At 32.1% G+C, this 121,896-nt stretch overlaps 1 protein-coding gene across 12 annotated transcripts; it reads right to left on the bottom strand.

The window, feature by feature from the left end:
• Positions 1-1,081: 1,081 nt before the first annotated feature.
• On the bottom strand, positions 1,082-81,782 carry Hr51 (photoreceptor-specific nuclear hormone receptor 51). Of its 12 annotated transcripts, none has more exons than XM_088273243.1 (11): positions 81,536-81,782; positions 76,621-76,842; positions 68,568-68,822; positions 66,703-66,838; positions 49,191-49,294; positions 15,304-15,418; positions 13,307-13,381; positions 8,790-8,998; positions 4,467-4,696; positions 3,376-3,604; positions 1,082-2,216 (listed from the first exon to the last, which is right to left on the bottom strand). In XM_088273243.1, the coding sequence occupies exons 2-11, from the start codon at positions 76,676-76,678 to the stop codon at positions 1,978-1,980; spliced, it is 1,650 nt and encodes a 549-aa protein (XP_088129369.1). In that variant the 5' UTR covers positions 76,679-76,842; positions 81,536-81,782; the 3' UTR covers positions 1,082-1,977. The 12 variants fall into 12 exon arrangements, with proteins under 12 accessions (XP_088129369.1, XP_088129372.1, XP_088129367.1 ...); XM_088273246.1 differs by having other exon boundaries at positions 66,703-66,817; XM_088273241.1 differs by having other exon boundaries at positions 76,621-76,903; positions 81,540-81,782.
• Positions 81,783-121,896: the final 40,114 nt, after the last annotated feature.

Genomic DNA, 121,896 nt, shown 5'->3' with positions numbered 1-121,896 from the left:
ATTTTAATATTATTTTTATTTACTATGTAAAATTATAATACACTGTTTTTCTTTGTCATTTTAATAAATTTTAATTTTATACTGCTCGTAGTTTGATTTTTAAAATCTTGTTTAGACCTTTAATTAGTTTTCGTTGTCTAAATATTTAAAATATAATGTAAATTGTCAAATTGTCAAATTAGTATACTAATACGACGGCCAGAGACATCTATTGACAATTATATACAGCGCATACTCTTACTTGTTACATTAAATTACACACAGATGGCAGTAGCAGTAGCAGTTTTTATCCACTTATTGAATATTAATTCAGATGTCACGGAAATAAAAAATAACAATACTTACTTAAGATATTTTTAAGTAAAACGTAAACGCATAATTTTGAATGTGTCCAAATATCTGTTGATAAATGCTGGATTTCAATTATTTTTCAAAGCAATATTTAAATTGATATAAAATACAAAATAACATGTAAGTAAATCCCTCTTTTTAGAATGGGAAAATCAGTGTGCAAACATTTCCATTAAATTATGGTTTTTATTGAAATACAAAGTTATTTTTGATTAAATATATGTACCATTTTTTAATATAATTATTTTAAAATAAAATTAAACATTCCTCCTCATTTATGTAGTTAATAATTTATAAAACATGTAAATGCATTTCCAATTATTTATACACTTATTGTTGTTCTCATATATATTGATCAATTTTCTATACTTAATTTTTTTTATACTCTCAATTTTTTTAAATATCATTTGTACATAAAATCTATACCAAATTTTACATAGAACTATTTTATATACTTACATACATTAATAAGCTTCATTTTTTTGGAGTGGATTTCCTATATTACTTCCACATATTGTATCAAAACTCATTCGTTCATGCGTAAATTTTGACAGTTATATCGCCACTCCTTTCAACAACGTCATATTTAAATATTTAAATATTTAAAAATCGTAAATTTTCAGTTGTGCATGTTTTCGGAATGCCCAGAAAATGTACTACATCCCAGCAAAAGCGGCATATTTTTAACTTAATATTTACCCGCTATAGGGCAGAAAGTGTTGTTTTTGCATTTTGAAGAAAAAGTATTGTTTAATTATTTTTTTTTACTAAAACTAAATATTTTCAAATGGAGAAAAAACATTCAGGTTTTACCTAAAAAGATCTGTTACACAGTTAAAAGTTCAATAAGTGACTTTTTCATTTTGAAGATGTACTAATTTCCTATTTCTGGACATTAAATTCTTGCCAGTTCTTGAAATACAATACCCAATTCTCAAACAATGCATGTCCTAAGAACCCATTTCTCATTTCTCGTAAGTACATTTTACTGATTAGGACTCGCAGGGTCCGCATTTAACAGTATGAAGGCTGTCTGGAGATCGGATTTATACTCGGTGAAGACCAAATGCCGCCTATACAATGCCTGCATTGCTCCTGTTCTCTTATACGGCTGTGAAACATGGCACCTTACAAGGGCCCAGATATATAGGTGTCTGCGGAGAATTTTAGGCGTGCGGTGGTTTGACTTTGTGAGGAATAAAGAGATAAGGCGTAGGACGCAGCAAATCTTGGTCACAACTGTCGTCAAGAAAAGGCGATTCAGTTGGCTTGGTCATGTACTCCGCATGCCTCCTGAGAGCCTTAATCAAGCTTGCCTCTTTTACAAGGCATCAGGTTCGCGCCGCCCAGGACGACCACTGCTGACAATTCGTCGGCAGTTCTCGTCAGAACTTCGGGACGCGGATCTAACTTGGGAGGATGCAAGGGAGCTGGCAGCCCACAGAAAAGCCTGGAGATAGTTTGTGGACTCTATATGCTCCACCTAGGTAGCGGATATGGTTTAAAAAACATTTTATTGAACTTTGAATTCTTGCCAGTTCATAAAGTTACACAAATTCTGGAACACACTCGATCTAATTCTCAACTCATGACAATTCTTGCATGTATAATAACATTATCCCATTCTCAATTCTTGTACATGTCACAAAGCACTTTCTCCATGGGAGTCGCGCCGATGGTCTTGGCGAAGAACAGCCTCTCCAGCCTTGCTGCCGGAACGGTCCTCAGCAAAGGCAGCAGCAGAAGCAGTCGACCAAATCTTGCTGGTCTTGCCGGAGCCAAGGCTCTGGCGTGTTGGAGCAGCATTACTTGAGCCTGGTCTTGAAGATGCTCTATTTGCAGGGGTTCTTTCAAACCTCTGGTTTCTGAAAAATAAATGTTAACTTCACGTGTTATTAATTGATGCTAGAATTGAATGAAAAAAGATGCATGAATAAAAAATAAAACAAATATTTGGACACACTCAAAATGTTATTACTAAATATAACTGGTCAAATTATAAGCTAAAATAATGTGATTATAATCCAGGATTCGGACCTCACACACTAATATAAGAATTTCTGACCAATAAAAAGCTCCTTTTCATCTCACCAATAGATGTCTGTAGTGAAGTTCTAGTGATTCAAGAACAAAGGTTTCTAAATTGGTTCATATATATAGAACTTCCAAGAATTGGGGAAGTGTGGTTGTCAATAATGAGTAGAATTGGTGAAAGTTACACGTGTGTAAAGTGATCACTTAAACCAGCCTATGAAGGTCGTCAGCCCCGTAAATGCCCAGACTTCAATGTTCTTCTTCATTTTTGATGAGATGAAAAATAAAAATAGTTTATTTTTTTATTAATATTTTGTTGAAATATTAAAAAATAAAAATAAAAGAAATCCATTTATCCTTATAATTTAGAAATTTATATTTTAGAAATCCAAAATAAATGAATTTATAAAATATGTACATTATATATTTTTGACCCTTCCAATGCCGGAACGTATTAATATGGCCGTACCCAGCAGGCCGTGATTATTCAAGAAAATAAAACCTTAAAAAAAATTTGTATGCGTAAACGCACTCGTGGCAGCGAACCGGTTAAAATTGACGCACATGATTTTCGAAAGCAATTTGTGCGTCTTATAGCCCATAAAATACGGTATCTCTCTTCCCTCTCATGTAACGAAATGCGCCTAATAATAGTGACGCGTCCTCGAAACATTACTTTTGATTCTCGGACAGTTATCGATTCGCTCCTCATCTTAAAACTAAATAACTAACCATCACGCCGCTACCCCACAGGGGTAGGCAGAGAGAATCGAACGCCACACCACTCTGTCTTTGCAAACATTCTTCGCCTCTTCTGCATTCTTGCATCTCCTCATACATACCCGACGATTATAACGACTCCTGACCCGGCCGCTTTCAAGTATTTGACATACCTGATTGTGCCAAGTTTCCTCGGTCTTCCTCTGCTTCTTTTTCCAACTACATTCTGATCCTCATCTTTTTCACTTCGAAATCACTTATTCCACTCACCCGATCTAAAGAGCACGATGGCTTTCATGCAGGCGAACTCTGCGGGGTCGACCAGCACCGCCTTGTAGCGCGCGAGCGTGTCCTGAAGAAGGCGCAGGTCCCGCGCCGCCGCCCCCGCGCCCCCCTCCTGCCAGCTGAAGAGGGGCGCGCCGCCGGGCTCCAGGGGCATGCACCACTGGATGGCGTTCAGGAGGAACAACTCTGCCCAGGCTTCTTCCAGCAATATCACCTGCAATTTTCATGGTGTATTTTGTATTATTGATTGATTTGGCATTGACTTTGTGGGATGTATAACCTCTATCCACACCCAATGGTGCATAGGGCACTGCATAAAATTGACGCAGTGTTATCTTGATCATTACTTACATGAAGGCAAGGTGATCACTCTTGCGCTTCAAGAACCAGTCCAGGGTAATATTAAATAAATATTACGGTGTTAAAATCACTAATATTTATTTTTTCCTCCCCCCCTGGGAATCGAACCTGGGACCTCCGGCACGGTAGCTAAACACGCTGACCATTATACCACGGAGGCAGAAAATTTGTGGGATGTAATTTTTTTTATTATTTACTTGGAGAGTACGTATGTTTCTGCCAGTGTCAAGTCTAATTATCATTTAAAAATAAAATTCTTCTTCTTCATCTTATTGTAGGCCTTGTGGCCTGTTTTTTTAAGAGGGATTAGCCTCCTGAGATGTCGATTCCTAGCTATCGACCCATCTCTTTGGTGGTTTGCCCGGGAGTCGTCTACCATGGGGTTGGCCGTACAGTGGGGGAGTCTGGATGGTTCCATTCTCCTCACATGCGCATACCATTGTCTCCTTCGTTGCCTTCCCCACCTAACGACATCTTCGATCTCGCATATTTCCCTTTTAAAAATAAAATAGTACTAAAAAATAATCGTAACAATTAATAAACATTTTCATATTATTTTTTTACATCTCAGTACAGATGGAGAAGACTATGGAAGTCTGGGATCACAAGTAACCTGATCACAGGTTACTTGTGATCAGGTTACTTGCGTTTGGGTTACTTGTGATTAGGATACTTGTCATTAGGTTACTTGTGATAAGTTTACTGGTGTTAATTACCTGGTCTCGGAAGGCCAGGCTCGCGAAGGAGGGCAGGTTCTTGGCCCACTTGACGGCCATGAAGAGCAGCCGAGCCGAGGTCTCGTGGGCCGCCTCGTACCCGGCCGACGCGGCCAGACTGGCGCCCAGCGAGGGGCCCAGGTTGTTGCTCGAGCCGCGGTTCTGTTCGCTCTCCGCCCAGCTTCCAGTGCCGTCTTCCGGGTTCGTGACGTCCACGTCAATGCTGTCATCTAAACATGGCGATAATTTATTTTATATATTTTAAACATAATAACAATTTGGTGACAATTTGATCAATAATATTCTTGTTAGCTTTCATTGTTCACTTTGTGTACGGAGAATGATAAAGAGGCTATATCGCTCATTCCTTTCAAGAACGTCATAAATCAAAAATCGTCAATTTTGAGTTGTGCATGTTTTCGGAATGCCCTAAAAATGTACTATATCCCAGCAAAAGCGGTATATTTTTAACTTAATAATTACCCGCTACAGGGCAGAATGTGCTGTTTTTGCATTATGAAGAAAAGGTATTGTTTAATTATTTTTTTATATATACTAAATATTTTTCAAATGCAGAAAAAACCTTCAGGTTTTACCTAAAAAGATCTGTTGCACAGTAAAAAGTTCAATAAGTGGCTTGATATTTATTTTCAATACATTGTGTTATATTTTAAAAACGTTTTCCTGAAAAATCAAGTTTTTTGATTTATGACGTTCTTGAAAGGAGTGAGCGATATATGAATAATGAGGAGAGCGATTTATAAAATTACAGTACCCTAAAGTTAATACTACTTTTAATATAATTAAAACAATATAATAATTTAAACAATATTTGATTTTACACGATCGTAGTGAAATAACATGATTTATGAATAATTTTGATAATTTAATTTTAATTTTATTTAGGAATATTGGGATTATATCCAACAAGTTATTCACATAAATGAGTTACACAAAAAAGGACATGCATATTCTATTCTCCCTGCCTACTCCTGCGGGAAAAAGACGTGAAGATAAGTGAGTTTTTTTTAATAATACAGATAACAATGATCTCCATTTTTTGTTGTTGATAAATATTTATAACAAACATAATGTGCGAATGAAAATGAAACAATAAACATCAAATTTTACATCTTCGAATTGATATTGCAAATAACTCAGATGAATGACGATTTTCGTATATGAAAAATACAGATAAGTATCGACATTTCACCCTGCACATAGCTGCTCATTTGAAGTCAAAGTAATTAATCAAATAAATATATTTTTGAAACTTTACATATTTTTAATAAAGTCACTTTTCAACCGTCAAATCTCTGCACAAAATTGTAAATACTTGTATGTAGAACCAAGGAATTTAGAAATTTAGTTAAATATTTTGTAAGTACCGTAGATACACATTTAAAAGCGAGGGTTGTAATATTTAACCCTCAATAAACCACCCGATGGCTTTTAATACAGCCCCAAAACTCGAAGATTCCCCAAATTTCCCGGCCAAAAAGGAGAGAGGTGATCAGTTATGAATAAAGGATTAAACTGAACACCTGAGCGGAGGATTAGGGACTTGTGTACTTTACATCGAGTCCTAATTGTTCCCAGAGGACTCTCATCCTGCCGCTAGGATATCACAGGCTTAGAGTCACTTTATCCTAGCGCTGCGGTGATATCGCCGGCATTAACATCGCAAGGAAATTTGCAAATCTAGTAAGTCGTTTGGGATGAAAATACATATTGATGATGGAGGTTTCAGGCTTCACGTTTCAGGGTAAAGGCACTAACCTTTTCAATTCTGTTAAACCTTGGAATACTTGTGTGTATATTATTTACAATGTATGCGTTATAAACGCGTGGTAAATTTTGTCAAAACATGGTTGTATAACATATAAGTATTAGTAAATATGTATATTAGCTTATTTGTGGGGAACTTTCAAATAGGGGCGTTTTATATTTTTCTTATTTATTATAAATAAATTTATATTTATTATATATCGCTCACTCCTTTCAAGAACGTCGTAAATAAAAAATCGTCAATTTTCAGTTGTGCATGTTTTTGGAATGCCCAGAAAATGTACTTTATCCCAGCAAAAGCAGCATATTTTTTAATTAATGTTTACCCGATACAGGGCAGAGAGTATTGTTTTTGCATTTTGAAGAAAAGATATTGTTTATTTTTTTTTTTAATATGCTAAATATTTTTCAAATGGAGAAAAAACCTTCAGGTTTTACCTAAAAGTATGTGTTACACAGTAAAAAGTTCAATAAGTGGCTTGATATTTATTTTTAATTCATTGTATTATATTTTTAAACATTAAAAATGTTCTGAAAAAATCAAGTTTTTTGATTTATGACGATCTTGAAAGGAGTAAGCGATATATAAAATTATAAATGCAGAATTTGATAAATGAAGGAAAAATAATTTTTTCGAATTGAGTGAGGCTTTTATTTTCTTTGGTGATCTGTCATTCCGGATTTTTAATACATTTTCAAATTACCAGGAGATTTTTATTCGTAGATAAACGCCTGTTATCCGCAATATGCGTAGCATGTACGAACCACGTACGCCTAGTAATCAAGTTTAAAATACAAACTAAAAGTTTGTATTTTTACCTGTTAATGAGAACATCCGCAGTTCTCAAAACTTCTCTATTCCCTCATCAGGTTAACTGTAGACTGGTAAAATACTGGTATATATCTCAAATATAAACAGGAAGTGGTGAAGTAGAGTATTTAAGTGGTATTACATAGAGTTACTAATGAATGATAAGGAGAGTGTTATATTCCCTTCTTCAACCCTATCATCCACATCCGATGGTGAATAGGGCACTGCATCATATAAACGCAGTGTTATCTTGATCCGTTTACATATGAAGGAAAGGTGATCAGCCCTCCGCTTCAGATACCAATCCAGGATAATATTGAATAAATATTAATGTAAAAAAATCACTTTTATTTATTTTACCCCCTTTGGGAATTGAACCCAGGACCTCCGGTACGGTAGTCGATCGTGCTGACCATTACATTACGGTGGTGGTTATTTAACCATACCACAAAGTTAACAATGCTTTTAAATTACAAAATCTCGTTGAGTACTTAATAGTTTAATTTTGGGCAGAAAATTCATTGGTTCAGGAAATTGTCACAAGTCGAAACAAGACTGTCCGAACACTACTCGGGTTATTCAATAAACACAAATAGGTCAATTTTTCTTCTTCTTTTTCTTCTTCTTCTTCTTCTTCGTCTCCTGCGATGTCGATTCCTGTCAGTCAATATTTGATTCTAGTAAAGCAGTAAAGGCTGACGAGCAGTGCTCGGGGTCATTAAATATAATACTAACTTCTAGCCCGAGTCACGCTCGGGCTAGTCAAGTTACTGGTTCAATTTATTTATTTCAATTAATATATACATTACAAACTATAAAAAAATTATATCGTATACATTAAAATAAAATATATGCAAGAACTATTGCTTAAGGTGTAGAAGAATCCCGCATCGGAAAACTCCTTCAGACACATGGAACAGACCAATATCCAATGAGATATTTTTCAACATAGCGGTAGCTCTTCTTACAGGCATTACCATCGGCAGGTTGGTCCTGTATATAGAAATGTGAAACAATCTATGCCGACGCTGTCTTAGGTAACTATCGGGAACATACAGACCAATGTTCCGGATAATTTCTGGATTATCGATCATACCGCGCAACAATCGATAAAAATGCATAATCAAATACACATTCCTTCTAGTCTCTAAACTATTGTAGCCAAGCATACCCTGGAGAAACTGGGTCGGGTAGAGCCGAGGATAATAGCCGTACTCTCTCATGTAGAGATACCTCAGAAACTTCTTTTGGATTTTCTCTACCATAAGAGAGTACTTAAGCGAAGGTTTGATAGCCCTTAGAATTAACAATAAATATGGTAGTCGAACACTGCAATATATCGTTCCGAACATTTTTAATTTGTTGCCGACGGATGGTAGAGGTCAAAATGAAATATGGAACAAAGGCAAAATAAAGGAAGTTAATTTTATGAAAATTGTAAATTTTTTAAAATTTTTTCTCTTTTTTGTGTCTATATTAGGTTAAAATGGTTAAAAACAATGAAAAATGTACTCGAAAATAACTCCACCTACAAGACACACAAGGTGGTTTGGTGGATCTTTTGGTGGATGCAAAAAAAAAGTTATAAATATGTTTAAATTGTGATTTAAATAAATGTATACAAATAAAAAAAAATATATATCTTGTGGCCCCCAAATCATCGAGCCTCTCTCGAGATTACTTCGCACCGAGGAGTTATAAAGAGTTAATATTGCTGGTCTTACCATCGTCTCCAGTGTCGATCTTGCTCGGGGATCGGCTCCTACTGGAAGGCGAGGGGGACGTGGAGGGATGCGCCCGCGGGGTCTGGGGGGAGGGCATGCGACCCCCTACTGAGGCTCCGGTCCCCAAGGGGGCTCCCGGCCCCATGGAGGAGCTCCCCAGCAAGGGGGCGTAGCGCCCCGGAGACAGCAGCGCGAGGGACACCGGAGGACTGGAAATAGATCATAAAATAACAATTCATAAAAATAACAGAAAATAACAATTTGACAATGACTAAAGCCTCATCACTATTCGGCTGTCCAAACTTAAAACACAGTAAGGGACAATTTTTTGTAGTACGTTTTTTTTGCATATTTGGACCAAGTAGAATCTACTTAGTCCGAAATGCAAAAAAAACGTACTACAAAAAAATGTCCCTTACTGTGTTTTGAGTTTGGACAGCCGTATTTTCTACTGATAAGAAAAAATAAATAAAAATTAGATACAGCTCCAACCTCCTCTTCATCCTTCAAAATCTCCATATATATTTTTATTTATAGATTTGGCGTTTAATTTGTAGAACTCGTTTGAAAATGACATAACTAGGCAAAACAATTGTCAAAAAATTGATTTTTATGTGTTTTTAATATATATATATATATATATATATATATATATATATATATATTTATATATATATATATATATATATGTATATATATATATATATATATATATATATATATATATTTATATATATATATATATATATATATATATATATATATATATATATATATATATATATATATATATATATGTATATATATATATATATATATATATATATATATATTTATATATATATATATATATCTATATATATATATATATATATATATATATATCTATCTATATATATATATATAATTTCCAAGAATTCGAGTAGTGTGGTTGTCAATAATGGGTAGAATTGGTGAATGTTACACGTGTGTAAAGTGATCACTTAAACCAGCCTATGACGGTCGTCAGCCTCGTAAATGCCCCAAATTCCTTATTCTTTTTCATTCTTTGATGAGATGTCAAAAAATGAAATAATATACAACTTAGTTGACTAATAAAATCTGTGTATGATTTAAAAAGTTGTTACATAAATTAAAATGGAGTTCTACAAATTAAACGCAAAATCAATAAATAAGAAAATATAAAAAATCTGTGTATGATTATAATGTAACTTTGTTTTAAAATCACTTCAAATATTTTATTATAACTTAATTATAATGTATACCGATTTCGAAGCTAACCGGTAGACATTATAATTAAGTTAAGTAAGGGCAGTACGCCTTCCTGAGGGCAGCTTGTTGAGCTCCTCGTCACTGTGGATGGCCAACTTCCGACTTCCAGACTAGCACAGTTCAAACGGGACGTCACTTTTATTCTCTTTTGCCGCTCTTCCGTGATCCGACATGATGGTTTTGTCTCTGAGGTTTTCCCTCCGATCTTCCAGCTGGGTGACGTCACGCCACGCAAAGGTGCACCATGTCATGCGGAAGGGGTCTGTCAGACCTCAACAGCAGTAGCTTTGATGGAATTCTTCACACTCAGTTTCACTTTACACGATTCGTTAGGTTTGAATCATGATTAATCTGAATCACAAATCTGACATACATGGCAGAATATTAAAAAAAATAATAAAATAAAAATATTTATCTTTTAAATACTAAATAAAACACTGATTTATGTTTAATTTATATTTGATGCACTAACTATGTTATTTTCCATTTTATACTTAAAATGTAACTTTGGTTTAAAATCGCTAGAAATATTTTATTATAACTTAATTATAATGTCTACCGGTTCTTTATCAAGACTGATTAATACTATTAATCAGTCTTGATAAAGAAGCGGTTCGCTTCGAAACCGGTAGGCATTATAATTAAGCTATAATAAAATATTTATAGTGATTTTAAACCAAAGTTACATTTTAATTATAAAATGGAAAATCACGAAGTTAGTGCTTTAAATATAAATTATAACTTTCCCGTCCTTAGTGTAACTTAATCTATTTTTTAAAATAGTGTTAGATTCCTTAACTTTTAACTATAAACATAATTTAAATTAATAAATATTAAGTATTTCAGGTCAGGAGTCGGAATTATTTATATAAAGATTATATCGTGGTATAGATTTTGGTGTGAAAGGGGTTAAACTACCCTTGTGCTTCTAAGTCAACAAACATTGTGGCATTCGTGAAAGGATTAATTGATGCTTCATTTCAAAGAAATCTGAACGAGAAATAACCCTTTGTGTTAGTACAAAAATATATTTAGGCGTTCGAAAAAAAATATTTTAGTTAAAAATAAAAATCTCTTCCTACCAATTACTTTTTATATCATTCTGTAACTACACAAATCTGCCTTTGCAAACAATCTTCTACTCTTCTACATTCATGCATCTCCTCATAAATACCAGTCAATTATTCCAACTCCTGATCTGACCATTTCAAAGTATTTGAAACACTTAATCATGCCAAATTTTACTCTGTCTTCCTCTGCTTCTATTACTAACCACATTTGCCGCATAAATTTGTTTTAGTATTATTTTTTCACTCATTCGATTCACATTGTATCGATAATACTTGTCTGCAGGTAGGATACTAAGAATAGGATTGCAAACACCCAGACGAATTGGAAATAAATATTTGTCTAATTCGTATTGCAGTTGACGGGAATCGAACCCGCGACGCAAGTTTTGCAGTCGAGCGTCCATCCAACTATGCCGCGGTGTCTGCCAACATGGCGTTTGTATATTTGAATAAAATAAAAATATGAATGTAAGACAATCGTTGTATTGATTTAATATATTTATAGTTTTGTATATTTATTTATAGAAATATTTCATCCCCTCAGATATTATTGAAATGAAAAATACGAACAAAAGGTGCTAGTTCAAAGAATCCCACCCCATCCCTTAACGAAGCCACCCGTGAAATGGAGAATATAATATTTAATTTCAACCCCAGGTATGTCAAATATTTTCTACAACCTACGTGCTACCTAATATTTGCAAAGATGGCACACGCGGAAAATAAACATATCCTTATTGAAATTAATTAGCAGAGGCAATTTGTGTACAAGAAATGTAAAATTCTCACGGTTTGAAAAGTACTTAAATATTTATATAAATAAGTGGTCTTGTCAGGAGTCAAAATAATCGGCAGTTCTGTATGAAATGCATAAATGGAAAACGCGAAGATTGTGTGGCATTCTATTCTCTATACCTAACCCTGCGGTGAAGCGGTGTGAGTGTTAGTTAGTTTTATATATGTATATATATATATATATATATATATATATATATATATATATATATATATATATATATATATATATATATATATATATATATATCGCTTACTCCTTTCAAGAACGTCATAAATCAAAAAACTTGATTTTTCATGAGAACGTTTTTAAAGTTTAAAAATATAATATAATAAATTAAAAATAAATGTCAAGCCACTTATTGAACTTTTTACAGTGCAATAGATCTTTTAGGTGAAACTTGAAGGTTTTTTCTCCATTTGAAAAATATTTAGTATATTTAAAAAAATAATTAAACAATACCTTTTCTTCAAAATGCAAAAACAACACTTTCTGCCCTGTAGCGGGTAAATATTAAGATAAAAATATGCCTCTTTTGCTGGGATATAGTACATTTTCTGGGCATTCCGAAAACATGCACAACTGAAAATTGACGATTTTTGATTTATGACGTTCTTGAAAGGAGTGAGCGATATATCCTCTTCAAACCCTTATCCGCAATCAATGGTGTATTAATGGTGCAAAGGCACTGGATCATATTTACGCAGTGCCCTATGCACCATTAACTCCTGAATGACTACGATATGTGCATCTCATTTAAAATCAAATACCTTAATATAAGAGACGCTGAATTTAAATATGCTCAGCTTTCTGTGATAAAAAGGACAGTACGAATTTGGGATAACTTTATAGAAATGGGACAGTTGACAGATAGTGTGGCCACAAAGGAAAGGAGTCACCCTGGAGCTGCTTTTCACGGATGAAGAGGTTACTTATTCAATCAGCCCTCAGTGGACTTCAGTGCTCCACGGTTATAGCGAGTAGATCAAGGTACAGAATCATAGGACTACAAGGGCATGAACAATCTATTGACTTATCGTATGGACATAATGTGAACAGCAGACCTACCTTTAACATCATATGTAAGTTGTTAAACATATGACATAAAATGTTTTCTACAACCTCAAGGTGATGGACGCATAGCTTCCGAAACTAGTCGTCATTATAAAATAAACTCAAGAGGTAAAAAAACAAGTGTTTTTCTTTTAAACTTTCTTCAATTTCGATGACTGTCGTCATTATTTGATGTCATATTTTTAGACGTGAATCTTCCAGTTGTCATTAAAACCTTGAGGGACAGCATCAGCTGCCCAAAGTATTGGAATAAATAAACAAATAAAATAAAAAAATAGTCAGAATAATTGCATAAAGGGACCTACGTCAGGCTGGTCGAGAGAGAGGAGTCAATAGCGGAGATGAGGTAAGCAGGAATTGAAGTGTCAGTCAAAGATCTACTGCTCTCCGTCATCAAGCATCATCATCATCACCCATCACCCATCACCCAGTCATCACACCAGACAGCGAGGAACATCACATAAAACAAACACAAGTCATATGAATCTCCATACACATCACACAATGCATCGAGAATTTATTTATTTATTTCAAAGCATATTACATACATAAATCACATATGCATATCGTAGTCGTACAGGAAAAAGTGACCAACTAACAAAACGTAAAATGTTCAGGAGGGCCGTTTAAGTCACTTTTGCTTGGCAAGAAAATAAACATCAATGCAGCTAGTCATTTTAAACAAGTCAATATATTACCCTTCCAAGTTTAAAATCCTTTGGGATTTTTTCAGGGCAATATAAAGCTAGTAAGATATCAAATAGTCAATGATCACGTTTTTGTAAGAAATACACTTGGTCACTTTCTCCTGTATGACTACGATATATTATTCCCGATGAGTAATTTCTATTTCTCATTTTGGGACATGGGATTAAGGTTAACAAGACTGGAAAGATTTTTTTTAAATAACCTAAACTAATACTGATACATGGCAAAATATAAAAACAATAAAAAGGTATAATAAATAGTCACAAGACGTATATTTAAAATAAATAAATGAGAAAACACAAGGTAAGAAGCATATTGAAAATAAACTATTGAGAAAATATGAAAACTGAGAAAATACAACAAATGAGAAAATATAAAAAAACATAAGGTAAAAACAGTGGCGTTATTTAATTCTCACCCTTATCAGCACCCAATGGTGCGTAGGGCACTGAATTGCACATAAACAAAAGGATAATGATTCTGATGGTTAGATGCACGAATGTTCATCAGATAAAATTGGTCCAGGGTAAAATTTACTTTAATATTTTAAGAATCCACTCACATTTTTATTAACAACCAACTAGTTTCGGCAACAACCTGTTGCCCTCTTCAGGGTTTAATTTATGACTTTGAAATTTATGAAACTAGTTAGTAATTAATAAAAATGTGAGTGGATCAAAAAACAAAGTTTTTATTTCTCAAAATAATACATCAATATTATCCACAAACTTAATGCCTTCAATATTCAAAACATAAAATTTTATAAATTACCCAAAGGATTTTTTTACTTAAATGGGATTTTTTAAAAATTGAATTCAAAAATACAACAAATAAAGGTAAAATAATGACAAGTCCGTAGTGTTATGGTTAGTGCATTTAGTTATCAAGTTCCATTTGGTGGAAAAGTACAAATAAATAAAAAATGCATATCAAGACTATAATGGCGTCGCGGAATTTACCACCTAAATACAGTGCATTAATACGTTGAAAAACCAGCAGGTACGGATAAGAACGTTTAAGGAAAATAAAAATGAATAAAAAAATATGATAACACAATATTATCATCAAAAAATAATTAAAATCAAATTGGTATTGGTATAAATTAAATAATTAGAGTTACGGTATAACAGAGAATTGTATCGAAATATCAGAATAAAAAATATCCGTTACTAAAATTAAAGAAAAACTTCATCGATTGATTCGGCAGTCACTTTGTGGTAAAATCTATCCATTTTCAATTAATGGAAAATGATGCGGAATGCATCGAAACACGTGTCACAGTAGATTTTAAGAAATAGTGGTATTTACTAAATAAAACATTAATTCAAAATAAACAAAAACTAATTTTATCTCTTATCAAAATTTAAAAAAAGCCGTTTTTATGGTATTTAATATTTTATTTGTAATTAAAAACTTTAATCTTAACCATTATAAAAAATAAAATAAAACAATTAATTATATCCCTTTTTAAATGATAGTAAAAAAAGCAGTTTTATGTTGTTAAAAATAATAGAAAAATAATGACTAAATAGATTTATCCGTTATTGACAATCAAAAATTATCACAAAGAAAAAAATGCATAATTTTTCCTCACCCAAAGACTCCGACAGCCACAGCAGCTTCCCTAAGAGCTCTCTCTTGTCCCATGTCGCGCAGAGCTTCCGGTCTAATCGTGGCTGTATTTCTGGGCTGGCGCTCGTTCTGTACGGCTGAGAACAAGGATACAGACAGACGTGTCAGTAAACGAGGACATCTTGAGGGTAGGAGGAACGAAATGAGAAACGTTAGTATATGGATCGGATTAGAAAACCCTATTTTAATGATTATTACCATTATTAGAACTAGTATTTTGTCGGTGGAAGTCTGTTTATGTTATTTTATGACATCACATCAAAGATGAAGAAGAATATGGAAGTCTGGGCATTTAAGGGGCTGACGGCTGTCATAAGCTGGTTTAAGTGTAACATTCACCAATTCCACCATTATTGACAACCACACTACTCAAATTCTTGGAAGTTCTATATATATGGACCAATTTTGAAACATTGTTCTTGAATCACTAGAACTTCACTAGAGACATCTAATGGTGAGATGAAAAGAAGCTTTTTATTGAGCAGAAGCTCTTTAATTAGTATGTGAGGTCCGAATCCTGGATTATAATCAATAAATCATAAGATTTGAGTAATGTACTCAAATTCTTGGAAGTTCTATATAAATTAACCAATTTTGAAACAATTGTTCTTGAATCACTAAAACTTCACTAGAGACATCTATTGGCGAAATGAGCTCTTTTTGCATACTTTAACTTTTTTATACTATAATAAAAAAATATTATAAACATACACAAAAACAAAATACCGTCATTGGTGTCGCCTACTTTCAAAATCCGCCAGATCCATATAAGTCGATTATACAAAAATGCAAAATTCTCCAGGTGACATTTATGTTTAAAAGATTTGGCTATATTTAGATAAAATATTATGACATAGAGAATTTAAAGTATCCGATTCCGACCTGACGTTGGCCGGTACACTGACGCCTCCACAACCCCGACCAGCACAGCAAAGAGACACGGAACAGTGCCAAGACATTTGCAAAAAATGCTGTCATCGAGTTTTGTCACTCAACCATTATACATCGATTCTCTATTGCGGATCCCTCTCACAGTTACGATTTTTTTCCTTGATAATCTTTACCCTTTCAGGACAACTGGTTACAGCTGCTAATCACAAATTTAAAATGAATTGTCTAAGTGCCTACAGCTTTCTTGTTAAAACCATGGTGCAATATGTGTTGCCTATGTAACAGAAATAGTGCTTGTATAGATTTCATGTTGGTATCATTGTCTTGGAGCTTATTTCAGACTATTTATTGTGGCGATGTGCACATGTCGGGATATTTATAGGTTATCTGTATATTCTGTATCTTAGTTTATCAATTTTGTGAGGTTATTAAACGAAATAAACAATATAACAGGTGAGTTATAGTCATAATAATACTAAAAATAAGTAGTGTTATATCGCTCACTCCTTTAAAGAACGTCATAAATCAAAAAACTTGATTTTTCAGGAGAACGTTTTTAAAGTTTAAAAATATAATACAAAGTATTAAAAATAAATATCAAGCCACTTATTGAACTTTTTACTGTGCAACAGATCTTTTTAGGTAAAACCTGAAGGTGTTTTCTACATTTGAAAAATATTTAGTTTATTTAAAAAAAATAATGAAACAATACATTTTCTTCAAAATGGAAAAACAACTCTTTTTGCCATATAGCGGGTAAATATTAAGTTTAAAATATGCCTCTTTTTCTGGGATATAGTACATTTTCTGGGCATTCCAAAAACACGCACAACTGAAAATTGACGATTTTTGATTTATGACGTTCTTGAAAGGAGTGAGCGATATATTACCTCATATTTTCAAGAATAAATGCTTTTATTTATACTTTAGAAAACATGGTCTTTGTTGTTATCCACCAGGTACACAATGTGTATTTTTAATTTTGTTGAGGGTTAAATATTGTATCAATCTGTGTGGACAATTTTCAGTAATATTTTGGTTACATTTACACTTGTTTGTAAATAATTTCTAGAAATAAAAATGTGTTAAGTAAAATATTTTTTATCATGTCCTCAAAGGGTTAACAAATTATGGATAGAAAAACGATGGCAAATGTGTGTCTACTGTAAATTAGATAATCAGAAAAAAATGGTTATCGGTCAATTGTATCTACAGGAGATATTTAATCAAAACACTATAGCCTCTCTACGGGGGTAGCTACCACCCATCCCATTGTAGTGACGTCAGAGAACAGAATGTTTATGACGCGACCCGTCACATTAGGCCCGGCGCACACCCGCCGTGCTTCACGCCCAACTAACTCGCGAGCGCGTGTTTGTGAACCCCCTCTTGTTTGCGGATGCAACTTCATTATTATGAAGGGTTTCCGGGATCTCCGGAAATAGTTGCTCCTACCTCAGAAGCACAGTCCATTATCTATGTAAATAAAATTAAAAACAAAACACTTGTTTTATACCTCTAAGTTTTATATTTTATGACGACCACTTTTGGAAGCCTAAGAAGTTACGATCAGTTCTACAGGTATAAATATAAACTATATTGATTACCACGAAGTGAATAAATTATACCGAAACAATAAAAATATAAATAAACATTAAATGCATGTGTTAAACATTTTGAGTAGTTTTAAGTGTGTAAATGGTGCTAAGGTGGTGAAGGGTGGTATTGTTTGCATGCTGGAATAATGATTGTCCTGACGAAGAGACGGGTACGTCTCGAAACCGGTAGGCATAAAAATCTCGGTGAGTGGTTATATACTAACATTATTAACATTTTTGTTAAAAAAAAGTAAAAATGACTAACCACAAAGTAAATGCTTTAAATATTAATAATATTGAGAATATTAAATGTTACTTCGTTTTAAATCTTAAATTGCAAGATCGCATTGAATTTTTTATAAAGCGCATTGGCAGCGACATCTATTGAAATTGATAGCAACTCGTGCAATAAATGTTGTTCATGACGAATAGCGTGGTTCTCGACAGCTGCTGTTACTTCGCATTTTAAATGTTCTCGATTCCACCGATGTTTCATAATTTTCAATATTTGTGAAGTTGAACATGTTAAAAATGTGTGGTTTCTATTATATTTCTTTTCCATTTAACTGGACTGAGCTACAACAATCCGTGGTCGGGAATATCAAAATAAGATCATTGTTGTTGTTCCTAATAAAAGCAAAGTGTGTAAAAAAAACGACACACACGTATTTAAGGACAATGTTTTTAAAATCACACACAAAAGCCAGATTATTTTATTTTGTAGAACGTCATTTTTCTGAGACAGTGTGTTCAAAATATAAATATAATAATCCTTGGTTCGGACGTTATGTACATAAAAAAACATAAAATTTTAAAATCTTTGAGATAATGTCATTGTAGTCGATAGTAGTGTTCCAAACCCCTAGAAAATGTGCACATATTAAAGCAATTTTAGGGTTCAGAATGTTTGTAATTCCTCGAAAAATCTAGAAAAATCTTCGAAATTTTGTCATTGTTATCGATAACGATGTCCCAAAACCGTAGTAAATGTCCAGGTAATCAAGCAATTTCAAAGTATTCAATTATTTTTAAAATCTGTTATTTTCTCTAATTCTGAAAATTAAAAAAATTAAAATTCAGACACGACAATTTCCACCCCTTGCGATAGGAAAATTTCGGACCTAAAATTTAGAAAATGAATCTTTATACGACGTAACATCAATCACCAAACTGATCACTATGACTTCATATTAGCTTCATATTATTTTTTGACATCTCGTAAAAGATGAAGAAGAATATGGAAGTCTGGGCATTTACGGGGCTGACGACCGTCATAGGCTGGTTTAAGTGATCACTTTACACACGTGTAACATTCACCAATTTTGCCCATTATTGACAACCACACTACTCAAATTCTTGAAAGTTCTATACTTATTTATGAGCCAATTTTTTAAACATTGTTCATGAATCACTAAAGCTTCGAGAGATCTATTGGTGAGATGAAAAGAAACTTTTTATTGAGCAGAAACTCTTTTATTAGTATGTGAGGTCCGAATCCTGGATTATAATCACACACATGAGAAACGCCAGAAAATATAATTTTCATTTTTATTATTTAAGTGTAGCGTGTTGCGTTCTATCGTTATTATTACGATGAAAAGTTACTAATTTTGTCCAAAAATCGTACCAATCTAAACGCACTAACCATTGGTCTACGAAGGCGAATGCATTTATCCAATTCACCATCATATAAATTTATTATTATTAAGAATCATCTCGAATATTCCAGGTAGGTTTTATGAAACAATTTAGGATATGAAATAAGAATTCTGTTTGCGAAAGATGATGAAATTATGCAATATCAATTTTATTTAAAGATATCGGTAATAATTTTATAACAGGAATGTCTAGCAGGAGTGAGCATCCTCCCCGTGACGTCACGGGGCGCGAGCGGTAGAGTTTGATAAGTGTGCTGTTGACATAATAATTAGATTAGCAAATATTTTATTTGAAAACAACTGTTGCCTAACAAATAATGTATTCTCTTACGAAACTACCCCAATCAAAAAATACAATTTTATTCATACATATACTGTGGATGGATTGACAGCCGGGAATCAACATCGCAGGAGGCGAATCCCTCTTAAAAACAAGCCACAAAGCCTACACCAAGAAGAAGAAGATGAAGAAGACAATATACAGTGGGATTCCGAAATTAATTGGCCTTGTGGCTTATTCGGATTTGTAAAATTTCTGATTATCTGAGAAATTTGTAAAACAGTACTTATGTGTGTTCCTTTTATGTTTTTTCTTGTTCATTCGGGTCTAAATTTAATGAAGTAGGTTATATAGGCTATATGACTATATGACGTAGGCTATATGACGTTGTTTCTTTTAAGTTATCTGTACATTATTTGCAACTTTTTACATTTTGAACTTATATTACATTACTTGAATAGCAATACAGATCCAGCATGTATTATTTATTTACTTTTTATTTTATAAATAATAAAATTAGGCTATTTATAATAATTTTATGCATGTACTTCAATTTTAGGGGGTTTTAAAAAAATATATTTGACAACTTATGTTTTTCTTCAAAACCTTATTCAGATTTTTGGGGTTCTACTGTGATATAATTTATTTTGCCTTAATAATATATTTAAATAATTTTGGCTAATTTACGAATAGTATTTTTTTTTAATATCGGCTGGAGGTAGCCTTACAATTTTTCGTATTCACTATATCTTGCTACATTTTGGATATGTTCAAATCCTTGGCCACAAATAAGGGTTTCTCATTTAGGAGTTATTTTTTTTATATTTTACATCTCAACATAGATGAAGAAGAACATGGAAGTCTGGGTATTTTATAGGCTCACTTTACACACGTGCAACATTCACCATTCTACCCATGATTGACAACCACACTGCTCAAATTCTTGGAACTCCTGCATATATACTTAATTAATCTTAATACGATGTACGTATGAGTTTACTAAACCCAGCTATGGTTGGATTGGAAAAGCATATTTTTAGCAGAGACCCTTTTATATGTATGCAAGTACGTTTAAGATACGTATCGTTGATGTCTATTTGACTAGTTGATAAAGAAAATTTATATTATTTGATAAAAAACATGTAATGTAAGTTTATTATATAGTTATAATTTTATGTAGGTACCTACATGACAGTTTATTTTTATTTTTAGATCACTAAAGTGAAAACCTCTGATTGGATTTTTTTTATTTTATTATTATATTATGTTATTTTTGTTAAATATTCTGTTGGTTTTCCAAAAAGTAAATAAGATCTTTACGAATTATTTTTTATACTGCGAGAGACCTGAAAACATGATTTTAAAATTTTATGCAGCTTATAATTTGACCAGTTATTTTATTCACAACAAATTGTAAGTACTTTTAGATTTTTAAATAATATTTTATATTATTAAAAGTAAATTAAATTTGACCAAAAATATAAATTTATTTGTCACTTAAGTACGCAACAAGTATTTATTTTATTATAATATTTACCTGAATTTCGAACGATCGCTTTATTTCAGACATAGGGAAAGAAAGGTTATTATTAAATATGGTAAGAGTTCAAACAATAGTTACATCAGTGTCTTATAGGGTCTTTTCAAGTATTTATTTTATTTTTATTAAACAATTATGCAAAAAAATATACCGTTTACTTTTGATTTCTCGTGTTGTTTGAATATTTGAAACGGGATTAAAATATATCGAAGAGATCGAATGCAGAGCGCCCCCGGATTAGCAAAAAACGCGCTAAGAGAGTCTATAAGATGGATCCTTACTTTTTTTATTTGTTATTTACATAAATTGTATACGAGAGGAGGTCAAAAAGTTCGCGGAATGACAGAGAAGGATAATGAAACGAAACATTTAACTATTTTTTCTTTTTAATGTATTCTCCCTTAATCCTAATACATTTATTAGATCTGTCAAATAACTTATTAATACCGTCGAAAAAAAAAGATTTGTTTTGGGCGTCAAAATAGTCCGAAATTGCCGACTTTACTTCATCGTCGTCGCCAATTTTTTTCCACGCAGTTCTTTCTTCATTTTTAAAAACAAATGATAGTCGCTTGGGATCAGGTCTGGGCACTAGCATTTATAAATCATGGTTTTCCCAAGAGCGGAGTCCCCATAAACAGCTAACATCTCTTGAAAAATGGTTTGAGGTGTCTTTCCTTGTTTGGTGAGAAACTTAATGACGGCGCGATATTCAATTTTCTCCATAGTGGCTAGTTTCTTCCCGATTGACTTGTTTACTCGTTGATAACACAAAAGCTAATGACCCGATAAGGCTGAAACTTGGTATATATACTGATAATGAGTCACTCAATTAGCGCCTACCTGGATGAGTAAACTCACCCTCGCCAACCCCGCCATTCCGTGAACTTTTTGACCCCCCCCCCCCCCCCGTATAACCACTCACAAATTGTTTTATTTTATATAGTACATAATATGTATTACACTGGAAGAACTATAATACGATACGGGTATGTATAATACCATATATCCCCAAAGCTCGCAGATACCAGATATAAAGCCATTCCAAAAGTTTGAAGGAATTATTTCCTTTTATGCCACCGCAGCAGATATATCACGATAACGACGCTAAAAAGTTTCACCCCCTCTACTCCGCATTCTACTACTTACATCACCCCCTGATCAGCCCCCTAGCCCACCCCCTAGAACACCACCTTCCGAGAAAGTCACCCAACACAAGTTTTATTATGTCTAGAAGATGGATGTCAAACACTCTAGACATAACAGGTATGTAAAAAAATACTTTTTTTTATTTATTTGTCGAGCAAACTAATATAAATTCAAAATCTTATGAACTATATAATATATGTATTAATTTTTAAATCAAACATAGATTTTTTGAGTCTACTAAGTTGTATTTTATTTAAAAAAAAACACATAAAAATCAAAATTGTGACAATTGTTTCGCCTAGTTATGGCATTTTTAAACGAATGTTTGAATAAAATACAACTTAGTTGACTCAAAAAATCTGTGTTTGATTTAAAAATTAATACATAAATTAAAATGGAGTTCTACAATTTAAATGCCAAATTAATAAATACTCAAGATAATAAATAATTAATACTAGACGAAGTTTTTTTCTAATATTTGATTTCCGTTTTCTATGTTTGTACCTTAATGTATCATAATTATTACTTTTTAATGTTTTTTTCCATTATCAATGCTTTAACTAAATTTATCATTATTTTTACATTAAAAGGTTTTCATGTGTTTTATTTCAATTATCTTTGCTCTTGTATACCTTAATGTCTCATAATTATTACTTTTTAATGTTTTTTTTTCCGTTATCAATGCTTTAACTAAATGTATCATTATTTTTAAATTAAAAGGTTTTTATGTGTTTTATTTCAATTATCTATACTCTTGTATACCATAATGTATCATAAATATTACTTTTTAATGTTTTTTTTCATTATCAATGCTTTTACCTAAATGTACTTATCATTATTTTTACATTAAAAAGTTTTTATGTGTTTTATTTCAATTATCTATACTCTTGTATACCATAATGTATCATAAATATTACTTTTTTATGTTTTTTTTCCATTATCAATGCTTTTACCTAAATGTATCATTATTTTTACATTAAAAGGTTTTTATGTGTTTTATTTCAATTATCTATAATCTTGTATACCATAATGTATCATAAATATTACTTTTTATGTTTTTTTTCCATTATCAATGCTTTTACCTAAATTTATCATTATTTTTACATTAAAGGGTTTTTATGTGTTTTATTTCAATTATCTATACTCTTGTATACCATAATGTATCATAATAATTACTTTTTAAGTTTTTTTTTCAAATATTTTATTTCCATTATCTATGCTTACATATACTTTAATGTAACATAAATATTACTTTAAATGATTTTTTAATGTTTTATTTCAATTACCTATACTTATACCCAAATTTTTAATAATTATTACATTATAAGTTTTTTTCGATGTTTTATTTCCATTATCTATGCTTATACATGAATATATCATTACTATTCCTTCATTATATAGTGTTATCCATAGTGTAATGGTCAGCACGCTCGGCTACCGTTCTGGAGGTCCTGGGTTCGATTCTCAGGGGGGGTCAAATACATAAAAGTGATTTTTGCACTGTAATATTTATTCAATATTACTCTGGACTGGTACCTGAAGCGGAGGGCTGATCACCTTTCCTTCATGTGTAAAAGATCAAGATAACACTGCGTTTATATGACGCAGTGCCCTGTGCACCATTGGGAGGCGGATAAGGGTTTTATTTTTTATTTTTTTATTCCTTCATTAAATTGATTTCCATCATCTATGCATATAGCTTAATATACTAAAATTATTACTTAATAAGGGAATTTAAATGTTTTTATTTTTATTTATTACTATTATTTATGTGGATACATTTATATACCTTAATTATTACTTTGAAGTTTATTTTTGCCACGCGTTACTGTGGCCCAGTCTAATATAAGGGATAAATTAAATTAATGCACACATTTTTAATAGATGTATTATTTTTTGACATCTCATCAAAGATGAAGAACAATATGGAAGTCTGGGAAGTATGGACGACCGTCATAGGCTGGTTTAAGTGATCACTTTATACACGTGTAACATTCACCAATTCTACCCATTATTGACAACCACACTACTCAAATTCTTGGAAGTTCTATATATATGAACCAATTTTAAAACCTTGTTCTTGAATCACTAGAACTTCAATAGAGACATCTATTAGTGAGATGTAAAGATGTGAGTGATCACTTAAACCAGCCTATGACGGTCGTCAGCCCCGTAAATGCCCAGACTTCCATATTCTTAGAGATAATCCAGATTATGTGAACAAGTATTTGGACACACTCAAAATGTTTTGATAAATGTCATTTTACAATGCTTTTGACGACGAAAATATTAAAAATCTATTAAAAAAAACAATGCCATTGGAGTAACAGCACTTTTCTTATTAAGCACTGTTTTTTTGCTGATCCAACACTATTATGAGAAAAAAATCATTAAAATTGATATTCAAATCGGTCGAGCCATTTTAAAAATTTTACGACACTAATGCACAATTGATTTTTATATACACATTTAAAAAAATATTTTGATATTTTTTTTACACAATACGTATTTAAATAATACAAAATAGTTGGTAAATATATAAAAAAATTCAAATATAACGTTTCTACCTCTGTAATAAGGTAGATACTTGTATTAAGTGAGGGAGTTCGTTGTACAATAACTTTTTTTTATAAACAATGTAAATTAAAACAAAGTAAATTAAAAATAAATAAAAATATTCCTTGGTATGGAGTCTACCTAGACTCCATACCAAGGGAGTTGTATGTTTTTTTTTTTTTTAATTGAGTTTTGAAGGTTTGATAATTTTTAATAGATTTTAAGTATTCCGGAAGTTTATAAAAGTTTTTTTTACCCACGCACGTATAATGGTTTAACGCTGCTGTTGTTACAAATAACGTTATATTTTGTTTTTCTTTCAGATGATTGCACTCGGCAGAAAAGTCGAGAGAAACCCAGATGAGGAGAGACATTTTTTCGCATTTCGGGTACCAAAAATGTCTCTATTTTTAAAGTTTGGTAGAGGAAACCCAGGAAAGGGGAATAATGCTACGAACATAAAAGAAACGTTGAACGTCGTAATACTTTCCGCGCAAAAACCATTTCTTTTTGTCTCCAATTTATTTTCCCGCCATTCCTCGGTATTGCCACCGTAAAATATCGGTTTATCTGTTAGGTGAAGTACCTACCCACGCTGTGGATATAGCATATATATTTTTTTCATGTGGCAATACTTTTGCGTTTTCTCTCTCCCGTATACGGGGACGTTTGTACCAATAAAAATGATTGAAGGCCAAGCGGGGAGAATTCATAACGCACAAATGCTTTCGGAATTTATTATTTAACTTTGAACTATACGTCTGAATTTATTTCCGTTCGGAAAACTTGAATAGGGTGTTCCTTTAGTGGGAAATTTAAAAAAAACTTCAATGCTGCACACATGAAATTAATAGTTAACTTCGAAAAGATAGTAAACTTCCCCATACTAATGAAGAGTAGAAGAGGTCTTCAACCAACTTTTCCAGATTCAACTATAAATTATTTAAATTCAAATAAAAAATCCATTTCTAACATATAATTATATCAAATCATGCATAAAACCTTTACAATAACTTACATGTAATTATTTTTATAAAACAATACTTAAACTTATTCAATTGAAATACATTTTGTCAGAAAAAATACATAAGATCATGGTTTTCCATGCCTTGTGTTTATAACATGGAAATTTGTCTAGCCTCACACCAGTCTGATGATGTCGGTTACGACGAAAACCGGTTGCTGGTCCAATAAAATTCATGTGAAAAAAACTTCTTCTTCTTCTTCTAACCCTTATCCACACCCAATGGTGCGTAGGGCACTGCATTGTATCGACGCAGTGTTGTCCTGATCGTTAACACATGAAGGAAAGGGGATCAGCACTCTGCTTCAGGTACCAGTCCAGGGTAATATTGAATAAATATTAGAGTGAAAAAATCTCTTATTTTTATTTAAAAAACTACATATTTGTTATTTTATTATATAAATGCTTTTAATATACAAAATATGGCATTGTATTCTGTCCGCTTCCGTAGTGTAATGGTCAGCACCGATTCCCAGCGGGGGTCAAATATATACAAGTGATTTTTTCACTCTAATATTTATTTAATATTACCCTGGACTGGCACCTGAAGCGGAGGGCTGATCACCTTCCTTTCATGTGTTAACGATCAAGATAACACTGTGTTTATATAATGCAGTGCCCTATGCACCAATGGGCTGCGGATAAGGGTTTGAATTTGAATCGTATTCTATCTACCCCTGCGGGAAGCGGCGTGATGGTTAGTTAGTTAATATTTTTTGAGTCGACCCATTGTTGCGATTGCCTAAACGTCAAAAGAATCTTTCATAATGTAATTGAAAAATGCCCCTAAGTTGGGGACAAAGACCGCTTAATATTCGGGGAGGCTTTGTTTAGAAGTCACCGCCTTCGAACCCACCCCAATTATATCAAACCGCCTCCGTTGTTTTATTTGTTTTTTCCTCGCAGACAAACTTCGAAAAAGCGAAAGGAAAAATCCAATCGAAATTGGATTGTCCCCGAAGGCGGTGGGGGGATGCCGAACCGGATACTCAATTGAATATAATTCATAAAGGCGTATATAACGTTATGGGAAAACTTGGGAAATATAAGGCTAACGGTCGGGAGGAAGGAATAAGCGGATTAAGGAACAAGAAAATAAAAAGGAAAGACCCTTCCCCGGGGACTAGGGTAGCTCGGAGGTCGAGCGAAATACCGTTATTTCTTTTCAGTCATAGATTCACAAACTTATTTGATTCGACGCCTATTTTCCAATGTCAATATTTTTGGAAAACTGTATCTCTAATTTGTAAATCAAAAGTTTTATTAAGTGGTGTGGTTATATAACACTCTCCTTATCATTCATCATTCATTTCGTGGAATACCACTTGAAACATTAAAGATTTTCAATTTTTTTTAACTCGGTACCCATTATCCAACGCCAATACTTTTCATCGCCCCACTTTTGGAAAACTGTAGCTTAATTTAGTATATTAAAAGCATTGTTCACCTTGTGGTATTGTTATTTAACTCTCTTCTTATCATTCATCGTTCACTTTGTGTAATGGAACTTCAATTTTAGTTTCCCACATAAAACTTCAATTATTGATTCCGAAACTAATTTGACGAGGTGTCAATTTTGCAACGTCAATATTTTTCATCACTCCCACCTTAAGAAAACTATATCTCTATTTTGTATATTAAAAAAACATTGTTAAGCGGTGTGGTAATATAATATGTATAATGCTTCCCTTATCATTCACCGTTAACTTTATGTAACACCACTTCAAACTTTTAAGTGGTATAATGTTAAGTGAACGATAAGTAGAGTTTAGACAAAATATTTTTTTATTGAACTTTATAAGGTATTCAAAAAAAAGTTGTTGAAGTACAAAATATAAACAACCAATTTTTATTTATTTAAAGCAACTATGTTTGTGACTTTAGATTACTTATCTATCCATACCCAACAAAAAGGGGTAAAGCGTCTATTTTAATACATATACGCATAATGCGTCTTTTAAAAAATATTTACTTTTAATATACTTTATAATAATAATAAAATACTAAACCCTTCTCCGCACCCCAATGGTGCATAGGGCACTGCGTCATATAAACGCAGAGTTATCTTGATCGTTTACACATGAAGGAAAGGTGATCGGCCCTCCGCTTCAGGTACCAGTCCAGGGGCAATATCGAATAAATATTACAGTGAAAAAAACACTTATATTATTTGACCCCTCTGGGAATCGAACCCGGGACCTCCAAAACGGTAGCCGAGCATGCTGACCATTACACTACGGAGGCGGACGAAATATGCCATAAAACCCTTAAAAAATTTTCACACAAAACTCGTATTTTTACAACAATCTGTTATTGCCTATTTGACTCCTTACATCGCCCACAAAATTCTTCCGAAACCAGAATAGCCCACCAAAATTCCTTCATGGCCCAAAAGGGGCCGATATTGCCCAGTTTGAGAACCTGTGCTCTGAATGATGACTTAAAAGGGTTTTTGTACTTATTAAAAAACAAACAAATATTAAATCCCCGACTTAAATGTTAGATACATTTCAAGAAGTCTTGATTTCTATTCCCGGTTGAACCAAAATGAGAGTTTTATTTTTAAAGAGAAATATTTGTTTGAAAAAACAAAAACTATATGCGTAGTATTTTTATTTTATTTATTGTTTCGGCATTAACTTTGTGGTAAGACATGTTACAATGATTAAAGAAAACACTTCGTTTTTTACCACTTGAGTTTTATTATAGACTACATGTTTCAGAAGTTAAACTTCCATCATTCAGGTATAATAACACAGATTATAAAGTTTTTTCTTTAATCATTGTAGTATTTTTAAGTTTTTATTTCATTTAACGATGGTGAAGGTTAGTTAGATGGTTAGCGCTCGTTTTTAATATGTACATGCTATTTCTTTGTGAGACTTTTTGTTTTTATATAATATTTTAAATTTGTTTTAATGAATACATGTACCATAAAATGAAGAAAATTTAAATGTAAACAAAAAGTATTTAGTAAAAAAAATTATATAATATGCCTATATTTCAAAACCAGTAGCATTAAAATTAATAAACTCTAAAGTGATTCTTTACGAGTGTTTTATTTTTATATTTAATATTAATCATGAATTGAGAGTTTGATTCATAACTGCAATCTCAAAAAATACATATTATGAGCCATTATTTATGTATACCATCATATAATGATTTTTAACCCCTGCTTTGTTTTGTTTATGACATAAACTACTATGAATCATTTTATTATCTAATGATGTCGGTAGAGATGAAATCCGGTCACTGTTCAAATAAAATAAAAGTTGAAAAAGCTTTTTCGTTATTTCTTGAATGTTTTTCGCAGATACTTTGTGGCACATTTTATAAACTTTATTAAATTAAACAACTTAGTTTTAACCACCTTTTTATTATAAGTACATTTTTACCTACCGGTTTTGACAAGAACCTTGTCATCATCAGGGTTTATTAAATTCTAAAACCTTAAAATACTCAATTACAATGTTTTTAGTGTTTTAGAATTTAATAAACCCTGATGATGATAAGGTTCTTGTCGAAACCGGTAGGTTAGAGTGTACTAATAATAATAAAAAAAAAGTGGTTATAACAAAGTTGTTTAATTTTATAAAGCTATTTCGTTATTTTATTATTATGTACATAAATGCAGAGATAAAAAGTAAATTGGAGGAAAGGCAATTGAAATGGTATGGGCACATAAAACGCAGAAAACCTGATCATGTTGTGATACAGGCAATCTCTATGGATCTATTTTGAAAGACATCTATAGGAAGACCAGAAAAAATCATGGATACTACAGGTAGGATACCATGATTCGAAGGCATGGCCTAGGTGACGTTGTATATGATAGAAGAACCTACAACCTGAGGACGAGGAGAACTCACCCCAACAGCCTAAAAAGACGATAGGTTAGGATGAAGCCAGAAAAAGAAGAAGATATGCATTTATTTATTGATTTGGTGTTTAATTTGTAGAACTCCATTTTAATTTATGTATTAATTTTAAATAAAACACAGATTTTTTGAGTCTTATAAGTTGTATAATTATTATAAACAATTGTTACAATATTATTTTTTAATGTGTTTTTGTTAATAAAATACAACTTAGTAGACTCAAAAAGTCTGTGTTTGATTTAAAATTTATACATAAAATAATATCCATTTATATTTATAACCTTCGGATAACATAAGTTATAAATCCATATATGAAAGCCTTGAAAGCATAATGATGTTTCAGCTTTCAGTAAATGCATACACCTTAAGAGAAAATTTATTTATTACAGTTGAAGTTTCAGTTCAGTATTGTTAGAATGCATATCTAATTAATTCAAAATATACACAGCTGATGCGCTTATGCAAATGCTGTTGGAGGCGCCTCTTCTGAACTATGTATGAAAGTTACGGTTCAAAGCTCGCTTCCGCCTGAAGCAGGAGCATTAAATATTTTACATTAATTTTAATTGAAATTATGTAACAATGCTCTTCATTCTACTGTTCAAGATTGACAACCATCATGGAAATTTCTACTTTGTCCATAGCCGCTCTAAAGAGTGACTCGGTGCTACAGTGAAACCACTCTCTCAAGTTTTTAAATATGGATTTTCGTCTTCGTGTGATGATACTAAGGCATGGCTTAGGTGACGTTGTCATTGATAGATGGACCTACAGCCTGAGGACGAGGAGAGCTGACTTCAACAGTTTACAAAGATGATAAGTTGGGATAGAGCCAGAACGAAGAAGTGCGTCTTTCTACGCTGCATTTAATATCGACTTTGCTTTACAATATAATATGTATTATTATTTTATTTTTTTATTTTTTTTATATATTTTTTTTGACATCTCATCAAAGATGAAGAAGAATATGGAAGTCTGGGCATTTACGGGGCTGACGACCGTCATCGGCTGGTTTAAGTGGCCACTTTACACACTTGTAACATTCACCAACTCTACCCATTATTGACAACCACACTACTCAAATTCTTGGAAGTTCTATATATATGAACCCATTTAGAAACCTTGTTCTTGAATCACTTGAACTTCACTAGAGACATCTATTGATGAGATGTAAAGAAGCTTTTTTATTATGAAAATAACTCCTGTAATTGGAGATAATCCAGATTTTGTGAACAAGTATTTGGACACACTCAAAATGTTGTAATATGTATTATGTTGAAAATACCATGACATGGCGAAAAAAGGGTCACAATTTTTTTATGTGTTTTTAATAATAAAATACAATTAACCCTTCACTGCATGACTTTTTTTGCATGACAGTTCGTCTTCGAGAGACAAGTGAAGTTATTATTTTGGCGTTCATGGCGCATCTTTTGGCTAAATTATGAACTATATACATGAGTTATGAATGTATCTAATCAGTAACAACAAAGAATGGTTGCTTATATTTTTAAAGGACCTTTTAACACTAACTTTTGGGTATGTTACAAATTTGATACACTATGCAGTGAAGGGTTAAGTAGACTCTTAAACATTGTGCCGCCGCGTGTGTGCCGCGGCACACTGGTGTACCGTGGTGATTAGTTGGTGTGCCGCGGAAAAAAGTCTAGTTTTGTGGAAAATAACACAATTGCTCCAAATTTTTATTGCCTGTGCTCAGTTAAGTAGGCTCACATTTCGCATTAAACAGAATATGTTAAATATGTCACCATAATATAGTAAATATGTACTTCTGAGATTTCTTTATTTGGTAGGTGTTCCTTGAATAGAAAATATGTGCGGAACACTGCTCTAAATATCAATGTTACATTTAAATATTTAATTTTAAAATTAATTTGTATGGTTTTTTATTTCTCTTTCCTCATAAAATGACCCAAATATTCTTACATTTGTTTTTATTTACACACTTACAATATTTCAATAAAAATAAACAATAAACAAATAAAAAACTTATTGAAGTGATCTTACTGACCTTAGGCGGCAATTCGATAGCCAATAATTGTACGAGAATTGGGGGTGAAATTTCAAGGACGCGTTATGTTTATTATGAACATTTCGTTACACGAGAGAGAAGAAAGAAAACGTAGAGAGAAGAAGAAAGAGAACCGTACATTTTGATGCTATGGGTAGGAGTAAAACAGAGCGACACTTACACAACGCTACAAAGCGACAGAATAAGATAGTGTGTAAATGTTCATATTCATGACATAAGACGCTATATATAAACAATGAGATACCACGCTTTGTTAAAGTAATATTTATCATTGTGTTTTAATAAACCCTACGAATCAACACTAAAATCCGAGGATTTGTTTTTACGTTATCTCGAAAATATAGAATAACAGAGTATATCTCATATTTTAGTGATCATAAACCATTATTTCAGTATTACCGATTGAAGCTCCAATCAATGACAGGGTAAATTTTAAATAAATAAAATATTTTTACGAACGTACTGTTATCTACGGTTAATATTATTTTTAACGTTACTAGTTTTGTTCAGGGATAGAGAGGAGTCTTTAAGGCTTTGCGGAATGGAAATATATTTAAATAAGGGTTGTAGCGTCGAGGGTTGAATAGAGCTTTGTGATACTTCCTGATTTTTATACAAAAATATTACAAAAACTTTACAATTATTACGAACTAAAGTATTTTATTGTGTATATTAAAAGAATTGTAAACTTTGTGGCAAGATAATATACCATTTTGAGTGAGTCCAAATACTTGTTCACAAAATCTGGACTATCTCCAATTACAGGAGTTATTTTCATATAAGTTTTTGACGTCTCATCAAAGATGAAGAAGAATATGAAAGTCTGGGCATTTACGGGGCGTTTCTCATGTGTGTGATTATAATCCAGGATTCGGACCTCACATGCTAATAAAAGAGTTTCTGCTTAGTAAAAAGATTATTTTTATCTCACCAATATATGTCTCTAGTGAAGTTCTAGTGATTCAAGAATAATGTTTCAAAAATTGGTTCATATATATAGAACATCCAAGAATTTGAGTAGATGAAGAAGAATATGTCATAGGCTGGTTTAAGTGATCTTCACACACGTGTAACACACACCAATTCTACCCATTATTGACAACCAATATTATTATTATTATTATTATTATTAATAATAATTCTACCCATTATTGTCAATAATGGGTAGAATTGGTGTATGTTACACGTGTGTGAAGATCACTTAAACCAGCCTATGACATATTCTTCTTCATCTTTGATGAGATGTCAAAAAATAATATGAAAATAACTCCTGTAATTGGAGATAATCCAGATTTTGTGAACAAGCATTTGGACACACTCAAAATGTTGTAAAAAGAGCTTGTTATAATTAAAGGGTTATCAATCTCGAACATACTTGTACATATATGTGCTGCAATGTAAATTTGAATGGGAATTGAGCATTAAGTGTGTACTTGTGTACATAGTATGGCTGTATGGGTGTTGGTACAGCCCCGTGAAGTGGCGGTAGGATTTGAGCAGTGTACAATGCGGGGGTGGGGATTATAGGGGATTTAAAAGACATTAATCAGTGTCGGATACCGGGTCGTACTTTCAGCTTTAACCCGGCCTCGCTTTGGATGCTTTACTTTTGTGCCGTGCTGTATAATACAACATTCATACACACGGTCACCCGAAAGTTTCTTAACAATAAAAAAATTAATCCTAAACATATTTTTTTTTAAAATAAATTCTCCAAATATAATACTTGTTTACTAATCTGGGCTTTCTCCACTCAGAAGTTGATTTTACATTATTTTTATAACATCCCAACATAGATGAAGAAGAATATATAAGTCTGGGAGTTCACAAACCTGTCATAAGCTGGTTGATTTATCACTTTGTCTTCTTACTCTTCTTTAGCCTTCTGTCCTCAACAACTTATTTGGTTTTTAAAACGCCTAATTTGAAATGGAAAAGCAGTAGTTAATTTAAACTAAAAACTTTTGTTTTAGATGGGAGTTGTTATTATTATTTACCTCACTTATTATGTACAACGTTAATGGGCTATTAAGTAGATTTTTGTTTATTCTTAACTTAAAAAGAATGTATTATTTTGATAAGCGGGAGAAAACCACCTAAAACTCCTCAGGAGAAGGCGGACTGTTGACTGTCGTCAGCAGATCTTCCGTTCCAGTAGAAAAGGATTTGACATTTTGTGTCCTAGCTTGGTCTATGGTACCAATATCTTTCGTTTTTTAATGAAAGAAGATGTATATCTGAGCATCTAAGGGCTCACGAACTAGCATTTGGCTGGCTTTGGTCATCAGTTTAGAAGGTATTAAGCCGGGCTGGAGAGTCAATGTAGATGCTTACTAAATAAAGTAATACAATAGCAAGCCAAATAGATAAAACATCCAGACCTGCTTCTTACGAAGTAAATAAAAAAGTTTTAACCAAAATATTATAAGAGTGCTAACTGAGCAAGATGCATCTTTACACACTTAGGCTGCAGGTTGTGGTCATGGAGATTATCTGGGCTGAGTTCTTGGTTATGTTTTGAGCATTAGATTCAGTATAGGGTTCAATGTGCGAAGCATGTTCGGAACTCGGCTTAGGGATAATTCATGACTAAAACTCTAGGCCTTGCACACTCTTTACTCCAACACAGGATACACTAATACAATACACCACACCACACGCCACATCAGGCAAACACATTTTATTTTGAGCTTAATAGTATTTTCACTCTTTCTTGTTGTTAGGTATATATATATTATATATTGTTGTAAAAAAATGTGAAATCAGTAATTGGCCTCATTACCGGCTCCTTATATTGTATATTTATATTATTTTTTGTTAATGGCTGTTGATTTCCAATAAATAAATAAATAAAAAGTGGCTGGCAAAGTGAATGATTTTTCTGAACACCCTGTCGGCACGGTGTAGCAGATAGCAGGTGTGGCGGATTGATCCGAACATCTCTGTGTATAAACGCGCGCAGATTCAGTTTGGTCGTTTAATTCCCGTTTAGGGCGGAGCGGGCGGGGCGCCGGGGGCGGGGGGAGGGGGAGGCGGCTGTCACCCGCCTTTCCCGCCGAAATCTCCCCTTCCCGCCGAATCCTCCGGCAGCCATCTTTTTTCAGCGGCCATAGACAAAGAGGGAGAGACATACCTACTCGAGGAGGAGAGGAAATTTATCGCGTCTATGGATGACATTTTACTCGTTTCGCTGGCGTATGAAGCGTGCTGGTTGATTTTAATTACATCGGAATTATTAATGATTGATAAATTACAGTTCGTCAAGATCCTTTTATATTTACATTTTGACATCTCAACATAGATGAAGAAGAATATTGAAGTCTAGGTGTTTTACATTTTTTTTAACTATTGAACCAAGACGTGTTGAAAAACTAAATTTCGAATGTTTATTAATGTATTTATTACATGATTTGGTATCAAACTAACAGAGTAGGCAGATAGACACCATGATTAATATCCACACTTCTAAGATTTTTGAAACCCATATAAATCTAATAACATTTAACATTATGTTTGAGTTCACGGCAGCTATCAATGGTGGGTTCGAGAAAGCTTTTATTTAGCAGAGACTCTTTTATTTAAGTGTATGCAAGATCTTCACCGGATAATTTTACATGCTGGGAGATGCTTAAAAACATGATTTTCAATTGTTTTGCAGCTTATAATCCATATTCTTCTTCACCCATGTTGATATGTAAAAAAATTACTCCCGAGTACCTAGATTTGTGAACAAGGATTTGGACACACCGAAAAAAACACTCTCCTTGTTATAAATAAAATTGTAGTCATACAGGAGAAGGTGACCAAGTGCATTGTTTTACAAAAACGTGATCATTGACTATTTGATATCTTACTAGCTTAATATTGCCCTGAAAAAATCCAAAGGATTTTAAACATGGGAGCATAATATATTGACTTGTTCAAAATGACTAACTGCATTGATGTTTTTTTTTGCCAATCAAAAGTGACTTAAATGGCCTTCCTGAACATTTTAAGTTTTGGTAGTTGGTCACATTCTCCTGTACGACTACGAAATATTAGAATCATTTATATTTATTTGACTCCCTCCCCTAGGAATATAATCCGGGGCTTCCAGAACGGTAGCTAAGCGTGCTGATGATTACACTACGGAGGCGGAAAATGCTGTACAGTATTCATTAATTATCAAACTGATCTTGATTATTTATTTATTTATTTATTATTTAATCTTGACTGAAGTGTTCAACCCCTTACCTAGCGACCCCGAGAGACAAAGATGATATTATTATATGCTTCAACGCGGGGGTTGGTTGGCAGAGGGATCCGGGGAGCAGAAGAAGCGAAGAGAAAACGGTGACAAAAGAAAATTTCAAAGGAAAGGAGTGGGTGGATAGAGTAGGTGCCTTTTTATCTACCTCCGACGTACCCATTCTGTACGTGAGATGAAAACGTGCTTCCTTATTCTTTACAAGGGCTAAAATCGACTGGCGAAAACGAGAAATATTTACGTGACCGAAAATTGCGACCAAATATTTCTTCTTCTAACCCTTATCCGCACCCAAGGGTGCATAGGGCACTGCATCATATAGAGGCAGTGTTATCTTGATCGTTTAATACACGAAGGAAAGGTGATCAACCCTCCGCTTCAGGTACCAGTCCAGGGTATTATTGATTACATATTACAGTGAAATAATCACGTTGTTGCCGAAACTAGTTGTTGCCGAAACTAGTTGGTTAGTAAAAATTGGAGTGGAAATACAAAAAGTATTTTTATTTCTTGAAATAATATGAAAAAATATTTAATCCTGAATAATATTTAAAATAAAGGATAATGTTTCTATGTTACAGTTGATAAGTCTTATTTATCTTTTGAGGACATAGCTACAACTGTGCTGAGTAACCCTTCTATACAAAGAGTTACAAAATAAAGTCGTCAGCTTTATAATTCTTCCTTTGTGCTAGAATATTCTCTTTCGCCTCTAGCACAATTAATTCACCTCAGATTAAATCTGCAAAGTGGACAAAGCAACGTCGAATTATGTTACACAGGGCTTTGAAAATATTGTTTGAGACTTCGTACCTTTGAACATAAACTAAACAACTCTAATAAAACAAATTTAGACACTACATTTTCAAAGACAACAGCTGGAGGCGCGTTACAGAAGCCTGGGTGAGGACCTATCCGACATCGGATCGGTGATAGTTCATAAGGAACTGTCACGAAAGGTGGTATCATACATGATAAAAATAGTGAAGGACATTGGTACCATAAACCAAGCTAGGACACAAAATGCTGAACCCTCTTCTAGTGGAACGGAAGGCCTGTTGACGACAGTCAACAGTCCGGCTTCTCCTGAGGAGTGCAACGTAGTTTCCTCCCAACAACGAGCAAATGCTGAAATGTGAATGATTTTTGATTGGCTCACATTAAATTCTCTTTTTTGTTCCCAACAAAGATTAAAATAAAACATTTTTCAGTTATAAAAACACAAATCCACATAATGATATATTAACATTGTAATAAGCAAGGAAAATAATAAACACAAATCTATCTAAAAAAAAAACATCCTGCAGATGATATATCAATGTTATAGGTGTCGCACCTTGAGATGCAACATCGTTTTTAACATGAAACAAATAACAACTAACATACGAAAGGAATTCAACAATAGTGCATTTATACAAGTGCATTTTCAAACAGTTTAGTTTAAAAAGTAATTTCGTGTAAAGAACGGCAAAACAAATATAACAGCTGAATGAATACCGAGTGTTTTTGCCTAGAAATTTCACTCATGAATTACATGAAATTATAATAATTTTAAACAAGAGTAAATCCACTCATGAGTAGGCATCGGCTATAAAACTTAAAAAGTTTAAGCCTGAGTAGGGTCATGATAAGCGGTGTTGCATAAGCCGTAGCTAGATTTCAGAGTCAATTGGACGTAAAGTATTTTTTTTTAAAATGAGTGCTGAATGTAGTTGTAAAAAGGAGTTGAATCAATTAACTCACAAAAGTTGTTTAAAAATTATGCGGAATTCATCCAAATACAGGAATGCTCAGACATCCATCTTCTTTCGTATAAAAACAATAGATACTTAAATGGATCTTTAGTTGAAATATCTATAATATGAATAAAATATCCACCAGGATCTCACATTTGAGGTAAAACGCATGATCACGCCGAATTTACAGCACAGTTTGGTTGTGAAATTTAGCGCTTTTATGTAAAACTTCCTCGACTACAAAGGAAGCGGAATCTCCCTCCCCTTTCTTTCAGCGACGCTGTTTCCTCTTCCGCTTTAGTATTCAGGACGTCCGGATGGGGTGTCGTTTAAAAATGGCTAAATTAACTTATCATTCACACGGACAGTTCACTTTCAGGCTTTTGCCTTGTAAATCCTAGGCTTAACATAAAACGTGCGAAATAAAATACGTTGAAAATAGGATACGAGTTTTAAGCTTATATGTATTATAAATATATTGCTGTTGCAAATATATTACTGTTCGCCTCCGTGGTGTAATGGTTAGCGTGTTTAGCTACCGTGCTGGAGGTCCTGGGTTCGATTCCCAGGGGGGGTGAAAATAAATATTAGTGATTTTACACTGTAATATTTATTTAATATTACCCTGGACTGGTTCCTGAAGCGCAAGAGTGATCACATTGCCTTCATGTATGCAATGATCAACATAACACTGCGTCAATTCGATAGAGTGCCCTATGCACCATTGGGTGCGGATAAGGTTAAACTAACTATGGTAACTATAAATATATTTATATATATATATATATATATATAAATATATATATATATATTTATATATATATATATATTTTTATATATATATATATATATATATATATATATATATATATATATATATATATATATATATATATATATATATATATATATATTGATTTAAATTTATTTAATATGGTTACAATGTTTTTATAATTTTAATTAATTTTCGAAACATTTCTAACAACCTTAAAATTAATAACACAGTTCTCTCCAATAAAGAGACTGAACTCTTGTGCTTGAAGAGGGACTTACACTTGTTTTACATTTTACAATTCATTTTTACTGAAATTATTTTTATTATTATTTTCTTTCTTAGATTAAACATTTGTAAAATTCATTTGATTTATTTTTTAGCATTTTTAAGTCTTACTTGGTTCTCAAATATTTGAAGTTGTGTTGGAATAGTTTGGTATTGCATTTTGGTATTGTAAAGTCATGTTTATATTTCAAAGAGGAGCTTTTATTTAGATTTAGATAATTTTCACAATACAGTTGGAGAATTGCAGTTATGTTTACGTTTTATAAAAATGATTGCGATTTTTATTTTATTTTTTATAATAGCATAGTTAATTTAATAATAATCCTTCTCCACCTTTTTATATGTTATAAGAGCACCATTCACAAATATTGTCGATAAAATTACAAAGTGTGTGTTAAGATGGTTTAATCAGAGGGTATGTATGAAAAGAAGCATGAATTTGGAAGAGGGAAAGAATGTTTGCAAAAACAGATTGGTGTGGCGTTGCATTCTCTTTGCTTATTAAAATACGAAATAGCTCCTACGCCCCCTTCATCCTTCAACGACACAAGAACACTGAGCTAACTCTAAAACTTAGTGTAAGCTTAGCTTACGGTTATAAAAATGATACGGATCACATCGAAACACGTGTCATAACAGATTTTAAGAAATAGTAGTATTTAACAAGTAAAACTCAAATTAAAAAAAAAAAGTTAAGTATTACCACAAAGTAACTGCCGTACTAATTAATAAAAATAATAATAAAACCCTTATCCGCACCCCAATGGTGCATAAGGCACTGTGTCATATAAACGCAGTGTTATCTTGATCGTTTACACATGAAGGAAAGGTGATCAGCCCTCCGCTTCATGTACCAGTCCATGGTAATATTGAATAAATATTACAGTGAAAAAAAAACACTTTTATTTATTTTACTCCCCTTGGGAATCGAACCCGGGACCTCCAGAACGGTAGCCGAGCGTGCTGACCATTACACTACGGAGGCGGACTAATAAATTGAGATTTATTTTAATATGTATATTGAACACGTCTAATTTAAAATGTCTATGTTAATGATTAAAGCTTTTTGAAATCACTGGTAAGTAGGGTCGGTTTTGAACCCAATCAATTAGTAAAATTTAAAAATAAAACTGTGAAAAATTATCGGTGGGATGTTCTTCATCATTCAAAAGACTTAACCCTTTACAAACCACGACTCAATCGATCGCCACACGCCTCCAGCGATTCACATCACTAAAACTGCATCATTAAAAAAATTGTCCACTCGTTCGAATGCGTTTAGAAACAGTCGCGCGTTGTGACTATAATTTATACATACAGGAACGGGACTAATCCCCTGAAAGTGTCCCGCAGCATCCTCGCCACACCTTGGCGTGCGACCACAAAAGGGATTTTGCATATTTGACCAATTAGGGACCGTTTTTTAACTAACGACGTGTCACCATACCCCGAGGCTAACGCCAGCGTAAAGCATTTTTTAACCACGAACGTGTTTTGAAATTACAAATGATATAGTGGGTACATTATTTAATGGTTGAATCTTTTTAATATTTTGAATTTTAAAAGCATTTTTAACTTTCTGGTGTGGTATTATAACATGAAACTGTAATTATCATTCATTGTTTACTTTTAAATGGTATTACAACATGCTAATGTCAGTGGATTTTATAACGACGAACGTGTTTTAATATTACAGATGACATATTGTATTTTAAAAATATTTCATGATTAAAGAACATTATTATGTTTGTGTTATGGTAATTTAAAACTCTCCTTATCATTCATCGTTTACTGTTCGCATTAATCAATTCTAACGACAGCGAAAATGATTTTTTATAACGACGAAGTGTTTTGAAATAACAGATGATCTATTTTATTATTTAATAGTTAAATCTTTAAAATATGTTTTATTTAAAAAGCACTATTAAATTTGTGGTATGATAATATATCACAGTCCTTATCATTCAATATTTAAATTTTAGTGGTATTACACAAAGTAAACGATGAACGATAACGAGAAGGAAGAAGCTCTTTTAAATGTCACAAATTATCATACATTTAAATTTATGATTATTAATTTTTCAGGGCTTATGACTTGTCCTATGCTGGTTAAGTGATCACTTTACACACGTGCAACATTTAACATTCTACCCATAACTGAAACAACCACACTTCTTTAATTTTTTGATTAGAATTGAAAAATCAGGTAGGGGAGAGTGCCCATGGATGGGACGTTTTTGATTTTGCCTCTCTAGTTCTTCTCTGTAAAATAAATCACTAAAAGTGAACGTGGTTTCTCTTTATTCAATCTTTTAGCTACAAATATGCCATACTTTGTTTTCTAAAAAAATTTACTTAACTGCCTGAAAAATCAATTTTAAATAATGTCCTAAAATGTCCCATTCATCTGTCCCACTCATGCAAAGCGAACCAGCCTATGGCAGACCCTGTAAATACTCAGACTTCTATATTCCTTTTCATCTACATTCAAATGTCAATTTTTTTTTAAATAACTTCTAAATGGAGAAAAATCTAATTCGTAAACCGGTATTTGGACACATTCAAAATACTTTGAAAGCAATTATTTATTTTATTTACGATAAACATATGTAGGTTATTTATTCCTTGTAGTGCTAGAGAGAAGTATGGTATAATAAAATAATTTATTTATTCCTCCCTTTATGAAGGCGAAAGAAACCGCCCTAGGGGGATGAATTCGGGAAGGGTGGAAAAAATCACAGCGCGTGCGAAATGGTACAAATTGGTCTTGTTATCTAGTCGCCTCAAGGGTTAAATGTGGTTCAGGCAAACGAAATTAATAACCGCACGAAGTTATTATAAATGCTGCCACCTCTACTTGTCAACAGTTTCATGAATTTCAGAAGAAAACAGAATGTGGAGCATAACTCATTAATGGGAATTTAACTATTATATCAAGATTTTTATTTATTGATATTTCAGCATAGATGAATAAAAACATGGAACACTCTCCTTATCAACATTTCCCTTTTCTACTTTGTTTTTAACCACTTTTTATTGGTAATTTTCTCCAACTGATTTCGAAAAAAACTTTGTCATCTTTTGTTTAACCCTGGAGTAAATGTCACTTTGTGAAATATTATATTATTATATAAGTGGCATGATATTTCAACGAAGATGAAGAAGAACATGGAACACTCTTCTTATCAACATTCCCATTTTCTACTTTGTTTTTAACCACTTTTTATTGGTAATTTTCTCCAACTGATTTCGACAAAAACCTTGTCATCTCTTGTTTAACCCTGGAGTACATGTCATTTTGTGAAATATTATATTAAGTGGCATGATATTTCGACATATATGAAGAAGATCGTAGAACACTCTCGTTATCATTCATCGTTCACTTTGTGAAGTATTAAGTGGTATTACATAAAGTGAATGCTGAATGATAAGTGATGAGTGTTTTTGCCTAGAATGTTCCCTCATGAATTACATGTAACTTTAAACATAATGAGTAAATCCACCTACGAATAGGTATAGAGAATAGGCCATAAAACTTATAAAGTAGGAGCCTTAGTAAATTCATGATAAGCAGAGTGTTATATTGCCATACCACAAAGTTAACAATGCTTTTAAAATATAAAATTTACTATCCCAATCTATCATCGTTAATTTTGTATGATACCATTTAAAAACTCTTCTTCGCGTCTGCTAATTTCGCAATAAACATTCTTTCAGTGGGTTAACTATAAACTTATTTATTTATTTATTTCTTAGATACAAACATTGTTTTACTATATATATTACGGCTCTCTAAGCATGGCCCGTGTTGAGCCGAAATACTAACATGTTAATACAATTTTTATTTTAATATTATCTGTTTTTTTTTTTAATTATTAGATTATATACAATAAAGATACAATAACAATTTACAGTATAAAGGTTTTACAATGAAATAATTACACCTGGACTTTAATTGATTCACTTTTTACCTTGTCCCTTCCAACGAGAAGCAACCATCGACGGACACTAAATTGAATTTGTTATAGTTTCATATTCATATGTACTAAAAATCAATTTTAGAATTATTTGAAAGATATACATATTAGCATTTTCACTTAAGTCTATAGTTGACCTGATGTGGGAATAGTTACATATTTCGAAATAATAGTCATGATAATAAAATTTTAAAGTGGTATTTCACTAAGTAAACGATGAATGATAAGGAGAATATTATATTACCATACTACAAAGTTATCAACGCTTTTTTAATTCATAAAAAAGAATATTAATGAAAAGTCTGGCCATATACAGGACTAACACACCACTTACATGTTCTAATCTCTCTGCCTACCCCGTCGGAAAGTGACATGATGGTTAGCCATTTAGTTATTGTAGGCAGTATTGCCATCTGCCAAACCGAAAATTCTGAATAAAACAGTCAAGAAATCTGTATAAAATCTGCATAGAATCAATAACCCAAAATATAAAATTTATTTTTATACACATTTTTATTAATTTTAAAAATCAAATCCTTTTTATTTTTAGTTTGTAGCATGGATCGTTGTAGTTGTTTTGATAGTAATAATCCTTCCAACGTTTCAGTACTTATTTTCAAATGTTAATCACGCTCGAATCTATACATATTTTCATTCTTCTGTTTTATCATATACTATGTCCAATTCTAAAAATCTGTATAAAACTAAAAGAACTACCTAAGAGTAAAATCTGTCATCTAATATCTGTATCAATACAGATATATCTGTATATATGGCAACACTGATTGTAGGTACCAACGATCTCTCAGCGAAGGATTTATTTATAATATCATTACGAATGTGACTTTTAAATATATCTTTCTATTTGATTGCCTCTAATCCTTCGATCGCTCTAAAATCACATCTCATAAAAATTCCATTAGGAAATTGGATAAGTAAATATGGTAATATGTTAAGAATGGGTGACGATATTAGGCATGCGATAAATAATTTGATTACGATTATAAAAGCTAATGGGTGCCCTCAACATGACCCTCTGTATGGAAGATTGAATAAACGAATTGCACCAGTTCTAGGAGGGTGAAAGCTCTCAAATTAGGGGTCGATCTGACACATATAATCTGAGAAAACATAGCTTTACTAAATAATCAAAATTATATAACAAATTCATTTTATTTATTTTTTCGGCATTCCATCTGTGGTAGCACATTATCAAAATGTATTGCAGTATTATATTTATTTTAAACAACTAGTTTCGAAAGTTACAAATGCTTTCATCGACAGGTGAACAGCAATACTAACGAGCAAGAAAAATATGACGTTTGGGATCGAAAGTATGAAAGATGATGATAGAATGATTATTCTGAAACCGGTAGTCACGAATTAGTGTTTATTAAAGTGGTTTTATACGAGTACAAAGATGAATGTTAAGGAGAGTTTCATCTCCAAGATATCTTTTAACTTCTTTTTTTTAACCTCTTACCTAATTTTTTTTAACTTCTTACCTAGAAAAAAAAATCCTTTAACCACCCTTTATTAATTCCTCTCCTTTCCTTCTCCTTCCTGCTAAATCTATTATTTTATAAAATACCCTTTTTTGTTTTTTGTTTAATCTCTGAATGTTTTTTAATAGTTTTATAACATAATTGTGGAATTGTTTAATTGGCTTTTTTTTTAACGTAACTATTTTTTGTCAATGTAATATAATGTTTATTATTGTTAATGTAACTATTGTTTTATATCATTTTTTTATATGTAAGGTGTACAATTCCCGAATAAATAAAAAAATTAAAAAAAATAAAAAAAATATCTAAATATCTCCTAATAAAGTGGAGATATTCAGATTTGAGAACAAAGATTTGTATACGCCCAAAATATTGTAAGTAATTTTCACTTATAATTTTAGTCTCTCTTACGTTTCTTTGTACCTAATATTTATTCAATATTATCCTGGACTTGTTGGTACCTGAAGCGGAGGGATGATCAACTTTCCTTCATGTGTTAACGATCAATATAACACTGCATTTATATGACGCAGTGCCCTATACACCATTGGGGTGCGGATAAGGGTTTTAATTACTTACTTCACTTACGTTTCTTTGTGATTTTTTCCGCCTCAATAGATAAGGACTAAGTTTTTAATCCTGCGCAATGCGCAGTCCCCTTAAAACTCAAGCAATTTACTTAGCCGTATGCAAAATCATTATAAAAGAGGAGGAAAGAGTTTAAAGCAATGGTAAATCTGTCGCTTAAACATCAAGCACGCTCACTTAGGCAGGGGCTGTAAACTTCTGGCCCCAAAAAATATAACTTATTTAAATTACAACATTTTGAGTGTGTCCAAATACTTGTTCACAAAATCTGGATTATTTCCAATTACAGGAGTTATTTTCATATCATTTTTTGACATCTCATCAAAGATGAAGAAGAATATGGAAGTCTGGGCATTTACGGGGCTGACGACCGTCATAGGTTGGTTTAAGTGATCACTTTACACACGTGTAACATTCACCAATTCTACCCATTATTGACAACCACACTACTCAAATTCTTGGATGTTCTGTATATATGAACCAATTTAGAAACCTTGTTGTTGAATCACTCGAACTTCACTAGAGACATCTAGAGACATCTCACCAATAGATGTCTCTAGTGAAGTTCTAGTGATTCAACAACAAGGTTTCTAAATTGGTTAATATATACAGAACTTCCAAGAATTTGAGTAGTGTGGTTGTCAATAATGGGTAGAATTGGTGAATGTTACACGTGTGTAAAGTGATCACTTAAACCAACCTATGACGGTCGTCAGCCCCGTAAATGCCCAGACTTCCGTATTCTTCTTCATCTTTGATGAGATGTCAAAAAAAAACAAAAAACTTATTTAAATAGTTATGTATTTATTTGTTGCCTTAGAAAATTCTCATTGTCTATTATGTACAAGGATTTATAGCATATTTAGTTAATTTGTCTTGAAAATGATCATGGATGTGTATATTTCATAGTAAATAATAATAAAATGAATAAGGTTGATCCCTAAAAACAATAAAAAACATACAACAATAAAATAGAAACAATGGATTCAATATCTTATATCAATTAAGATCTGTCACATAGCTCATTTATTTGTCATTCTCGTCTTAATCACTATATCCGATAGATCTTTATGTTCTATGGCCTCACCAATTTTTGTCAACTGAATACCTTCTTTTGCACACTAATAACTTTTATTCAAATATAAAACACTATTAGAAATATGTAACTATCTTACTAACAGACTAAACATGATGCCGCTTCTCCGCAGGGGTAGGCAGACAGAATATATGAATCATGCATCTCCTCATTGTATTTACCCGCCTAAATATTATAATTGAAAGACTTGTAAGATTTCCTTGATTTGCTTCTGCTTTTATTACCAATCATATTTGCCTCATAATTTGTTTTACTGTTCTTTCTTCACTCATTCGATTCAGATGCCCAAACCATCTCATCACACATTTCTAAATTTTATCGATAATGCTTATCTCAGCTACGTATTATTTCTTTATCACCATTCAAATTTCTATCATGCAGCGTTTTGCCGCTCATTAATTTAAGAGAGCGCATTTCGACTGCATTCAGGCTACTTTCAACTTTCTTTTGCCATGTTTCACTTTCATACATTAGGGTTGGTAGTAGTAAATACCATTGTGACTGCCAGTTTAGTTTTCGCTGAAAGGGTTTTATTTTCTATACATTACTAAATTTAGTGCACCATTCACTCTGTTTGCAGCATTCACTCTCCTTTCTGTATCATGATTAATCTTTCCATCCCTAGAAAACGTACTTTTCAAATACACAAGATCATCTACCTAAAATTCCCCATTTACTACTTTTAGCGCACTGTCATGGTCTTTGCGCGCGATGTTTACTCAAGTTTTCAGACAAGATTTTCAAAATCATGAGTATGCACCATACCTTAGAAAATATTTTCAAAACTTTTTTTACAAAACACAATATTACGTCCAATTGGTTTTGTATAACGTCCAATTTGATTTGAAAAGCTGTCCAATTTGGTTTGTAAATCATCCAATTTGAAGTAAAAACGTGTATTATATTTACTGATTCAAACATGGGAGGTTTGAAACCCCTGCACAATCCCATAGGGCGGAACACAGACGGTTTGAGAATTAAATCATGGGATACATAAAAAAAAACACATTGCATAATGGAACCCCCACAGGTCGCGTGGTGCAAGCCACGCGCCGGTACTATGGCTAGTTTAGTCTGCAAACAGGTTTCCTAAAAGGTTATTATTTAGTCAAATTAGGGGTGAGCTTTTTTCCAGTGGGTCTGAGGGGGTTGAAATATGTTTTAACTATCCGTTAGAAATATCTCTCTCCAAGTACAAGAGCCTAGTCTCTGTTTTGGAGAGGAACAACGTAACTAGTTTTAAGTTAAACGTAAAATTGTCTAGCAAATAAATCAAAATAGAGTATATTTTGTTTCTACATATCGCTCACTCCTTTCAACAACGTCATAAATAAAATAAAACTTGATTTTTCAGGAGATCGTTTTTAAAGTTTAGGAATATAATCAAATGTTGTACAAATGAATATCAAGCCACTTTTTAAACTTTTTACTGTGCAACAGATCTTTTTAGGAAAAACCTGAAGGTTTTTTCTACATTTGAAAAATATTGAGTATATTTAAAAAAATAATTAAAAAATATATTTTCTTCGAAATGTAAAAACAACACTTTCTGCCCTGTAGCGGGTAAATTTTATGTTTAAAATATGCCGCTTTCGCTGGGATATAGTATATTTTCTGGGCATTCCGAAAATGTGCACAACTGAAAATTGACAATTTTTGATATATGATGTTGTCGAAAGGAGTATGTGTTAAATAAATTAATAAATAAAATATAAATAAATTAAGATTGAAAATTAGAGGATATGTCACGTTTATTAGACCACCGAAACCAGCATATGACGGTCGTAAGCTCCGTAAATGCCCAGACATCCATATTCTTCATCTATATTGAGATGTCAAAAAATAATATTAAATAACTCCTATAATTGGAGGTAATCCAGGTTTGTGAACAAGTATTTGGACACTCTCAAAATATTATTGATATATTATTTATTTTAACTTAAATGTACAGAAAAATATGTACATTGGCGGGCTTATTGCTAAGGAGAAAATCTGCGGTGCTCTTGACGAATGTACCAAATTCGACAGCCCGAGGCACTTCGGGGGCGTCAATAAGTGCGGTATTCTGTTGACGCCGCCCCGCGAGTTCAGGGCTTAATTGGACCGCGGCTGCAGGCAAAAACGGTCCTTGTGAACCGAGACGACTTTGAATTAATTTTCCGTCTTCAAAGACTATCGAATATCGTTTTAGCGGGAAGTGAATTGAGAGTAATGGTTGCTGCTTTGGTTATTATTATCAAATAGCGATTTATAATTAATTAAAAGCGATATCTTTGTTCGCCATTGCAGTAGAGAAATATAGGGGCGAATGTAACAAGAATTAAGGTATTTATTGTAACTGCAGACAGTTGGTAGAATTCCATATTGAATTGTTGGGTAATATATCCAAAATTAAACACGGTTATTGGATTGAATTCTACTTTTATTTCCATATATATATATAATAAAATGTGACGCTTTTCGTCATATTCAGACATTATCAAACACAGAGAGTGTTTGATAATGTCTTAATAAGACGAAACGCGTGACATATTATCATTTATATGAAAATAAAATGTTTTGGACTAAAAAATAAGTTTTACCACGAAATAAATTTATGGTTTTAAAATGATAAGAGCAATTAAAAGGTAAGGAGTTAAGTAAAAGTATTTTTTCAATTAAAAAACGAAAAAAATCCAATGTACATATTTTTTTTAATTGAGCGTGAAGACACGTGCTACCCTGAGCGCGGCCGAGCGCATTCTGAGTTGTACGGTTGTGATCTAAGCCTTAACGTAAGAGTGTGAAAAATAGGCGTAATTTAAATGGCTCATGAACTGATGTCTGGCTCTCAGCGCTGCCAGACGCTAACTGAATTCTAATTTTGCAAGTAAGTATAAAAGTTGGAAGTCACACTTGTTAAACTAATTAGTAAGTTTAAACCGATGCACAGGTAAGAGTTTCAAATTCAGTTTAATTTACAGTCCACAGTTGAAGTGGGGTGACCACATTTTACAAAGTATAAAACTCACCATCTTTGTTCATCCCCATGGAGAGGCACTTCTTAAGCCTGCAAGCTTGACACTGATTCCTGTGCGCTTTGTCCACCACGCATCTTCCGGTTCCGGCCTGACATCTGAAAACAAAATTATATTTATCCTCAACATTTTTAGTGTGTCGCAATACTTGTTCACAAATCAGGGTTTTTCCATTTAGGTGTTATTTTACATTTTTGACAGCAACATTGATGCAGAAGAATATGGAAGTCTTTGTATTTGCAGGGCTTATTTATGGGGATAAAAAGGTATCTGCCAAATAAAAGCTTTCTAAATACAATCATAGATGGATGTTGTGAATTCAATCATGGAACGTTATGAAATTGATCATATACATATGTATAACATTAAAAATTTGAATAGTGTTATTGTCAATCATGATATAAGACCTCTACTTTCAGATTATTACTGTTAATACGACTAGTTTTGGTGAAAATACAAACATTTTGTATTTTAACCTATTGTTAAAAACATCTATACTTCTCAAAACTAGTCGTGTTTACATTAAAGCCAAATATGCGATAATCGATAACTTTTTTTAAAACCAGGCAACGTTTGAAGTAATCGAATTATTTGCTTTAAATACCGGTTTTTGTATTTTAAAAATAAGTTTTTCTTAACAAATAAATAAATGGTTTTGAAAAAAATCGAGGTGAAGAGTTAAAAATTATAAATATATTTTTGAAATATATTTTCTTTTAAAAAAATTGCGCGCAATGACATTCTAGCGCTGCCGTTCGCTTCTGAAAATACAAACATTTTATATTTTCATCTGTTGATAATAACATTTGTAGTTCTCTTAACTAGTTTTTAGTTAACTGAACTAATATCAATAATTTCTTGAATGTTTTCTGAAGATACTTTGTGTCACATTGTATAAGCTTTATAAAATTAATTAACTTTGTTTTCGCCACTTTTTTTTGCTAATACAATTTAACTTACCTGTTTCAACAAGAACCTCGTCATCATCAGGGTTTTATTTTAATTCAAAAACATTAAAATACTCTCACTAAAAACTTCCACATACTCCGTAAAAATCTTAAATGTTATTTTAAAATAACAATTGAGATTTTTACGGAGTGTCTGGATGTTTTTGGTGAGAGTATTTTAATGTTTTTGAATTAAAATAAACCCTAAAGAGGACGAGGTTTTTTTCGAAACCGGTAGATTAAATAATATCATTTTTAAAAAAATTGAAAACAAAGTTAACTAATTTTATAAAGTTAATATTAAAAACCTAAAATTGCAGTGTTTAATTTTTATGTTCAAATGGATCTGCACACGTATTTTCTAAATCTACATACACAAGTCTTTTGTATATCTGCTTGTATGTTTACTTATGGGGGTAGAACCTACCCTTATGAAATGCATATTACTTATACAATTCATTTATAGGCAAATCCAATGCCATAAAAATACGCCATGCTGTTGGTAATCTGGGCGCAAGACGAACACTGTAACTAAAACTCACTCAGATGTATAACCTAAATAAATATGACATTTGTAGCACTTGATCCCCGGCAAGGGTGCAGGTGCGAGGATTAAAAAGTCGTCAATCAATAGGGATTTCATATTAGGGGTGGAATGCTAAGGGTGGCATTTTCAAACTTGTCGTTGAACGATGCTTTCGTGAAACATTTATTTAAACTGTGTTTTATAATATTTGATAGAATGAATTGGGGAGGAAAAAACGGTAATAAATTGTTTTTTTTTGTGACAGGCGCTATGGTGTAGTCGGGTAGACGCTCGACTGCGAAAATGGCGTTGCAGGTTCAAAATGAATTCAATAAATATTAATTTTCAGTTGGTGTGATAATTTGTAGAACTCTATTCTAATATATTGATTTGGCATTTAATTTGTAGAACTCCATTTTAATATATGTTTTAATTTTTAAATCAAACACAGATTTTTTCATCTTTAAACATTCGTTTGAAAATACCATAACTAGGCGAAATAATTGTCACAATGTTATTTTTTATGTATTTTTGTTAATAAAATACAACTTAGTAGACTCAAACATCTGTGTTTAATTTAAAAATTAATACATAAACTATATGTTTAAATCAAAAACTGTTTTTTTTGAGTCTGATAAATTGTATTTTATTGTTGAAAAACACATAAAATAAAATTTGTGAAAATTATTTTGCCTTGTTATGTATGGCATTATTAAACGAATGATTTTCGAATGAAGACATTCGTTTGAAAATGCCATAACAAGGCAAAACAGTTGTCACAAATTTTATTTTTTAGTGTTTTTTTTTTAACATAAAAATACAATTTATTTTACTAAAAATCAGCGTTTGATTTTAAAATTTAATATTAAAATATCTTTTATTGCTTTATAATAATAGCCAAGAAATTATTAATATAACGAATAATAAATAATAATAAAAAAGACTGTTTGAACAACTCCAAAAATTTCCAGCAATTCAAGATTCTCATCCAACTTTTATCGACTATCAACAAAATATCATCTATACAATGTTTCCATTATCTCATTTAATTATTCATCAGAAGTGTCTACTTTCGATCAAGTTACTGTATAATTGCAGATGCGACGAAAAAATATTTACACCAGATGATCCCATATCACCCCTACATAAGGGGGATGTAAACAATTAAATAACAAGTGGATTAAATCTGTATTAAGGGATGAACAGGGATATGCGATGCAGATGTCATCCTTCAAATTGTTGCGTTAAATTCTACCATACTTAGGGGTACCTTGGGTATAAACGATTATTATTAAAGGTTTCCATTATGACTGTTTTTTGCGTTGTTGATGGGAATTGTATTTATTATTTACCATGCTTATTATGTACAAGGTTTATAGATCATTAAGTAGATTTTGATTTATTCTAGCTGAAAAAAAATATCTGTTGAGAACGCAGGAAATTTGAGTAGTGTGGTTGTTCATACATGTAAAACGGTGAATGTATACGTGTGTAAAGTGATCACAAAGAAGATGGCCCGATGCCATAACTGCGATGGGTGTAGAATTTTTTTTTATTAGATGGGAGTTGCATTTATTATTTACTTTTCTTATTATGTACAATGTTTAAAGATCATTAAGCAGATTTTTTTATTGTTTATTGATTTAGATTTTGATTTGTAGAACTCCATTTTTATTTATGTATTAATTTTTAAATCAAACACAATTTATTTGAGTTTGTTACTACTAAGTTGTATTTTATAATATTTAATATTGTGACAATTGTTTCGTCTAGTTATGGCATTTTACATTCGTTTGAAAATACCATAACTAGGCGAAAAAATGGTCACAATATTAATTTTTATGTGTTTTCAATAAAAAACAACTTAGTAGACTCAAAAAATCTGCGTTTGATTTAAAAATAAATACATAAAGTAGATTTTTGTTTCTACTAACTAAAAAATATGTTTTAGGATTCTAATGTGGGCCGGGCCTGTCTGAACTTGTCAGCATTTGCTCATTGCTGGGAGGAAACCACGTTGCACTCCTCAGGAGAAGGTGGACTGGTGACTGTCGTCAACAGGCCTTCCGTTCCACTAGAAGAGGGGTCAGCATTTTGTGTCCTAGCTTGGTTTATTGTACCAATGTCCTTCGCTGTTTTTATCATGTATGATACCACCTCCCGTGACAGTTCCCTATGAACTATCACGGATTCTTGATTGTCAGACCATTAAGATAATGTATTTTTGTTCTAACCCTTATCCGCACCCAATGGTGCATAGGGCACTGCATCGTATAAATTCAGTGTTGTCTTAAAGCCAAGGTGATCAGTCCTGCGCTATTTGTACCAGTCCAGAATAATATTAAATAATGTTGCAGAAAAAATTGATAATGTTGTAAACTCCCTAAATAAATCCCTTGCCGCACCCCAATGGTGCATAGGGCACTGCTTCATATAAACGCAGTGTTATCTCGATCGATTACACATGAAGGAAAGGTGATCAGCCCTCCACTTCAGGTACCAGTCCAGTGTAATATTGAATAAATATTAGAGTGAAAAAATCACTTATATTTATTTAACCCCCCCGGGAATCGAACCCGGGACCTCCAGAACGGTAGGCGAGCATGCTGACCATAAATGAAGGGATAAATTCAGATAAAACGTTAGTTAAAAATATACTATATAATTTATATTTGAAGCACTAACTTTGTGATTTTCCATTTTATAATTTAAATGTAATTATGTAATTTTATAGTGATTTTAAAACAAAGTTACATTTGAATTATTTAATAATATACTGTTTCAAAATACGTCACCATTATTATCAATGTTTCCTTTTACAAAAAATCTTGTTCCTTGACCCCCCCCCTCCCTTCCCTATATTTATTAACCTATATATATATATATATATATATACCCCTAAATATATTTTTTGTGCGTCAGTTTTAATTTGTACCTGAAGATGAAATCATTTGTAAGTTTTGGAAACTAGTCGTAAATATAAATAAAACTCATTAAAGTGGTTTATTCAAGTGTTTAATTTTAATAAAATAATCATGTCATTCCACAAAGTTAATGCCGAATCAATTAATAATATCAGTTTATTTCCTTAACTAATCCTACTTCCTTTGCCCTACTAGCTTTCATAATTTAACAAATCATTCAATATATTTAGGAACAATATTTTCAACAGGGATGGAAAGTCTGATAGTATATAATAATAAGTAAGAAGAGTGAATGCTGGTAATATAATGAATGGTGAACTAATATCAGTTATATCAAATAAAAACCTAAAAATCAGCGAAAGCTAAACTGTCAGGACACCACCCAGTCCAATGCATGGAATTGAAGTAAGGAGTTGGCGAAAGAAGGATGAACGTAGACTGAATGCAGTCAAAATAGGATTTCTCAGACTAATGTGCGAAAAAATGATATATGATACATATTCGAAGGCTGAGATACATATTTTAAAGATAATTTTACAACAAAAAAAAACAAAAAAATTATATTTTCGAGTATTTCGGCTCAACACAGACCATACCTAAAGAGCCGTACTACATATAATAATAATAAAAAATGTAAAAAAATGTATCTATGAAATAAACAAATCTACGAAGTTAAGAAAGGTTTGTTGAGGCGACTGTAGTTAGTATTAGAAGCAGTTTAAAACCGAGGAAAACTTGATATCATCAAGTATTAAGAATATTGGATGTGGTCAGGTCAGGAGTCAGAATAATCGGCGGGTATAGGAGATGCATGAATGTGGAAGAGGCGAAGATCGTTTGCGAAGACAGATTGGCGTGGCGTTCGAGATGGTTAGTTAGTTTAATAACAAATGCCTGTACGTTTGTATTGTGATATTTATTTTATTTATTGTTTCGGCATTAACTTTGTGGTAAGACATGTTACAATAATTAAAGAAAACACTTCGTTTTTTACCACTTGAGTTTTATTATAGACTACATGTTTCAGAAGTTAAACTTCCATCATTCAGGTCTGTATAATAACTAAAATATAAAATATAAAATTGTTCTATAAATAAGGGGAGAGGGGAAAGTAAGGGGAAGGGGTTAGTCAAGGAACGGAGTTTGAAAACAAAGGAAAAATTGAAAAATACTTACTACTTACTTTCCCCTCTCCTTATTTATAGAACAATTTTATATTTTATATTTTAGTTATTATACAGACCTGAATGATGGAAGTTTAACTTCTGAAACATGTAGTCTATAATAAAACTCAAGTGGTAAAAAACGAAGTGTTTTCTTTAACTATTGTGATATTTATGTTCAACAATATTTTAAACAGTGAATGCTTTACGTTTCCAGTGGTACTCTAATCCCATCTTCTGGGAATAGTTATCCCTCCACCCTCATCCCTACAAGCGAGCATTTAGCAGTGCATACAACTGTGACTTACCAATCATTTACACAGATTCCAAAACTCTAAAATGGTTACTTATTTATTTTTTTACAAAAATGTTAATAAAATTAGTATATAACCACTCGCCGAGATTTTTACGTCTACCGGTTTCGAGACGTACCGTCTCTTCGTCAAGACAAGTAAGTCTGCACAATCACTAGCACACAGTCCTGACGAAGAGACGGGTACGTATCGAAACCGGCAGACGTAAAAATCTCGGTGAGTGGTTATATACTAATTTTATTAACATTTTTGTAAAAAAATAAATAAGTAAAAATGACTAACCACAAAGTTAATGCTTTAAATATTGATAATATTGAGAATACAGAAAAATTAATTAATTGAAAAAAAGGGTAGTAAAATGATCACAAAAATGTTTCTGATTTTTTCGACATTTCAATATAGGTGAAGAACTGATCCTGAACTGGTTGGTACCTGAAGCGAAGGGCTGATCACCTTTCCTTCGTGTGTTAACGATCAACATAACACTGTGTTTATATAATGCAGTGCCCTATGCACCATTGGGGTGCGGATAGGGGTTTGAATTGAATTGAATTTATTTTTGACATCTCATCAAAGGTGAAAAAGAATATGGAAGTCTGGGCATTTAAGGGGCTGACGACCGTCATAGGCTGGTTAAGTGATCACTTTATTGACGTGTAATATTCACCAATTCTACCCATTATTGACAATCACACTACTCACATTCTTGGAATTCTGTATACATGATCCAATTTCGAAACATTGTACTTGAATCACTTAAAATTTCACTAGAGACATCTACTGATGAGATAAAGAAACTTTTTTATTGAGCAGAAACTCTTTCATTTCTATGTGACGTTCGATTTCTGGATTATAAGCACATACATGAGAAACGCCAGAAAATATCGTTTTCATTTTATTATTTTAGCTAATATTTTCACCAGATAATTTACTTGTAACATTTTAAGTGTGTCCAAATACTTATTCACAAATCTGGATTATCTCCATCATAGGAGTCATTTTTCATATTATTTGGAGGGAAATAATATGGAAAATAACTCCTACATATATATGGAGGTAATCCAGATTTGTGCATAAGTATTTGGACGCACTAAAAATGTCGCAAATAAATTATCTAGTGAAAATATCAGCTAAAATAATAAAATTGTTTTTCTCAGATACTTTGTGGCACGTTTTAAAAACTTTATAAATAAAAAATAAAAAATCAGCACTTTTTTATTATTAGTACACTTTAACTTACCAGTTTCGACAATAACCTTGTCATCATCAGGGTTTATTAAATTCTAAAACATTAAAATACTCAATAATGTATTTTAATGTTTGTAATGTTTTAGAATTTAATAAACCCTGATGATGACAAGTTTCTTGTCGAAACCGGTAGGTTAAAGTTTACTAATAATAAAGAAGTGATTAAAACAAATTGTTTAATTTTATAAAGTTAATATATTTTAATTATTTGTATTTTTAAAGTCGATGCTGTTACTTAATTTTTGTTTTGAGAATGTCAGGAATTTAGGACCACATGTCACACGATACAGAGTAATCCCGCTATCAATAAACCCTCCTCCTCACCCCAACTACCCTCCAACCCTGTACGACCCACCCTTGTTGAAATAATTCAATTCGTTTTTCGTTTATCCCACCATAATACCATCGTCTCTTGACAAAAGTGGTCCCGCGAACCGGTCATTTCAAGAAGCTTTACTCATTATTGTCATGGTAGGTACTATCCGCCTTATGGGGCATAGGGCACTCCGTATACGGAATAATTATAATTATTATTAGCCCCGTGAATGCCCAGACTTCCATATTCTATTTGATGAGATGTCGAAAAATAATATGAAAATAACTCCTGTAATTGGACATAATCCAGATTTTGTGAACAAGTATTTGGACACACTCAAAATGTTGCAAATAAATATCTATTAGCTAAAATAATAAAATGAAAAGGATATATTCTGGCGGTTCCAAAACACTATACTTTACTGTCATTTATTTATTTTAAATATGCTACTTATGCCTATTTATTATATCTGTTTATTGTTTTTATATTTTGCCATGTTGCCGTTAGTTTATTTTTTAAAAAAAATAATGTTATTATTTGTGTTCCAGTCTTGTTAACCTTAATCCCATGTCCGAAAATGAGAAACAGAAATTTTCGTCAATTATAATCGGCAATTTTTAGTAGCGCATGTTTTCGGAATGCCCAGAAAATTTAGTATATCACAGCAAAAGAGGCATATTTTTAACTTAATATTTACCCGCTACAGGGCAGAAAGTGTTGTTTTTGCATTTTAAAGAAAATGTTTTGTTTAATTATTTTTTTTAAATATACTTAGTATTTTTCAAATGGAGAAAAAACCTTCAGGTTTTGCCTAAAAAGATCTGTTGCACAGTACAAAGTTCAATAAGTGGCTTGATATTTATTTTTAATACATTGTATTAAATAATTATAGGTACTTTAAAAACGTTCTCCTGAAAAATCAAATTTTTGATTTATGGTGTTCTTGAAAGGAGTGAGCGATATGACTTATGAATGTAATAAGTTTTGAAAAATAAATAAATAAATAATAATGTTATATAAGTAGTAAAAAGTAATGTCGTCAATTTAAGCCGGAGCAAATCGTGTTTTCGAAAGTTGAAAATAAATCGACAGGTGAAGACAACGAGGAAAAGAAAGATCAGAGGAATTAACCGCTCATTATCCCGAGACATTATAATTCATCGCCAAACGGATCAATATTTGTGCACATGTATCATGCGGCACTCCACCGGATGTTTGACAGTTCTGGCGAATGCTGATCACGCTAGACACAACGTTCCCCGCGTGTGGACCGACGCGCAGGAAGTGTAGTGAGGAGGCACAATGCCTTTGTTCGTCGTCAGAAATGACGCCGCGCGAACGTTGGTTGAACAGCTGCGTCTCCCTAATTAGTATGGGAATCTCTTTCTGGGATCACTGGTCGATTGTGAACGCGGCTTTACTGAGCTTTAGATACGCTTCACACTCGGTTCTTCAAGATTGCCGACACTAGCTGTTTATATATCTTTTTACATCTATATATATATATATATATATATATATATATATATATATATATATATATATATATATATATATATATATATATATAATATATATATATATATATATATGTGTGTATATATATATATATATATATATATATATATATATATATATATATATATATATATCTATTTTATTTATTTATTTGGGTTAACAACAGCAACATATCGTAGTCATACAGGAGCCAAGTGACCAAGTGCATTTTTTTTTACAAAAACGTGATCATTGACTATTTTATATCATATCAGCTTAACATTGCCCTGAAAATATCCCAAAGGATTTTAAACATGGAAGTATAATACATTGACTTGTTTAAAATGACTAACTGCATTGATGATTATTTTATTGCCAAGCAAATGTGACTTAAATGGCCCTCCTGAACATTTTACGCTTTGTTAGTTGGTCACTTTCTCCTGTACGACTACGATACGTACAACAAAACATTAAAAAATATACATTATTAGACAAAGATATACAAGATTAGTACTAAATATTAAGTGTAGATCTAGCAAATGAACACGTATTTAGGAGAGAAAATGTGCAAGTAACTTTAGATTTCCACGCATGACTACTATGTGTGTATCGTTTGTATTTTAGGAATCTGGGTATGTTGGTGACACAGTGGTGAAAACAACAAAGCCGCAATCGTGTGAATACCCACGTTGTCTAGCCAGCCCATTCTAGATTTGTTTTCTTCTTTTTTTTAAGAGAATTAGTTGTGTTTATATTATTTTAAAAAGTAAAGTCGGTCCGAACCCGGAAACTCTGACTCCAGAGTCCGCGACACTAACTACGGGACCACGACCCAACACAAGGTTGTCACAAAACAACATTCTATGTACCTACATTGTAGCCACCGTATGCAGATAGGTACCACGACAAAAAAATATTGTTGCAAAACATCTGAAATACTTATGTATATAAAATCAAAAGAATTTTCTAATTTTTCCGATCTGTACTTTTAATGCGTGTTAATTGAATGAGTGAAAAAAGAACAGTGAAACAAATTTATGACGAATGTGGTTTGTAATACAAGCAGAAGAAGACAATAGAAAACTTGATATGGTCAATTATTTCAAATACCTGAAAGTGGTCAGGTCAGGAGTCGGCGAGTATATATGAGAAGATGTATCAATGCGGAAGAGGTTAAGATTATGTTCTAAGACAGATCTGTGTGACATTCTTTTTTCTCTGCCTACCCCGGCAGCAGGGGCGTGATGGTTAGTAAGTTTAATTTTATTAGAAATAATGAGTAACATGTTTCTATGAATTCACTACAGAAGCTCTAAAGCGTAACAAGAAACAAATAAGGACCCTAACCAGGACCTTGACAGGACAGTGCAGACTGAGGAAACACATGTCACAAAATGGACTACATGACTCCCCAGTCCGCAGATATTGTGTGGAGGATAACGAAACACCAATCCACATTGCCTTTAACTGTGACGCACTCGCTCGCAAACGAAGTCACATCCTTGGAGGTCCACTACTGGACTCCGAGAAGGTAAAGCTCTTACCACCAAGACAGGTTGTGAGCTACATGACTCACGTAGGTCTTAAGAGTGAGTTATGATGCAGAGGAAGGTCATAATAGAGCTAATATAGCAGCAGTGACACAAGGGATGCAAAATCCCTTGACCTCATAATACAAAAAAGGAACAATTAAAAAAAACATGTTATCATATTTCCGTATAAAAAAACATGTCCGCCTCCGTAGTGTAATGGTCAGCACGCTCGGCTACCGTTCTGGAGGTCCCGGGTTCGATTCCCAAGGGGGGTAAAATAAATATAAGTGATTTTTTCACTGTCATATATATTCAATATTACCCTGGACTGGTACCTGAAGCGGAGGGCTGATCACCTTTCCTTCATGTGTGTGATCAAGATAACACTGCGTTTATATGACGCAGTGCCCTATGCACCATTGGGGTGCGGATAAGGGTTTTATATATATTATATCATATTTTCATTGGTATTTTTATGACGATATACGCGGTGATTAAGAGTTCGTTAAGTTAAAGACCTTTTGAAAATTTTATATACTTATTTTTTAAATGCTTGCGGTAATTGTAATGTAATGAGACGTTGACATTATTATTGTTATCGACTTCACTGCAGCGAATGATGAGACAACCGCATGTGTTCAATTATTATCGTTTTCTTTCATTAACAAGTGACAATTCAATGTTTTTTACCTCGAATGTTCTTGGTTTTTTGAACCCTGTTTATTGAGAAAATTAAGAAGCGAGTTGCCAATACTTAATGCTTTGCCTTATCAGGTATATATTGTTTTGTTAATCCATAGGAAGTATTTTTTTATTTTTTATTTAAGTTTTACTTAGTAAATACTACTATTTTATTTAAATCTTCTGTGACACGTGTTTCGATGCATTCCGCATCATTTTCAAACGCCGTATGTGAAGCTAAGTTTAAATTTTAGAGTTGGGTGCTTGAGACGTTGAAGGTTGGTGGTAGGAGCTAGATTTTAAGAAATAAGGAATAGATTTTTAAAAAATTGTGATATTTACTTCTACCAACACGCCGCTTCGTAGGCAGAGAGGATGGAACGCCACACTCTTCTATCCTGACATACACTTCTCGCCTCCTTCACATCCATACATCTAGTCATACACGCCCTCCGAATACGCAGACTTTTGACACCACCAGATTATAGGATCTAATTGATCTGATCGTGTCTTTTTGGTTGTCCTCGTTCTGTTTTCCCGCTCACATATTTTCTTAGTCATTCTCTCGCTATCCATTCCGCTAGGGGTTTTTTTTAGAGATGCATGAATACGTTAGAGGGGAAGATGGAATATGGAAGAGAAGGGGATTGGCTACAATAGTTTAGAGACTAGAAGGAATGTGTATTTTATTACGCATTTTTATCCATTGTTGCGCAGTATGATCGATAATGCTGAAATTATCCGGAGCATTGGTCTGTATGTTCCCGATAGTTACCTAAGACAGCGTCGGCATAGATTGTTTCACATTCCTATACACAGGACCAACCTGCCGATGGTTATGCCTGTAGGAAGAGCTACCGCTATGTTGAACAATATCTCATTGGATATTGATCTGTTCCATGTGTCTGAAGGAGTTTTCCGAAACGGGATTCTTCTACACCTTCAGCAATAGTTCTTGAATATATTTTATTTTAACGTATTTTTAATGTATACGATTTAAAATTTTTATAGTTTGTAATGTATATATTAATTGAAAATACAAAATCGAATTTGAAATTGAGGATTGTGTCCAAAGACAGATTATTGTGGCGTTCTATTCTCTCTTTAAAATGTTTAAACGAAATAAATAAAAGACCTCCCTCTTAAAAGGTAGACATCACCGCTTACCGCAGACCAAGCGGTCGCTCTAGCAGATCCTATTGTTCAATACAAACAGTACCCCTCAACAACTGAGCTAACAGTATTGCATTGTTATGTTCAAAGATCATTGTAGACTTGACGTGTTTTCCATAATATCTTTATTATTTATTTTCCTGGTACCCACAAATGATGCACTTACATTTTTTTAATGGCATAAAAATATTTTCAAGAACCGACCATTTTTTAACAAAGACAATGGATATATATATATATATATATATATATATATATATATATATATATATATATATATATATATATATATATATATATATATATATATATATATATATATATATATATATATATATATATATATATATATATATATATATATATATATATATATATATATATATATATATATATATATATATATATATATATATATATATATATATATATATATATATATATATATATATATATATATATATATATATATATATATATATATATATATATATATATATATATATATATATATATATATATATATATATATATATATATATATATATATATATATATATATATATATATATATATATATACATATATATATATATATATTTTTTTTTTTTTTTTTTTTTTTTTCTTATTATATTTTTTTTAACCTTATTTGTTTTTAAAAAAATTAATTCGTCCGATATGACGTATGCTTTTTTAATGTAGGTACTATTTTAAACATTTGTGGAGTAAAAAACGTTACATTTCCATAATAAATGATTTTAAGTATTGATTTTAAGTATATTAATCAGGAATTCTAACTCGTAAAATTGTTAAGTTTTGTTGCAATTTAGTGATTTCATATTGCTTTAACACAGGATTGGTCACGTTTTGTCGCAACTTTAATTAAGATTTCGATAGAATACAGTTAACAGAAGAGATTTGCATTTAAATGATTTTTTGTGTATTATTGGAAATTTTTGGTTAGGACCTCCACATTTACTGTAGCAACATTTGCGACCCTTGAATTTTGAGTCGAGTGGCAACAATGTATACATTAAAAATATATATATATATATCAAACCTTTTCCCACTTCAAAAAATCGTTCAATTAATATGTTAAACGATTCCTCACTTCTCCCGCCTTTAATGTGGAATCATTTTGACAGTTGGCACCGCTCACTTGATTTTCCGCGCCAATAAATTTTCTAAAAGATTGATGCGATCAGCGGCCGCTAGGAGCGCCACCAGCGCAAAATGGCGGCCGCAGCGGCTGTCATTATTCGCGTATCTTGTCCCACTCCATTCTAATTGGCTACGTTCATTGTTGGTTAAATTGTGATCTGATCGCTTTTTGCGTTGATAGCGAGTTTTAATTATCTACCACATGCCGTATGGCCGATATTCATCCCATAGAATGTGAAAAGAATATTTTAAGTTGGTACCTACGTAAATAATAGCGGTTGTTATAAATAATTACACTGGCCAACAATTTACAACTGTTATTTAGTAACTGGCATGAAAATATCTGACCTTTATGCACTTTGCATAGCTGAATTCTAAAACGAAAAAAAATGTAGCACGTCAGATTTTTTTCTTATGTATATTTTTAATTCTGATGTTGACTAATGTTTATCTTATTATTTATGTATAAATAAATATAAACATATAATGCTATTGTATTCAATATTAATAAGTTGATATATTTCCACTGTTACTCCAAAATTATCGACACTTTTTTTAATCACTTAGACCTTAGACTAAAACATGTCCAGATACCAACCACTGTATGGGGTCCATTCAAACAATAATATGTCTGTTACATCAAAACTTGACGTGATACAAGCTTGTCACCATATAGACTTTGAATAAGAACGATTAACTTAGTCCAAATCGGTCATCAAAATTCCAGTTACGAAATCATTGTTGACCAGTGTAATTAGTATCAGACCAATAATTATTTCATGCCGAGAGTATTCAGTTAAATTTTTTGTATTATTTTTTGACATCTCATCAAAGATGAAGAAGAATATGAAGTCTGGGCATTCACGGGGCTGACGACCGTCATAGGTTGGTTTAAATGATCACTTTACACACGTGTAACATTCACCAATTCTACCCATTATTGACAACCACATTACTCAAATTCTTGGAAGTTCTATATATATAAACCAATTTTGAAACATTATTCTTGAATCACTAGAACTTCACTAGAGACATCTATTGGTGAGATGAAAAAAAGTTTTTTAATGAGCAGAAACTCTTTTATTAGTATGTGAGGTCCGAATCCTGGATTATAATCACAGAAAAAAATCATTTTCATTTTTATTATTTAAGTTTATAATTTGACCAGATAATTTATTTACAACATTTTGAGTGTGTCCAAATACTTGTTCACAAAATCTGTTAATATCCAGGTAGGTACTGGTTGCGTTTTTATATGTCACGCGGGTAAGTTGGGATAGGCATTGCTTTTCTGCCCATATGCAGTGCACGCCTTTGCATCTAGGTATAGGTATATTTCATGTAAAACAAATATAGCTCTCCCACAAATTATTCTGACTCCTGACCCCTTTAAATATTCTATCATCCCAAGATCTCATTGGTCTTCGTTTGCTCCTATTTCCTACTTCGCCTCCAAAATTTGTTTTACTGTTCTTTCTTCATTCATTCGTTCCACATGCCCAAACCATCTCAACACCCTTTCTTAATTTGATCGATAATACTAATCTGAGTTTAAATAGGTATCTTAGGTAGGTTGGTACATAAGTACTTTGATAACTATACCTATTCAAAGCAAATTGTTACCCTTTGCTATAGCAAGAAATTCACTTTAATTTGTGGCATATCGTAGATTGAGTCTAAACCAGGACCGAATTAGAACAGATAGATATTTAATAATTTGATATTTAATTGTGAATTTTTACTAAGATTAACAAGAAAAAAACATTTCTTTAACTTTAGTAGATCCACTGAAAATATAGCGTTCAGCATAAAAAATACATACATGTTTTGTGCTTAAACTTTTAGTGCGTGTTGGTCTTCGGATCGACCAAAAATCGCATGTGTTAAATGTTTTGTGTAGTTTTAAGTGTGTAAATGGTGCTATGGTGGTGAAGGGTGGTATTGTTCGCATGCTGTGGTATTGATTGTCCTGACGAAGAGACTGGTACGTCTTGAAACCGGTAGACATAAAAATCTCGGTGAGTGGTTATATACTTATCTTATTAACATTTTTGTAAAAATATATATATATTTAAAGCACTAACTTTGTAGATCATTATAATATATTATTTGGAAAAATAAAATAACTTTGTTTTTTGATCCACTCACTTTGGTGACAAACAAACATTTTTTTTTATTTCTCCAAACAATAAAAAAATAATTAGTTAATGAAGCGTGACGCAATTTTTATCGTAAATACATTTGAACCCTAAAGTGAACCCCCACAGCGCCTGTATATGATATCTCTATTCACCCCTTACGTCTACAAGTACCTAACTGACTTTCATTTTGATCGAGCAAGGAGGTTTATAAGTTTCTTTTTTGTCCACCTCCATAGTGTAACGGTCAGCACGATAAGCTACCGTTCTGGAGGTCCCGGGTTCGATTCCCAGGGGGGGGGGTTAAATAAATGAATGTGATTTTTTCACTCTAATATTTATTCAATATTACCTGGACTGGTACCTGAAGCGGACGACTGGTCACCTTTCCTTCATGCATTAACGATCAAGATAACACTGCGTTTTTATGATGCAGTGCCCTATGCACCATCGGGGTGCGGATAAGGGTTTGAAGATTCTATGAAACGACACGACACAGTAAAATCACTTTTCATGAGAGTAAGGGAATTAAGGGACCGGGATGAAAAAAATTAAGAAGAAGAAGAATATAAATTTAACATTTAATCCGAAATTTGTCTCTGGTTTTCTCGTCTATGGAATCCGGGGAAGGCAAATTCAAATTAAGAGCAGAACCGGATCCGAAATTGGGTTACAAGTCCGCTTCTGTGTTTGGCCGGCCAATGGGATTACGGCAACAAAGGCGGCATTAGCGGAGGACTCCTATTGACCGCTGGCTTAGCCAAGTCTCGCGTGCTCGCCAATATATCAAACCATCTCATTCTCTGATCCGTCCGTCCCTTTCTTACCGCCCCCCCCACCAACCCTCACCCACCGCCGCCCTCATCCAATCAAGATTAACTTTACTCGTCGAGGAAGTAATTTGAAAATACGTCGACCCTGCAAATGTGGACCAAACTTGTTTTTGGCAGTATAGCTGTCCAGATACCTATTTTTTTTCCTTTATTTACGGCCGAAGTCAATTTGTACATAATTTGTACATATGTGCAGTGGAATCTCTCGTAACGAGCACCTCTTATAATTAATTAGCTGTTAGAGAAAGAAAAAAAGCTTCTTTACGTCTCACCAATAGATGTCTCGTGAAATTCTAGTGATTCAAGAACAAGGTTTCTAAATTGGTTCATATATATAGAACTTCCAAGAATTTGAATAGTGTGGTTGTCAATAATGGGTAGAATTGGTGAATGTTACACGTGTGTAAATTGATCACTTAAACCAGCCTATGACGGTCGTCAGCCCCGTAAATTAAATTCAATTTCAATTCAATTCAATTCAATTTATTCAATAAAAAAAATAATATATACATAACAAACAATATTCAAGGCGTATATATTAAAAGTAAGCAATAAGACTTAAAGGTGTAGAAGAATCCCGCTTCGGAAAACTCCTTCGGACACATGGAACAGATCAATATCCAATGTGATATTGTTCGACATAGCGGTAGCTCTTCCTACTGGCATAACCATCGGCAGGTTGGTCCTGTGTATAGGAATGTGAAACAATCTATACCGACGCTGTCTTAGGACGCGGGAACAAACAGACCAATGCTCCGGATAATTTCAGGATTATCGATCATACCGCGCAACAATCGATAAAAATGCGTAATTAAATACACATTCCTTCTAGTCTCTAAACTATTGTAGCCAAGCATACCCTGGAGAAACTGGGTCGGGTAGAGCCAAGGATAATAGCCGTACTCTCTCATGTAGAGATACCTCAAAAACTTCTTTTGGACTTTCTCTACCATAAGAGAGTACTTAAGCTCGTGTGGCCAAAATGATCAGACTTCCATATTCTTCTTCATCTTTGATGAGATGTCAAAAAATATCATATTGAAGTTGACTGACCTGTAGATGAGTTTTCTTCTGACGGATCTCTTGAAGAATCCACTGCAGCCATTGCAGGCGAGGATGCCGTAGTGCTTGCCGGAACTGGTGTCGCCGCACACCACGCAAACCAGCCCTAGGCAATTCAAAATAGAATCTGAAAACACTTACTATAAAATCACATTTCTTAAATTTAATAATGTGCTAGGAATACCTCAAAAATACCATACAACATTCAATTAAATTTCATGAATCTATTTTGCTGATACTTTATACCACTTTTTATACATTATGTAAAAAAAATAAAAAACTTGAACTTTGTTTTCAGCTACATTTATTTTTGGTAATATTTTCCCAAATGTGGTCGAAACTTGTTGGAAAATAACAAAGTTGGATTTTTTTACACACTTTATTGAATTTAGGTTTTGTATTGCTATTTCTTGGTGGAACTGGATTTTATATCATAAAACAAGGATAATAAAGATTTTTACACTTTTTTGACCAGCAACAGAGTTTCGTCGTTACCGGTATCATCAGACTGGTCCGATTGTTGTTGATAACATTAATTAATTAATTGTTTTTCACCTTTAAACATATCGCTCACTCCTTTCAAGAACGTCATAAATCAAAAAACTTGATTTTTCAGGAGAACGTTTTTAAAGTTTAAAAATATAATACAATGTATTTAAAAAAATATATCAAGCCACTTACTGAACTTTTTACTGTGCAACAGATATTTTTAGGTAAAACCTGAACGTTTTTTCTCCATTTGAAAAATATTTAGTATATTAAAAAAAAATAAACAAAACCTTTTCTTCAAAATGCAAAAACAACACTTTCTACCCTGTAGCGGGTAAAAATTAAGTTAAAAATATGCTGCTTTTGCTAGGATATAGTACATTTTTTGGACATTCCGAAAACATGCACAACTGAAAATTGTCGATTTTTGATTTATGACGTTGTTGAAAGGAGTGAGCGATATGAGCTTTTTAAGAGAAATAGGTAATTTGTTGTCAATATGGATATTGAACTGGGCCGTTTTTTGATCAATATACTCGTACATATGGTATATATATCAATTTTTAATGGCCCTGGTTAAACCGTTTTTTTAATTAAACGATGATTTTATTTTATTTTGAATATTGAAATTTATTTCTCAAAATCATATACCATTTTATTTATTTAAATTTTAAACGAATATTTAAAATCAATTATTTACAAAGAATATTATTAACATTTACGAGTATGAACTAAATTTATAAATAAATATTTAGATATTATCAATTATATATCTACAGTAAAATTTTAGGCGAATATTTAAGATATTATCATTTTTATACAATGATTAAAGAAAACACTTCGTTTTTTACCACTTGAGTTTTATTATAGACTACATGTTCCAGAAGTTAAACTTCCATCATGCAGGTCTGTATAGTAACTAAAATATAAAATATATAATTATAAAATTAAATTTTTATATTTATAGAACAATTTTATATTTTATATTTTAGTTATTATACAGACCTGAATGATGGAAGTTTAACATCTGAAACATGTAGTCTATAATAAAACTCAAGTGGTAAAAAACGAAGTGTTTTCTTTAATCATTGTAACATGTCTCACCACAAAGTTAATGCCGAAACAATAAATAAAATATCATTTTTATATTTGAAAAATCCAATTAACATTTTGATAACATAATTTTTATTTATTATTATAATTTTAAAAATACATTTACTTGAGGATATTGAAATTTGTTTTTTCAATATCCTCAAGTAAATGTGAATATTTAGAGTTTATCATTTTAAATATAAATTTTTTTGCCACATATTTACACTATTACACAAAAATTTTAAAATGTTTAGATTAAACGTCAATTCACTCACCCAACGCATTCGACTTCTTCCCGGAGCTCTCGTGATGCACTCTCCAGTGCGCTGGGGACCGCACAGCCCTGACCAGCTGCCCGTCCATGGCACCCATGGGTCCCATGGATCCCATGGACCCCATGGATCCCATGGGCGCCAGTCCCATGGACCCCATGGGCGGGATGGATCCCATAGAGCCCAGCCCGCACATGCCCATGGAGGGGGGCGAGCCGCCGGCCGAGTAGCAGTCGTCTCTCGGAGAACTGTGACTATCTAGAGAAGAAAAGAAAAGAAAATATATTTTAGAGAACTTAATGGTGAATAGAGCATTACATTCTTACATATTAAATTGCGGTATAAATTTCATAATAAATTATTATCATCTTACTATAGATGAAGAAGACTATCGAAGTGTTGGTATTTACTGGAGTCATGACCTTTCATAACTCCAGTGGAAGTTCTATATATTTGAACCAATTTAGAAACCTTGTTATTGAATCACTAGAACTTCACTAGAGACATCTATTGGTGAGATGTAAAGAAGCTTTTTACTAAGCAGGAACTCTTATATTAGTATGTGAGGTCCAAATCCTGGATTATAATCACACACATGAGAAACGCCAGAAAATATTATTTTCATTTTTATTATTAAAGCTTATAATTTGACCAGATAATTTATTTATAACATTTTGAGAGTGTCCAAATATTTGTTCACATAATCTGTATTATCTCCAATTACAGGAGTTATTTTCATATTATGTTTTGACAAAAAATAATATGAAAATTACTCCTGTAATCGGAGATTATCCAGATTTTGTGAACAAGTATTTAGACACACTCAAAATGTTGTAGATACTTATCCAACTACATTCGCATCATAAATTTATTTAACCGTTCTTTCCTCACTCATTCAATCCACATGTTGAAATAATAAATAAATAAATATAAAGGGTGGATACACACCAGTGACGGTACTTCCCTAGAAGCCCAAAAGCCCGGCTTGCCTAACAACTCCAAATAAAAATGACTAAATCTAGACCAAATGATTAAAAATACATAATTAATGTATGACTATTTTTAAATTATCGCGCGCTTACGTGATTATTAAAAACTAAGCATGCCATTATATGGTGATGGTACTTATTGGTTATGGTTAATATCTGAGGAAGATATTTTATTTCAGTGAACATTTTCTTTATTTCAAGGTGATGGCTATCCCTTAATAATAAAATAAAATAAACCCTTATCCGCACCCCAATGGTGCATAGGGCACTGCGTCATATAAATGCAGTGTTATCTTGATCGTTTACACATGAAGGAAAGGTGATCAGCCCTCCGCTTCAGGTACCAGTCCAGGGTAATATTGAATAAATATTACAGTGAAAAAATCACACATATTTATTTTACCCCCCCTGGGAATCGAACCCGGGACCTCCAGAACGGTAGCCGAGCGTGCTGACCATTACACTACGGAGGCAGACAAAATGGCTATCCCTTACAAAAGTTAAATGTTAGCATATTTTTACAATGATTACAATACATTATTTATATTTATAATACTTTCAGGGTGCTTACTATACTGAGAATGATATGAGGTGAAGAAATTATAGGCAAATCATATATTCACGAATGTGAAAAATAATGGGCTTGCCTTACTGGTAAACCCTAGGCACGCCACTGATACACACATACCCAGCTAAAGTACAAAACTGAAGGCATTTGGTGTCGATACATTTGGCGAGTTGGCCTTTTGTGTAGTTCAGGCCTAAGTCCACTTTTGTTGGGACCGCATTTGCTACCCTTCAACCCTTGGATGTGTTTAGGGGCGCAAATTTCTTTACCATGGGGATGAATTAATTTGCAATTTGGATCGAGTGCCCGGGCCCCATACACCGGGGGATATAGCGCGGTAATGACCTAACGAGGAGCGGGAAAAGAGTGCGCCCAAAGGGTGGCTATTTATTAGCCGAGACGTCAAATTGATACACTATTTTAATTTGTATCAATTCTATATTGTCAATTATTTTTGACAGAATATGGAGGTCTGGGCATTTACGGGGATTTTTACATGTCGCAGGTTGATTTTTTTAGATTTCTTTTATTGTTTGTACCCTGCTTATGAATACAATTAAATAACATATAATATTACATACTATTTTGTAATTAGTAAAATAAAAATAAGAAATTTTTACATATTTACTACAATGTTTTCAAAGACATATTGTATGGAAAATTAATTATAGGCTGGTTAAATGATCACTTGACTGACATACGTGCAACATTCACCATTCTACACATGATTGACAATTCAATTTGTCTTTGACTGTAACAGAATTGTGAAATGTATTAAATCTCTCAAGCGTATTTTTACAAAATACGAATTATATTTAAAAGAGTAATATGACATAAATATAAGTCCAGAAAACTAGATCATCACTATCAACAATGAAAACCCACACATAGTAGATAAGTATATATATATATATATATATATATATATATATATATATATATATATATATATATATATATATATATATATATATATATATATATATATATATATATATATATATATATATATATATATATATATATATATATATATATATATATATATATATATATATATATATATATATATATATATATATATATATATATATATATATATATATATATATATATATATATATTTATATATAAATGTATATATTTATATATAAATATATATAAATAAATATGGACAAAAGATGAATCTGTGCAATGAGATCCAAACGGCGGAGCTGCCAAGAAGAATAGGACTGAGTTTGGCGGTTTTTGGCAAACTCTAACAACAACAAAAAAACTAAAAAATATAAGAGTAAGAATCCTGCATACTGCCAGTGAACACATCGCTCACTCCTTTCAAGAACGTCGAAAATCAAAAATCGTAAATTTTCAGTTGTGCATGTTTTCGGAATGCCTAGAAAATTTACTATATCCCAGCAAAAGAGGCATATTTTTAACTTAATATTTACCCTCTACAGGGCAGAAAGTGTTGTTTTCGCATTTTGAAAAAAAAGTTTTGTTTAATTATTTTTTTAATATTCTTAATATTTTTCAAATGTAGAAACAACCTTCAGGTTTTACCTAAAAAGATCTGTTGCGCAGAAAAAAGTTCAATAAGTGGCTTGATATTTATTTTTAATACATTGTGTTATATTTTTAAACTTAAAAAACATTCTCCTGAAAAATCAAGTTTTTCGATTTATGACGTTCTTGAAAGGAGTGAGCGAATTGTGAAATGTATCAACTCTCTTTTGTAAAATTAAATTATATTTAAAAAAAAACCAATATAATAAAAATAAGTTAAATTGAGTATGTAACAAAATTGTAAAATGTACCAAATCTTGAGTATTTTTACAAAATACACATTACATTTTATTAGCAGCCTTCGATTAAGGGTTGCTATTGTACAATGGGTATTCCTTGCGCAGAGATTCCATTAAAAACACAAGGGATGAGAGTGGAATACCAAATTGGGGGTAAGCGGGTGAGGGGTGACAATCAAACAAATCAAATCATGATTTGTCAGTTCACACTTGGCGCCCTTAACGTATTTAGCGCTGAAAGAGCGATGGGGGATGTTTCTCGGGATTATTTCAGTATTTGTTTACTTATTTAAAATTATCATTTGGCCTGTAGTTACAGTGATTGGAAATCCTAACCACTTAATAAGTTCAAATAAATGTAAGTGATTTTTCACCCTAATATTTATTCAATATTTCCCTGTACTAGTAGGTACCAGTCCAGGGTAAGGGTTTCAGGTAAGCGAAGGGCTGATCACCTTTTCTTCATGTGTTATGGACGAAGTAAATATTGCGTTTATACGATGCAGTGCCCTATGCACCATTGAGATGCGGATAAGAAGGAAGTTATGTGTATATGTAAATACGGCAAAACGATGTATGATGAATGGGTGAAGAAAGAACAATAAAACAAATTAATGAGGCGAATGTATTTGGAAAAAGAAGCAGAGGAAGACCGAGGAAAATTTTTCATAATCTGATTTGTCAAATACTTGAGAGTGGTCAAATCAGAAGTCGAAATAATCGGCGGGGATGTATGAGGCGATGCACGAATGCGGAAGAGGGAAATAATGTTTGCAAAGATATAGTGGTGTGACGTTCTTCTCTATGCCTACCCCTGCAGAGAAGCGGTGCGATGGTTAGTTAATTAGAATTATATTTTAAGCATCTGCGTATTAACGCAGATGCTTAAAATAATGATAAATAAAAGATGCATTAAAATAATTATATTTAAAAAAAATATAACATTCTCCTAACCATTCATCGTTCACTTTGTGTAAAACCACTTAAAAACGCTACTTTTCTACTTAATGTTTCGGAACATCATCAGGTCAACTGTTACTATCTTTTGAGTGTTACATGTCGGCTGTCCAAATTTAAAACACAGTAAGGGACATTTTTTTGTAGTAGGTTTTTTTTGCATTTTTGGACTAAGTACATAGAGTCTACTTAGTCCACAAATGCAAAAAAAAACCTACTACAAAAAAATGTCCCTTACTGTGTTTTAATTTGGACAGCCGATGTGTTACTGAGTGTTACATTACCACACCACAAAGTTAATAATGCTTTTGATATAAAAATTATTAAATAATATATTTTGCCTGAAATAAATTATTTAAAATAGTAGGAAACTTTAGTTCACACATCCCTACACTCGTGAGTATGTTGTAGGTACGATTTCTACATGTCAGAGGACGTAATGACATTTATGGGGTACGTAATCCAATTGAATTTTGTCACCACCATTGTTGGCTAATAAAGCAGATCCCTGCGTTACCGGCTGAGTGCTCGGCAATCAACTCTCGCATGTGTTTTAAGTAAGAAAAGTTTCACAAGGGCTGGTTGGTAGGTTTTTTTATTCCATTATTCATTCTTTTTTGACATCTCAACATTGAATAATATAGAATTCTGGGTATTTACAGGGCTTACAACCGTCATAGACTAGGTTAAGTGATCACTATACATACGTGTAAAATTCACTAATTCTTTCATGAATTGATTCGGCAGTCACTTTGTGGTAAAATCTATCCATTTTGTATTAATGTTTTACTTTGTGAATAGCACTATTTATTAAAATCTTGGTGTTTGAAAATGATGCGGAATGCATCGAAACACGTGTCACAGTAGATTTTAAGAAATAGTGGTATTTACTATGTAAAACATTAATTAAAAATTCACTAATTCTACCCATGATTGACAACCACACTACTCAAACTTTTGTATCTTCTAGGTATATTTATCAAACAGCCATCTGTTGTGGGATGAGGAAACCTTTTATTAAGCAGAGACTCTTCATTTTTATATGAGGTCCGAATCCTGGATTGAGATCTGCCGACCTCCATAACCCATTTATAAAGAGAGCTCTTTTATATTATGTTTATATTTTAAATGATTTTATGGATACTAGAAGCAGGTTGTATAACTTATTTCATAATATTGCAGAATTCTGTACCCAAATTAACCAGCTGCCTGACATATCGTAGTCATACAGGAGAAAGTGACGAAGTGCATTTTTTATAACAACGTGATCATTGACTATTTGATATCTTTCTAGCTTAAAATCGCCCTGAAAAAAAATCCCAAAGGATTTAAAACTTGGAGGTATGGTATGTTGACTTGTTGAAAATGACTAACTGCATTGATATTTATTTTCTTACCAAGCAAAAGTGACTTAAATGGCCCTCCTGAACATTTTACGTTTTGTTAGTTGGTCACTTTCTCCTGTACGAGTATGATATATAAAATAGAACCCACTCTGGAATCCAAGATAAATGATCTGATAAAATACTTTATGGTAAGATATATATATATATATATATATATATATATATATATATATATATATATATATATATATATATATATATATATATATATATATATATATATATATATATATATATATATATATATATATATATACATATATGTATATGTTTTTCATATTTTCTCATTTGTTTATTTTAAATATGCTTCTTATGCCTATTTATTATACCTGTTTATTGTTTTTATATTTTGCCATGTATTAGTTTCGGTTATTTAAAAAAATCTTTTTTGTAACTTTATTATTTGTGTTCCAGTCTTGTTAACCTTAATCCCATGTCCCAAAATGAGAAATATAAATTACTCATCGGGAATATTTATATGTATGACTTTTGAATTTAATATGTTTTGAAAAATAAATAAATTAATGAAAATAAATAAATAATCGAAGTTCTTTTTGGCGAAATATGTAAGTTTTAGATTTTGTTTGATGTGAGTTGTCATAAAGCGTTTTAATTAAAAATTAAAAAAAAAAAACACTTTCCATACCATCCATTGTTTACTTTGTGAAATATTATCATATCGTATCATACCTTTGTGTAGTATAACCATACCACAAAGTTATCAATGCTTTTAATATACAAAATATGTTTTAATTTATATGTGACTGCTTTGCTGGGAGATGATTTCTTGTGTTATGTGACAGTAATTCTCTAATTCATCTGTAAGGATAGTTTTAGCATAGGATATCGCTCACTCCTTTCAACAACGTCAAATATATAAAAAAAAAAACTTGATTTTTCAGGAGATCGTTTAAGAATATAATAAAATGTATTAAAAATAAACATGAAACCACTTATTAAACGTTTTAATGTACAACAGATCTTTTTAGATAAAACCTGAAGGTTTTTCTCCATTTGAAAAATATTTAGTAAATTTAAAAAAATAATTGAACAATACATAGTACATTTTCTGGTCATTTCGAAAACATGCACAACTGAGAATTAACGATTTTTGATATTTGACTTTGTTGAAAGGAGTGAGTGATATTTATTTGTTTGACTGTCATATTTTGAAAAATATTAAATATTTCTTCTGTGGGAAATATTTCATTAGTTTCGTGATTTTCGATCAAATACTATTTTCGGCCAGGTTCCGAGTATGAATCTCAGTCAGAAAAAAAGGAGATATGAAAAAATATTACTTTTTATAGATAGTACCTACTTTAAATTTGTAATTTTAGAAATACAACGAGATTCTAAAAAAATGCTGATTTTTTAAAATTATTTCTATACATCAAGATCCTTGTCGCTGAATATTTTTTAGTATGGAGGAGCAAACTCCGCTTGCTTTATATTCAGGATGCGTTTCAGGAGAGATTTTCATGCATTTTCAGGAAACCTTTTAGGGTCCCTTAACTCCCTTTCTCTCATGAAAAGTGATTCTACTGTATCGTGTCGTGTCATAAAATAATGTTTAAATCCCACTAAATTAAATTATGACAAGGATGACAAGGTTCTTGTCGAAACCGGTTGGTTAAAGTGTATTAATAATAAATGTATTAACAATATTTTGTCCGCCTCCGTAGTGTAATGGTCAGCACGCTCAGCTACCGTTCTGGAGGTCCCGGCTTCGATTCTTAGTCAAATAAATATTAGTGATTTTTTCACTGTAATATTTATTCAATACTACCCTGGACCGGTACCTGAAGCGGAGAGCTGATCACCTTTCCTTTATGTGTAAACGATCAAGATAACACTGAGTTTATATGACGCAGTGTCCTATGCACCATTGGGGTGCGGATAAGGGTTTTATTATTTATTAATAATAAAAAAGTGGTTAAAACAAGGTTGCTTATTTTAATAAAGTTTATAAAAGTATCTGCGAAAATATATATAAAAATACGACTAGTTTCAAGAACTATACAACTGTAGTTTTCATCAACACGAGAAGTTGATAAGAACATCCGTAGTTCTCGAAACTAGTTGGGTTTACATGAATAAATTCAAAGGTGATCTCATAAATCATCATGTTATTCCAAAAACTTAATGTCAAATCAATTGTTAAATTAATGAATTAATAAAAGTTTTAAATTTATCTGAAGTTTTTAACAACATTTTTTAGTTAAAATTTATCTGAAATTCTATTCAAAAGGAACTCCAAAGTCATGCGGTAAGTAAAATACACACATTTGTAAAAAGTGGAATATTATTTATATGAAGGTGAAATATAAATACCTTGACATCTGTCCTCCCTTTCCTGCGAGAGCTGAACAGGAGCCTGGACGACTTCCATCTTGAGGGATAAACACAGCGGTTCCAGGATTCAGTTGTTCTTTATTTCATAGTGCGCCGAGGATATTGTATTATTAAAAATGTATTTAAACAGTTTTCTTCAAAATTCACTTTTTTATCACCACAAAATTTCTAAAGTTTGTGTTTAAAGTTTTTTAAACTTAACTTGTCCGTTTAAAAAATAATCACAAAATTAAAATAAGGATATGGTATGTAGCTCTTTTATCTAAAAGGTAGTAAGTAAACCAAAAACTGAACATCAGGATAGTATAAAAGAATTGTAAGGCTAAACTAGGAATAATTTAGAAGACATTATAATAAGGATCTTGCATAGATTTAAAATGGTCTCACCTAAAAAAATCTTACTCAAATGTGTGAAGCGTCATGAAATTTATTTTATATGTATGAGCAAAAATTCGAGTTATGTGGTTGTCAACCATGGAAAGAATGGCGAATGATAAACGTGTGAAAAGTGATCGCTTAACCAGCCTATGACAGGCCATAAACCTGTAAAGCACACACGCTTACCATTACACCCCGGACGCGGACAATATACTTATATAGATTTAAATGCAATAAAATTTGATCATATCGCTCACTCCTTTCAAGAACGTCATAAATAAAAAAATATATTTTTCAGGAGAACGTTTTTAATGTTTCAAAATACAATATAATACAACGTATTAAAAATAAATATCAAGGCACTTATTGAACTTTTTACTGTGGAACAGATCTTTTTAGGTAAAACCTAAAGGTTTTTTCTCCATTTGAAAAATCTTTTGTATATTTAAAAAAATAATTAAACAATACCTTTTCTTCAAAATGCAAAAACAACACTTTCTGCCCTGCAGCGGTTACCCGCTGTTAATATTTACATATTATGTTAAAAATATGCCTCTTTTGCTAGGATATAGTACATTTTTTGGACATTCCGAAAACATGCACAACTGAAAATTGACGATTTTTTTATTTATGACGTTCTTGTAAGAAAAACTAACTAAAAACTAATTAACTTCTTATATAATACAAAGCAAAAGATAAAGTTAATAAGAAAATGTAATATGCCCTCACAACGATTTTGTGAAAGTCAGTATAATCATTACAGAAAAATCATTGGAAAAATAATTAACTAACTAACTAACCATCACGCCGCTTTCCCGCAGGGGTAGGCAGAGAGAATAGAACGCCACAACACTCTGTCTTTGCAAACATTCTTCGCCTTTTCCACGTTCAATATAATCAATTTTATTTCAAATGACGACACTGTTTCCCTTCTTGAAAGGAGTGAGCGGTATCATAATTTTTTCGCAATGAGAGTGTTAGATCACTGTCCTGAAGTCCCCGGGTGCATCGGCCGAGCGTGGCGCGGTGCATCGCTTCCAGAGATATTTGTACAAATGCAAGTGCACGTATCTCCGCCGAGTTGATTCGTAAACCTTTCAAATCAAAAGTTGCGTCACACACGTCGCGTGTTGACACTGCCGCCGACACAGCTGTGCACACGGCCCTGGCCGCGGAGCCGGCGGCGCCTTTCATGACGAGGAAGTCACTAATGTTATGTTTCTAGGCTCGATGGATCTTGATTGAGGACCGATTCACCCGTAATTTATGGATCCAATTGGACATTGTTAGTTAGATTTCTAATGCTGGCGCTCTGCAGCCGGTCGGTGACTGGAAACTATGTTCTAATGTTGTTTATACTGACATCTCAACATAGACGGAGAAGAGTGTGGAAGTCATGAGTATTTAAAAGGCTTACAAGCCGGCATCTTTCAAGATGAAAAAGTCACTAATTTCTAGGCTCTGTAATTTATGGATCCAATTGTTAGTTAGATTTCATATTTCAGATTACATATTTATACTGACATCTCAACAGACATAGATAATGAGGAACATGGAAGTCTGGATATTTACAGGCTTACATATGTACGACTTCTTTCGAGGCGAGTAAGCCACTAATGTTATTTTTCTAGGCTCGATGGAATTATTTATTGTTCGACTCAAATCGCTCACTCCTTTCAACAACGTCATATATAAAAATCGACAATTTTCAGTTGTGCATGTTTTCGGAATGCCCAGAAAATGTACTATATCTCAGCAAAAGCGGCATATTTTTAACTTAACATTTACCCGCTACAGGGCAGAAAGTGTTGTTTTTGCATTTTGAAGAAAAGGAATTGTTTAATTTATTTTTCAAACATACTAAATATTTTTCAAATGGAGAAAAAACCTTCAGGTTTTACCTAAAAAGATCTGTTGCACAGAAAAAGTTCAATAAGTGGCTTGATATCTATTTTTAATACATTTCATTATATTCTTAAGCTTTAAAAACGATCTCCTGAAAAATCAAGTTTTTTGATATTTGACGTTGTTGAAAGTAGTGAGCGAAATGCAGTTATCAATTAAAGGGCAGCATCAACTGGAAGATTCTTGCGAACGTACATATTAACTTGTGAAAACAGACATATTGTGTAAAGTTAAAATCCGTTACATCTTCCTGGATTTACATACTATAGAAATAACAGAACATGTATGTATTTTTGAGATCATTTCTAATAGAAACGTCTATATATATGAGAATATTTGAAAATTGTGCCTCCCGTCCGACGCACCCGTCGGAAGGGCTAAAAAGTGGGTTATTTTATTACATAATATAATTTTTAAAGAATAAATTTATTCATCTTTTTTTTAGATAAAGGTTACCTACGTATTATTTTTTTATACGTAACCTGATATAGGTAACCTACTTATTATAAAAATTATTATTTATTTCCCGCGTAAATATTTATATAAGCTAATAAATATAAAACACCTACCTACTTTTCAAAAAATACAACTTAAACTCAAAATATTTTACTGACCGAAAATATGTTAATTAAGTGTTTTTTTTTTTAATAATATTGTTTACACACTGCTTCAATACGCGAAATTTGAATCAAACCCAAAACAGGGAATGTCAGTTTTTCAGTTAAAATTACAAAATGAATGTCCGAAGTTCGATTTCGCCGATGAGACCAAGCGATTTTTCAAATACCGTCAAACCCTTCACATGTTAATGAATGATATGTATTTTTTAATGTTTTTTTAGACACCGCTTCAAAACGCGAAATCACGATTTAAAACCAAAACAGGGAATGTCAGTTTTTCAGTCAAAATTATAAAATGAATGTCTTTAATTCTATTTCGCCGATGACAATAGCGATTTTTAAAATACCGTCAAACCGTCAATTTATAAAAAAAATTGTTGTGAATATTTTTCAAAATTATTTTTTTTATGTTAATATTTATATGAGCTAATAAATATATATGTCCGCCGTAGTGTAATGGTCAGCACGCTCGGCTACCGTTCTGGAGGTCCCGGGTTCGATTCCCAGGGGGGGGGTTAAATAAATATAAGTGATTTTTTCACTGTAATATTTATTCAATATTACCCTGGACTGGTACCTGAAGCGGAGGGCTGATCACCTTTCCTTCATGTGTAAACGATCAAGATAACACTGCGTTTATATGAAGCAGTGCCCTATGCACCATTGGGGTGCGGATAAGGGTTTTATATTTTAATAAATATAAAACACATACCAACTTTTCAAAAAATAAAACTATCGCAATATTATTTTACTCACAGAAATTATGTAAAATGGTGGATACTAGGTATTTTTTAAATGTGTTTTTTTTAGAAACTGCTTGAAATAACGATTCAAACCCAAAACAGGGAATGTCAGTTTTTCAGTTAAAATTATAAAATGTATATCCGAAATTCGATTTCATAGTTAGTTGGTACTTAACGATTTTTCAAATAGGTACCGTCAAACCCTTAATACGTAAATGTATAAAAAAATATCATGAATATTTTTTTTTTAAATAATTTATCCGCGTAAATATTTAATAATAATAAATAATAAAACCCTTATCCGCATCCCAATGGTGCATAGGGCACTGCGTCATATAAACCCAGTGTTATCTTGATCGTTTACACATGAAGGAAAGGTGATCAGCCCTCCGCTTCAGGTACCAGTCCAGGGTAATATTGAATAAATATGACATTGAAAAAATCACTTATATTTATTTTACCCCCCTTGAGAATCGAACCCGGGACCTCCACAACGGTAGCCGAGCGTGCTGACCATTTCACTACGGAGGGGGACTAAATATTTATATAAGCTAATAAATATAGAACATCTACCTACTTCATAATAATAAAACTTAAACTTGATATTATTTTCTTCGCAGGAAAAAAGTTAATTAAATGGATACTAGGTATTGTTTTTTTTTGGCACTTTTTTGAAACGCGAATATTCTATTGAAAACTAAAACGGGGAATGTCAGTTTTTCAGTCTCAAAAATAATGTTAATTAATTACTAGGTATTTTTTAAATGATTTTTTAGACACTGCTTGAAACGACGGTTCAAACCCAAAACAGGGAAGGTCAGTTTTTCAGTTAAAATTATAAAAAGTATTTCCGAAATTCGATTTCTTAGTTGACACTTAGCGATTTTTCAAATACCGTCAAACCCTAAAAACGAATATTTAAAAAAAAAAATATCCGTGTAATTTATTTATATAAGCTAATAAATACAATAAATATATTTGTCCGCCTCCATAGTGTGATGGTTAGCGCGCTAGGCTACCATGCTGGAGGTCCCGGGTTCGATTCCCAAGAGGGTAAAAATAAATATTAGTGATTTTTCAGTCTAATATTTATTTAATATGACCCTGGACTGGTGCCTGAAGCGGAAGGCTGATCACCTTTCCTTTGTGTATTTAACGATCAAGATAACGCTATTTCTACACAATGCAGTGCCCTATGCACCATTGGGGTGCGAATAAGGGTTAGAAGAATAAATATAGAACGCCTACTTACTTCTTAAGAATAAAACTTAAACACGATATTATTTTACTCACAGAAAATATGTGATTTTAGGTATTTTTTTAATGTTTTTTTTTATTCACTGTTTCAAAACGCGAAAATTTGATTCAAAACCAAAACAAGGAATGTCAGTTTTTCAGCTAAAATCACAAAATGAATGTCCGAAATTCGATTTCACCGATGACACTTAGCGATTTTTAAAATACCGTCAAACCCTCAACACGTTACCAAGAGACTGCTTTGGGACGAATCACAAGCCCTGATGTATGACTATTGCTGGCCACGCCTCCTGCGAAAAGGGGAGGGGGCGAACGGCGCTGATTGGTCGCCCCCCCGCCACGGGAAAACGGGCGTTGCGGCGCCCGAAGATAGGGGTGTGTTTTCCCCGCAAGACGGAAAGCCACGGCGAAAATCGTGTCGTAGGGATTATATTGGGATTTGGGTGTAATGATTTTTTGAACAGAATTTTCGATGTATTGGTATTTATTGACCTCTCCTGTATATGTATATTATTATTCAAAATACATGTCTGAGTGTGAGTGTGTATATATATATATATATATATATATATATATATATATATATATATATATATATATATATTTATATTTAAATATATATATATATATATATATATATATATATATATATATATATATATATATATATATATATATATATTATATATATATATATATATATATATATAAATATATATATATGTGTGTATCTGTGCATATAGATGTCATATATGTATACGTATACCCTTAAAATATACTTCTACATTTAATTTATGTTTATTTTTAATAAGCCCTAACTCGAATTAAAACCAGATCTACATGTTCGGGCTGAATAGTGGGACATTTTATGAGTTTTCGGTACATTGGGACACCAATGTCAACAAAGGTGACATCCCAACGAATCGGGACGAATGGCGACCCCAATCTAGACGGATATAAATTTATTTTTTTAAAGAGATATTTGTATTTTTATTATTTACACAGATATTTCAATTTCATATTATTCCTGTGAGCCTAAGCGGCGCATTATTAGAAATAGGTATCAAATTGTGGTAAAGTGGGTTTGAACCGAGAAACTCTGACTTAGGAGTCCGTGACATTAACCACGGGACCACATACTGAAACTATTATTTATCTAACTAACTAACTAACCATCACGCCGCTTCCCCGCAGGGGTAGGCAGAGAGAATCAAACGCCACACCACTCTGTCTTTGCAAACATTCTTTGCCTCTTCTACATTCATGCATCTCTTCATACATACCCGACGATTATTACGACTCCTGATCCGGCCGCTTTCAAGTATTTGACAAACCTGATTGTGCCAAGTTTTCCTCGGTCTTCCTCTGCTTCTTTTTCCAACAACATTTGCCTCATAAATTTGTTTATCCGTTCTTTCTTCACTCATACGTTCCACATGTCCAAACCATATCAACACACCTTTCTTAATTTTATCGATAATGCTTATCTCAGCCTTAAATTTTTTCCTTATTTCATAATTCGAACATCTATCAAACATCGTTTTGCCACACATTCGTCTGAGGGATCGCAATTCGACTGCATTCAGTCTGCTTTCATCCTTCTTTTGCCAACTCCATGCTTCGCTTCCATACATAAGGGTTGGATTATTTATATCACCCATAGTAATATCTCATAGAAAGTTTATCTACAATACCTAGATACCTGATCTGTTATCGGAAAGTTCTACATGCCATAAGGTGAATAGGTAGACATGAATAGAAAGTAGGAAATAATTGTAATAAGATTATGTTTTGATAGCATTCGATAACTCTATACTTCACTTTCACACGGCTTCTTAGTGAAGTAGAGGAAAACTCTCTGAACTTCTTCATCTTTTTCGAGATATCAATGTAAAATATCCCCCAAGTAGACAAGCCCAGATTTGTATTTGAAGATTTAGACACCCTCAAAATATAAATGCATGCAAGAATGGTTTTACCATAATTATATAATTGTGAGACTGTCATAATTTGTCATTTGTTAAATATTTCCTCTGTGGAGATTCGTCTCGGAACTTTAAATATTGCTTTAAAATCTTTATAAATGTTTTATTATAAATAATAATAATAAAACCCTTATCCGCACCCCTATGGTGCATAGGGCACTGCGTCATATAACGCAGTGTTATCTTGATCGTTTACACATGAAGGAAAAGTGATCAGCACTCCGCTTCAGGTACCAGTCCAGGGTAATATTGAATAAATATTACAGTGAAAAAAATCACTTATATTTATTTGACCCCCCCTGGGAATTGAACCCGGGACCTCCAGAACGGCAGCCGAGCGTGCTGACCATTACACTACGGAGGCCGACAAAAAGGTTTTATTATAAATTAATTATAATGTCTACTGCTTTCCAAGCTAACCGCTTCTTTATCAAGACTGATTAATACTAAAACACCATCTACTTAACGAAATTCAAAATATTTTGAGGGGAAAAATATTTAGTATATTTAAAAAAATAATGAAACAATACCTTTTCTTCAAAATGCAAAAACAACACTTTCTGCCCTGTAGCGGGAAAAAAATATTAAGTTAAAAATATGCCGCTTTTGCTGGGATATAGTACCAATATTTTCTAGGCATTACGAAAACATGCACAGTTGAAAATTGACGATTTTTGATATATGACGCTGTTGAAAGGAGTTAGCGATATTACTTGTTTTGTTAATATTGTAGAAAACACATTTTTTCCAAAAACTAATGGTATTTTTCGAGTAAAAGTTATATTTCAAATATGATATTTCCTTCAGGGCGGTTCCTAGCAGGGGCGGGCCTGAGAAGGCGGTGCATATCAAAGGTCGTAAAGCAACCCTCGTCTTTCCCCTGCACATAAACATACCCAGCTACCCTTACTCGACGAATCAAAAATCCCGCTCCCAATTTACGACGGACCTGCGTATTGTTTATGTCTTCAAATTTTGGTAAAAGCTAGTCCCACATCGAAAGGCAAAACATCAAGAATAATATCAGCGTCAATCATCGATTTTAATTTGATTTTACTCGGTAAATACCACTATAAACACTCTCCGTATCATTCATTGTTCAACCGGAATAATATCAGCATCAATTACCGATTTTTAATTTGATTTTACTTGGTAAATACCACTATTAACACTCTCCTTATCATTCATTGTTCACCCGGAATAATATCAGCTTTGATTATTGATTCTTAATCTAATTTTACTCGGTAAATACCATAATTAACACATTCTTTGTCGTTTATCGTTCAGCGGAATAATATAAGAATCTATTATTGTTTTTTAAATTAATTTTACTTGGTAAATACCATTATTAACGCCCTTCTTGTCTTGTCAATAATATCAGCATTAATTATCGATTTTTAATTTTATTTTACTTTTTAAATACCACTATTAACACTGTCTTTATCATTAATCGTTCACCCGGAATAATATGAGCATCAATTGTTGATTTTTAATTTTATTTTACGTGGTAAATACCACTTTTAACATTCTCAGTATCATTTAAAATTTAATTTGTGTAATATCCCTTAAAAACACTGCTTAAATATAGTCTACATTTGACCTGATGATGGAATAATCATTTCGAGCCGGTAGTCATGAAGTCGTGTTCTTAAAAATATTACTGGTGAAAGGTGATCAGCCTTGCACTTCAGGTACCGTTCCAAGGTCATATTAGACTGAAAAATCACAAATATTTATTTTGACCCTCTTGGGAATCGAACCTGGGACCTCCAGCATGGTAGCCTAGCGAGCTAACCACTACAATATGGAGCCGGACGTTTGCAAATTAGATATAATACGGAATATTGAATTTGATTCGGACATCCAATCACCGTCGGACGCACTATAAAATAAATTCACTAAAAGTACTCTTGCCTATATGAGTTTGTAAGTCACTTAATAATATAGGCTGTTCGTTTGATGCGTTCCATATGGGATATGTATTTTCATTAATGACCGAATAGAGCCATCGCGCACGACTGAGTTTTTATCCGATTCCCAAAGCGTGACTGTAATTAAAAGTGCGGTACCTACGCATCGTAATCAAAAGTAATTCGGTCCATATTGACTGCCGCAAAGGCCGACGTGTTGATTCGACGTTTTCATCGTGCGTAGTTATACCTTTCACATAAAACTATTACATATTAAAATTTATTACTTATTTATTATTAGGAGTTATTTGAAATTTTTAACATTTCAATATAGATGACGAAAAATATGGAAGTCTAGGTATATACAGGACTTACACTTGTTTGTGAACAATATTGAACTTTACAACATTTTGAGTGTGTCTAAATACTTGTTCACGAATCTGGATTATCTCCAATTATAGGAGTTATTTTCATATTATTTTTTGACATCTCATCAAAGATGAAGAAAAATATGGAACTCTTTGTAAGCACTCAAAATGTTGTTAATAAATTAACTGGTCAAATTATAAGCCAAAATAATAAAAATGAAAATGATATTTTCTGGTGTTTCTCATGTATGTGATTATAATCCAGGATTCAGACCTAACATACTAATATAAGAGCTTCTGTTCAATAAAAAGTTTCTTTTCATCTCACTAGTGAAGTTCTAGTGATTCAAGAACAATGTTCAAAATTTCCTCATTTATATAGATTTTTCAAGAATTTTAGTGGTGTGGTTGTCAATAATGGGTAGAATTGGTGAATGTTACGCGTATGTAAAGTAATCACTTAAACCAGCTTATGCAGGGTCGTCAGCCCCGTAAATGCCCAGATTTCCATATTCTTCTTCATCTTTGATGAGATGTCAAAAAAATACACACATATATATATATATATATATATATATATATATATATATATATATATATATATATATATATATATATATATATATAGGGTCCGCCATCTAAAGTTTTTTTTTCAACTAGTGCTTATTTCGTGAATGGTAACACTTAGCTCATGTCTGATTTGACAGATAATTAGTTTTATCCTTCCGCTAAGCGAATATGGTTGTGTATACGCTTGAACAACGCTGGGAAATATTGCGACATTACTTTGAAAATCATGGTAATGTTGCAGAATGTGTGCGAAAATTGCGTACGGTTTTTGGAAGAAGAGAAGCACCGTCAGCTCCGTATGTTCGTTATCTTGTGAAAAAAGTGAAAGAAACTGGCATCCTCATCGATAAACCAAAGCGTGAAAAGCCAAAAACAGTGCGTACACCCGAGAATATCGATGTTGTGGCAGAAAGTGTGCGTGAAGCGCCATCAACATCAATTCACCGTCGTTCTCAACAATTGAACATTTCGGAGACATCATTGAGACGAATTTTGCATAAAGACCTTGGTATGACGCCATACAAAGTCCAATTGGTTCAGGAGTTGAAGCCAACTGACCATCCAATGCGTTTTCGCTTCGCTGAGTGGGCCTGCGATCGACTTACAGAAGATGCCGATTTTGCCAAAAAAATCATCTTTTCGGATGAAGCTCATTTTGATCTTGGCGGGTATGTAAACAAGCAAAATTGTCGTATTTGGGGCACAGAAAACCCGCACGCATACATTGAAAAGCCGGTACACCCAAAACGAGTCACTGTTTGGTGCGGATTTTGGTCCAGAGGCATAATTGGGCCATTTTTCTTTGAAAATGAGCAAGGAGTGGCCGTTACAGTCAATGGCGATCGTTATCGGGCCATGTTGAACGGATTTTTGTTCACAAAAATTGAAGAGGAGGATATTGGCAACATTTGGTTTCAACAAGACGGCGCTACGTGCCACACAGCCGAAGCTACGAAGTTTTTTTTTTTATAGCATTTTCAAAAAAAAAAAGTTATTTGGCGGACCCTTTATATATATATATATATATATATATATATATATATATATATATATATATATATATATATATATATTATATATATATATATATATATATATATATATATATATATATATATATATATATATATATATGTAAATATATAAACATATATATATATATATATATATATATATATATATATATATATATATATATATATATATATATACATATATATATATTTATTTATATATATATATATATATATATATATATATATATATATATATATATATATATATTTATTTATATATATATATATATATATATATATATATATATATATATATATATATATATATATATATATACATATAATTCCTTTTCTGTCCAAGCGGCCAGACTATGGAATGAATTACCTCTTGTAAAAAATGCACCTTCTCTAATAACTTTTAAGAAACGTCTGAGACATTACTATTTATTATTAGAATCCTAACTGTCCATCAAACCTCCTCCCTTAGTTTTCCCCTCTACCTCCTTCCTTAAACTCCCTTTTTCCTTTGCTCTCCTTATTATCATCTTTGGTAATTTATGTTTTTTGTTTATGTTAATTTGCAATTTATGTTTTTTTTAATGTTCAAGAACTATCAACCCTCTGATTGTAAACGGCTATATTTGGTATCAAACGTTTTGATCAATATCACTCGTCTGTATTTGGTTGGTTGGAAGATATTGCTTTTTAGCAATAAGCCCGCTAATGTACTTATTTGTATTCTGTTCATGAAGTTTAAATAAATAAATAAAAGAATTGTTAATAGGACCTCCTGTATATGAGTTGTTCTACTCTTTCTGACAGCAATAGATTTAATTTACGATCGTCTATGTGACCCGATGTCGGGAGATGAGACGTGTAGGTGCCGTTCTCTCTCTTTCTCTCCGTTATACAGGGTGGGTACCTAGGTACTTACCGTTCACACACCCAAAAGTCTTTTACGTAGGTATATAGATAAATTTCATTTCTTTATTTTAAATTGTAGGTACCTACACAAAATAACATTTGATAGACATTTCTAATTTCAACACATCTTTATATCAGTGAAAGATGCTTTTTATTGAGCAGAAAACTCTTTCGATTGTATGTGAGGTCCAAATCCTGGTTCAAATATGGTTTCCACCATAATATTTTCCCCAATTCATTCACAGTGAAGCGCCCTTGAGGTATTTTTTTACGAAAATGGCGCTATATAAGTTATCCAATTTTATTATTATTATTATTATTCATAATCACATGCATCTCACCAATAGATGTCTCTAGTGAAATTCTAGTGATTCAAGAATAATGTTTCAAAATTAATTCATGTATATGGAACTTCCAAAAAATTGATTGGTGTGGTTGTCAATCATGGATAGAATTGGTGAATTTTACACGTGTATAAAGAGATAAGTTAAACCAGCCTATGACGGTCGTCAGCGCCGTAAATATCCAGACTTCAAAATTCTTCTACATCTATGTTGAGATTTCAAAAAATAATATTAAAAAACATAATTCCTGTAATTGGAGATAATCCAGATTTGTGAACAAGTATTTGGACACACTCAAAATGTTGTAATATATCATATGTTATTTTAACATATACATATGTATCTAGGTAGGTATATAGAAGAATATGGAAGATATTTTAAAAATGTATATTAATAAAAGCTTTTAAAAAAGACATTAATTACCTTAGTTTGTTTCCATTTGAAATTTTGCTTAAAATAGTTTTATCAAATTATTAAAATAAATAAATATTATTATTTAAAAAAATACAACAGATCTCAGTTCTTTCTTATTTTAAACATATAACTCATATAGTAGGTACATGTTGTCAAACCTTTTTCATTTTCATATTTTTGATTGTTTTGTTTTCAGTTAAAATCAAATATTTGTAGTTAATATTATTATATTAACCATATCCGCTCCCTAGATGGAGCATATGGAGTTCACAAACTGTCTCCAGGCTTTTCTGTCGGCTGCCAGCTCCCTTGCATCCTCCCAAGTCAGATCCGCGTCCCGAAGTTCTGACGAGAACTGCCGACGAATTGTCAGCAGTGGTCGTCCTGGGCGACGCGAACCTGATGCTTCGTAAAAGAGGCAAGCTTGATGGCGGCTCTCAGGAGGCATGCGGAGTACATGGCTAAGCCAACTGAATCGCCTTTTCTTGATGACAGCTGTGACCAAGATTTGCTGCGTCCTATGCCTTATCTCTTCATTCCTCACAAAGTCAAACCACCGCACGCCTAAAATTCTCCGCAAACACCTATTCTCAAAGCTTAGTACACGGCTGCTCTGGGCCCTTGTAAGGTGCCATGTTTCACAGCCGTATAAGAGAACAGGAGTAATGCAGGCATTGTATAGTTAATATTAACCCTTTTAATCTATTTTTATTTCTTTACTTTTTATTGTATTCTTGCCAGTACCCTTTGCTATAGCCCAAAATATAATATATACCCACACACAGGCCATGCCTTTGGGGATCTTTTTTGTATTTATATATTTTTTTGTACTTGTATTTATTTTATATTGTGAAAAATAAAAAAATAAATAGTACTTTTGAATCACCTAATGAATGTCTTACAACTCCCCATGCCTCCCTCCCCCCTTCGGTAAGTCGGAATGGCGTCTCTCTGATGGGCGACGCTACACGTAACAAGGCGCCGCGACGCCGGCGTCGCGTCGATAGGTACCACCCAGTAGATATACACATTTATTAAGAATAACATAATTGGCAGGCTTAAAAACAGTTTAAAAAATAATATTCTCGAATAATAATATTTTGTGTATGTTCAATTACTTGTTCAAAAATTTTTTTTCCATTTTATTATTGGAGTTATTTTACATTTTTGACATTTCTACAAAGTCTAAAAACCGTTTAATTTTTTAGCATTGTAAGGAAAAAGGATGATATTTCTTTCATAAAAAATCCTAATATAGTAATGATTAATCTTACATACATTTCAAGATTTCCTCCAATAAAAACTTAATACATTTTTAACATCTCAAAATAGATGAAGAATTTTACAGAAATCTGAGTATTTACAGGTCTTACGACCTGTCATAGGCTTGGAAAGTGACAAGTCGTAAGCCCTGTAAATACCATGATTTCCATATTATTTTCATATGTATTTAAATGCATTATCGATAGCATTATCCATAAAATTAAGAAAGGTGTGTTGAGATGGTTTGGACATGTGGAGCGTATGAGTGAAGAAAGAACGGTTAAACAAATTTATGAGGCGAATGTAGTTGGAAAAAGAAGCAGAGGACGACCGAGGAAAACTTGGCACAATCAGGTATGTCAAATACTTGAAAGCGGCCGGGTCAGGAGTCGTAATAATCGTCGGGTATGTATGAGGAGATGCATAAATGTAGAAGAGGCAAAGAATGTTTGCAAAGACAGAGTGGTGTGGCGTTCGATTCTCTCTGCCTACCCCTGCGGGGAAGCGGCGTGATGGTTAGTTAGTTAGTTAGTTAGTATTTAAATGTCAATATAAATACCCCCTAACTGATCAAACCCAAATTTGTGAAGAAAGATTTTAACATACATAAATATATTGAAAATATTTTCACAACATTTTGAATGTATCCAAAAACTGATTAAAAAATCTAGGTTTTCTATTAAGAGTTATTTTTAAATGTTTTTACTGTTGCACGTCTGTAGAGTGATCACTTAATTAGACTTTGACGGGTAATAACCTCTGTATGAATATCTGTGATATCATACATGATAAAAATAGCGAAGGATATTGGTATTATAAACCAAGATAGGACACAAAATGCCGAACCCTCCTCTAGTGGAACGGAAGGCCTGCTGATGACAGTCAACAGTCCGTCTTCTCCCGAGGAGTGCAACGTGGTTTCCTCCCAGCAATGAGCAAATGCTGACAAGTTCCTGATTGGCCCACACTAGATTATCCCTCCTATTCCCAACAAAGATTCAAATAAAACATCTTTATTTAGTAAGAAGAAACAAAAACTCACTATATGATCTATAAACCTTGTACATAATAAGCAAGGTAAATAATAAATGCAATTTCTTTAATGTGGCACATTTTATATACTTTATAAAATAAAACAACTTTGTTTTAACCACTTTTTATTGGTAAACTTTATTCAAACGGTTTCGACAATATCCCTTGTCGAAATCAGGATGATAATGACAAGGTTCTTGTTGAAACCGGTTGGATAAAATGTAACAATAAAAAGTGGGTAAAACAAAGTTGTTTTATTTTATAAAGTTATTTTATAAATGCAATTCCCATAAAAAACAACGTTTGACTCATCATTTTTTAACATCTCATCAAAGATGAAGAAGAATATGGAAGTCTGAGCATTTGCGGGGCTGATGACTGTCATAGGCTGGTTTAAATGATCACTTAAACCAGCCTATGACGGTCATCAGCCCCGTAATTGCCCAGACTTCCATATTCTTCTTTATCTTTGATGAGATGTCAAAAAATTATATGAAAATTACTCCTGTAATTGGAGATAATCCAGATTTTGTGAAAAAGTATTTGGACACACTCAAAATTGTGTAAAACGTTTGACTTATTTATTCTTCTTCATCTATGTTGAGATTGTGAAAACAATATTTATTATTTTAAAATTGCCAATCGTTTATTACTTAAAGATAAACAAAGGTTAAACCCAACAACACCTTATAATCCTTGAATCTCAAACCACCCTTAACTTCATCCCTCGAGCAGGTTATTTAATCTGCTAGAATTTAACGGCCTCATCTCCATAGCGTTTCAATTATTCCTCACGGGCAGGGTGTGGAAGGCGTCCGTTCAACCCCCTCCCCCTGTCGCCCGACTCACCCCATAAAGCCTCCATCCACTTTTGATAATTGAAGAGTCTTGTAATCCCGAGGAATTAGGAGCGCAGAAACCTCCAAGGGTCGCGCTATCGTATTTGTGGATGAAATGTCTCTGAAAGATGTCAGTGCTGAAAATATCCTGAAAAGCTTTCATACTTTTTTATACAATAATTTACTTATTGGATAGTTTACATATAAAATATTATATAATTATATTTATTGTTTCGGCATTCAGTTTGTGGTAAGACATAATGAAATTATAAAAGAAAAACATTTGAGTTCATTTTATTATGACAAATAGTTTCGGAAGCATTTGCTTCCGAAACTATTAGTCTTAATAAAATAAATGCTTCCATTTTCAGGTCTAAATATATACAATATAGTTTATATTTAGTCCTGAAGATGGAAGCATAGCTTCTGAAACTAGTCGTCATAATAAAATAAGCTCAAGTGATAAAAAAACAAGTGTTTTTCTTTTCCAATTTTTTTTATAATTTTCATAAATATTTAATAAAATATAAAGTAGTTGCTTAATTGATATAGCACTAATTTGATTACAACATTTTGAGTGTTTCCAAATACTTGTTCACAAAATCTGGATTATCTCCAATTACAGAAGTTATTTTCATATTATTTTTTGACATCTCATCAAAGATTAAGAAGAATATGGAAGTCTGGGCATTTACGGGGCTGACGACCGTCATAGGCTGGTTTAAGTGATCACTTTACACACGTGTAACATTCACCGATTCTACCCATTATTGACAACCACTATATATGAACCAATTTAGAAACCTTGTTCTTGAATCACTAGAACTTCACTAGAGACATCTATTGGTGAGATGTAAAGTAGCTTTTTATTAAGCAGAAACTCTTTTATTAATTAATGAATTTGAGTGTTGTGGTTGTCAATAATGGGTACAATTGGTGAATGTTACACGTGTGTGAAGTAATCACTTAAACCAGCCTATGACAGTTGCCAGCCCCGTAAATGCCCAGACTTCCATATTCTTCTTCATCTTTGATGAGATGTCAAAAAATAATACTAATTTGACTTACATTTCTTGGTAGAACTGTGAATTATAAAATAAAATAACAACTAAGTGGTTTTTTCTACATGAATTTTATTTGTCCAGCAACCGGGTTACGTCGTAACCGACATAATCAGACCGACAATAAACAAATATATGGATGTAAAATAATAACTGTGTGAAATTACTGTTCATACTATATAAATTCAACAATATTCCATTTCACGTACAAAATCAAATTATTCTGAAAGCCAAAATAACTCTAATTTTATATTCATTAAGCACTTTATCGGCGGATAAAATATTTATTTTGCGATTTATTTACGCAATGATAGAAAATAATACTCTAAGAGATGTGTTGAAAAAAACAGTAAACATAGCAACCTCAAAAATATTTTATGTGAATATTGTTTCAATAATAAAAATTGAATGAATTGAGTTAGGGGATTTTATGGCCAACTGTGTAGTAGCAATTTTTTGAAAGTTGCTATTGACCGAGTTTCGTCGTTACAGATATCATCAGACTAATAGGAAGTTAGACACAATTTGTATACATGTCGTGCAGTAAAAGAAGTGATCGACCGTCGGTTCGAGATTATTTAAATATACCTACTAAAATCCATTTTTTCAATAAAATTTACATATTTATTTAAAACCTTAGTTACTTATTTATTTTTTTACAAAAATGTTAATAAAATTAGTATATAACCACTCACCGAGATTTTTACGTCTACCGGTTTCGAGACGTACCCGTCTCTTCGTCAGGACAATCACTAACACAGCATGCAAACAATACTACCCTTCACCACCATAGCACCATTTACACACTCAAAACTACACAAAATGTCTAACACATGCGATTTTTGGTCGACCCGAAGACCAACATGCACTATAGTTTTCAATACAGACATGCGTTACGAGCCGAGGTTAAACGTATATTAGAATTAGACTAGGAATCGAATCTACTTATATACTTGTAGGATGAGAGGAGTGGGGAGGGGTTCGAATTGGATATTGACGAATCGTGTTTAATCGATGTCGAATCAAACAATGGACTATATGTAAAACCTAAGGTTTGGTTAGCCATAACTTATACGTAATTGTTATTATGATACACTAATTTGATTCATTTTGTCAGAAAGAATACATAAAATCATGGTTATCAACCCCTGCCTTGCTGTGTATATAACATATGAATGTAAACTCTCTCAATCTAACATTGAATTTACTAAGGTAGTTAATAATAAAGCAAACTAACTAATTTCAACCATAGATGTCGCCGAAAAAGTAGCACGTGCAATATAACTTCCGAAACTTGAGTAGTGTGGTATATATTCATAATTTTATATTAATACACACACACACACACACACACATATATATATATATATATATATATATATATATATATATATATATATATATATATATATATATATATATATATATAGATATATAAATCTATCATATCGCTCACTCCTTTCAAGAACGTCATAAATCAAACCACTTGATTTTTCAGGTGAACGTTTTTAATGTTTAAAAATAAATATCAAGCCACTAATTGAATATTTTAATGTGCCACAGATCCTTTTAGTTAAAACCTGAAGGTTTTTTCTCCATTTGAAAAATATTAAGTATATTTAAAAAAATAATTAAACAATACCTTTTCTTCAAAATGCAAAAACAACAGTTTCTGCCCTGTAGCGGGTAAATATTATGTTAAAAATATGCCCCTTTTGCTGGGATATAGTACATTTTCTGGGCATTCTGAAAACATGCACAACTGAAAATTGACGATTTTCGATTTATGACATTCTTGAAAAGAGTGAGTGATATATATGAATGTATTCACACATATACATACATTTGCAGACATTTATACTGAGGATAATATTCACTTAAAATAACTGTTCTCCAAGATACAGCCTTGTACCGCACACCACCCCTAAGAATTATTTATTCGCAGTGCCTCATTTCATGAACCTTCACGTTTGTCTGAAACGTGACGCGGGGTTGTTCCGCCCCTACAGCAGTCTACTCACTTCTCGAGTCCTGAAGTTCTCGAGGGTGGCGCCGAGCGAAGCCTTCTCTGCATACAAATTACCCCTACACTCCCATTCCCCATAACTACACCGTACGAAGAAGGGATGCTAATCAATAAATCATTCGCTGGCTTATCGGAGATCCGAGTGTTTTATAATACTTTGAGCTTAAAGGCATTTATCTGTTAAACGTTAAGGAATATTTCAAAGAAAGTCAAACATGCAACCAGGATTGGCGCATGAAATGCGAAATCCTTTTCTAAAGGTTTTTCGTGATGAGTTTCACATGGTTTCCTCCTAGCAATGAGCAAATTCTGAGATGCTCCTGATTGACCTACACTAGTTTATCCTTTCTGTTTCCAACACATATTAAAATAAACGTGATATTAGCAACATATCAGCAACACGAATGAAATTCATCTAAGTTCCATATACTTATATGAACCAATTTACAAACCTTGTTCTTGAATCACAAGAACTTCACTAGAGACATCTATTGGTGAGATGTAAAGAAGCTTTTTTACTAAGCAGAAACTCTTATATTAGTATGTGAGGTCGTTGTAAACTCTCCTTATCATTCATCGTTCACTTTGTGTAATACCACTTTTTGTCCGCCTCTGTAGTGTAATGGTCAGCACGCTCGGCTACCGTTCTGGAGGTCCCGGGTTCGATTCCCAGGGGGGTCAAATAAATGTAAGTGATTTTTTCACTGTAATATTTATTCAATATTACCCTGGACTGGTACCTGAAGCGGGGGGCTGATCACCTTTACTTCGTGTGTAAACGATCAAGATAACACTGTGTTCATATGAAGCAGTGCCCTACGCACCATTGGGGTGCGGATAAGGGTTTTATTATTATTATAATACCACTTTAATAAACACCAATTCGTAATAATCATTCCATCATCAGTACCACAAAGTTACCAACGCTTTTAATACACAAAATATAGTTTTATTTAATCTAATATGTATAATATACAACCAAGAATGCAAACGAGCCATATATAGTACGATAATATCGCATTTCAGAAATATCATTCCCAGTCTCCGAGCTAAGTAATTTTATGCGACGAATATAATCTGCAGACACCTCAGGGTACTTAAGTCGAATGTGTTTATATTTCCCATATCAGGGTGGTATTCTTATGAGATTTTGAATAAAGGTAATGTGCAGAGCGACTAGGGGTGGAAACCTCCCCATACTCACCCCCGCGGGAAGACTAAGGGTGGGATACATAAATAAAGTTACTTCTAGCTTCCCATCGCTTGATAAATTTATATTGAAGTCTTACCCCTGATAGAAGGTTCAGAAAAAATGTAATTCATTTCCGCAATCAGGCAAAAGGAAAGGAAGATATAATCGAGAAGAATTTCCCGAAAAGGATATGTAAGGATAAATAATCATTTAAGATAATAAGACATAATTTATCATTATGTTTTTTACTATAATTAATTAATCAAATTAGCGTTTATCCTTAACTTCTTTTCAACTGCACATTTTAATTGTGTCCAATCAACGTTAATAAAGGTTAATAATAATTTTTGACATCTTAACATAGATGAAGATGAATATGGAAGTCTGAGTATTTACAGGGCTTAGGACCTGTCATTGCTAGTCTTGAAATTTTACTACAAGTTTCAATCAAACTCACTATAGGTGTCTAGAAATTTCGCTATTAGTTTCAGTAAGACTCACTGAAATGTCTAGAAATTTCACTTTAATTTTCTGTAAGACTCACTATAAATGTCTAGAAATTTCACTTGAAAATTCAATAAAACTCACTATAAGTTTCAGTAAGACTCATTTTAAGTGTCTAAAATTTTCACTAAAAGTGTCTAATGTTCCTAAGAATGAGTTACATAGTATCACTTGAAAAAACTCAAAAGGTTTTATTTGCATGAATTTACTCTCCAAACGTAGATTATTTAGGATACCCAATATTTATTTTACTTTTATTTTATACCCAGAATTTAAAAAAAAAACCTTGAGACTTTCTGAAAGCCCTGTAGAAACGTGAAGATGGTAGCTTTTGTACCTTGGTCGACAGTAATGGGGGCAAACGGAATAGCTGTGCTCTGTAATACAATTTAATGGAATTGAGTTTATATCGGAACTCGAATGTTCCTCCCTTCCCCTTCATTCATCCCCATCTCCATCCCCCTCCCACCCGTCTAGCTCCATACCCGCGGGACTGAGACGCTGTGACTATTGGGAAAGAGACAGAGAATTTCTATTTGGCTGCGACTGCGACTACGACGATTCTTTTAATGATACAGAGTGTTGTCTTTTGAGTAAATATAAAAAATACAATATTTTAATGTATTTTTTAAATTTTATTATTTTAATTATCAAAAAATATCATGAAAAATGACTATGCCTTATACAAGTGGCACAAAAAAGTGACCCGATGTTTTTTGGCTGTATTTTTTTTATGGATGAAAATTTTTAGTTCTGTATTTGGATTGTGTTTATTTGATGCCTTAATTTTTTTCCAACAAGTTTAGAAAATGATATCGGCCAAGTGCCTACCGTTAAAATTAATTACAATAGAATATTGATTTATGGCATTTTCCATCACTTTTTCCAGAATTTTCGACGATAGGTTCCCGCATTCTTGATGGATATTCACTTCGAGAGCTTCAAGAGTCTAAAACATATTGAGAAATACAATTGACTTCAAAAAACCCTACAAAAAGAAGTCTGTACATTTTGTTAATGTTTTTATTTATTCCTTCCATTTTTAATTTGCTGCCGGAGAAGGTTCTTACCTCTCGTTTTGGCTTATCCTCTGGGAAAAAATAATTGGAGCAAAGGGAAAATAAAGGAATGGTTATCCATCAAGAGTTAATACACCCATACCTCGCTATACGGCCGCTCTTTATACGGCATATATTTCATTCCTTGCGCCAAAAATATTTAATTTGCTGCCCGAAACCATTAAGATTTCCAGGAGTGATCAGGTCTTTAAGAAGACTGCCCGTCGATGGTTGCTTCGCATTGGAAGGGACAAGGTAGAAAGTGAATTAATTAAAGTCCAGGTGTAATTATCTTATTGAAAAACCGTTAATCTGTAAATTATTTTTGTATCTCATGTATGTAATGTTTATAATCTAATAATTAAAGAATATATATATATATATATATATATATATATATATATATATATATATATATATATATATATATATATATATATATATATATATATATATATATATATATATATATATATATATATATTTATATTCTATTAACATGTTAGTATTCGGCTCAACACAGGCCATGCCTAAAGAGCCGTAATACGCATAATAAATGTATATATGAAATGAATATGTATATTTAAATGTATCTATGTATTATGAAAAAAAAGTTATAAATAAATTAAATTAAATTAATAAATAAAAATATCGCTGTAACGGCCCTCTTCAATTACGTAAGGACGTTTTCGATTCACGGCCTAAAAATTTTCGCTATAACGACAAGAAAAAACTTTTTTTCGCTAAAAAGGTTTTATCGACATCTAAAAAGGTTTTTTTATTAAATATTTTGTAAATCGATATCCAAGTATATACATTTTTTATCGCCATTCATTCTTACATTTTTTTATACCATTTCTTCATCGTCTTCAGATTAAAGCCATTTTAAAAAAATGTATGTATACATACACATATTTTATGTAACGTAATTCATTTTCGTTTATGGATTATTGTTGGTTTTTTGAGTCTGTAATTATTTTATGTACAAATGTATGTATTGTTATATATGTATTTTTGATTTAAATGAAATAAAATAATAAAATGCATTTTGAATGATAAACCATGTTACATATATAACGTGGTAATATTTTTCTTTGTAAATTGGGTTTGAATAATATGTAAAGTGGGTGTATAATAATAAAATAAACAATGTGTTGCCTTGTAATTAAAGTTTATAATTAAAGTTTATTCTTAATTTATCTTTATAATATTTTTTCTATCTATCTATCTGATTCAGACAGTTCAGAATATTATATTTTTTCTATCGGATCTCTTTTGTTTTATTCTGTGCGACGCATGCGACATCTGGTGGTAGAACTGTTTTATGTAGGTACTATTTGTAAGTACTTAATAAAATGTATAGGTAGGTACCTAGGTATTTTATTACACATATTTAACAAATTTGGGACTGATCTCATTGAATTTGTATGAATTCGTATTAAAATAATTGATTCCTTATACGGCTTTTAGCTTTGCGGCCAAGTTTCGTGGAACGTATCTAGGCCGTAAAGCGAGGTATGGGTGTATTGTATTTTTTTTTAAATATATTTTTTTCCTTTTTTAATTTTCGTGTATTGTGTAAAAATATAATAATAAAAACAAAAATTATGTAAAAAAATAACTCCATAGACAAGACATATAAAGTGACATATAATAAATAGGGTTCAAATTCCTTACAAAATAAAATTTAAATGTATTTAAAACACCAACAACATTCAAAACAATGTGCGTTTTAATAAAATTATTGGCTTAAATATTAAAATGTTTATAAAATAATAATAGTTTCAAAAACTACAGGTTTTTTCATCGACAGATCGATGAAAACAAGTTTTCTAAACTAGTCGTGTGTAATGAAATACAATTCAATAAGTGGTGTTATACGTAGGTAAACAAGTGTTTTTTTCATAATCAACATGACGTTCCGCAAGTTAATGTCGAATCAATAAAGAATTACGTTTTTCTCAGAAAATACTCTTTACTCTTGGTAAATACCACTATTTTTAGCTAGTTGGAGATATTTTGGAAACAATGGTATTTACCAAGTAAAACTTATTTCTGGAATGTTTTTCGCTGAAAATTTGTGGCACATTTTATAAACTTAATAAAATCAAACAACTTTGTTTTAATTACTTTTTATTGGTACACTTTATTTAACCGGTTTTGACAAGAACCTTGTCATCATCTTGTGCATAAACCCTGATGATGACAAGGCTCTTGTCGAAAGCGGTTGGATTAAATGTACCAATAAAAAGTGATTAAAACAAAGTTATTTTATTTTATAAAGTAAAAATTAAACTAATAATAGATCGATATTATCACAAAGTGACTGCCGAATCAATTGATGAAATTTTATTATAAAGAGTACCTAGACCTTTAGACGACGATCAGTCAGGCGTTCATTCCGATGTAGAAATGATAAACAAAACAGTCATCTCGTCCCCTGGCCACCCTGAAGCCCAGCGCGGCAGACCTACAGCCCGAAGGCTGTGATTCACCCCCAAACCTACCCTCCAGAAGAAACAATGATAGAGTCCACCCCTGGTACTGTTACTTGTATGTATAGTTTTTTCAGCAAACAGGGTTGAAATAAAATATACAAATTAAAATATTGCAATTATTTTCATTCTTTCGTTATTATATCATTCACTGTCTTAATTTATGTATATGACAATTTTATTGTCAATTAGTAAAATCTCCTTTCATTCATCGTTCACTTTGTGTAATACCACTTTTATAAACACTTAGTGTTGACTACCGGACACCTATAATATCTGTAATCTACAATATTTTGAGTGTGTCCAAATATTTGTTCACAAATCTGGATTATCTCCAATTATAGGAGCTATTTTACATATAATTTTTTTGATAGGTATCAATTGGTGTTATTTTAATTTATTTATTTGATGAGGTCATCAAATAAATAAATTAAAATAACACCAATAATTTGAGATAATCCATATTTATTTTATTTTATTTATTTAGTGATTTAACAAAACATTAACATCAATACATTTACAATAATGAATAACAAATAAAACAGGTAATTGTAAGCTTCCAATTACAAAATTTCACAAATGTTAAATAAGTAAACAGCGAGAATAAAATATAGCAAAAGTTAAGAAGATTAATAGGCAGACTTAATTTAGAGCTAAAGTAAAAAAAATAACAATAAAAAAAATAAAATACTTATAAGATGTACAAGTTGAGAAGAGCAATAAAATAAAAATAAGTGCTATAAGGCAACAGCAAACCAGTTAACCAGTAAACAAATAAAACAGAAAACATACGCAACAGATAAGTAGCTATTCATATATTGATACGTAGAATTAATATATTGAAATGTAGCATCATTATATGTATAAAAATTTCCTATGTGAATTTGATATTTGTGAACAAGTGTTTGGACACTCTCAAAATGTTGTAGATAGATTCATAATAATACCTATAATATCTATAATGCAATTGTATATTTGATTAAATGGTGTCCACCCCTGTCTGTGTACATGTCATCCCTAAAAGTTATATGCTCACAGCAGGGGTGTAGTTTGTCCTGACGCCACCCCCGCTCTCAAACCACTGCTGGCTCATTCCTGCCCCCTAAGGTACTTCCGAACTGTACACTGAATCTGCTCTGTTCACCTGTCCACTGCGTCAGGATAATACCGTCTCTACATTATGTACATTTTATCTTCTTCTTCCTGGCTCCATCCTAACTTATCGTCTTTGTAGACTGTTGGGGTCAGCTCTCCTCGTCCTCAGGTTGTAGGTCATTATGTTATATATAACGTCACCTAGGCTATATCTTCGAATCATGTGATCTTTCTGTAGCATCCATGATTTCTTTTGGTCTTCCTCAAAGCCCTACTCCAACATAGATGGCTGTTGTGAACTCACATGTAATGTGTCACGAGTTTGATCAATATATCTACTAGTTCCAAAAATTTGAGTAGTGGGGTTGTCATTCATGGGTAGAATTGGTGAATGTTTCACAGGTGTAAAGTTATCACTTAACCAAGCCTATGACGGTCGTAAGACCTGTAAATGTCCAGACATCTTCTTCTTTATCTATGTTGAGATGTCAATAATGTGAAAAGTACATGATTTAAAAATAAATAGTAAAATATTGTGGGTGAACTGGCAAAAAAAAACTCGAAAATATGTAATTTAGACTTGCAAATTATAAAGTTTTCAACATTCTATAAACTGGAAAAATACACTAAGTAAGTAGTTTGAAATATCATATAAATATGTGGTTTTACAAGTAAATAAAATTTAAAGTTTAATAGCGGGTATTTTATTCATGCTAAAAGCTTTAAAGAACAGGAATTATTCAAACAGGGATTTTAGAATTAACGTTTTTTGCCAGTGTACCCACGATACAATATACCACGTAATTTTGCATTCACAAAAGTTTGATTTACAGGAATTCCGATTCACAAAATAACGTACTGTCCCCTTCAATTTGTGACAATTTGTGTATGGTTGAAACATTTCCACCCCAACTCCACCCTTTGAGGCTTCACATGTCCAAAACAAGCGCGACCACTGAAAAATTCCCCGACGAACAATATCCAACCCGTAATATGTACGGACAAACTTTGCTTGCTCGCGTAATACGTTTCGTAACTAACGGTGACTATAATGACTTGCGTTCGGTCGTAGTATGTATTATACAATTTTGTAAGTTATTCAATGATTGAATTATAATATACATGTTGAGTCGGTCAAATCAAACGAATTTTTAGTTGATTGACCCAGATTTGTTGACAGAGATTTGGACGCTCTCAAAATATTGTATGTGTGTATAAATAAATAAATATTTATACAATATATACGGTGTATATAAATAGCTTATTTTTATTTTTGGGACCATCCTGGCTTATCGTCTTTGTAGGCTGTTGAGTAAGCTTTTCCTCTTCCTCGGGTTTTAGGTCCTTCTATCATGGACAACGTCACCTAGGCCATACCTTTGAATCATGTTATTTTTCTGTGGCATTCATAAATCCTTTGGTAATTCTAGATGTCTTTCGAGGGAGATCGATGACGATTGCCTGGTTTAAAATATATTTTTTTAATATACATATATATATATATTTAATATACACATATATATATATATATATATATATATATATATATATATATATATATATATATATATATATATATTATATATATATATATATATATATATATATATATATATATATATATATATATATATATATATACATATATATATATACACATATACAAGTCGCGTGATGGTTAGTTAGTTGATAATTATTGTTTATTTTAAAATAAATAATAAATAATAACTGTTAACTAAAAACTCAAAAAGTGGTGTTACACGAGTGTTTAATTTTTAAAATAATCAAAATGTCACTCCACAAAGTTAATGCCGAGTCAATAAATTAATAATGATTGTATTATTTAGTGTAGACTTTAGATTTGCAAGTAATTCGAATACGAATATAAACTTTTTTATACCAATGCAAACATTTAAAATACTTTTCAATTATTTTAATATAATTTTACTTATAAAATCTTTTGTATTCTTGCCAGTGCCCTTTACTATATCTAACCTTAAATATAATGTAGGTATACCCACACATAGGCCATGCCTTTGTGGGACCTGATTTGTATTTATATTACTATTTTTTTGTACTTGTATTCATATAATGTTGTGAAATGCAAAAGAATTTAAAACAAATAAGTAAAATAATTATAATAATATCTCGGAGGCATTCACGCTAAATTGTGATAAAATCATTTGAGCGAAGTCACAATTGAAATAATTCAACTAACGCTCTGAGTTTTAAGGAAAATAACAAACTTTATGTACAGTATATTTCTTCATACGCTGATGGGTTTCAGTAAAGCTTTCCAGTCCTTACGAACGGACAATTCAGTTGGTTCATGAAAGAAACAATGGCCATTTACGTATGGCTTAATTCAAAACGGAAACGGGCAGCGCTTCAGTCGCCAAAGCCTGAAATTCTGATAGTAATTCAGGTATGAATGCGTTAATGCGTTTCCGGTGCAGTTATTGTAGAAATCAGGGTTGCCACACAACAAGAATAGAGATAACAGCGAAACGGAATGGAAAAACGTAATTTAAATTTTGTAAACAATAAAATAGTTGATTGCCCTTTTTCGAATGCGTTGCAAGTCCACACGCGTATAATTTTACAAGACGGAAAAACATATTTCGTATTTAATTTTTTTTTTAAATCAATGTGACGTTACACGTTTATTCACCATTCTATCCATGATTGACAGTACTATTTAAATTTTAAAAGCTATATTTATGCTTCAATCGAAACCTTGTATTTTATACTGCTTTGGCATCGTCTATGGTTAAGTTAAGTCAGTTTTTTAAATTGGCATTATACAATTATAAATGTCTCTTCTAATTACATTTTATTTTCATTGAGATATTTATATAAATATAATTGGTAAGAATAGGAAATTTCCAAATCATTTGAATTTTAATTTAATTGATTCGGCAGTCGCTTTTTGGTAATATCTATCCATTTAATTGTAATATCTATCCATTTCAATGGATAGATATTACAAATATATTAGATATTACAAATAGATATTTTACCCTGTCAAATTTCAATTTGACAGGGTAAAATGCAGCTTTTCGTCAGTAGTGATAAAATTTACTCTAAAATAAATGCAAGATTATTTTTTAAAATAATTTGTCCAAGAATTTTTGTGTGAAGTTTGTTTGACAGCTACAGATGTTCTCGTCAACAGATGAAAATACAATTGTAGTTCTCGAAACTAAAAACTCAAAAATATGTTTTTTTTATTTTTATTTTATAAATTCAATTATACATAACATAAATTCAAATGCAAAAAATATTAATAAAAGTATAAAAATGAATACAAAAAAAGATCCCACAAAGGCATGGCCTGTGTGTGGGTATACAAAATAAATAGTCATAGTACAGGGTATAAGGGTATAGGTTTCTATGTAGAATTAGTTAATACAAAATAACAAAAAAGTTAATATAAAATACAAAAAAATACTTAACTCTCAGAAAACAATTTTTTTTTTAAATAAAATTTTTAGCTAAAAACATAAAAAAGATGAAAAAGTAAAAAAGTAAAAATCCAGATAAAAATATATATGATAAATATGATAAATAGCCTGCTCATTAGCTAACTGATTTAAAACAGAATTTAAAATATTTAAAATGTTTAAAACAAAAGTTTTATTTTTATTCATTTGATATTACTCCACAAAGTTAATGACAAAATACTGAATTAAATCCAGTTTTGATTTAGCACATCCATATCTCTCTGGTTTGAACAAAGTGTTTCTAATGGCGTTTATAGAACTGAACACGAGTCACAAAGTGGTTAGTGGGTTGGACTGTTCCTGTTCATATGTTTACACAATCTGTCTAATGGATTTAACGTGATTATATGCTAATAGGTACCTACTGTGCATGCTAATCATGGGATATTGTATGTGGATTAAACTGTTATTTTTTAAACAATATACACAGCCTCTGTGGTTCGCTCGGTCGGTAAGTTGTAAAGGAAGAAATACAAGTAGGTACCTGTAATAGTTGTTTGTTCAAAACAAATGAATAAATTTGCTTAAATGTGGAAACTGACCGGAGCATTTCGTCTTAACATAACGTCATAACATCGCTCGCGGCGAGCATCAGCGAGCATCCGAAACTATGGATGAGCGCTCGGCTCTCTGTACTGACTGCCTGAATGCTCGCATCGTAACGTGTTACGTTACGACGAAATGCTCCGGTCAGACTCCACCTAAACAACATTTTGGATGTGTCCAAATCCTTGTTCACAAACTTGGGTTTCTCAAACTAGGAGCTTTTTATACATTTCGACATCTCAACATAGATGAAGGAGAATAAGGAATTACATAAATTGATTCGGCAGTCACACTTTGTGATAAAATCCATTTTTAATTAATGTTTTACTTAGTAAATACCACTATTTCTTAAAATCTACTGTGACTCGTGTTTCGATGCATTCTGCATCATTTTCATACACCGTATGTGAAGCTAATTCTAAATTTTAGAGTCATTATCATATTGTTAATTATGGGTTTATTGTTATTTATATTTTTATGAATTTTTATTGTTTCAAAATGTTGCAGTTTATGGCTTTTCGTATTAATTATTTTTAGGATTTCTACTTTATTGTGGTTAAATTTGTGATCATATTTTAAGAAATAGTGGTATTTACTACGTAAAACATTAATTAAAAAAAGAGAACATGGAAGTCTGAGTATTTCCAGAGATTGAAACCCCCTGATAAGGTTGGTTTATAAGTGATCGTTATGTCGTTTTATGTGTGAGTTCTAGCAACATAGGGTTGATATGAGTAAGTGTTTTATTTAGCAGAGACCCTAATTTTTAAATGTATGCAAAATCCTGAATTATTTTACATACAAGAAGACGCTTGAAAACATGGTATTTAATTTTCAAATTTAAACCAGCCTATGACGGATTGTAAGCTCTGTAAATACCCATACATCCATTTTCTTCATCATTTATGTTAAGATGTGTGAATGTAAATAAGTTTGCATTTTGTATAAAAACTATTAGAAATATTACACCCATTTTTTTTAATTTACACAATACAGTGATGACACAATAGATGCTACTTAAAATTAAGCTAATTATGTAAATAACCATTTTTAATTATAGTTTTACTTGGCAAATACCAATATTTATTCAAATCTATTTTGACACGTGTTTCGACGCATTCCGTATCATTTTCAAACACCGTATTAAAAGCTTAGTCAGGGTAAAATAAAACTATTTTTTATATAGAAAAAACAATGATATTGAATTTATTTTACCGTATTATACGTATCGTACGGTGTTTGAAAATGATACGGAATGCATCGAAACAAGTTTTGTTAAAGGAATAAATAACCCACAAAGTCTCTACTTTCAGAGACTTGTCTGCAGGTAGGATAGTAAGGATAGTGAATAAAATAGAGTTATTGTGAAAAATACATCACAAACATCCAGACCAATTGAAAATAATTTTTTTCAATTGGTGTTCATTAAACGTCTCAAAATAGATATAAAGAAATAGTGGTATTTGCCAAAAAATAAAAACGGATAGAATACCACAAAGTGACTGCTAAATCAATTAATAAAAAATGATTTAACCTGTCTGGGAGTATGGAAGTACATGCGAACGTCAGTGCGAATTTTCCTTAATCGTGAATCACCCATCTCGTATCTAATGCAAAATAATACAACATCTTACGTTACGCGAAAACCTGTACCTTATTATAACTACTTAGTTTTAATAAGGTAGAAGTTATATTTCATATCATAGTCATACAGGAGAAAGTGAACAAACGCATTTTTTAAAGGAGTATCGACGTTAATGAACGTCGAAGTCCGTATGTCAGTTAGTATGATGTAACTTGTATAGCAACGACATCTGTGGATATTTGTGTGTAATTTTGTCATAGTTGAAAAATATTTCGAATATGTGTTTTTTTTATTAAATTATTTTAACATAAATTCTATCTTCATAATACATCGAAAAAAAATTCATGTAAAAATAACCCACTCCCCAGAGAAAGTCGGACATCAATTTTTGTACTCCCGGAAAGGTTAAAAAAATAGCGTTCAATTATTCGCCGTAATAATTCAATTTCCAATTAATCGTTGCTAACTCGAATTGACAGGTCAGACTTTGATTGGTTCGGGGATGAGCATGAAGGGGTATTAATAAAACAATATTATGACGGCTCGTCATCCAGTGGGGGTAGTACCTAAAGAAGGAGGGTGGACCTATTCAGCTGACAGACGCACGCATTGGGCGGGAGATGCAACGTTCATTATGTAAATAAGGTTGCCAGAACTAAAAAAAAAATTGCAAAATTCTTATTTTTTACGTCGTAAACACTTAATAAAACTGTCATACGGAATCAATTTCATGTTTGAGTGAAGAAGAATGACAAAAACATGTATTTTTCACATTAACTGGTCGTTGATTATTTTGATATCTTCCGATACATAACAATAAATATTTTTAAAATAGGTAGTTTAGGCACTTATAACATGTGTGTGAATATGTATTATATTTGTATATTATTCAGAAAATTTTATGTGTGTCCAAATCCTTATTCACAAATTTGAAGAGTGTGGTCGTCAATTATGGGTAGAATGGTGAATGCTACACGTGTACAATATGATCACTGAAACCAACCTATGACAGCCCTGTAAATATCCAAACTTCCATATTCTTCTTTATCTATGTTGAGATGTCTCTAATAAGTTAAGTTTTAATGTTATAACATTAAAACAACAACTAATAATTAGTGACATCTATAGAAAATGCAGTTTCACCATTCAATAGCAATGGGTAAGGCATTTAGGCGTGCATATCTGCACTCGTACTAGCTTGTCTAAATTGTATATCAATAAAAATTGCCATAATCTTCCTCTCAACATAATTTAAATCCTGGGGATTGGTTGTCATCGAAGCCTTCATATCTTCAGCGATTCTCCTCAGCCCATGTTGTCATATCGCTCACTCCTTTCAACAACGTCAAATATCAACAAAAAAAAATTTTCAGGAGATTGTTTTTAAAGTTAAAATATAATAAAATGTATTAAAAATAAATATCAAGCCACTTATTGAACTTTTTACTGTGCAACAGATCTTTTTAGGTAAAACCCGAAGGTTTTTTCTACATTTGAAAAATATTAAGTATATTTAAAAAAATAATTAAACAATACCTTTTCTCTAAAATGCAAAAACAACACTTTCTGCCCTGTAGCGTCTAAATAATAAGTTAAAAATATGCCACTTTTGCTGGGATATAGTACATTTTCTGGGCATTCCGAACACATGCACAACTGAAAATTGACGATTTTTGATATATGACGTTGTTGAAAAGAGTGAGCGTTATTTGGTAATTATTAAAAATATTAATAAAAATGCATATACTTTTTAGTCATTCTCTTGCTATCCATTCACTCCACATGTCAAGAATGTAGCAGGATAACAGCACGAGAATGACTGAAAAAGACTTTGCACAATCAGATCAATCAGAACCAAAAATCTGTTGGTGTCAAAAGTCTGTGTACTCGGAGGGCATGTATGACTAGATGTACGGATATGAAGGAAACTAGGAGTGTATGTCAGGACAGAAGAGTGTGGCATTCCAACCTCTCTGCCTACCCCTGCGGAGAAATAGCGTGATGGTAGTAGTGGTAGTCGTAGTTAATAAAAAACGGGAGGTATTATTAACCTTTCCAGGAGTACCGTAGAACGGGGCTACTTGAACTTTGATGTGTTACTTGACCCCACTACAAAAAAAATTTAGATTGTGGTATCGATCGAAGTATCGTGACAATAAGTGTCACCTGTCAGGGAAACAATGAATCATGTCGATACATTCATTATTGTAGACCAAATACAGATTTAATTTTTTTTTTTATACTGGGCTCAAGTAACACATCAAAGTTCAAGTAGCCCCGTTCTACGGTACAATAATCGATGTTCGACATTCTCTGGGGAGTGAGTTCTTTATACATATTTTTTTTATACGAAATCTATGCATTATGAAGATAGAAATTATGCAAAAAAACTCACCATCTGTGGTTTTTATTTCATAATAAAATTAAAAACAAATATCCACAGATGTCATTGCTATATCAGTTACATCATACCAATTGACAGACAGACTTCGATGTTCATAAACGTCAATACTCTTTTGAGAAAAATTCACAGACGTTCATTTACGTCCATACTCCTGGAAATGTTAAAAGGAAGCAAGAAGTCTATGTCAGGTTAGAAGAGTGTGGCGTTCCATCCTCTCTGCCTACCCCTGCGGAGGAATGGCGTGATGGTAGTAGTAATTAATAAAAAACAGGTGGTATTATTAAACACATTTATTATTAAAAAGCATTAACATTTTCCAATTAAAATTTTCATATCAAATTGAAGTAAACAATTTCATACAAAATTTAGCGTGTAGGCGACTGAACGCTACGATCCCGCCTTGTGCTCATTTACCTTAATTATTATACTCGACAATTTAGCTGATTCGGGGAACACAAAGCGCTATGGTACGTTATGGGCTCACAACTAATACATTCAGTGTAACATCTTGGACCATTACTGTAAGGGATATGTTAGAAAATTCCTACATTTACGCGGAATGTCTAAACCAAATAGCATAATATTGTAAATGCATATACTGCCAGACCAAGTAATAATAGCATGTAATCGTATTTTGTAAATTAAAAGCATTGTTAGCTTTGTGGTATGGTAAAATAATACTCCCCTTATCATTCATCCTTCACTTTGTGTAATACCATTATTCAAGTGGTATTAAACAAAGTAAACGATGAATGATAAGGAGAATGTTGAAATAGTATTCATCATTATAGAATTGGTTTAAATCAAGACATCCAAAGTCCACAAAATATCATAGATATATTTCATAGATCCTATGTATCCTTTGATGTAATTCATACAAAACTAAAGCTTTATTTTATGTAATTCATACAAAATCAATGTTTCATTTGATATATTTCATAGATAACCAATGTATCATTTTATGTACAATAATTCATACAAAACCAATGTTTCATTTGGTGTATTTCATAGATAACCAATGTTTCATTTGTTGTATTTAATATATAACAAACGTTTCACTTGTTGTATTTCATACAAAACCAATGTTTACTTCGATGTAATTCATACAAAACCAATGTTTCATTAGGTGTATTTCAAAGATAACCGATGTTTGATTTGATGTGATTTGATGAACACGGTATTAATTTATTTGTCATTCTACCTAGACCGACATTAGAATGCACAACAGATTTTAAAAATACTTTTACAGCACATTACTGGCAACAAAGACATAGTCGAAATTTCAACAAAAGTATGCTATTTGGTTATGACCAAAAATAAAAAAAAACTAATGATGATAATTTTATTATAAAAATGAATAAAAAAAAAATTGATACATGGATGTTTGCTATGAAAAGTATTTAAATATCAATAGGCCGATTTTAGTGATTACATAAGTTTCTTAGCTAAAAAATAATTACACAATTAATACTTAGTCAAGACGGAGTTTTGGATGAATTTATCGATTATGTACCTAAAATTAGGCATTATTGATAAGAATAAATGAAAAATAACAAGTACAGCTATAAAAGGGGCATAATTATTATAGAAAACTAAATAATACTTTATTGCAATACAAGTTTTTCCAATAACATTTATTGTTAAGTCTAAGTTTTTAATTTCGCGACTACATACTGTAAGTTTCAAATATTATCGTAAAAATTATACTCATAAGTGTGATAGAATCAAATATCAAATTTAACATACCTATGCAAATATCTCTACACACGTTATTCTTACCTTAACCTTATGTGAAAGAAATAATGGGAAATATTGTTGAACCGTGACGACATATTTTATTTAATATATTATTGGATTAAAACCAATATTTTTAGCTTTTCCAAAAAAAAAAAAAAAAAGTGGAAAAGCTAAAAATATTGGTTTTAATCTAATAATATTATTATATCTAATAATAATATTAAAAATGCAATTCCATCACGAAGTGTCAGTGGATAATATAAATATATTTTATTTATTATAAATTTTTTTTTTTAAAGGAATAATCGCAAAGCCTCTTTCTTTTAGAGGCTTGTCCGCAGTAAGGATAGGGAAGGTAAATGTAAAAAACACATCACAAACACCCAGACCAATTGAAAATAAATCTTTCTTGAATTTATTTAGCAATTGGCGGGAATCGAAACCCGCGACGCCAGTTTTGCAGTCGTGCGTACCTACCCAACTACGCTACGGCGCCTGTATGAATTATTTTATAAAAACAAAGGTTTGTTGAGATGAAATTAATGAGGGGAATGTATGTAGTTGGTAATAGAAGCAGAGAAGGAGATGAGGAGCAAAGAAAACTTAATTTTTAAAATTTCTATGTAATTTAATTTCTCAATTTTTAATGGTATGTGTGTAATTAAAATGGTGTATGTGTGAATATGACATATGATAGATGTTCGAATTGTGATATAAGAAAAGAATGCAAGGCTGAGATAAGTACGATTAATAAAATTAAGAAAAGTGTGTTGAGATGGTTTGCACATGTGGAACGAATGAGTGAAAAAAGAACAGTGCAACAAATTTATAAGGCGAATGTGATCGGTAATAAAAGAAGAAGACCGAGGAAAACTTGGGACAATCAAGTATTTTAAATACTTGAAAGTGATCAGGAGTCAGAATAATTGGGTAGTATGTATGAGGAGATGAATGAGTGTGAAAGAGGCGAAAATTCTTTGCAAAGATAGATTGGTGTGGCGTTCTATTCACTCTCTCTGCCTTCCCCTGAGGGAAGCGGGGTGTTTGTAAGTATTTAAAAAATATTTATATTTATGTATGTATTTTTAAATGTAAGTATGTATTTGACTATAACTGTGACACACTCGCTCGCAAACAAAGTCACATCCTTGGAGGACTACTACTGGACTCCGAGAAGGTGAAACTCTTACCACCAAGACAGGTTGTGAGCTACATGACTCATGTAGGTCTTGAGAGTGAGCTATGATACAGAGGGAGGTCACAATATAGCTTATATGGTCGCAGGTGACATAAGGGATGAAAGATCCCTTGACCTCATAAAAAAATGCATGTATTTTTAAATGTACGTAATTATAATTTTTAAATGAGGCATATTTTGAAATAATTTCAAGTCGTCACGGTTCATTTCCTTAATCGGTGGTAATCTATTCCACTTTAAATACATTCCACCAAAATATATATACCATAAGAGCACTTTCATCACTTCTAACAATATTTCTTTCTCATAATCGCCATACAATATCTTTACTATTGAAACCTAGTCTATTCTCGGTATTAGTTTATATCTTATTTCAATCAAATTAACTTATAAATAATAACAAAATTATGATTTAACACATTGACTGCCAGTTAGGAGATATATCACGGTTTTTTAGTTACCCGAGATGCTTACTAAGAATTACCGCGTTCTTTCATTCTTGCCATATTAGTACAACTATAAGGAAACCCCTAGCATAGCATGGCCTTAAAAAAGAGAATAAAAATCAGGTTTGTCTTAAATAAAGAGAAATTACAATAATGAAAAGTTTTATAATTAAATTATTGCGATTTTTTAAGTTTTTAATAACATAACATGATTAAATCAAACTGGCTTTTTAAACCGGATTATGAAAAATTCCATGCCAGTCAATGAGTTAAATAAATATTAAAATAAAACACTTGTATGAGACCACTATTTTGAGTTTATTAATGTAAACACGACTACTTTCGAGAACTACAAACATTCTCATCAACAGTTACAACAGACACAAACTAAAGACGGAAAATACAAAACAGTTTGTATTTTAATCTGTCAATGAGAACATATCAAACGTAACAAGTCTTTATAACCGCTCTTCAGGTAGTATTTTACAAAAATGGCGCTATATGAATTATCCAATATTATTAGTATTTTATGCAGTTCTTAAAACTAGTCAGGTTTACATTAATAAATTCAAAAAAGTGGTTTTATACAAATGTTTCAATTTTATATGTTATCCCACAAAGTTAATATCAAATCCATGAATAAAATAACTATAAGCTATAAAATGCTAATAATGCAATGGTAACATAAGAAATAAAATTTTAAAAGTATACAATTCAAAGTTCTTTTACTTTTACAGCATTTTTGAAACAAAAAAAAAAAAAAAAGATATTGTCGTTTAATTTATTTTTTAAACACAAATGTTTTCACCGAAAGAAAATACATAATTAAAAAGAATTTGAGTGACAATTTTTGTACAGATAAGATCAACCACTTCTCTTATCATAATCAACACATTTTTTTGAGATTTTTTCTTTTACGTTCAATGGGTAATTAGTTGTAATTAAAAATATCAGTGTCCTTTATAGGGTGAAATAATCTCAAAATAATATTATTACATATTTTAAAAAAATGCATACATAAAAGTTCAGATACTACAGTCTGTTCAAAAAGTAAATTGGTAGTATACAAGTTGATATGTTATTAAAAAGTAAAATGAAAGTGAGCGTGATACACCTTTGCAAAATGTTATTTCATTTGACATATTGTTTAATTTCTACCATTCACACAGTTAATCAAGTTTAATATTAAGTTATATGTTAATTATAATAATAGTGTAGGCTCATTTGCAGTCATAGTGTTGTTTTATAGACCTCTAAAAATTTCCAAAATATAAAACCATCTCGAATCTTAAAGGACGGGTGTAATATTTTAAGGGGATCGTACAACAAGCATCAGCATTTTATTTTTTAAACTTTGACATTTATCATTCGAACATAGGAATTTATATATGTTTATATTTTTCATATTGTAAAAGAGTATTATTTTTTTTTTTTTTTTTTTTTTTTTTGACATCTCATCAAAGATGAAGAAGAAAATGGAAGTCTGGGCATTTACGGGGCTTACGACCGTCATAGGCTGGTTTGAGTGATCACTTTACACACAAATAAACCCTTTACCCTTTACCCCGTAAATGCCCAGACTTCCATATTCTTCTTCATCTTTGATGAGATGTCAAAAAATAATATGAAAATAACTCCTGTAATTGGAGATAATCCAGATTTTGTGAACAAGTATTTGGACACACTCAAAATGTTGTAAAAGAGTGTTGAGAAATAATTTTGTACAAACACAGCAGAAATATAAAACATAACCCAAGGGACAGTGGTGTCCCGATAATACAAGAAATGTCCCGATATTCAAAGAAAATATCGCTCATGTGATGAAACAATGACGTAATTACACTTTTTTTTAAATAAATACAAGTTAAATATGTCAAAATGTGCGGAAAGACTATTTACATGGGGAGAAACATGGACAGAATTGATTTTGTGGTGAAATGCTCCGAGATGGCGCGAGTGGCATTGTAGAATTGAGTAAAATGACGCCATTTCTGTTGCTACAACGTCTAAATGGCATCTCCTGTAATATTTATAAAAGTGTAATTACACCACTGTTGCACCAAATGAGCAATATGGTGAGTTTAATTTTCACGTGTTGAAAACACTATAATGATTAAAGAAAACACTTCGTTTTTTACTACTTGAGTCTAACCCCTTCCCCTTACTTTCCCCTCTCCTTATTTATAGAACAATTTTATATTTTATATTTTAGTTATTATACAGACCTGAATGATGGAAGTTTAACTTTTGAAACATGTAGTCTATAATAAAACTCAAGTGGTAAAAAACAAAGTGTTTTCTTTAATCATTGTAACATGTCTTACCACAAAGTTAATGCCGAAACAATAAATGAAAACACTATATGTTGTACTTGCCCTGTTCAATTAATACGTAGACTGACGTCATAAAACAAAATGTACTTTACTTAGAAGTTACATGTCTAGGTCCCCTTCAAACTATTCATCTCCCCGACGCACACACTTATCCCAACGGTGTTTCCACTTTTGGAAACTCTTGTCGCAATTGCCTTAATCTCAGGAATCATCTCAAATTTTCTTCCTTTCAAAGGTCTTTTGAGTTTTGGGGAACAAGAAAAAGTCGGAAGAAGCGAGATCAGGCGAGTAGGGTGGGTGGGGAAGGAACAGTGATCGAATGTTTGGCCAAAAATTAACGAGTTTTGAAACCTACGCCAGTCTATGTATTAATTGAACAGCCCACATAAATTATAGTACAAACAAAAAACAATTAATTAAATATAAGCTATAAACAAATGTAATATAAATACATATGTTGGATCGGTCAAATTCGAAGTACAGTAAAACCTCGATATAACAGACCTCTATTTAACGATCTTTGGAAATAATGGACACAAATTCAGTCAGTGTAAATTTTTTTTAATGGTCCTCTTAATATACATGCTTCAATTCAAGTGTCACCACGTGTAAACAATTTTTAGCGGCCATGATAATCACAAATAGAATTCAGTTTTTTGTTTTGTATTGTTTATTTCTATCTAAATACAATTTTCATATTTTCAACAAGAAAAAAACATTTATTTCAAACCTATTTTAATATAACGGACTTTCAGCTTAAACTGACACCCCTTCCCCTCAATTAGTCCGTTATATCAAGGTTTTACTGTATTTTCATATTCATATTCATACATGACGGATTATTCATATGGCGGTTCACAATTCCACAGATAAATTTGTTTATTTCTTTTATTTTCTTCAATTCCTATCTTTTATTTCCTTTAATGCCACTAACATCCTTGTGATTCTGACCGTTCAATTATAAAACTGAAACATTATGATATTGAAACAAATTTACTGATTAAATTTTCTTACCAGATAGTACCGTGTATTTTGAACTTGATATACCAGTAATCACGATATAAATATTACTTTAAAATTATAAATATTCACCAAATTCAGTTGTACTCTCATCAAGATAAGAAATAATAATCAATATTTTTTTTAAATAATCGAATGTACAAATTGAACAACCCTAAATTAGTTAATTCCATAAAAATGCATCGCAAGTCTAATTACATATTAAAAATAAATAATAAAAACCCTTATCCGCACCCCAATGGTGCATAGGGCACTGCTTCATATGAACACAGTGTTATCTTGATCGTTTACACACGAAGGAAAGGTGATCAGCCCTCCGCTTCAGGTACCAGTCCAGGGTAATAATGAATAAATATTACAGTGAAAAAATCACTTACATTTATTTGACCCCCCCTGGGAATCGAACCCGGGACCTCCAGAACGGTAGCTGAGCGTGCTGACCATTACACTAAGGAGGCGGACAAAACAAATTACATATTAAAGCTCTTATTTGCAAAAACAAAGTACTTATACAAAAAATATGCTTCTTAGATAAAAAAAAACCAAATTCATAACAGAGACATTGTCAAAAAATATGGTGTTAATTTTCAAATATAAAGAAAAATAACAAATACAAAAAGATATTGTCATTTTAAGATTACAAGAAATGATTTTTTCTGGAGTATAAATCTGTAGTTTCGAGTATAGTAAACCCCCATATAACGTTGAGGTAAGTACCGCGTTATCAGAGAGACCGTTATAGAGGGTAAATGTTTAAAAATTGTATTTTAATTTAATAATGTTTCCAAGCGAGTGTTTTTGCCTAGAATTTTCACTCATGAATTACATGAAATTATAGCAAATATAAACATAAGAGTAAATCCACTCACGAGTAGCCATAGGCTATGAAACTTACAAAGTTGAGGCGTAAGTAGGGCCATGATAAGCGGTGTTACATAAGCCGTAACTAGATTTCAGAGTCACTTGGATAAACTAGGGATAATATGATAATTGAAAAGATTTTTTTTTATTTGGGTATGTGAATTGAATGAGTGAAGAAAGGATAGGAAAACAAATTTATGAGACAAATGTGATTGGTAATAGAAGCAGAGGTAGTCCTAGTACACTTGGCATTGTCTATTTAAATATTTCAAATACTTGATATTGCCAAGTTCTTAGTCATTCTCCCGTTATCCATTTGCTCCACATGTCCGATTAAAAAGTTGAGGCGTAAGTAGGGCCATGATAAGCGGTGTTACATAAGCCGTAGCTAGATTTCAGAGTCACTTGGACGTTAGGTAATTAAAAAATTAAAAATAACACATTTCTCATTTAAGTAATTTAAAAATTAAAAATCATTCATTTCAATATTTTCACTGGTTAAAATGTAAAAATACAAGGAAAAAATGTAAAATACAAATAAAAAGTGGTTAAAACAAAGTTGTTTTATTTTGTAAAGTTTATAAAATGTGCCACATCTGCGAAAAACATTCAAGAAAAAATACAGCTCCCTATAATCTTCCCTCCGATAATGCGGTACCTATATCAACGCCATAGGGGGGTTTACTGTGGTTAAAAAATTTGTCATCCTCTTTTTCTGATTTTTCTTTTTTTCTTTTTTGTAGAATCTATATAACAACATTAAGACAGTATTTGTTCACATCTATCTAGCACCTAATATTCTAAGTAGCACTTACAGTCAAGTAGCGATATAACTTTATCAAATGGCTGATATTTTAGTCATATAACACACTATCTAACACTACATTCCATTCTAGCAGACTAGTAGTATATTACTGTTATGTTTAAGTTTGTCAATTATCAACTATGTATAATATTATGTGAAACACGAATCTAAATGTTTCCAATTACGACGTACTATATCAATCAACAAATCGTTACAAAGGCAGACAACGAAAGCTTTAAAATATTCCTAAAAGAAACACTGAGCTACGTATTTTAATTTAAACAAAATTTAAAGTCAAATATATTTTTTTTTAAAAAGAGTAATATTTGTGTTTTTTATTATTTACACAAATATTTCAATTTCATACTGTTTCTGTGAGCCAAAGCGGCTCATTGTTAGAAATAGGTATCAAATTGTGGTAGAGTTGGTTCGAACAGAGAAACTCTGACTTAAGAGTCCGCACACTAACCATGGGACCACAACCTGACACAATATATTGTATGTAACATGATATTCTGATTTTGATGGATAATACTTTGATGGGTTAACAGCGGAAATAATTAAATAATACATCAGGTAAACTAACTCACCGTAATAAAAAAAATAAAATTTCGACTTCGAATCTCTGAGATGAAAAACCTCTCATCTATAACTGGAAACACGTTGCGAAACCGCGTAAAAAACACTGATATCCGGAGCGTTTGTAATACGGAAGATCGTGAGGTGGGGACGACAACGAAGGCGATACTGGAATGAACATGTTAACAGAATGTCAGAAGACATACTTCCACGTATCGCTCTTCAAGGAAACCCTGAAGGACGTATACCCCCAGGCAGACCTCCAAAAAGGTGGAGAGATCAACATCCCAAGAGCGACAGGCGGAGGTAAAAACATCTATAAAAAAAAGAAGTATGGAATAATGACTTATTTTAAAGAAGTCGTGGCATAGTTGAGTAGATGCTTAACTGCGAAACTGGCGTCGTGGGTTCGATTCCCACCGATTGCAAAATTAATTCAATAATTATTTTCAATTGGTCTGGGTGTTTGTGATGTATTTTTCACATTTACCTTCCCTATCCTTACTATCCTACCTGCAGACAAGCCTCACAAAGGCTTTGCGGGTCATTCCTTTAAAAACAAAAATTGTTTATTTGATATTTCAGCTGCCCATCAAAATACATACAAGTAAAAAACAGAATATCTTTTTTTTATTAAATACAATATCCAAAATGTAAATCTAACAAATTGTGATTTTTTTACATGGGTTTTTAAACAAAGAATTCAGGGGCACACTGAAAAAAGTACAATGCTGTTGAAATATGTTTATCAAATATTTTTTAAAACACTAATTATTACAACACATTATTTGAACTAAATAATCAACAATCGCGGCCGCTAGAAAAATATATATTTCAACAATTTGTTACACTTTTGCCATACGCAAATTTAGCAAACTTAACGACTTATCATTAATCTTTCGTAAGAACTGCTTTACCGTCTTTCAGTTTTAAAAAAAGAGACAGACATTTCAGTATTGAAGGTAGAGATTGTTAATGGAGTATTGTTAAAATTCTTGGCAATATTTTGTCGTAAATTTATATAAAAATAATTGAATCGAATTGTGACAAGGAAGATCTGATAATTTATGTTGCTGCAAAAACTAAAGATGTCGGTGAAATTCTATAAATGTTTCTTGGCTAATTTTGGACATCTTTGTGTTATATCATCCCGAAATATGGTATTATCACTTGTTGAAACATAGCAAATATATCACGAAAAGTATCTACAAAATTACGCATACTCCGAAGGGGGGTATTCGAAAGACTCCTTTCTATTCATAGGTTTTTTTAACCCTCTTCCGCATCCGATGGTGCATAGGGTACTGCATCATATAAACACAGTGTTATTTTGATCATTAACACATGAAGGAAAGGTTATCAGCCCTCCGCTTCGGTACCAGTCAAGGGGAATAATATGGAATAGATATGAGAGTGAAAAAATCACTTACATTTATTTGACCCCCCCCCTTAGGAATCGAACCCAGGACCTCCAGTACGGTAGCCAAGGGTGCTGACCATTATGATACAGAGGCGGACATTATTGCATGTAGTAAAAATATGGCAAATACTGGTAAGGCATGTGCGAAGACACAAACTATAGAGGACGACCCTAAACCTACAAGGACCAAATTATCTCAGACATACGTGGTATGCCGGGTTGAAGAGCCGAGCGGAGGATAGAGACGGGTGAGACTGACCATGACAGAAGCAAACCAATCATCACACAGATTCTAACCCATTTATATAATATACCCCGGACCGGCTAGTACATGACCGATCACCTTGCTTTCGTGTAATTAACAATCAGCTTATACTGCATCGATCTAATGCAGTGCCCTATGCACCATTGGATGAGGTTAAAGCATCAGAAGAAGAAAAAGTGCTAATACCATATAATGGATATGAAATTTAAAGTGACTGTTGTGAAAATCACTCTCAAAGAGAGACAATATCAAGCAAGAAGGACCGAGTTGAAGAATGTGTAAGAAAAATCCAAGATTTTAAACATCTTTTTGCTACATTCAAGGTTAAAACTGCATTAAATTTCGCGGTAAATAGCCATATCAATTCACAAAATATTATATATTGCATATGTGTCAAATTAAATGTGGTTTTGATTTTTTAAATGCAGTTTTTAGGCTGAGACAGTTACGGAGCAGGAAATAAGATTTGGGCTAAAATGTGCACAGTATTCCATACAGATGCAACATGTTTTTCAACGTTTGTTTGATAAAATCCAATTAATTCAAGGGCAGGCCATCTGGTGAAAATAAGGCAAAGTTCAAAACATAGGCACGTCAACAGTGGGTATACAAGTTTAAGACTATACATAGTAACTAGTTTTTCATTGAGGAAACATTTAGAATAAAGGAGTTATAAAATGTGGAATGTATGGTGTTCACAACACTTAGAAGTAGAAAAGTTGAGTGAAAAAGGTACAAAATAAATGCGAGTGTGTACGAGATGTCCCATCTTGAACATAGTGGTAAAATATTTATAAACAATTTACTTTCAAGTAGTTTTTAAGAGTATTGTAAGTACATATCGAGGGTGTACTGGCAAAAAACGTTAGCTCGAAAATATGCAATTCTGACTTAATGATGCGGTATTGTAAAGTGTTCAACGTTCTATGAACTGGCAAAATACACTAAGTAGTTTGAAATGTCATATTTATGTGGTTTTAAAAGCAAATTCAACTTTAAGTTTAACCGGTTAACTGCCAAGAGCGTCTTAAGACGCATTATTTTCTGTGAAAGGAGCGCCACTGATAAAAAAAATTACGTCTTAAGACGCGCTGTTTTAAATGGGCTATTAGTAAAGAAAATCAATTATTTAAAATGTACAAATATATTGAACGCATAGTGACATCTATTGAGAATATCTTTGCATACTTAGAATTGAAACGGAATTTGTTTTTACCACTTTAAACCTAAATTAAAGAGAGGTTTGTCGTCGGAACAACTAATGGCGCTCAGGGTTGTCCAATAATCCTCGAGTTGCCGTCACTGTCGAATCTGATGACAGTGATTTTAGTGTTGATTCTGATGATTTTTAATTTTTTTTAAATCAAAGTGCGTGTGTGTGTATACTTTTAATATTAAACTAGCATAAACAATTACTTTTGACATTTAATTTAGTTTTTATATTTTCTATGACAAATTTTGTGACAACCCTGCACCGTGAACAATTAATTTTATGATTATGGATAAATGACTGCACGACTGGCGCGCTCTTCATTTATTTGGCAAATTTTATAA

The sequence above is a fragment of the Brachycentrus maculatus genome, unplaced genomic scaffold, assembly GCF_059751285.1.
Source record: "Brachycentrus maculatus isolate JH-2025_06_01 unplaced genomic scaffold, ASM5975128v1 h1tg000562l, whole genome shotgun sequence".
NCBI classification, from domain to species: domain Eukaryota; kingdom Metazoa; phylum Arthropoda; class Insecta; order Trichoptera; family Brachycentridae; genus Brachycentrus; species Brachycentrus maculatus.
Note: the sequence above shows the minus strand (reverse complement) of the source record. Positions and strands in the feature narration are given on the sequence as shown.

Bases quoted from the DNA above. Each gene is read 5' to 3' on its own strand.
- Hr51 (XM_088273243.1), bottom strand. From the start codon at position 76,678: ATGGAAGTCGTCCAGGCTCCTGTTCAGCTCTCGCAGGAAAGGGAGGAC. The intron at 15,419-49,190 runs GTGAGTTTTATA...CCTTGTTCTCAG, and splicing joins CATGGGGATGAACAAAGATG to CCGTACAGAACGAGCGCCAG. The intron at 2,217-3,375 runs GTGAGTGGAATA...TTTATTTTTCAG, and splicing joins CATCGTGCTCTTTAGATCGG to AAACCAGAGGTTTGAAAGAA.